The sequence below is a fragment of the Triticum urartu genome, chromosome 1A (genome assembly GCF_056163025.1).
Source record: "Triticum urartu cultivar PI428250 chromosome 1A, HENAU_Tu73, whole genome shotgun sequence".
NCBI classification, from domain to species: domain Eukaryota; kingdom Viridiplantae; phylum Streptophyta; class Magnoliopsida; order Poales; family Poaceae; genus Triticum; species Triticum urartu.
The window spans coordinates 368882854-369027032 of NC_141873.1; the positions used below are offsets into that span (position 1 = coordinate 368882854).

The 144179-nt window shown below is 47.0% G+C and overlaps 8 protein-coding genes and 1 pseudogene across 8 annotated transcripts; 7 read left to right on the plus strand and 2 right to left on the minus strand.

Annotated features, from left to right (window-relative positions):
- Positions 1-6937: 6937 nt before the first annotated feature.
- Positions 6938-9398, plus strand: LOC125529225 (serine carboxypeptidase-like 34). The gene is given in 10 exon segments (XM_087538226.1): positions 6938-7000; positions 7003-7231; positions 7345-7452; positions 7544-7639; positions 7731-7823; positions 7936-8024; positions 8117-8395; positions 8530-8666; positions 8765-8966; positions 9104-9398. Coding segments are annotated over 10 exon segments (1446 nt in total). The 3' UTR covers positions 9254-9398.
- A 425-nt stretch (positions 9399-9823) lies between these two features.
- On the minus strand, positions 9824-13963 carry LOC125529223 (uncharacterized; the record flags this gene model as incomplete). The annotated part of the gene is made up of 6 exons (XM_087538596.1): positions 9824-10304; positions 10446-10567; positions 12561-12753; positions 12833-13088; positions 13429-13494; positions 13659-13963. Coding segments are annotated over 6 exons (957 nt in total), but the record flags the coding sequence as incomplete, so codon positions are not given.
- Positions 13964-33210: 19247 nt separating this feature from the next.
- Positions 33211-36889, plus strand: LOC125529222 (Protein phosphatase 2C family protein). Its single transcript, XM_087521581.1, has 5 exons — positions 33211-33410; positions 33932-34109; positions 34193-34390; positions 35032-35237; positions 36048-36889. The coding sequence occupies exons 2-5, from the start codon at positions 33960-33962 to the stop codon at positions 36604-36606; spliced, it is 1113 nt and encodes a 370-aa protein (XP_087377707.1). The 5' UTR covers positions 33211-33410; positions 33932-33959; the 3' UTR covers positions 36607-36889.
- A 23623-nt stretch (positions 36890-60512) lies between these two features.
- On the plus strand, positions 60513-61718 carry LOC147991271 (uncharacterized). The gene is made up of 4 exons (XM_087538598.1): positions 60513-60617; positions 60731-61043; positions 61135-61316; positions 61437-61718. Exons 1-4 carry the CDS (start codon positions 60513-60515, stop codon positions 61716-61718), a joined length of 882 nt encoding a protein of 293 aa, XP_087394724.1.
- Positions 61719-63229: 1511 nt separating this feature from the next.
- On the minus strand, positions 63230-63958 carry LOC147991272 (uncharacterized). The gene has a single exon (XM_087538599.1). The coding sequence runs from the start codon at positions 63956-63958 to the stop codon at positions 63230-63232; it is 729 nt and encodes a 242-aa protein (XP_087394725.1).
- Positions 63959-68355: 4397 nt separating this feature from the next.
- Positions 68356-69116, plus strand: LOC147991273 (uncharacterized). Its single transcript, XM_087538600.1, has 2 exons — positions 68356-68925; positions 69024-69116. The coding sequence occupies exons 1-2, from the start codon at positions 68356-68358 to the stop codon at positions 69114-69116; spliced, it is 663 nt and encodes a 220-aa protein (XP_087394726.1).
- Positions 69117-71434: 2318 nt separating this feature from the next.
- Positions 71435-72200, plus strand: LOC147991274 (uncharacterized). The gene is made up of 4 exons (XM_087538601.1): positions 71435-71580; positions 71692-71738; positions 71811-72001; positions 72099-72200. The coding sequence occupies exons 1-4, from the start codon at positions 71435-71437 to the stop codon at positions 72198-72200; spliced, it is 486 nt and encodes a 161-aa protein (XP_087394727.1).
- A 9979-nt stretch (positions 72201-82179) lies between these two features.
- Positions 82180-86510, plus strand: LOC125532868 (uncharacterized; annotated as a pseudogene).
- Positions 86511-131638: 45128 nt separating this feature from the next.
- On the plus strand, positions 131639-132304 carry LOC125533763 (uncharacterized). The gene has a single exon (XM_048697124.2). It carries the CDS (start codon positions 131639-131641, stop codon positions 132302-132304), a length of 666 nt encoding a protein of 221 aa, XP_048553081.2.
- The last annotated feature ends 11875 nt before the right edge of the window (positions 132305-144179 follow it).

The following is a 144179-nucleotide window of genomic DNA, read 5'->3' on the forward strand; positions in this document are numbered from 1 at the left end:
TGCCACCGGTAGTTGTTGTGCACAACTTCTATGGATGAGGCAAACTTTAAAGGATTACGGTGTCACTTGTGACAAAGTGCCTCTTTGGTGTGACAATGAAAGTGCCATCAAGATTTCTCTCAACCCAGTGCAACACTTTAAGACGAAGCATATTGAGATTCGGTATCACTTCATCCGGGATCACATTAGGCGAGGAGAGATCGAGCTCAACTATGTCAACACTCATGACAACCTTGCAGATATTTTCACGAAGCCCTTGGATGAAGCAAGATTTCGCGAGTTAAGGCATGAGCTAAATATCATTGATTCGAGCAATGTGGCTTGAACCCGTGCACACCCTACCACGCTCAATTTGGTGTCTAGTTTAGGTGTAGGCATGGACATAGGGGGAGTGTTGTTCTCTCAATGAACTCTCCTTCCCCCCATTATGCATAAATTGATCAAGTCTTTCACTTTAGCCGTTGTTGATGGCACTTGTGCTTCAAAGACGAGTTTTGGTCATGGGCCCAAGGTTAAAATCTTCGCGGTGCCGTACCTTTTGACTCAAACATAGGTGGCCTCGGCCACCGCCCTCTTGTGAAGAGGTGTGTCTTGGTCGTTTGCTGGTGTTTTTTTTTCTTTTGGCGTTTTTGTCGTTTCGTCAAGCTAAAGTCGTGTCTGTTTAGTTGCTGTGGCGTGCTGGGCGGTACTACCGCTGGTGATGCGCGGTACTACCGCTCGTAAGCGGTACTACCGCCCCCCAGCACGGTACTACCGCTGGGGGACGAGAACAGGGGGTTAAGTCGGGGCAGGGGGAGGTTTCTTCTCCCCCATACCCATTCACTTCGCCCCTCTTTTCTCTTCCTCTCTCCAGCCTCCTCTCGCCGCGGGAGGGCTCTGGCGGATCTCTGTCTCCGGGGCGTCCCTCTCCATTTCCTTTGGTGGAGTCGATCCCCACCTCGTCCTCTTGCCATGGATGCCGGTATTGCCCCCGTTCTTTCTTTCGTTTTATCTCTTTTTCAGTTCTTGTTTCTTAGGGGCAATGGTGGTTGCATCTCTAGATTTTTGGCTAAATCTAGGCTTGAGTTGGTTGGAGAAGGAAACTAGACTATCTCGATTAGAGTTTGGTAGGATTATTTTTGAATTTGGTAGGCCGGTAGTGCCGGATCTGACTGCGGTAGTAAGAACCCGCTGTTTCACCGCCTCGTGCTATATGAAACTGATGTTTCTCCGCCTCAAGCAGTACTACCGCTCCTCTTGGAGCGGTACTACCGCTTGACCTAGAGCGGTACTACCGCTCCCTTTGGGGTGGTACTACCGCTTGGGGCGGTACTACCGCGGGCAGGTCACGGTACTACCGCTGAATGCCAATTTCCATCATTTTCCTGCCTTACCTTGATCTGTTGTTGAGTTTGTTGGCTTATGCTCATTCTTTCTGGTTGTTTTGCATGTTCTTGTGTTTGGCTCCAGGTGATGACCTTTCCGAGCAGCAAGGTCGTCGTATCAACCCCGGGCGTGCCACATCAAAACGCTACCGCACCTCAGAGCCAGCCGGTGGTTCCTCGAGCACCCAACCGCCTCCAGCAAGTGCATCTGCAAGTGTTCCTCCACCTCCTCAGCAATCGAAGCGAGCCGCCAACAAGCCAAAAGGGAAGACTGTGACTGAGATGACCAACAAGGAGTTTTGGGAGAAGCGTCGCCGCAACCCATATGCGGTGGACCAAGAACCCACTTTGGTCAACCGCCCGTTCTAGAACCGTTTTCAGTTTGCCATCTACTTTGATGTGATCAAGGCCAAGAAGAATCTTTTTGTTGATGTTCGCTCCATTGACACTGATGCTATGGAGAAGGACCCGGAGTACTTTGGCGAAGCTCTTCAGATGTGCACTCAGCTGAACATTCTCAGGATCATGCAATTCAACAAGGATTTCGATGTGGATTTGGTGGCTCAATTCTATGCCACCGTCCATCTTGGGACGGATGTCGACGGGACTCTAACATGGATGACCAATGGCAAGCTGCTGTCTGTCAAGTGGAAGGCTTCCATGGAGTTACTTGATGTGGTGGATAACTGGCTTGAGACTCCTGTCGGTTTCCGTCCTCACCGCAATGCTACATCCACCCACAAGCAAGCCCTTTGGCCCTACTGCACTGTGAAGGTTCACCCAGTAACTGAGAAGAAGACCTATGAGCTGTCTCCGTATCTAGACATTCTTCATCGCATATTCCGTGAGACTCTCTTCCCTCGGATTGGGAATCTGGATATGGTCCACTCTTACCTCGTGGACATGCTCCTTTTCTGTCAGCATGAGAAGGAAGCAAGCACTGGAGAGGGCCTGGATATCTCTCATGTCATGTGGTCTGAACTTCTATCTGTCGTGTCTGAGCGCAAGTGTCCTATCTATGGTCCATTCATCATGAGGCTCATTGAGAGGGTCTGGGCACAGACTTATCCCAGAGTGCTGCTAAAGACTGGAGACTTCGTTTCTCATGAGATCAAGCGTCTGAGGAAGAAGGACAACTGGATAGCGCCTCACACAAGGGGTCCATTTGCTACTGCTGCCACAGGGGGGCCGTCTGCTGCTACTGATGCTCATGAGGAGGACTTTGGCCCCTCTAGTGCAGAACCGTCATGGGCACAGAAGCTTAAGCGCAAGATGAAGAAGCTCTTCTGCATGGAGTCCCATGGTCAGTACATGACTCATGTGGAGGAGAAGCATGCCAGGACGCGCCACAAGGAGCTCATGCGTCAGATGGGAGCAACAGTTGCCAGTGGGTCTGAGGGTCAGATCACTGAAGAGGAGGACTAGATTCATCAGAATTGCCACTGGACCGACTCTGATGCCGAGCAGTTTTCGACCCACGACGAAGATGCAGAGATGTGATGTTTGAGATCTTCTTCCTCCCATCACCTGGAGTCGTAGTGTCACTCTATGCCCTTTTTGGTGTTTCGCTGCCAATGGGGGAGAGAGTGTAGGGATTTGCTTCTTGTGTCGTGCTTTGAGTCGTCTTGTGTTTTCTTGTGTGTTCCTTCTTTGGTTTGGTTTGGTGTGAGACCTTAGTTCTAGTCATATGGTGTAAGACATATGCTCCCTATCGCTACCTTATTACTTATGTCATTTCAGAGTACTGTAGTTTATTGTGAGATGCATGCTTGTCCTGTTTATTCTCTTTTCTCATATATCTTGTGCTTAGTATTGTTGGACTATAAAATATAGGGGGAGTGTTGATCCGAATGTGTGTGTCGTGCCATCTCTAGGTGCACACATTCTAGGGGAGCCCGTCTATATTTTGTAGTTCTTAGTTTTCTTCGTTTCATTTCTTTTCTTTGCGCAAATCCCTAGTTGTCATCAATCCACCAAAAAGGGGGAGATTGTTACGACATATCTCTCTCAAGGTAGTTTTGGTGATTAATGACAACATGTTTGCGGGCTAATCTTGTGCTTTGAATTATTCACAGATTCTCCCCTGGCACGAGACGCCTTCTTCCCCTCGGAGTGTACTTCAAGACGGTGTAGCTCTTCCGTTTCTTTCCCGGTGGACTAGTTGCATAGAGGGCACCGTACTATCAAGAGGGGGTCCGCTGGGGTTTTGCATGGGTGGAATCATCACGTACACATCAGCTTCTCACCCTCCGAGCATTTCCTTTCCATTGAAGAGATCTCTCCTCTCTCTTCTTTGTCCTGTCTGGGTCAAAGCGGTAGTACCGCGCACCTAGCGGTAGTACCGCTGAGAAGCCACAAGTGGCAGTACCGCTCCGCAGCGGTAGTACCGCCAGTGGCTCCACAGCAGTAGTACCGCTGGGGGCCTGGCACCTCCGCCTTGTCCTCAACTTCTTTGAGAGATTTCTTCTCTCTCGCGCGCGCGCCCCAGCGGTAGTACCGCACTGCCTGCGGTACTACGGCCAAAGGGTCACAAGCGGCAGTACCGCTTCGCAGCGGTACTACCGCCCTTGACCCCACTACCGTAGTACCGCTGGGCAGTCTGGTTCCTACCGCCTCGATTCAAGAGGTCTTTTTCTCGTGCGGGTTTTGCGGCACTAGTCACGGTTATAGTGGCGGTAGTACCGTTCCAGGAGCGGTAGTACCGCCCTACCACCGCGGTAGTACTGCATTTGGGTCCGTTCCCTACTTGTCTCCCCAGTGCGGCAGTACCGCTGGCTGGTGCGGCAGTACCGTTGTCCTGGCGGTAGTACCGCCCCCTCTCAGCGGTAGTACCGCCCTGTGCGGGGCTGGTTGGTGGGGGGCAACGGGATTGTTGTCCCCACTATAAAAGGGAGTCCCCTTGTTCATTCTCACCTACCTCTTCTCTCCCTCAAGCTCCATTTATTGCTCAAGCTCCATTAAATACTCCAAGCTTCATTTTCGCCCGATCTATCTCTCTAGCCAATCAAACTTGTTGATTTGCTCGGGAGTGGTTGAGAAGGCTCCGATCTACACTTCCACCAAGGGATTTTCGATTCCCCCACTCATCCCTAGCGGATCTTGTTACTCTTGGGTGTTTGAGCACCCTAGACGGTTGAGGTCACCTCGAAGCCATATTCCATTGTGGTGAAGCTTCGTGGTCTTGTTGGGAGCCTCCGATTAAGTTGTGGAGATTGCCCCAACCTTGTTTGTAAAGGTTCGGTCGCCGCCTTCAAGGGCACCAATAGTGGAATCACGGCATCTCGCATTGTGTGAGGGCGTGAGAAGAATACGGTGGCCCTAGTGGCTTTTTGGGGAGCATTGTGCCTCCACACCGCTCCAACGGAGACGTACTTCCCCTCAAAAGGAAGGAACTTCGGTAACACATCCTCGTCTTCACCGGATCCACTCTTGGTTATCTCTTACCTTTACTTGTGCAAGCTCTTTAGTGTTTCTACCCTTGCTTGCTTGTATGCTTGTTGTTATTGCATCATATAGGTTGCTCACCTAGTTGCACATCTAGACAACCTACTTTGATGCAAAGTTTAATTTGGTAAAGAAAAGCTAAAAATTGGTAGTTGCCTATTCACCCTCCCTCTAGTCAACCATATCGATCCTTTCAATAGGCAACTGCAATATTGTATGTGTTGCGATGAGCGACCACAACGTTGCCCATGTTGGAAGGAATCACTGCAATCGTCATCTGTGTTGCGATGGCGTCGGCCTGATCCATTGCTTGTTGAACTCCATGTATTGTTTGGCCACCATTGCTTGTTGATTTTTGTAATTCCTGATTGGTTTGTGGCATTATTAATTCAAAGCCAGGCTCGTCATGTGCCTCTTCTCTAAAAATGATGAGTTATTTATGAGACGGACCTTAATATGAACCTATTATATGCATAGCAACATGCTTTGTGCGGTGTGATGCATTTGTCACTATTATTTTCAACCCCATGATTTAATATGCATCATTTCCATAGGGGCATTGCGTATAAGTATTTAAGCAAGTTTGGATATAATATCCGAAGTCCGTATTAATCGAGTTGTAAAAAAACTCAGTACAAACTTATTAGCATAATTATGTCTTTGTCACTTTGAGATCAGCATTTCTGGTCTGTTGAATGATTCCATTGTGCCGTCTCAATGATATCATATCAGTTATATACATGATCATGTCACCTGCTCCTTCTTTCTAAAAATGTAAGGCGCGTCTTTGACTTTGTGTGGTCTTTAATGAATGATTTTGATCATTAATATATTATAAATTAGGCATGTACAGAGTACAGTTTGTATTGCCATATTTATCTTGTAAAATAATTTGATTTTGTATGTCTTCATATTAATGAGGTAAACATATTATTAGTGAAAATCATAGTTAAAGTTGGGTGTCTCGTGTATTTGTGTATGTACTTCGTTTGCACTCTGTAGCAAAAAACACTAAAAAAAAGTCAAGTGCGCCTTGCTTTTCTGGAAGGATGGTGTATTATGTTCCTTTTTGTGTACTACAGTTGTACAGTATTATATAGTGTCATTTTCAATGTGGACTGAAAAGCCTTTTCTTGTGAATGATACTTTGGGACAAAGGACAATGCTCCCTTTGATGCTTATGGTGATAAAACTGATACTTGTTTGTCTGCGTACCAATAGCCGGCACAGCAATTCAAACCATGTATTTTTATAAGAGTGCCTTTTTTATTCTTTTATAATGTAGCATTAAGGCAATTCAAAATAATGAGCTCATGAACTTGGTTTCTTCCGAATTAGGATGTACAAAGCCAACACTAACACACACAGAGGATCAAGTCGTATAAGATCGAAACGATGCCTAGACGGATGAAAAAACAATTAAAAAAAAGAGAAAATAGCAACGATAATCCACACCAAACACTTGATGAGCCAACAAAGATGACGTAAGCACACGCGATTCCGGCATAGACATAACCATGCAAACTGGAAACCTTGTGCACAATACACAAGCACTCTAGACGGTAAGAGCCGTTGGCATGGACATAACCACGCAAACTAGAAACCGTGTGCACAATACACAAGCACTCCAGATGGTAAGAGCCGTTGGCATGGACACAACCACGCAAACTGGAAACCGTGTGCACAATACACAAGCACTAAGAGCCGTTCGTGGAGCCAAAAACATTCATCGATGCATGACTAACGGACGAGAAGCGACACTTACCCACAATGTTTTGTATTTTTCCAAAAAGTATAGGCAAGGACCGAAGCTGTGTTGTGGGGTTGCCTTCGCTGCTTTCCAAACTGAAATTATCACTAAAAGTAAGTATATATGGCTAATATTTCTTACTGCTGGTCTTTCATGAATAACAACATTGCTAAATCATATTCTTAAAGAGTAATGATGTAATTCTGAGCAAGAGGGAGAATCAGGCCAACGAGAAAAGGTTGATGCCGGCCAAGGACTCGATCTACTTGTCAGCTGTCTCTGGACTCCACACACTATCTCTGTACGTACTATAAATACTTCATTCCAATGCCTAACTTCCCCACAACACCGAGCAAAAGGAGCTAAGAAACCTTAAACCATGGAGGTTTCCACCTTACCCTGGTTGCTACTTGTGTCTGTTGCACTGGCACTCTGTTGCACTGTTGAGCACGGCCTGACAGTGCAACAGCAAGCCTTGACGCAGCCACAATGGCCGCGCAAGAGCTTGACCGCGTCGCATCACTGCCGGGGGCGCCGAGCTACTCATATGCGTTCAAGCACTACTCCGGGTACGTCACCACCGATGAGCGCCTCGGCAAGGCACTGTTCTATTGGTTCTTCGAGGCTATGGAGAAGCCTGACGAGAAGCCACTGGTCCTATGGTTAAATGGAGGTTGCTAACTAACTAACTAACTAACTGTTTTTACCTTGAAACTTCAGAAAACTTCATGGGAGATAGATGTGTGTAATTTAGCTATACATCGTATGGTTTTGCAAAATTTGCAGGACCTGGGTGTTCTTCCGTCGGGTTTGGTCAGGCGCAGGAGCTCGGGCCATTTCTTGTGAAGAAAGATGTGCCTGAGCTTGAGCTCAATCCGTATGCCTGGAACCAAGGCAAGTGCCAACCAAGACTAACACACTAGACTTACAAACAATTTTCATAGCAATGGGAGCATGCATAGCTTACTGTCGGGTGAACTTTCAGCTGCCAACCTGCTGTTCCTGGACTCTCCAGCGGGTGTTGGATTTTCGTACACGAACACGTCCTTCGAAATAGATCCACCGGGAGAGAATTCCACAGGTATGCAAGACAGATATGTCTTTCCTCTTCTATCCTAACAATGAAGGGATTTCTTCCCAAGATAACATGACATTTCATTCGTCCTTTGTAGCACACGGTTCATATGCTTTCCTCGTCAGGTGGTTTCAGAGGTTCCCCCAGCAGAAAATGAAAGAGTTCTACATAGCTGGAGAGAGCTATGCAGGTCTGCCAGCCCATTCATAGCTGGCTAGATACTACTAGTAGAACTACTAGATTGTACTGTACTCATGATCTGACTTTTGCTCATTCTAATTCTCTTGCCACTGGATCGCTAGGACATTACGTTCCGCAGTTAGCGAATGTCATCGTGGAGGAGAACAAGAAGGCCTCCAAAGAAAACTACATAAACTTCAAAGGCATCCTGGTACATACATGCAGCTATAATAAGCTACCCATTTCACCATCCTGCGATTGCTTGAATGTTAGCAGTAACTAACTAAACAAAATGGAGTACAGATCGGGAACGCGTACATGGACGGGGACACGGACTTGCAGGGGATCGTGGACTCGGCGTGGCACCACGCCATCATCTCTGACACGCTCTACAGCGCCTTCCTCAAGTCGTGCGACTTCAGCATGGAGATCCTGTCTCCGGAGTGCGACGCGGCACTGAGCGAATTCTTTCTTCTCTACAAACTCATAGACGTCTACAGCCTCTACACCCCCTACTGCGACCTCGGGTACCCGGCTTTGAACGCGTCGTCCTCGGCGAACATCGGGCAGACCAACGGCCGTGTAAGCAAAGCATCCTCCTTGGCTTCAGCTTCAAAAGTTTCAGCCACTTATTTTCCCCCTCGGTCTGCATGTGTGCGTGTGAGTTCTGATCGAGCAGTGTAATTGATTCTTCTTTCATGCACAAAAATGAACAGTTTGATCTGCTCAAGATGCCAATGGGCTTCGATCCATGCACGCAGACGTACGCCACCGAGTATCTGAACCGTGAGGACGTGCAGAGGGCTCTGCATGCCAACACCACGGGACTGCCGTACCCCTACGTTCTTTGCCGGTGAGTTCGCCTAGCTGAGTTTGCTTGCTGGGCTCAGAATTATGTTTCTTTTCATAGCTGAATATATATTGTTTTGTTTGTGTGGTGTTTCTTTTCAGCAATACCATCAACGATGTGTGGAAGGATTCCGACATGACGGTCGTCCCCATCATCAAGAAGCTCGCGGAGGAAGGGCTTCGCATATGGATTTTCAGCGGCGACACGGATGGGAGGATCCCTACGACGTCGACGAGGTACACGCTGAAGAAGCTCGGCCTGCCCATCAAGGAGGACTGGTCGCCGTGGTTCACTCACAAGCAGGTACTGCTGCTGTTTTAACTAATTGGACAATCCCATCGACCAGTTGCTTCCAATTGGTTGCTAAACAACCTTATCAGATCTTGTATAGTAGTATGTCGTTATCTCACACGTTACATTTGTGTGTTTTTTGGTTGCAGGTTGGTGGATGGAGTGTGGTGTACGATGGCCTGACATTTGTCACGGTGAGAGGCGCCGGGCACATGGTGCCAACCTCGCGGCCCGAGCAGGCGCTGGAGCTCTTCAAGCACTTCCTCGCCAACCACAACCTCCCCTCCAAGCCCTTCTAGAGAGAAAAAACTCCTTTGCTCTTCTAACCTGTAGCTCCTGATCAAGCTGGTCTGGGATGGATTTCATTGCAAAACACTACTTGTAAAACTTGTGGATTTTGTTGCGGAGATCAGTTGTCTAAATATGATTTCTACGTCACATACCTAAATAGACTACAAAATATTGCTTCTGCCATTTTTCAGTCACCTGAAAATTTATTTGAAAAACGTTTGAAATCACCCGGATGATTTCTGGAACGTCGCCTAGACGCCACGTGTTTTGGTGCGGACCACGCACCGCTTCCTTCGGAGCCACTCGTTCCCCTGCCTTATCTCTTGAGGGCGGTCGTCTCCTACCTCTCTCATTTTTTTTTCATCTCTCTGCCCAGAACGCAACATAACAATATTCCCGAAATACTTCTCAAGACGAATCCATGCATGTGATTTATATAAATCTCAAGTGCAAACATTTAAAATAATATTTCGGGTTAATGGTCCCAAATTTTGACACAAGACATGTCTAAAAACGTCACTTTCTTTGGAATATTTCCGCAAGACAAGAGTAACGATGATCCATGAATGGTTTTTTTTTGCGGGGTAGAGGATCCATGAATGGTTGCATAGCAGCATATGCTTCGTCAAAGTTGTACATACCGATGATTATGTCATTGCGGGCATGAAGTAACACCATTTATTATACACAAGCAACGTATGAATACCAAAAGTAATTAGGAAATTGGTGTGCTTGACAGGAGCTTAGCGCCACCCAGTCAATGCATGACACATTATTAACTCGTCACGTCCCAATCACCGCCGCTGCGCGATCATAACCCGCTCACACAGATCACTGTGCAGCCCAGTCACGCTGCAAGGCAGATGAGAGAATGTTCGTGCCTTATGAATTCCGAAGTAATTATAGCTAGTGTAACGTATTTATACACGCCCTCCAATTCCAAACAAAAGTGGCACCACATAGACGTTAAAATTTGGAGAATAACAGAAGAAGACCAACGCCCCCATCAGACATTCTTTATGGCCATCTAGGACATCTTCCCTCTCAATCAGAGTCATCCTGAAAACGTGAAATACAATCAAATGCATATATGTATTATACATGTCCTACATGTACAACACAATATATGGAGTATGTAGAAAAACTGTAGCAAGAAAACAGCAGGAAAAAAAAAAGAGATGTCACTTGATTTACAAGTACCTCACTGATACTATCCCACATAAATGGGAACTCGCAATCCACATGACCTCCAACATACAAACTTTCGCCAGCTGGATGCCTCAAGTCCACGGAACCTTGATTCTTACAACCAAAGCAATGTCCTTCCAAAACAAAAATATTGACTTCATTTTTCAATATCATGAAAAAAGAGAGAATGATTTGAAGCATATAAATCATAATAATATGTTAAGTTTATGACTTGGTAATAAGCTACAAAACTTTGATCTACAACATCATAACTGCCGTGTGAAGATACTCCCTCCGTTCCATATTACTCGTCGCTGATCTAGTACAACTTTTTACTAAATCATCGACGAGTAATATGGAACGGAGGGAGTAGATGGCATGACTACACAATTGGGCAGCGAGTTGAAATGAGGATAGCCAGAGAAAATAGATTGATTGCTCTTGCTTATCTCGCTAAATACATAGCACTTTCATATAATGTATGCTGGATGCTTAGGTTTTCGAATTGTAAAATCCTAGACTTCCCAATGCATATTATTAGTATTTCCTAAAAGTAAGAGAAAACGCACATATGCATGGTATTCATTCATGGTATTACCAGAATGTTAACAAGAATAACAGGATATAACTCTGTGTTCTCCACTATTACCAGAATGTTAACTAGAACTGGAATCCTGATTTAGCTCGTTTCACCAGCTGGTAAAGGAAACTGGAAAACGAAATACATGCTTCCAACGAATAAAGAAAATAATCTATGATAAATGATCATTTTAGGAGGGGCCGTCTCTCTGCTCCTCTTGACATCCCCGGCCATGATTTTCCTATAGTTCAATATGCAGACGATACCTTGGTTATCATGAATGGTTCATCTGGTCGGATGCATATTCTCATGAATACTTTGGATGATTTCGCTAAGGCTACAGGACTCAGGGTTAGTTTTGCTAAGTCCTGCAGCTAACTTCTATAAATTTCTGTTTGATGGTCTCCAAGCAGACCCCATTTTCCCCAAGATTTGGAAGAGCAAGTGCTTGCCCAAGCATAAGGTTTTTGCCTGGCTTTGATTATGGACAGATTGCACACCAGATATTTATAATCATCAGAGGGCATATTGGCACCTAGACTCCAATTCTAATCGTGTTCTTTGCAGCTCGGGGATACTTGAGACACGTGACCATTTGTATTTTGAATGCCCTTTTGCCTCGAGATGTTGGAACAGTGCAAAGGTCAACTGGATTCAGGGGAATAGCCTTATTCAAGCCCGGTGCACGGTGACCTGGAACATTTGGCAATGGACTCCGAAGTGTGCCATCCAGGTGACCGGATAGCCGATGCGCTCCTGCACCTACTGTTGATGCTGAGGGGCGGTACCCTACTGTTACTTCTGCCAGAGCTCCATGCGACGTCCACGGATCATTGTAACACAAAGCCAAGACATAATGCTCTCCAATACCATGGTGTTATGGCTCCTTCATTTGAGAGCCTATCCCACACCAGTAGGAGCTTGAGGACCGACTAGACGCTAGCGGAAGTGTCATCACCGGCAAACAGAACCGAAGATAACAGATTCAAAACATGGTGATTGACTCCTTATGTGAAGGGTGGCTTAAGGCAAGACTCTACTCGAATACAAATAAAACTGTATCTATTTTTTGACACGCACGGGGATTCAATGTTATGTAAGGCTCTTGCCTAAGAACAAATCAAGTAGAGTACCAATCAGACACATATCCTGACTAGATATGAAAACAACAACTGGTAAGGTGGCAGATCTAGGAGACCTAACCATCTACGCCACACCTGCTGTATGTTGATCCCCACATGACAAAACATCAGACAACAGTAGTAAATTTACACACAAAAACTTGCTCAGCTATTCGTATTAATCGAATTACAGTAATACTACTACTTAAGGAGTCACTTTGTATGGCTTTATATATCCAAGATTAACAAATCCAATCCAAGCACGGCAAGTACATATAAATAGATTGACTATGCAAACTAGAGGCAAAGCAGTTCATCAAATAACAGTTCCTAACATATTAGTAAATGCAAAGCAGCACATTTCATGCAACCCGTTATATGGCACTACTATATGACTAGTAGTCACGTATAATTAAGAAAGCATACCATTGTCATCAGAATCCAAAGGCTTGCAGCAAAGAACATCACACAGTTCTCCTTCGTCTGGGATCACTTCAGCAAAGAATAGAACAGTGGAACCAGCCTGCTTAGCTGTAAAGTTGAAGTGTTCATAGAAGTTCATGTTTCCTTCAATAATGAAAACTTCATCTTTACTTTCATCAAACACAAAACGCATCTCCTGAAAATATTTCTCAGATTAAAACATGGAAATGTGCTCGAAATAAAGAGTTACGAATTTATAAGGAAAGAGCACAAACCCCAGCAAGATCCTCATCATTGTTATATTTCTGTAAAGCATATTCCATGTACTGTTTCTTACGGTCCGCATCACGCTTTAGCATTTCCTTTTTGGAATATTTCTTTTCTTCTACCTCTGTTTCACTTTCTTCATCTTCAAGATAATTATCTGCTGCTGCCTCCAAATCACTCAACCTCCAACTTGTCAAATTTCCAAATCTATCGGTAAGAAAAGGATCTCCGATATCCACATCATTGTCACTACCATCATTAGAACTGAAACAGATTGTAGATGGTTTCAAACAATTTTAGGAGAATAATCAATCATATAAGCACCCTATTTATAAATGATTAAAAAATTACAAGAGAATTATCAACAAATAGAATATAAAGTGATTACAGAGAGACTACTTTGATAGTACTTCATCCATTATATATAGCAGTCCCACATACAAATTTCATGTTATACTTATACAGACAATCTAACTGAAACATTCAGAATTCCGCGAACTCGAAGTGAGTGACTTCAACCAAACGTGACCGTATAGTACTTCTCAGTTCTCACACTAAACTAGAACATCGAAGGCAAGGGGAAGCATATTGGTGAAAGAATTACCTGTGTTGACGAGCATCAACAGCACCTTCACCCCTATCTCGTCCATCATTGCTATCAGCACCATGCCTGAAGTGAACCAACAAGGTTAAGGGCTAAAATAGGTGAAGAAAGAATTGCGGGAACAATGATAAATAACGTTTTCACACTGTCATTCGAGTAAGCTAAATCTCGACCATGTTGAGGAAAATGGTAATAATAGGTGAAGATGGCCGAGGCGCGCCAGAATACACCTGGCCGCAACAATGTGGTGGGAAGGGAGCCAGACGAGGAGGAGGAGGTGGCGGCGGTGGTGGAGATGAAGAATCCTGAGGACGTCTCTTCGTACGGCTGTTGCGGCTCGACCGGCCCATTGGATGGGAACAGGTGCTCGGCGGCGCCGAAGGAGGTATGCAGGAATTGGGAGGAAATCCCGGGGGTGGCGGGAGGGACGTGGGTAGCTCAGGTCACGGAGGCGGCGGCGGCGGCGGCAGCTTCGCGTCGTGGCTGCTTGGAGAATTTGGCGACCCTCGAGGGGAATTTGGTCGGGGTGGGCGGTTGGTTACGGCCGTTTGCGTGTTTTTTTTTTAATTATATAAGGCGACTTTTATATTCAATAACAATCGAGCTAAATATACTGCACAAGTTCAAAATTTACAGTGCGAATCAACCTGTGGTTGAGTTGGTTAGGTGGACAGTGTTATCCCCAACCCATCAGGGTTCAAATCCTGATACTCGCATTATTTCTGGTGCTCATAAGGGTAGGATATGCGTGTGTGCGTTCATAGGGATGAGTGTATATGCGTGTATATAAGCGTTTGTGTTTGTACTGATGCTCAAAAAAAAGTTCAAAATTTACAGCACAAGTTCAGCGGACAGCTTACCCCGGGTTTTGCTTGTCGTCGGCCATAATCCGTCGATCAGGTTGTTCTCTGTTTCGAAGGAGAGACGCACGATACGTCAATTGTTCGTCGTGTGCGAGAGAGAGTACGGTACTAGAAAAGGCCAATATGTGCCAGCCATGGATATTTGAAATCACATCTACTATCTACGACCACCAATACACAGGCGTTCTCGGACACTTGATTCGAGTTTTAGTCTGACTGGAGTTTATTTATTTATTGGGCAGAGCTGAGTCCAAATCCAAATACAAATAGCACAAAGCCGTGAAGGCGTGGAGTCCAGTTATTAGTACGAAACGACGTCGTGCTGTTTCTTCTTCAGTTTCCTGTCGCCAACACGCGTGTTTACTCTTTGTCAGCGAGACGCAGGGAATCCTCGCCTGAAGGCGAGCGCGACATGGACTGGCCCAGACTTGCGGGAGGCCCCAGCCTCGGGTTTTTTTTCACGTTTATTGTTTATTGTTTTCCTTTTTTGCTTTGTCTTTTTTTTTACTTCTGTTTAGTTTATACTTCCAAATGTTCTAAATAAATATATTACATAAAGCATTGGAAAAAATGTTAATAAGCATTTGAAATTTTTTAAATGAGAACAGAGAAAATATTTTTCATGTATAGGAAAATTAATACAAAAAATATACAAAGTGTGTGAAATTTTTTGACCATGTATTTAAATTTTTTTGATCAAGCATTTGAAAAATGTTAAATGTGTATAGAAAATGTCAGCCATGTATTAAAAAAATATTAATCTTGTATCTAAAAAAATGATTATCAAGCATATGAAAAATAGAAATGTGTATATAGAAAAAAAGTGCTGACCATGTATTCAAAAAAAATTTAATCTTGTATTTGCACAATGTTAAATGTGTATTAGATAAATATATTAGATATATAAAAATTGTACATTGTGTATAAAAAAGAAGACATAAAAAATATAAGTTTTCATAAAATGTTAATCTTGTATTTTAAAAATGTTAAACGTGTATATAAAAAATATTTGCCTCAATTTGGGAACCTTTACTTGACCACTATCACTTGGTGAAGATTCTTGAATTGCTTCCTCATTTTACAGTGAGGTAAGCACTTACTTAAGCACATCTTCACATGCACATGATCATGATGTTGAAGTAAGCTTCAAAGCATATAACCTCTGGATGCTCATCTTGCACTCGTAGTTCTCAAACTCGAAAACTCGATGACCATCACTAATACATCTCAAATGTATTTTTTTATTGTTCCATGTTATTATATAATCACTTTTGTAGCAATTTATATTATTTTTCTGGACTACCCTATTAATTTAATGCACGGTATCAGTTCCTGTTTTATACTTGTTTTGGGTTTCGCAGGAAATCAATATCTACGGAGGTCAAAATCACTTGCCGATTAAAATACATTTTTTGGGCAACAAGGGACTGTGGAAGCTTCAGAATAGGTCGAGAGGATCTGCAAGGGGGCCACAGTGCCCTGGGGGGGGGGGAGGACACACCCCCTAGGCCGTGTTGGGCCCACCCGCATCGCCTTATGTTGATTCCACCGCAATAAATCCCTATAAATACCGAAACCCTCTGCCATATTTAAAAAAAATTGTTGTTGCAAGCTCCTGTTTCGCGAAGATCCAATCTTAAGGCCTGTTCCGGAGCTCTGTCGGTGGAGGAATCCATTGCCGGAGGCTTCTTCATCAACCTTGTTGCGTCCATGATGATGTGTGAGTAGTTCCATTAGGACCCTAGATGATTCTCTCTCTTTTTTGATCTTCAATATCATGTTCCCGTGAACCTTCTCAAATGATCGAGGTCAATTCGATGTAATATGTGGTGTGTTTGTTGGGACATGATGAATTGTCACTTTATGATCAGATTTGTGCACTAAAAAAATCGAGTATTTCAATCTCTCCATCTGGTAATTGATTATGATCTCAACAAGAGGGTTTATATAATGAATGTTAAAACAAGTATACAATTTATCCAAGAATATCATAAAGATAGTTGATGTTCTCAAAACTGGTTGTACTAGCGCTACCACACAAATATTTGATTTTTTTGTTATTCAAATTCTTGCACCTATTCTTTCAATCAAACAAACAACATTTGCAAATTACTTTTGCTCCTCATTGTGTTCGACACTTTACTTATAAAAATATACAATTGATCTATTATATTTGTGGGTTATTGAAGCACCGTACGAGAAAAGGAAGCCATGGAGGTGGACGATGGAGGTGGAGGTGACACATCGTAGATGAGGAGGGGGCTGCAGGGTAGCATGGATGCAAAGGGCGATCGCGGTTGTATGACGTGGATGCAGCGGGTGGCGAGCAGCAATGTGGAGGGTGTTGGCGCATCATCATTGAGAGACGTGCGAGGTATGCCTGGTTAAGAAAGGGGAAGGAGAGGAAGGGAAGAGGTTGACTCTTTAGCTTCCAGCGATATTTGATCAAATGGAAAAAAATACAATGGCATCGTCTATTCATGGGCTGCCTACTATTATTCAAAAGTAAATAAATCTTAGTCACGCTAATAGGCTTTTGGATCAACTTGTAATCGTCCGGCATCTTCACACGACCCCAAACTTTTTTTCTTTAGATGAAGGAGATCTAAGGGCATCTCAAGCCAACCCCTAAAATTTAGAGGAATACTTAGAGGAGTACTTTTACTCCTCTAAATTTTGGTCATTTCTAGTCGATCCCCACAACTTAGTGGAGTAAAATTTTATTTTTGCCAACTTATTCCAATTCTAGTTTAGATAGTACGTTTGAACTATATATTTGCACACATATGAAAACCCAACATAGTAATTAAGGTTCACACAATTCATAAATATTAACAAATTCATAGTTTACAAACCAAATTATTCAAATTCAAACACACTGAAGGGTTGAAATAAAGTAAATAGCATGATAGAAGCACATCTACGAAGTGCTATATAGATGCTACTGATGCTCAACAAGAACATCTCCGAGCTGGGTATGAGCTTCTCGGTTCTCGATCCTGGGATGCGCTTCGAGGAATGTCATCATGCTCTTACGCAACAGGATTGTCATTGATGATGTACCATAGTTCTCAGGCATGCCTCTCTCATCTTCAATGATCACGTTATGCAAGATGATACAATAAGTCATGATTCGCCATAGAACCTTGGAGTTTCAATACTCGGCAGGGTCACGAACGATGGCAAGACCCTTCTGAAGCACACCGAAAGCTCTCTCCATATCCTTCCTAGTCGAGTCTTGACGTGTTGCAAAGTGAGATCTGTCGTTATCTTTTCGACGCGGAATTGTTTCAACAAATATGGCCCATGGAGGATAGATGTTATCCGCAAGGTAGTAACCCATCATGTATTCATGACCTGTGACGCCCCCGATTTGACCGTACACTAATCATACACGCAAACGTGTACGATCAAGATCAGGGACTCACGGGAAGATATCACAACACAACTCTACAAATAAAAATAAGTCATACAAGCATCATATTACAAGCCAGGGGCCTCGAGGGCTAGAATACAAGAGCTCGATTATAGACGAGTCGGCAGAAGCAACAATATCTGAGTACAGACATAAGTTAAACAAGTTTGCCTTAAGAAGGCCAGCACAAACTGGGATACAGATCGAAAGAGGCGCAGGCCTCCTGCCTGGGATCCTCCTAAACTACTCCTGGTCGTCGTCAACGGGCTGCACGTAGTAGTAGACACCTCCATTGTAGTAGGAGTCGTCGTCGACGGTGGCGTCTGGCTCCTGGGCTCCATCGTCTAGTCGCAGCAATCGAGTATAGAAAGGGGGAAAGAGGGAGCAAAGCAACCGTGAGTACTCATCCAAAGTACTCGCAAGCAAGGAACTACACTACATATGTATGCATTCGTATCAAATGGAAAAGACTATCATATGTGGACTGAACTGCAGAATGCCGGAATAAGAGGGGGATAGCTAGTCCTATCGAAGACTACGCTTTTGGTAACCTCCATCTTGCAGCAGGAGAAGAGAGTAGATGGTAAGTTCACCAAAAAGCATCATGTAGCATAATCCTAACCGATGATCCTCCCCTCGTCGCTCTGTGAGAGAGCGATCACCGGTTGTATCTAGCACTTGGAAGGGTGTGTTTTATTAAGTATCCGGTTCTAGTTGTCATAAGGTCAAGGTACAACTCCAAGTCGTCCTGTTACCGAAGATCACGGCTATTCGAATAGTTTAACTTTCCTCCAGGGGTGCACCACATTTCCCAACACGCTCGATCCCATTTGGCCGGACACACTTTTCTGGGTCATGCCCGGCCTCGGAAGATCAACACGTCGCAGCCCTACCTAGGCAGAACAGAGAGGTCAGCACGCCGGTCTAAATCCTATGACGCAGGGGTCTGGGCCCATCGCCCATTGCACACCTGCACGTTGCGTACGCGGCCGGTGAGCAGACCTAGCAACCTCCATTACAAAGGAAGTTGCGTTACGCGGTCCAACCCGGCGCGCGCCGCTCAGTCGCTGACGTCAAGAAGGCTTCGGCTGATACCACGACGTCGAGTGCCCATAACTGTCCCCGTGTAGATGGTTAGTGCGTATAGGCCAGTAGCCAGGCTCAGATCAAATACCCAGATCTCGTTAACCGTGTTAAGTATCCACAAAAGCCGATCAGGGCCAGGCCCACCTCTCTCCTAGGTGGTTTCAACCTGCCCTGTCGCTCCGCCTCAAAGTAACAGTCGGGGGCCGTCGGGAACTCAGGCCCACCACTACCTGGATGGAGCCACCTGCCCCTTCAGCCCCCATCTCCGAACAGTATCATAAGTAATGTAACAGTGTAAAGCATATAGTATATGCCCGTGATCACCTCCCGAAGTGATCACGGCCCAGTAGTATAGCATGGCAGACAGACAAGAGTGTAGGGCCACTGATGGAACACTAGCATCCTATACTAAGCAGTAGGATAGCAGGTAAGGGTAACAACAGTAGTAGCAAGGACAGGCTATGCAGTAGTATAGGATTAACTGAAAGCACTAACATGCTACACTACTCTAATGCAAGCAGTATAGAGAAGAATATGCGATATCTGGTGATCAAGGGGGGGGCTTGCCTGGTTGCTCTGGCAAGAGAGAGGGGTCGTCAACACCGTAGCCGTACTGGGTAGCAGCGGCGTCGGTCTCGGTGTCTAGCGAGAAAAGAGGGGGAAGAAACAATAAATATAATGCAAACAAATGCATGACGATGCATGACATGACAAAGCGTGATGCTAGGTGTGCCCTAACGCGGTACGAGGTGGTACCGGTGAAGGGGGAAAACATCCGGGAAAGTATTCCCGGTGTTTCGCGTTTTCGGACAGATGAACCGGAGAGGGAAAGTTGCATGTTCGCTATGCTAGGGATGCGTGGCGGACGAACGGGCTGCGTATCCGGATTCGTCTCCTCGTTCTGAGCAACTTTCCTGTACAAAGTTTTTTCATCTGAGCTACGGTTTATTTTTTATTAATTTTAAAAGAATTAAATCATTTTTAGGATTTATTTAATTATTTTAATTCAATATTATCCAGAATAGTGTTTGCTGACGTCAGCATGACATCAACAGTTGACCTGGTCAACCTAACAGGTGGGTCCCGTTCGTCATTGACACATTTAATTAGCAGGTTAATTAAATAGAGTGAGTTAGTTTAATTAATCGTTAGGTTAATCTAATCAGGATCAATTAGTTTAATTAATCCTTTAATTAATTATTTATTTAATTAATTAATTATTAATTTTATTTATAACTATTTTTTTTAATCTTCTTTTTTTATAAACGTTCTGGCGGGCGTGGGACCCCCATGTCATTGGCCCTAGTGGCCAATCGGGTGTGGGCAAACGGTTTGCGGGCGTAGCCCAAAAGGACGCGGCGGGCAGCAAGGCGCCTGGGCGCTAACGAGCGGCGTCGCCGGCGCGACGGGCAACGCCAACGAGGACGAACGAGCGGCGGCAGCGGGTGGCCAGGAGGGGCGCCGATCGAGGCGCGAGCGGAGAAGAGGGCGACAGGTCAGTGACGGCGCGCTGCCGTGGTGTAGTAGCAGCCGCAGAAGCGGTGGTGCGTGAGTGCGGGGCGCGCGCGGACGACACTGGCGTGGAGACGAAGCGGGACTGGCGCGGGGCGGATGCAGGGCACCGCAGCGGGTCATGCACAGGCGGGGCGGCTCCAGCGGCCACGGCGTCGGCGAGGTCGTCGGCAGCAACAGCGGCAAGAGGCAACAGCAGTAGCACGGCAAGATAGCAGTCGAGCAGCGACGCGATTAGCAGGCAGGGCCGCGAGCGCGAGGGGTAGGCGCGGTGACCACGAGCGGCGAGCTTACGAGTGGTGGTGCTGCCGGTGCTAAACACGAACGTAGGGAGAAGGGAAGGATGCATCTCGCATGGCGGCTCACATCGAGGTGCGTAGGGGGCTCAGGGGAGCCGGAGGGACCCTGCCGGTGAGGTCCCGCGACCGGACGGGCCGGCAGGTGCCAGGGCGAAGCAGAGGTGCGGGTTGGAGGAGCTCGTCGGGCAGAGGAAGAAGAGCCGCATGGGCGTAGTTGACGAGGAGGCCGGGGATGGTCGTGGCGATGCGGCGGTGAGGCATTGGTGGGGCGGCGCCGGCGACCGGGGATGGCGATGACGTCGTGGCGTCGATGGGGTCGTGCCCGATCCAGAACGAGCAGAGAAGAAGACCAGCGACGCGGTGGTTGCCTTGCCGACGAACGGCGACTGCGTCCCGCCCGAGGAGCACCGGAGAGCGGCGGGGTAGCACTGGAGAGGAGAGGTTGCGAGAGGGGGTTCGGGCACGAGGGCCCTCACCGCTGAGTGTGTGGCGGCGCGAGGAAGATGGGGAGGGAATCGAGCGAGAGAGAGAGGGGGTCGGCGCAGGCTGGGGTTAAGAGGGAGTTAGGTGGGCCTTGGGCCAACTGGTCCGGCAGCTGGGCCGGTTGGTTCGGCAGCCGGAGGCCTAGTTGGGCCGAATGGCCCAGGGGGAGGGGGGCCTTTTGTCTTTTGTTTTAGTTTTGATTTTTCTTTTGTTTATTGTCTTTTACTGATTTCTGTTTATACTCTAATAAATTTAGTTTTATAAAATACCACAGTAGCACCTAAATTAGTGTTCAAAAACATACCACTACCACAAATAATTTGGCACATTAATTAATTAGCTTGTATTCATTTACTATCCTAAAAGCATTTAAATAATTGATTTAGCCCCTGTTTTATTCATTTTATAGTATTTGAATATTTTAGAAAGGTGTGGTTTCTTCATCACAACTACTCGCGATTTATTCGTCACAAATTGAACATTTTACTTTTAAAGTTTTAATTTTTTTGATGTTTACCTTTAATTCAATTTTGAATTTGGATCGGTTTCGAACTAATGCAAGATTAGCAACAGTAATCAAGGTGACGTGCATCGCTAGCAGAGGTTTACTGTAGCTTAACTATCCGGGCGTCACAATTCTCCTCCACTACAACAAATCTTGTCCCAAGATTTAAGAGGTAGAGTAAGGGGGAAGGGATTTGGTTACGAAATTCTAACGGGTCTTCTCGGTGTTGGTTGCTCTTCTCGAAGAGGTCGATCCATTACATTGACGTCTTCATTCCTCTGCTTCAGGCCATCATGACAAAGCCCTCATCCTTTCTTCGGGAACTCCGTCGTACTTACGGAAAAGATAAGTGGGAATACTCGGGAAGGACGGAGCTCATCACGTGTTAGGTACCTGGGGGCTATCTCAATGAACGAGGCATAGAGGCATCTCTCGAGTTGAAATTCTAGAAAGTCATCGAGAGCAAGGTAAGAAGGTGCAAAATAGAAGTTTCAAGCAGATAGACAATCGTTGTTGCCTGAAACAGTGCGTGAAAGGGGTTTTCAAAGCAACGGATTAATTATTGTGTCCGATGCCAGAATTGATGATCTCATCGGGAGGTGGCTCATGAATTACATATGAGTCCACGCGGGAGGAATAACTTTGGGAACAGTGGGTGTACAGGAGAGTCCGGTTTCGATCCTGTGGAACTGTGGGTTATGGGCCCACCATGTGGGCTAAAAGTAGGAAGGTGATGACGTCTTGCACGATCATGTAAGTAAGGCCTGTGAGAGGGTAGCCTGTCAGTTATGTTGGCAACAACGTTGGTACCAAGGGCGAGGGACGAAGAGAACCATCTTCCTGCTCGTTGAACGAGGCGGACCAGTAGGCAAGATTCTCGTCCATCGGTGGTTACCGAAATGCCATCAACAAAAGTAACAGGGTCTTTCTAACAGAGTGGTACAGCTGCTTATACAATATAGATCACAAGAAGGTTTAAACAAACCAATGGAAAGGAAAAGTGATTATCAGGTTTAAACAGAACAATGGAAAGGAAAATGTGTTTAAACACATATTTCAAGGGTATATTCTTCCCAAGGACAAGCAGAACATATTATCCATGACAGGATATAATGTAGAAAACTCTTTAGGTAAGGGGAGAAATTTTTTATGACATTAACCATACAGTGGTGTTTGGGTAATTGAGCAGGAAACATTTAGCATTGGGCTTCAAATGTTCTCTTTGAAAATCAGAGTACCTCAGACATGCTTCGAGATAGCATTGGCATGGTCTTCAATCAAAGGTCAGACTCTGGATACACGAAGGGATTCATCATTAAGCCAAGGAGAGGATGAGGAGGTGGCTGATGGACTCAGCAATAATTCAACGAGGTATCCAAAAAGATGGATTTCCACAGTTATGTGAACAAGGAGATAACATTTGTCGGATCAAATGATATGATGATGTATGCTCAAGGAAAAACATACACAATTAAACATTAGTTGAAAAGGGTGCCCAAAGTATGGCTTTAGGTAGCATGATCAATGTTAGAAAGGTGATTCAACAACCAATAGTCTAAGAATGAAATATCAACCATTAACTTGGAAGCAATAGGGTGCTAGAGACACGAACAAGTTTGTGTTGAACGGAAGGCAATAAAGTGGTCGATGATAACACAAATCATCGAGGGCAAGGAGGGTACTTATCATCATGAATTCAATCGATATCTTGGAAGGGGTCAAAATGTTGATGATGATCATGACACATTTGTCGAGAGGTTACAAGAAGATGTAACCGATCGGCGATGACTTCAAGTCAACGGAATGATGAAGCGAGAAGTTATCGAAACCATAGGTACGACACAAACTTGAAATCAGGCTTGTCATTCAAGGACAATTGTTATGACGAGGAAGATCGACGTAATATTAGCTCATCGTCGATAGCTGTGCTCTGGGAATAAGGACCGGGTGGCACAGTTTAAACTTTAGCACAAGGTGATAGCCGACCAGGCTAGGATTGACATGCTCGAGTACAAACTCGTGAGTAAAGGAGATTACTAAGAGTTGTTTAATCGTGGTGCGGACCCGATTTAGTTATCGGTGTCCTTGGGTGACTAACAACTCGGAACCAGGAAACATTGGAATCAGTGAGGATTACTACTCGATGAAGGCTCATAATAAGCAACATGGTTCATGATATTATCAAGATACCAGAGGGTAACACTCGGAGGTAGAGCAAAATAGAGGGTTGACAAGTGTATTGATCTACAAAAGACAAGTACTTTAACTTTTCTGAGAAAAGGAATCAAGGAATATCAACATGGCCGAACCCATAGTTGCAAGGGATCCAATTCAAAGACACCGGAAGAATTATCCAACTAATTAAAAGTTTTTCAAGAAGCTTCCATGATAAGTTCCACATCAGGTCCATGGGCATGAACACAAAGTTCAAGGTCGACTCCCGCTTCCTCAATGCATAACCTTTCATTTTACTTCTCGCTTTTGATGAGGCTGTAGTGTAGAAATTTTATCTGGCGGAGCAACAGAAGAGTATGACTCGCGAAAACTTTCGGGTTCATACCGTTTGGGGAAGGCATAGGTTCAACCCATCAGGGCATCTTAGGAGTATATACCACAAATTTCAAGAATAAATAACACAAGCTCGATAGTAGAGCATGCTTGAGAAAGCAGAGGATAAAATTTACCAAAGGCATTATGTATCCGAGGAAAGGCTCACAGACTTATTGAATATGAAGGACGCTGTCGGATAAAATCCAACAAAGGATCTGGTGGTCCTCAAGGGATCTGGTGTGAGCATCGATACTCAACCAGAGGGAGAAACAATGCAAGGAGATCAGACTTTAGAAACAACTGACTAATTCAAGGCTCAAATGCAAAGGAATTATGAATTCCAAGACAAGGGATCAGAAGCAAAGCTCTGATTAGGGATGGATAAGTTGAATAGCCTTAGGGGTACAATCGACGACAATTTGATTGGTCGAGATCCAGCTCATGTTTAAAATGACGTCTGAGCCAAAAGGATGAATTCTAGGATTCGACTGAGGAATGGGAGCATCCTCAACATATTGAATCAACGGACTAAAGATCATAAAGACAAGGGATGTCAATAAGATTACGAGACTTATGGGATTAACCATAATGCAAGCAAGCAAGAATTTCAAGATCAATAGGCTGCTCAGGATTTTCGGAAGATCAAATGGTATTTCGAAGACTTTTATTAAATACATGAATCAACTGGGGACGAGTGGATACTCGGTAAGTGCGAGGAATTATCCATAGGGGCATTCAGGCGGCAAGGAACTGCAGGGCAGTAGACACAAGGGATTCTCGGAATATCCGAAGTATTTCAGGGTATCTTGTAATAACAAGACCAAATTGGAGATGAAGTTATGACCGACAAGTGTATGTAGCTTCCCATAGGGATTTACCGGTGGTATGGGATTGCAACGGCGAAGGGCACAAGGGTCTCGAGGAAACATCGGAGAGTATCTTCAAAATTTTCAGGTGCAGCAGGCGATCATCTGGAGTGAAGGGGCTCTTTGGGAGAAGTATTTTCGAGAACCTAAAGTTAGATTTTAGAGAAATCATTTAACCCGAGTAGAAGAGAGTTCAAAGTCCCAGAGTAAGGATCGAGGAGTAAAAGATCCTAATACCACCCAAATGGCGACGTGAGCCCGTAAGGCACACATCCATGTTAGTAAAAGTTTTGTAATGTCTAGACTCGACTTCGGCCAAGGAGTTGGAAAGGGGATTCCTACAGGCAGTCGGCTCTGATACCAACTTGTGACGCCTCCGATTTGATCGTACACTAATCATACACGCAAACGTGTACAATCAAGATCAGGGACTCACGGGAAGATATCACAACACAACTCTACAAATAAAAATAAGTCATACAAGCATCATATTACAAGCTAGGGGCCTCGAGGGCTCGAATACAAGAGCTCGATTATAGACGAGTCGGCGGAAGCAACAATATCTGAGTACAAACATAAGTTAAACAAGTTTGCCTTAAGAAGGCCAGCACAAACTGGGATGCAGATCGAAAGAGGCGTAGGCCTCCTGCCTGGGATCCTCCTAAACTACTCCTGGTCGTCGTCAATGGGCTGCACGTAGTAGTAGACACCTCCAGTGTAGTAGGAGTCGTCGTCGACGGTGGCGTCTGGCTCCTGGGCTCCATCATCTGGTCGCAGCAATCGAGTATAGAAAGGGGGAAAGAGGGAGCAAAGCAACTGTGAGTACTCATCCAAAGTACTCGCAAGCAAGGAGCTACACTACATATGTATGCATTGGTATCAAATGGAAAAGACTATAATATGTGGACTGAACTGCAGAATACCGGAATAAGAGGGGGATAGCTAGTCCTATCAAAGACTACGCTTTTGGTAACCTCCATCTTGCAGCAGGAGAAGAGAGTAGATGGTAAGTTCACCAAAAAGCATCATGTAGCATAATCCTAACCGATGATCCTCCCCTCGTCGCCCTGTGAGAGAGCGATCACCGGTTGTATCTGGCCTTGGAAGGGTGTGTTTTATGAAGTATCCGGTTCTAGTTGTCATAAGGTCAAGGTACAACTCCAAGTCGTCCTGTTACCGAAGATCACGGCTATTCGAATAGTTTAACTTCCCTGCAGGGGTGCACCACATTTCCCAACACGCTCGATCCCATTTGGTCGGACACACTTTTCTGGGTCATGCCCGGCCTCGGAAGATCAACACGTCGCAGCCCTACCTAGGCACAACAGAGAGGTCAGCACGCCGGTCTAAATCCTATGGCGCAGGGGTCTGGGCCCATCGCCCATTGCACACATGCACGTTGCGTACGCGGCCGGTGAGCAGACCTAGCAACCTCCATTACAAAGGAAGTTGCGTTACGCGGTCCAACCCGGCGCGCGTCGCTCAGTCGCTGACGTCAAGAAGGCTTCGGCTGATACCACGACGTCGAGTGCCCATAACTGTCCCCGCGTAGATGGTTAGTGCGTATAGGCCAGTAGTCAGGCTCAGATCAAATACCAAGATCTCGTTAACCGTGTTAAGTATCCGCAAACGCCGACCAGGGCCAGGCCCACCTCTCTCCTAGGTGGTCTCAACCTGCCCTGCCGCTCCGCCTCAAAGTAACAGTCGGGGGCCGTCGGGAACTCAGGCCCACCACTACCTGGATGGAGCCACCTGCCCCTTCACCCCCCATCTTCGAACAGTATCATAAGTAATGTAACAGTGTAAAGCATATCGTATATGCCCGTGATCACCTCCCGAAGTGATCACGACCCAGTAGTATAGCATGGCAGACGGACAAGAGTGTAGGGCCACTGATGGAACACTAGCATCCTATACTAAGCAGTAGGATAGCAGGTAAGGGTAACAACAGTAGTAGCAAGGACAGGCTATGCAGTAGTATAGGATTAACTGAAAGCACTAACATGCTACACTACTCTAATGCAAGCAGTATAGAGAAGAATAGGTGATATCTGGTGATCAAGGGGGGGGGGCTTGCCTGGTTGCTCTGGCAAGAGAGAGGGGTCGTAACACCGTAGCCGTACTGGGTAGCAGCGGCGTCGGTCTCGGTGTCTAGCGAGAGAAGAGGGGGAAGAAACAATAAATATAATGCAAACAAATGCATGACGATGCATGACATGACAAAGCGTGATGCTAGGTGTGCCCTAACGCGGTACGAGGTGGTACCGGTGAAGGGGGAAAACATCCGGGAAAGTATTCCCGGTGTTTCGCGTTTTCGGACAGATGAACCGGAGAGGGAAAGTTGCGTGTTCGCTATGCTAGGGATGCGTGGCGGACGAACGGGCTGCGTACCCGGATTCGTCTCGTCGTTCTGAGCAACTTTCATGTACAAAGTTTTTTCATCTGAGCTACGGTTTATTTTTTATTAATTTTAAAAGAATTAAATCATTTTTAGGATTTATTTAATTATTTTAATTCAACATTATCCAGAATAGTGTTTGCTGACGTCAGCATGACATCAACAGTTGACCTGGTCAACCTGACAGGTGGGTCTCGTTCGTCATTGACACATTTAATTAGCAGGTTAATTAAATAGAGTGAGTTAGTTTAATTAGTCGTTAGGTTAATCTAATCAGGATTAATTAGTTTATTTAATCCTTTATTTATTTATTTATTTATAATTATTTTTTTAATCTTCTTTTTTATAAACGTTCTGGGGGCGTGGGGCCCCCATGTCATTGGTCCTAGGGGCCAATCGGGTGTGGGCAAACGGTTTGCGGGCATAGCCCAAAAGGACGCGGCGGGCAGCGAGGCGCCTGGGCACTAACGAGCGGCGTCGCCGGCGCGACGGGCAACGCCGACGAGGACGAACGAGCGGCGGCAGCGGGTGGCCAGGAGGGGCGCCGATCGAGGCGCGAGCGGAGAAGAGAAGAGGACGACAGGTCAGCGACGGCGCGCTGCGTGGTGCAGTAGCAGCCGCGGAAGCGGTGGTGCGTGAGTGCGGGGTGCGTGCGGACGACGCCGGCGTGGAGATGAAGCGGGGCTAGCGCGGGGCGGATGCAGGGCACCACAGCGGGTCATGCACAGGCGGGGCGGCTCCAGCGGCCACGGCGTCGGCGAGGTCGTCGGCAGCAGCAGCGGCAAGAGGCAACAGCAGTAGCACGGCAGGAGAGCAGTCGAGCAGCGACACAATTAGCAGGCAGGGCCGTGAGCGCGAGGGGTGGGCACGGTGACCACGAGCGGCGAGCTTATGGGTGGTGGTGCTGCCGGTGCTAAACACGAACGTAGGGAGAAGGGAAGGGTGCATCTCGCATGGCGGCTCACATCGAGGTGCCAGGGCGAAGCAGAGGTGCGGGTTGGAGGAGCTCGTCGGGCGGAGGAAGAAGAGCCGCATGGGCGTAGTTGACGAGGAGGCCGGGGACGGTCGTGGCGATGCGGCGGTGAGGCATTGGTGGGGCGGCGCCGGCGACCGGGGATGGCGATGACGTCGTGGCGTCGGCGGGGTCGTGCCCGATCCAGAACGAGCAGAGAAGAAGACCAGCGACGCGGTGGTTGCCTTGCCGACGAACGGCGACCGCGTCCCGCCCGAGGAGCACCGGAGAGCAGCGGGGTAGCACTGGAGAGGAGAGGTTGTGAGAGGGGGTTCGGGTACGAGGGCCCTCGCCGCTGAGTGTGTGGCGGCGCGAGGAAGATGGGGAGGGAATCGAGCGAGAGAGAGTGGGGGTCGGCGCAGGCTAAGGTTAAGAGGGAGTTAGGTGGGCCTTGGGCCAACTGGTCCGGCAGCTGGGCCGGTTGGTTTGGCAGCCGGAGGCCTAGTTGGGCCGAACGGCCCAGGGGGAGGGAGGGCCTTTTGTTTTTTGTTTTAGTTTTGATTTTTCTTTTGTTTATTGTCTTTTACTGATTTCTGTTTATACTCTAACAAACTTAGTTTTGTAAAATACCACAGTAGCACCTAAATTACTGTTTCAAAACATACCACTGCCACAAATAATTTGGCACATTAATTAATTAGCTTGTATTCATTTACTATCCTAAAAGCATTTAAATAATTGATTTAGCCCCTGTTTTATTCATTTTATAGTATTTGAATATTTTAGAAAGGTGTGGTTTCTTCACCACAACTACTCGCGATTTATTCGTCACAAATTGAACATTTTACTTTTAAAGTTTGAAAACTTTTGATGTTTACCTTTAATTCAATTTTGAATTTGGATCGGTTTTGAACTAATGCGAGATTAGCAACAGTAATCGAGGTGACGTGCATCGCTAGCAGAGGTTTACTGTAGCTTAACTATCCGGGCGTCACATGACCATTGACCGTATAGTTGCAACGAGGAGCCTCTCCGGTAAACCGTCGAACACTTGCAAAGCGATGGAGGTGTAATGGTCGTCGATGTCGTCGAGCCGATACTAGCGATCAACAAGGCATGGAGATGACCGGCAAATGTGCATAAGCATGGTGAGGGTCCGGTTAGCCGACGAGGAAGAAGATTTGAGGCGTTTCCGCCGACTCGGTCGATGCAGCGGCTGCGGCGTTTCAGCTTGACTCCGGCGACGATCGACGACCGGCTCAGACTTGGGCAGAAGGGCGGCGGGGTAGCGGCGGAGGCGGTGAGTAGTCGTTGGCAGCTGCGCCGGTGACGACGCAATCGTCAGTTGGGACGTGGATAAGAGGTCGTAACTTTTACTCGGCCTGGTGAAGGTCGAGTAATTTTAGGTCCGTGGTGTGTAGGAGCATTATTTTTTTACTCATCTAATCATTTTTCGGTTAGGTGCCGTTTGGAGGAGCAAATCAGGATTTTTACTATTCTAACTGTTTTTAAAGGATCGGCTAGACAGGCTCTGATGATTTTTATCAGCTATGAATGAGCAAAATACGAATACAAAGTTCCTCGGGGGAAATGGTATGGAGGAAAAGAATGGCCAAGGCTTGATCTCCTCCCACTTGGTTAGGTCGGTGACAGAGGCTTAAAATCTAGGTAAAGATGGAAGCAGCTCAACCCGGACACTCTACTTGCAGCATGGGTCGGCCAACCATCGACCATCATTATAGTCCCGTAAACAAGACATGAACCATTTCAATCCAATCAAAAACCAGCAATAAGAACCAAAACACCCATCTTCGCTCTCCGTCGTCCGATCCGCCGCTTTCACCTGCAGCAAAGCAAAGCATATAGGAGTATCATTATATCCGCACATACACGGAGGGAGGATCCGGCCAGGCAATGGGAAGCCGACAGGCGCGGAGGCAAGGAAAGAAGGCAGAAAGCGAGATCGACAAACACGGCGTTCAATTGGATGGTGGAGTGGATGACGCTGCTGTTTCGGGCCAGGCACATGGATCACGCGTCCAGGATCCACTGCGTCCGGGAGCGGCCTCCGGTCCCAATCCCGTGGCCGTCGCCGTCGACGCCGTGCGTACCGGCTGACATGGGGTTCCGGTCCCTTTCCACGCCAGGGAGGGGCCAACGAGACCCACCCGCAACCAAAACGCACGCGGCCCTTGTCCTGTCCTGACGTGGATGGTTGCGGAACAGATCGGCTTCCAATTGCGTCCATTGTTTGGTAATTGCAGATTAAACACAGCTTTTGGCTGTTGCTGGGTAGGTTTTGAGTTTTGACACATCGGCACCGGCACGGCACGGCGCATCATCGGACGCCAGGCCATCGTGTGGACGGGATATTATTGTAGTGGTAGGTTCGAGGTGGAACAACGCCGTGGGTGTAGAATGGATCGACCTCACGCTCAAAGGCATGCGTAGCGTGGCTTCCACTCTCGGATTTCTTTTGCCGCATTTTTTACACCGGCGATGCAAAACAACGCCTTGTAATTTTGCCGCTACTACTACCTTCCTTCTTAAATATAAGAGGGTGCTTGGATCAAGGGACTATTTTTAGTCTGATTAAAAATAATCTTTTTTAGAGGCTAAAATTTCAAGCATCCCTGACTAAAGAGAGGTTAGGACTAGTCTTGAGGCTAAAAATTTTTAGTCATAGAAAACCTACTAAAATATGTATTACCTTCTCTCTCCTCATTTAATTCCTCTCCTTTAACACATGCGAGCTCTGGATTGGAGAGTTTGGAGGATAAATGTTCAGTAACTTGATTTTAGTCTCTTTAGTATTTGGATCCAAACATGGGTGAGGCTACCAAGTTTTAGTCCCACTACTTTTAGTCATGGAACTAAAACGTATCCAAGCACCCTCTAAGACGTTTGAGCAGTTTAATTAACTCCCCGGTCTTATATTTAAAAATGAAGGTAGCAGTTTCGTTTTACATGCTCTTGCACGTACCTTCAATTCAGTACATCTACCGACACGTGACTCCTCAGCCCTTCATCACGACTTCATGAGCGTTTCCAAACCGACTAGCCTCTCCTCCTACCGCCGCCCCCGCCAATCTCCCTCGTCTTCATGGCCCTAAGGTGCGGTCAATCTCGGCCCTTAGCGGCGGAAGGCCTTCTGTTTCGTTCTTAGTTTTTTTTTCAAAGTTTGTTTAGGGTGTATGTCATGTTTAGAAAGACGAGGCGACGGCGGCTCCGTGAAGATGAGATAAAGTTCTCCTTGCCTAGCCCACGCCGTGGCGGTGCGTCCAGCATTGTTGAAAAATGTGTAGAGGTGTGTCTCTGGCGGATCTTGCTTGATTCTTCCGCCGTTTGTCTACATGTTAGATCCTTCTGATCTATGTGTTTCTCTTAATCGATGATGGCTGATATTCTACGACGTTGGTCCTTTGGGCCTTAACACGACGACTATCTGACTATCTACAATAATAATATTTGTTCGACTCGAATGAGAGGGGAACGATAACGATGGCACGCCTTCGGCTCGTTCCAGTGCTTGTAGGGCATGGATGTAATTTCTTCCACTTTGTGTGTTTTTACTCTCATGATGTTTGAATGGATAGACTAGAAGTTTCATAATGTTTTTTTTATAGTTTTCTAGCGAAGCAGGATCATAGGTTTCAGATTCCCATTTATTCGTTTATGCATGTAATTCTTCAGCTCATAGACACTCTCATTGTCCTTTTATTTCTACTCTCTCTCTCAAGTTCATTTACAGGACTTTGTAATCCATGCCGTACTCTGCATTTGAGCTGAATGAGCCGAATGGAAGTGCACATATATTCAGGATCACTTTGTTCCTGGTGTTTAAGGACCTTGCAGGCCATTACTGCATGTTCTTCATTCAAGGCTTGTCTTGATTGATGCTTCTTCAAAGGAACACTGGTTTTCTACCTGAAGATTCCTGCAGCTTCTCTATCCAGATGCCTCATGTTGTTCTGTTGTTCATTAGAAACAAGGCCTCTTTTGATTCATAGGATAGGATTATCATAGAAATAGAAATTTTGTAGGAAATGAGATGACATGTATCTCAAATCCTATGAGTAGGAATAGGAAACAAGATGTCATTTGGTTGACACCAAAGGAATTTTTTCATTGAGTCTAGGCTCATTTTTATTTTCCTATGAAATGTGGAGAATAGGAACCAATCCTATATAGGAATAGGAATCTATTCCTATGAACCAAAAGGTTTTAAAGAAAAAAATCCTATAAAAATCCTATCCTCTAATTTTTTTATGAAATTTCTCCAAACCAAAGGAGATCTTAAATTTGTAGGTTCCTATTTCTTTCAGCTTTGTTCATCGCCACATATGTAGGTCCAGAAGTTGCTCTTTTTATTTCTTTAACAGGGCCTTCTGTATATCCCTCTGTAATACTCTTGGAGATGAATAAAATCTGACGCCTTCGGCACTATATTTGGCATGAAATTAACTACACGCTAAACGGTGTGTAGTTAATTTCATGTCAAATATAATGCTGATCACATAATAACACGTATATAATATCTTATTTAATATCCGCATGCATTTAATATATTTTAAAATTAACGTGCATTGCATGTATAGATTAACTGGTTGGTATAGATAAGAAGCAGTGGTGGCAGTAGAGACAAAGAAAAATCTAAGACAGCAGCAGGAAAGGGGCGAAAAGGTCCAAGCAGAAAGCAGTAGACGGGCATTATTTTATGCACGCAGAAAGAAAGCGAGGGAAGGGAGGGACGGACGGGCGGACCCGACAGAGACACGGAATGCACACCGGAGCCGCACCCCACCCACATCCAGCCGTGCACAGCTGCGCCGCAGATGGGATCACACGAACCATCCCGCCCGCCCGCCCGCCCCCAAGACCAGCCCCCTCTCCCTCCTCACCTCGCCCCGCCCCTGTCCCCAAATCCGCCACGAGCTCCTCCCCATCCACGACCTCCTGCACGCTCCTCCCCCATCGTCGCCACCAGCTCCTCCTCCTACCCGGCGCATCGCACGGCGCGGCTGCGGCGACGGCCCTTCTCCCTTCTCCGGTGGTGAGCGCTCCTCCCTCCCTGCCTGCCCGGCACCTCCCTGATCTGACATGTCCTGTCCGCAACTCTGCATCTTCGGTTCGTTCGTTCGCCCGGATGGACGGATTCGTCGTGGTCGTCGTGGAGAAATCGGATCGTTCTTGGTCGGCTGTTGGGGCACTGCGGGAGGAGGGATTTCTTTTGCTCGCCTGCGCCCACGGAGGTCCCGGGGCGGCGGAAATGGCGCCGTCCCGGGCGCGGCTATTGGTTCCAATCGTTGCACGGGCGGGAGGGAAGCGGATTTCAATTCTTTCCTGTTATTGATGCTACGGGTGTTCCTTTTTTTTCGCTCGATTAGATATTATTATCATGGCGGCGTAATTGGTACGGCTCCAATCATGGCCGATCGGGAGGACTGCTTTCAATCTCCCAGCAATCCGGAAATGTTCTTCGTCTCTAATCGTTCCTAGCTTTCAGGAGCGGAAAGTTGCATCTTTTTTTCCTGAAATGATTTTGTTTCTTGTACTGTCTCTGATCACCAACAGAACAGAGTAGCCAAGAGCCCCAGACATCATGAGCGGAGGCGTTGAGCCGGAGACCCCACCCAGTAGCGGCGGCAGCGCCACCGGTAGCCCCATGGCCCGGAAGCCGCCGCGTCACCAGCTCACGGCCATACGCCACTGCGCCAGCAGTGCGCGCATCGCCGCGGCCTCCACAGACTTGGTAACCACACTGACTATCCCCTCCAGCTCATTGCCTGGCCATTTCCTCAAACTACTATGTGTTTCTCTTTTGTTTTCTTGCAGGGCTTGGATTCGGGAACACTGAGCTTGATCTCACCAGCAGACATCCGTCCCACCTTCCTGCCGGTCTTCCGGTCTGGGAGCTGCGCCAATATCGGGCCAAAGTCCTACATGGAGGACGAGCATGTTTGCATCGACAGCCTCATCGAGCACCTCGGAATGCGTACCCCTGCTATCCCTGCACCGGGTGCTTTCTATGGGGTGAGTTGGATTACAGTTACCATAAATTTCGCTCCGGTGGTTCCTCACTGTTCTTGTCCCATTAACTGTTTGACAATGCATGTGCTCATTATGAATCAATGATTTAGTCTGGTGTGACTTTTCTGTGATAATAATGCCACCCATTCTGACTTATGTGCAGCACTAATGCTGCGATAATAGCTTCTAGATGTGTTCATTTGCTCAACTTGGAAATGCATGATTACGTCGGTTGTGGACGTATGATGGTGGAAATGATTGTAATACTGTGGTTGAATGATTGCGTTGAGGCGAATCAGTTCATTATAAGCATTGATAGATGCTTTTAGTTTCATTTCTTATTTGCTAGTACAATGGAAACCTCTGCAAACAAAAAGTGTCTTTCTTGAATCATGCTTTTAACAGAAGGAGAAATAGTTCTTTGTAAACAGTAAGAGCTGTATTTTGGATTGAAATTCTACAGTTTTTTATGCTAAACTGGGCCCTGTATTCAATTAAAGAAAAACCACGCCTTGCATATGAATGGCGTCTCCTGGTTCTTGAGTGCAGTAATTATTCGTTTTGTGGGGGAATTTTTTTGTGGCATTTGACTTTACGTAGCACAACTAATGTTTAATGATACATTTTCTTGACATAATTTGCAGGTGTTTGATGGTCATGGTGGTACAGATGCAGTCTGTTTTGTTCGGAAGAACTTACTGAAGTTCATAATCGAAGATGGTCACTTCCCCAACAGCATGGAGAAAGCAATCAGAAGTGCATTTGTAAAGGCTGATCACGCGATTGCAGATTCCCATTCTCTTGACCGCAATTCAGGGACCACAGCATTGACGGCCCTTATTTTTGGCAGGTAAGTTACTAAGTTTTGGTGCTAGTACCAAAACTTTTAATTTTACTGACACAAGGCATCCTAAGAAGACACCTGTCGAATGTTATTGCACCCCCTCCGGTTGGGTTTACCTGTCAATGTTATTGTACTCCCTCCGGTACGGGTATTGGTCTTCAATTTGCCTAAAGAAACATGTGTTAAATGCCACAAAAATTATATCTTCAGATTTGTCGTCGAATGAAGTTTCTAAATATATTATTTTGTGACATATAACACATATTTTATTAGTAAATTGAAGACCTAAAAATCCATGCCTGACTTATAAAACCAACCGGAGGGAGTTTGTAATAATGTTTTCCATTCATTGTATAATATTGCAAGGAGTTAAATCAAAACCAGTTTGTTGACATAGAAAAGAAACTGATTTGAAGCTGGGTATTGTGTTATTCTTGGTTAGAAGAACTCACTGGGTTGTTGGTTAGGCATTTTTGCGACTTTAGTGGTAAATAATTGGACACTATTCCTTCCTACTCCCTCCGTCCCATAATAGTGTCAAAAAACGTCTTACATTATGGGACGGAGGGAGTATTTTTGAAATTATAGAGGCTACTTCATATCCTTTATATCTGACAGCTACTTCACATTTATTGCTTCAACCCCTAATGTCTCAACCGAACACAAGGTTCTTTGCTGTACCAAGCTGTCCTCTGGGCCTCCTTGCCTTTAATAGTTGACACATTACCAGAGTAGAACCTGTATTGTGTTTGCAATCTTTAGATTGGTTATTTGCATCTTATGATATACTCTCATCCACCTCATTCAATGGTACAGGACATTGCTTGTTGCAAATGCAGGAGATTGTCGAGCTGTGTTAGGAAAGCGAGGACGAGCTGTTGAGCTGTCAAAAGATCACAAACCCAACTGCAAGAGTGAAAAGCTCAGGATTGAGAACCTTGGTGGCATAGTCTTCGATGGCTATCTCAATGGTCAGCTATCTGTAGCAAGGGCAATCGGTGATTGGCACGTCAAAGGTTCTAAAGGGTCTATAAGCCCTCTCACTCCAGAACCTGAATTTCAGGAGGTTAGACTCACCGAGGAAGACGAGTTCTTGATAATAGGATGTGATGGCCTTTGGGATGTGATGACCAGCCAATGTGCCGTGTCAATGGTACGGAAAGAGCTGATGGCCCACAACGATCCGGAAAGGTGCTCAAGAGAACTTGTTCAGGAAGCGCTCAGACGAGACACTTGCGACAACCTAACTGCGGTAGTTGTATGCTTCTCAGCAGACCCACCCCCTCAAATTGAGATCCCAAGATTCCGAGTACGGAGAAGTATTTCGATGGAAGGGTTGCATATGCTAAAGGGTGCTCTCGACAGTAATGCCTGACCTCCCTCTCTAAACATGTCTTCCTCCCTCGCGTAACCCTTTTGTTGTATGATCTTATATTATTTGTTGTTGTTCCTTGAAAGTTTTGCCCAGGTCTCGCCACTATAGGTCCCTGGAATAAGTTGTGTAGAATCATGTTCCAAATTTTGTTGAGGTGTAGGCTAATCATTTTGCGAAGGCAATGCTCTGTTTGTACCGGCTAGCGTTTGATTGTCCAGAGTGTAATTGGGCAATGCCCGGCATTCTTATTCTGGTACAAATGACAGTTATTATAGCTGATCAATTTTGCTCTGCTCAGGAGTTATACTAGTCTAAATTATGAACTCCCCCTTATCCCTCAGATGATAAATGATATCATATCTACGTTGGTAAACCTGACAGAGAAATGAACTTTTAATCCTTGCTCTTTATTGTATTGTCTGATGGTAGCATTGTAAGTACAAGTCCAACGATGCCGTGCACATAGCTTGCATAAATTCTTGGGAAGATAGTACTGTAGTACTCCCTCCGTTCCGAATTACTTGTCACATGTATGGATGTATCTAGATGTATTTTAGTTGTAGATACATCCATTTCTAAGACGAGTAATTTGGAACGGAGGGAGTAGTACGAAGCTCACTGATGGACCCATCTACTCAAACTTGCAAATATTTTCTTGTATTGCAACACTTCCACTGACTCCTCTGCTTGCAGCTTGCCTGCGATGCCGCTTGTGTGGCTGCACAGCGATGATCACGTGCGACGAATTTGATCATTTCTGGGATAACTTTTTCCCGAACTGCATTGATTTTGGAACTTTAAAACCATATAATCCCTCGTTCCATCTTGAGGTCTCACTGGACGCAGTGTTGCAGAAGTCCACTTTTTTTTTGTTTGCTTAGTGGCAAAGGTCAACAACTCTGGTGACTGGTGACTCGTTGGGGTTGAAGGGTCTTGTTTGGGTGCTCGTTTACATTTCAGAATGAATCAGACTTCTCTTTTTATAGGGGAGAAAGAATCGGAATAAGGGATCGAATTTATCCTTGTACTCCTTTGTACCCAAGAGGTGGGCTCGATTGGAACATGGGCTTCCCTGACCAGATTCTTCACACCTTAAGTGCAGACTCTCCCCTCCTATTAGGGTTTCGTTTCCTCTCGGCGACTCTCCGAGCCGCCGTTGAGACTATCCTATCCCCTCGCCGATCTTCCTCCGGTCCCTAGCCAAGCTTGGACTGATCAAGGGGCGATCTTGCATTGTTCCCCGGTCTCGGCCTTGTTAGGGTTTACGGGAGGAGGAGAAGGCAGATAGGGTTCCGTCAAACCTGGTGATCGCTGTTTCGTCGGGTTAGGGTTTGCGGTATGGCTAGCCGCGCGTCTGGATCAGGCGCGGAGGCAAGCGATGTTGAGGAGATGATGAAGAATCTGGGCATTACTGAGGATGACCTAGATGATGTGGTTTTCGAGGAGCAAGATGTTCCATCTGAATCAGCGGTGCGGTGGATGGCTATCACAAGAGTTCACACCCCTAAGAACTACATCCAATATTGGTTCTTCCGTAACATGAGGGTTGCCTGGGACCTAGCGCAGGAGGTAAAGATCCGTCCGCTCGAAGAAAATTTGTACACTATGCAGTTCTCGTGCCTCGACGATTGGGAACGCGTCATGGCGGAGGGACCGTGGACCTTCAAAGGAAAAACGGTGGTGCTTGCTGAGTATGACGGGTTCACTAAGCCTTCAGAGGTGAATCTGGATATGCTTGATATATGGGCTCAGATACATGACTTTCCTGACGGGTACTTCCCAATGATTAAAGCACTAGCAGGGAAAATTGGGCAGTACATATACGCTGAACCAAAATCACAAGACTTTGAAGGCAACTTTGTACGAGTTAGGGTTAAGATCAATGTTCATCTTCCTCTAAAGAATGCAGTCTCTATGGTGAAAGAGGGGAAAAGGAAAATCTTTCTGGTAAAATATGAGCGATTACCAGACTGGTGCGCTGTGTGTGGCCACCTTGGACACCACTTTAAGGAGCACGGTGATGGTGTTCATCCACCTGAAGCTCTGGTTTACAAGAATTTGCGGGCATCGTGGTTCAGAGGACCGGGCCGGGGACCGGGAGAAGGAAGAGAGCGTGGCAGATCGGGTCGTGGCCGTGGACGAGGCCGCGTTTCTTCTCAGAGGAGTCAGGAGAGGTGGAATGAGCAGGAGCTTTCAGAGAACATGAAGGAAGATATTGCAATGGATGATGCGGAAAATAACAGGAAAAGGGGCGCCCTAGTGATGCTGGACCCGAGGGGTTCAGCTAGCTCTATGCCTGTTGCCCAACCAAGCAACCCTTTGCCTATGCAGCAGAGTCAAGATGTACCGGTGACCTCTCCATCCAAGTAGGAACCAAAGAGGAACAAGCTTTCTCTACCAGCCCAAGACAACTCAATGGTGAAGAGTCTAGTGTTGACAATAAACAATGATGCGCGTTTGGCGGGCTCCCATGGGGAGTCGCGCCATGCGCAGTGAGTCTACTATGTTGGAACTATCGCGGGGCTGGCAAACCCGCGACAGTTCGAGAGCTTCGTGATCTAACGAGGCAACTTGCCCCCTCTGTATTATGCATTGTCGAAACTCAGATAGAGGGCTCTCGAGTAGAGAATTTAGCAGGCTCATTAGGATTTACCAATAGTTTTGCAGTTAGTAGTTTTGGGAGAAGTGGTGGACTTGATATCTTTTGGAATGATGAAATAAAGCTAGTGGTTGATGGTTACTCCAAGTATCATATTAATGTTGTGATAGATGATCTGGCTCAGATAAAAACTAGGGTCACTTTCGTCTATGGGGAGGCCCAGGTAGTGGAGAGATATAAAACATGGGACATGCTACGCAGCATTGTTGGTGCTAACGATCTGCCATGGGCGGTTATAGGAGACTTTAATGAGGTGTTATACTCACATGAGCACGACGGAGTGGCAAACAGAAGTCAGGCACAAATGGATGCATTTAGAGATGCGCTTGATACATGCGGTTTGTCAGATATAGGCTTCACTGGAATCAACTGGACGTTTGAAAAAAGGTGGCAGGAGGAACTTATGCTAGAGTTCGGCTGGATAGATGCGTCGCTAATCCAGCGTGGTCTTTGGCTTTTCCAACAGCTATTCTGGAACATAAGCACGCGGTTTCTTCTGATCATATTCCCATCTTCCTCCAGCTTGACATGCAGCATGCAGTTTCACGGGGACCGAGGCAGTTCAGGTACGAGATGTGTTGGGAGCGGTGTTGGGGAACGTAGTAATTTCAAAAAAATTCTACGCACACGCAAGATCATGGTGATGCATAGCAACGAGAGGGGAGAGTGTTGTCTACGTACCCTCGTAGACCGGCAACGGAAGTGTTGACACAACGTAGAGGAAGTAGTCGTACGTCTTCCCGATCCGACCGATCCAAGTACCGAACGTACGGCACCTCTGAGTTCTGCACACGTTCAACTCGGTGACGTCCCTCGAGTTCCGATCCAGCAAAACGTTGAGGGAGAGTTTCGTCAGCATGACGGCGTGATGACGGTGATGATGTTCTACCGACGTAGGGCTTCGCCTAAGCACCGCTACGATATGACCGAGGTGGAATATGGTGGAAGGGGGCACCGCACACGGCTAAGGAACGTTCACGAGGATCAACTTGTGTGTCATTGGGTGCCCCCTTGCCTCAGTATATAAAGGAGGGAGAGGGGGAGGTGCGGCCAGCCCTATGGGTGCGCCTGAAGGAGTCCTACTCCAACCGGGAGTAGGACTCCCCCCTCTTGCCTTGTTGGAAAAGGAAGGAGGAAGGGAGAAAGAGGAAAGGGGGGGGGGGCGCCGCCCCCCCTTCCTTGTCCTATTCGGACTAGGGGGGAGGGGGCGCGCGGCCTGCCCTGGCCGGCCCTCCTCTTCTCCCTTATGGCCCATGTAGGCCCAATAACCCCCCGGGGGGTTCCGGTAACCCCCCGGTACTCCGGTAAAATCCCGATTTCACCCGGAACGTTTCCGATATCCAAATATAGGCTTCCAATATATCAATCTTTATGTCTTGACCATTTTGAGACTCCTCGTCATGTCCCTGATCACATCCGGGACTCCGAACAACCTTCGGTACATCAAAACACAAAAACCCTAATTACGGTCGTCACCGAACTTTAAGCGTGCGGACCCTACGGGTTCGAGAACTATGTAGACATGACCGAGACACGTCTCCGGTCAATAACCAATAGCGGAACCTGGATGCTCATATTGGCTCCTACATATTCTACGAAGATCTTTATCGGTCAGACCGCATAACAACATACGTTGTTCCCTTTGTCATCGGTATGTTACTTGCCCGAGATTCGATCGTCGGTATCTCAATACCTAGTTCAATCTCGTTACCGGCAAGTCTCTTTACTCGTTCCGTAATACATCATCCTGCAACTAACTTATTAGTTGCAATGCTTGCAAGGCTTGAGTGATGTGCATTACCGAGAGGGCCCAGAGATACCTCTCCGGCAATCGGAGTGAAAAATCCTAATCTCGAAATACGCCAACCCAACAAGTACCTTCAGAGACACCTGTAGAGCACCTTTATAATCACCCAGTTACTCTGTGACGTTTGGTAGCACACAAAGTGTTCCTCCGGTAAACGGGAGTTGCATAATCTCATAGTCATAGGAACATGTATAAGTTATGAAGAAAGCAATAGCAACAAACTAAACGATCAAGTGCTAAGCTAACAGAATGGGTCGAGTCAATCACATCATTCTCCTAATGATGTGATCCCATTAATCAAATGACAACTCATGTCTATGGTTAGGAAACATAACCATCTTTGATTAACGAGCTAGTCAAGTAGAGGCATACTAGTGACTCTCTGTTTTTGTCTATGTATTCACACATGTATTATGTTTCCGGTTAATACAATTCTAGCATGAATAATAAACATTTATCATGATATAAGGAAATAAATAATAACTTTATTATTGCCTCTAGGGCATATTTCCTTCAGTCTCCCACTTGCACTAGAGTCAATAATCTAGATTACACAGTAATGATTCTAACACCCATGGAGCCTTGGTGCTGATCATGTTTTTCTCGTGGAAGAGGCTTAGTTAGCGGGTCTGCAACATTCAGATCCGTATGTATCTTGCAAATTTCTATGTCTCCCACTTGGACTAAATCCCGAATGGAATTGAAGCGTCTCTTGATGTGTTTGGTTCTCTTGTGAAATCTGGATTCCTGCGCCAAGGCAATTGCACCAGTATTGTCACAAAAGATTTTCATTGGACCCGATGCACTAGGTATGACACCTAGATCAGATATGAACTCCTTCATCCAGACTCCTTCATTTGCTGCTTTCGAAGCAGCTATGTACTCCGCTTCACATGTAGATCCCGCCACGACGCTTTGTTTAGAACTGCACCAACTGACAGCTCCACCGTTCAGTAAAAACACGTATCCGGTTTGCGATTTAGAATCGTCCGGATCAGTGTCAAAGCTTGCATCAACGCAACCATTTACGATGAGCTCTTTGTCACCTCCATATACGAGAAACATATCCTTAGTCCTTTTCAGGTATTTTAGGATGTTCTTGACTGCTGTCCAGTGATCCACTCTTGGATTACTTTGGTACCTCCCTGGTAGACTTATAGCAAGGCACACATCAGGTCTGGTACACAGCATTGCATACATGATAGAGCCTATGGCTGAAGCATAGGGAACACCTTTCATTTTCTCTCTATCTTCTGTGGTGGTCGGACATTGAGTCTTACTCAACTTCACACCTTGTAACATAGGCAAGAACCCTTTCTTTGCTTGATCCATTTTGAACTTCTTCAAAACCTTGTCAAGGTATGTGCTTTGTGAAAGTCCAATTAAGCGTCTTGATCTATCTCTATAGATCTTAATGCCCAATATGTAAGCAGCTTCACCGAGGTCTTTCATTGAAAAACTCTTATTCAAGTATCCCTTTATGCTATCCAGAAATTCTATATCATTTCCAATCAATAATATGTCATCCACATATAATATCAGAAATGCTACAGAGCTCCTACTCACTTTCTTGTAAATACAGGCTTCTCCAAAAGTCTGTACAAAACCAAATGCTTTGATCACACTATCAAAGCATTTATTCCAACTCCGAGAGGCTTGCACCAGTCCATAAATGGATCGCTGGAGCTTGCACACTTTGTTAGCTCCCTTTGGATCGACAAAACCTTCTGGTTGCATCATATACAACTCTTCTTCTAGAAATCCATTCAGGAATGCAGTTTTGAGATCCATTTGCGAAATTTCATAATCATAAAATGCGGCAATTGCTAACATGATTCGGACAGACTTAAGCATCGCTACGGGTGAGAAGGTCTCATCGTACTCAATCCCTTGAACTTGTCGAAAACCTTTTGCAACAAGTCGAGCTTTGTAGACAGTAACATTACCGTCAACGTCAGTCTTCTTCTTGAAGATCCATTTATTCTCAATTGCTTGCCAATCAACGAGCAAGTCAACCAAAGTCCACACTTTGTTCTCATACATGGATCCCATCTCAGATTTCATGGCTTCTAGCCATTTTGCGGAATCTGGGCTCACCATCGCTTCTTCATAGTTCGTAGGTTCATCATGATCTAGTAGCATGACTTCCAGAACAGGATTACCGTACCACTCTGGTGCGGATCTTACTCTGGTTGATCTACGAGGTTCGGTAGTAACTTGATCTGAAGTTTCATGATCATTATCATTAGCTTCATCACTAATTGGTGTAAGTGTCACAGAAACTGGTTTCTGTGATGTACTACTTTCCAATAAGGGAGCAGGTACAGTTACCTCATCAAGTTCTACTTTTCTCCCACTCACTTCTTTCGAGAGAAACTCCTTCTCTAGAAAAACTCCGAATTTAGCAACAAAAGTTTTGCCTTCGGATCTGTGATAGAAGGTGTACCCAACAGTCTCCTTTGGGTATCCTATGAAGACACATTTCTCCGTTTTGGGTTCGAGCTTATCACGTTGAAGCTTTTTCACATAAGCATCGCAGCCCCAAACTTTCAGAAATGACAACTTTGGTTTCTTGCCAAACCACAGTTCATAAGGCGTCGTCTCAACGGATTTCGATGGTGTCCTATTTAACGTGAATGCAGTCGTCTCTAAAGCATAACCCCAAAACGATAACGGTAAATCAGTAAGAGACATCATAGATCGCACCATATCTAATAAAGTACGATTACGACGTTTGGACACACCATTACGCTGTGGTGTTCCGGGTGGCGTGAGTTGCGAAACTATTCCGCATTGTTTCAAATGTAGACCAAACTTGTAACTCAAATATTCTCCTCCACGATCAGATCGTAGAAACTTTATTTTCTTGTTACGATGATTTTCAACTTCACTCTGAAATTCTTTGAACTTTTCAAATGTTTCAGACTTATGTTTCATTAAGTAGATATACCCATATCTGCTTAAATCATCTGTGAAGGTGAGAAAATAATGATATCCGCCACGAGCCTCAACATTCATTGGACCACATACATCTGTATGTATGATTTCCAACAAATCCGTTGCTCTCTCCATAGTACCGGAGAACGGCGTTTTAGTCATCTTACCCATGAGGCACGGTTCGCAAGTACCAAGTGATTTATAATCAAGTAGTTCCAAAAGTCCATCAGTATGGAGTTTCTTCATGCGCTTTACATCGATATGACCTAAACGGCAGTGCCACAAATAAGTTGCACTATCATTATCAACTCTGCATCTTTCGATTTCAACATTATGAATATGTGTATCACTACTATCGAGATTCATAAAAAATAGACCACTCTTTAAGGGTGCATGACCATAAAAGATATTACTCATATAAATAGAACAACCATTATTCACTGATTTAAATGAATAACTGTCTCGCATCAAACAAGATCCAGATATAATGTTCATGCTCAACACTGGCACCAACTAACAATTATTTAGGTCTAATACTAATCCCGAAGGTAGATGTAGAGGTAGCGTGCCGACCGCGATCACATCGACTTTGGAACCATTTCCCACGCGCATCATCACCTCGTCCTTAGCCAATCTCCACTTAATCCGTAGCCCCTGTTTCGAGTTGCAAATGTTAGCAACAGAACCAGTATCAAATACCCAGGTGCTACTGCGAGCATTAGTAAGGTACACATCAATAACATGTATATCACATATACCTTTGTTCACTTTGCCATCCTTCTTATCCGCCAAATACTTGGGGCAGTTTCGCTTCCAGTGACCAGTCTGCTTGCAGTAGAAGCACTCAGTCTCAGGCTTAGGTCCAGACTTGGGTTTCTTCTCCTGAGCAGCAACTTGTTTGCTGTTCTTCTTGAAGTTCCCTTTCTTCTTCCCTTTGCCCTTTTTCTTGAAACTGGTGGTCTTATTGACCATCAACACTTGATGCTCCTTCTTGATTTCTACCTCCGCGGCTTTTAGCATTGCGAAGAGCTCAGGAATAGTTTTATTCATCCCTTGCATATTATAGTTCATCACAAAGCTTTTGTAGCTTGGTGGCAGTGATTGAAGAACTCTGTCAATGACACTATCAACAGGAAGATTAACCCCCAGTTGAGTCAAGTGATTATGATACCCAGATATTTTGAGTATATGTTCACTGACAGAACTATTCTCCTCCATTTTGCAGCTATAGAACTTATTGGAGACTTCATATCTCTCAATCCGGGCATTTGCTTGAAATATTAACTTCAACTCATGGAACATCTCATATGCTCCATGATGTTCAAAACATCGTTGAAGACCCGGTTCTAAGCCGTAAAGCATGGCACACTGAACTATCGAGTAGTCATCAGCTTTGCTCTGCCAGACGTTCATAACATCTGGTGTCGCTCCTGCAGCAGGCTTGGCACTTAGCGGTGCTTCCAGGACGTAATTCTTCTGTGCAGCAATGAGGATAATCCTCAAGTTACGGACCCAGTCCGTGTAATTGCTACCATCATCTTTCAACTTTGCTTTCTCAAGGAACGCATTAAAATTCAACGGAACAACAACACGAGCCATCTATCTACAATCAAACATAGACAAGCAAGATACTATCAGGTACTAAGTTCATGATAAATTTAAGTTCAATTAATCATATTACTTAAGAACTCCCACTTAGAAAGATATCCCTCTAATCCTCTAAGTGATCACGTGATCCAAATCAACTAAACCATGTCCGATCATCACGTGAGATGGAGTAGTATCAATGGTGAACATCAATATGTTGATCATATCTACTATATGATTCATGCTCGGCCTTTTGCTCTCCGTGTTCCGAGGCCATATCTGTTATATGCTAGGCTCGTCAAGTTAAACCTGAGTATTCCGCGTGTGCAACTATTTTGCACCCGTTGTATTTGAATGTAGAGCCTATCACACCCGATCATCACGTGGTGTCTCAGCACGAAGAACTTTCGCAACGGTGCATACTCAGGGAGAACACTTATACTTTGATAATTTAGTGGGGAATCATCTTATAATGCTACCGTCAATCAAAGCAAGATAAGATGCATAAAAGATAAACATCACATGCAATCAATATAAGTGATATGATATGGCCATCATCATCTTGTGCTTGTGATCTCCATCTCCGAAGCACCTTCATGATCACCATCGTCACCGGTGCAACACCTTGATCACCATTGTAGCATCGTTGTCGTCTCGCCAATCTTATGCTTCCACGACTATCGCTACCGCTTAGTGATAAAGTAAAGCATTACAACGCAATTGCATAGCATACAATAAAGCGACAACCATATGGCTCCTGCCAGTTGCCGATAACTCGGTTACAAAACATGATCAACTCATACAATAAAATTTAGCATCATGTCTTGACGATATCACATCACAACATGCCCTGCAAAAACAAGTTAGACGTCCTCTACTTTGTTGTTGCAAGTTTTACGTGGCTGCTACGGGCTTAGCAAGAACCGTTCTTACCTACGCATCAAAACCACAACGATAGTTTGTCAAGTTGGTGCTGTTTTAACCTTCGCAAGGACCGGGCGTAGCCACACTTGGTTCAACTAAAGTTGGAGAAACTGACACCCGCCAGCCACCTGTGTGCAAAGCACGCCGGTAGAACCAGTCTCGCGTAAGCGTACACGTAATGTCGGTCCGGGCCGCTTCATCCAACAATACCGCCGAACCAAAGTATGACATGCTGGTAAGCAGTATGACTTATATCACCCACAAATCACTTGTGTTCTACTCGTGCACAACATCAACGCATAAAACCTAGGCTCGGATGCCACTGTTGGGGAACGTAGTAATTTCAAAAAAATTCCTACGCACACGCAAGATCATGGTGATGCATAGCAACGAGAGGGGAGAGTGTTGTCTACGTACCCTCGTAGACCGACAACGGAAGTGTTGACACAACGTAGAGGAAGTAGTCGTACGTCTTCCCGATCCGACCGATCCAAGTACCGAACGTACGGCACCTCCGAGTTCTGCACACGTTCAACTCGGTGACGTCCCTCGAGTTCCGATCCAGCAAAACGTTGAGGGAGAGTTTCGTCAGCACGACAGCGTGATGACGGTGATGATGTTCTACTGACGTAGGGCTTCGCCTAAGCACCGCTACGATATGACCGAGGTGGAATATGGTGGAAGGGGGCACCGCACACGGCTAAGGAACGATCACGAGGATCAAATTGTGTGTCATGGGGTGTCCCCTTGCCTCAGTATATAAAGGAGGGAGAGGGGGAGGTGCGGCCGGCCCTATGGGTGTGCCTGGAGGAGGACTCCCCCCTCTTGCCTTGTTGGAAAAGGAAGGAGGAAGGGAGAAAGAGGAAAGGGGGGCGCCGCCCCCCCTTCCTTGTCCTATTCGGACTAGGGGGGGAGGGGGCGCGCGGCCTGCCCTGGCCGGCCCTCCTCTTCTCCCTTATGGCCCATGTAGGCCCAATAACCCCCGGGGGGGTTCCGGTAACCCCCCGGTACTCCGGTAAAATCCCGATTTAACCCGGAACGTTTCCGATATCCAAATACAGGCTTCCAATATATCAATATTTATGTCTCGACCATTTCGAGACTCCTCGTCATGTCCGTTATCACATCCGGGACTCCGAACAACCTTCGGCACATCAAATCACAAAAACCCTAATTACGGTCGTCACCGAACTTTAAGCGTGCGGACCCTACGGGTTCGAGAACTATGTAGACATGACCGAGACACGTCTCCGGTCAATAACCAATAGCGGAACCTGGATGCTCATATTGGCTCCTACATATTCTACGAAGATCTTTATCGGTCAGACCGCATAACAACATACGTTGTTCCCTTTGTCATCGGTATGTTACTTGCCCGAGATTCGATCGTCGGTATCTCAATACCTAGTTCAATCTCGTTACCGGCAAGTCTCTTTACTCGTTCCGTAATACATCATCCTGCAACTAACTTATTAGTTGCAATGCTTGCAAGGCTTGAGTGATGTGCATTACCGAGAGGGCCCAGAGATACCTCTCCGACAATCGGAGTGACAAATCCTAATCTCGAAATACGCCAACCCAACAAGTACCTTCGGAGACACCTGTAGAGCACCTTTATAATCACCCAGTTACGTTGTGACGTTTGGTAGCACACAAAGTGTTCCTCCAGTAAACGGGAGTTGCATAATCTCATAGTCATAGGAACATGTATAAGTTATGAAGAAAGCAATAGCAACAAACTAAACGATCAAGTGCTAAGCTAACAGAATGGGTCAAGTCAATCACATCATTCTCCTAATGATGTGATCCCGTTAATCAAATGACAACTCATGTCTATGGTTAGGAAACATAACCATCTTTGATTAACGAGCTAGTCAAGTAGAGGCATACTAGTGACTCTCTGTTTTTGTCTATGTATTCACACATGTATTATGTTTCCGGTTAATACAATTCTAGCATGAATAATAAACATTTATCATGATATAAGGAAATAAATAATAACTTTATTATTGCCTCTAGGGCATATTTCCTTCAAGCGGGACCCCAAGCGTGCGGAAGTGATTGGCGACGGGTGGGCCGCACAGAATCTGGACAACATCAGACCAGTGGAGCAGGTGCGACAAAAGCTGCAGCGTGTGTCGGGTGATGTCTCTGCATAGGATCGTGAGCACTTTGGCTATGTAAGACAGCAGATTGCACGATTGCAGAAACAGCTACAGGAGCTGCGCGGCCTCCCAGGTAGATTCGGGCCTAACCACATGGAGTTAAAAATTACAGAAAATCTAGTTGAGTTATATCATCGCGAGGAGATATTATGGCGCCAGAGGGCAAGGCTCGAGTGGCTGATGCATGGAGATAAAAACACATATTTGTTTCATTTACGTGCAAGTAGAAGGAGACGGAAAAAATCAGATTAGGGCTCTTCAGAAAGAGTCCGGTCAGCTCACAGAGAATAGAGACGAGATGGAAGCAATGACAACCGCCTTTTATAAAAACCTGTATAGCTCAGAGGGAGTACAGGATATGGAGAGTGTCCTATCTACCGTACCATGCAAAGTAACACAGGGAATGAATGATATGTTGAACGCCCCCTACACCCAAGCAGAAGTTAAAAAAGCACTTTTCCAAATGTTTCCCACGAAAGCACCGGGCCCGGATGGTTTTCCGGCCCACTTCTTCCAACGCCATTGGGAGGTCTGCAGAGAGGATGTCACAAAAGCAGTGCTTGATATCGTAGAGGGCAAGGAATCAGCAAGAAGCATTAATGAGACAGTTCTGGTTTTGATCCCAAAGGTTAAAAACCCCACACCGTTGTCACAATTTCGGGCGATCAGTCTATGTAACGTCCTCTAAAAAATTGCATCCAAGGTAATCTCTAATCGTTTGAAAGTCATTCTTCGGAGATTGTTTCAGAGGAGCAGTCATCCTTTGTCCCAGGGAGATTAATAACTAATAATATTGTGACTGCCTACGAGTACTTGCATTTCATGAAGAGGAACAAAGCAAAGAAACATCAATCATGCGCTTTGAAACTCGATATGATGAAAGCTTATGACAGGGTAGAATGGGAGTATCTACAAGCAATCATGTTGAAACTTGATTTTTCTCAGAGGTGGGTGAATATTGTCATGGGACTGGTATCTTCAGTTACTTTCTCAGTTCAGTTTAATGGAAAGAGGTTGGAGGAGTTTACACCAACACGTTGGATCAGACAAGGGGACCCGATATCTCCGTACTTGTTCTTGCTAGCAGTAGAGGGCCTTTCGTGCTTGTTAAAATCAAGAAGTGAGTCATCCAACATGAGTGGTTTACAAGTGGTGCCCTCGGCACCTAGGGTGAATCACTTATTATTCGCTGATGACAGCCTGCTGTTTTTCAAGGCAAATAGTGCGGGGGCTACCGAGGTGAACCTAGTCCTGGACAGATACTGCCAGGCCTCCAGGCAGCGTATCAACTACAACAAGTCATCGGTTTATTTCAGCAAAGGGGTTCCCGACAGTATCCGGACAGAGGTGAAAACGGTGTTGCAAGTCCCAAATGAGACCCTAAATGAGAAATATTTAGGTATGCCCTCAGATATAGGTTCATCTAAAAACGGTGCTTTCAAATACTTGAAGGATTGTCTATGGAGCAAAGTGCAAGGGTGGATTGAGAGCACAATGTCTTCAGCAGGAAAAGAGGTTTTGGTGAAAGCGGTAGCCCAAGCAGTTTCGGTCTTCTCCATGTCCTGTTTCAAATTGCCATGAGGTTTGTGCGAACACCTCAATATGTTAATCCGGAAATTTTGGTGGGGAAGCAAGGAGGGAAAGCGAAAACCCCATTGGGTTTCGTGGAAGACTATGACCCAACCAAAAGGAATGGGTGGTTTAGGCTTTAAGGATTTTGAACTTTTTAACTTGGCTATGTTAGCAAAGCAGGCATGGAGGCTGTTGCAGGAGCCCGACTCTCTCAGCGCGCGTATTCTGAAGAGTGTATATTACCCGAGCTGCTCAATTTTGGATGCTTCATTGGGGAACCACCCAAGTCAGATTTGGAGGGCAATTATAGAGGGGCGTGATACTCTGAAGATGGGCCTGATCAAGCGCATTGGCACTGGAGAATCGACAAAGATTTGGGAAGAGAATTGGCTTCCCAGAGAGGAGATGATGAAACCTTATGGGTGCGTTATTCAAAATCCCCCTATGCTAGTGTCGGAGCTTATAAATAACACGTCGGCAAGCTGGGATAGAGAGAAGGTGGAGTCAGTGTTCATGCCAATGGATATTCAAATCATACTAAGCATTCCCCTATGCACTCGCAATATCTCTGATTTCTGGAGTTGGCACTATGAAAAGAATGGCTCTTTCTCGGTCCGCTCGGCATATCGCATGCTTGTAGCTACCGGGTTTAGGAGAGAGGCTGTAACGCCCCGAGACCGATGTGCCAGGTGTCCTCCAGTTATTCGCTGTTGTTGCCTTGTCATTTGCTTGCGTGTTGCATTTCATCATGTCATCATTTGCATAGCACCATCATGTTTTTCAAAACTTGCATTCGTCTGGGTTCTCCGAGTTCTCTCCGTTGTCCGTTCTGAGCCCAACCACACTTGCACACACCCGCGACATGTCCGAAATAGTATTTTATAAGTGGCCGGAAAATGTTCTCGGAATGGGATGAAAGTTGGCATGTGGTGTTGTTATGTTGTAGGTAGGCCGCCTGCCAAGTTTCATCGCATTCAGAGTTCGTTTGATAGCCCAACGGATAACTATAGCGACATTATAGTCGGTCTAACGTCGGATGTTTTCGGTCTCCGGAAACAGATGCCGGGCCCTCTCTCTCTTCTCCCCCTCGCAGTCTCGCCACAGCCCACCTAGTCCATCCTCCTTCCCCTCTTCGCTTCCGGAGTTATCCGATGCGACCGCACGGTCCGAAACCCCCTCTGCACAGTGCATCGAACCCCTCACGTGCGCGTCCGAAATTGTCCCGAACCCGACCCGGGCAATCGTCACCGTTGGATCCGGATCATCCCCAAACATCTACAAAACGTCTCCGTTTTGTTAATTGGACTTCCTAACATATTTTTTCTTGACCATCCGATTAAGATCGGAGGGATCAAATGCCACTAAACTTAGCCCTTTTTGCTATATATAGATCTACCAATAGCCTATTTTGGGCAAACCCTAGAAATTAGGAGGCTTGTCCCATCAGTCCAATTCAGCCGGCGCCACATTCCAAATCCCCCTCGAAACCTCCCCCTGTCGGATCCAATCAAGCAGTGCTCCTCCTTGGATCCCGCAGCGCACCCACCAACCAAAGCTTCTCCCGATCCTCTCTGTCCCATCCACCCCATCGATCGACTTTGTCCTTCTCCTCGCCTCTCCCTCAACCGGACGTCGCCGCCGGCGACCAGCACCCCCAGGCCGGCCTTGTCTCCCTTCTCCTCGGTCGTCTCTTTCCGTTTCTCCTTCCCCGTGCTCACCCGCTCTTCCGTCATCGTCTGCCTGCAGGGAACGAGGAGGACGTCGTCCGACGCCATGGACGGCCTCGAGCTCGTCCCCATCGCCGGCCTCCTCTCCTGGAATCTCCAGCCTCATCCCGCCTCCGTCTCCCCTGGTTATGCGAGAGCTCGAGGACGAGGATGAGCCCCTTGCCTCGTCTCGATCCTGTGGATCCGAATGCCCAGCGCCGCTCGTCGTCGTCCGCCAGGATTCTGCGCCTCGCCGAGTTCCCTGCCGCGCCGCTGGAGCTCCATTCCCGTGCCCAGATTAGCCGGATCCCGCCATCCCAGTCCCTTCCGGCCGGTCCTCGCCGGAGCCCTCGCCGGTCTTCGCGCCATCGCCGGCCTCCCCTGCATCCTGCATCGAGCAGGAGAGGAACGCACGCAGCCAGCGCCTCCGCTCGCCTGCGTTGACTGGAGCGCTGCGATGGCCTGCCTCTTTGCCTCGATCCAGCCCAACTGCCCCCCAAGACCGCCATCGCCAGATCGAACCAAGGCCCAGCTGCGCCCCAGCGTGCCTCCTCTTCACCGATTTGAGCCAGGCCCACTGGGTGAGGCCACACCCCAGCGCCCCACCTTTTATTTTTTTTTCTGTTGGGCTTGTCTCAGTTTCGGCCCATATAGTGTTTTTCCCTGTGTGCGAAATTTACCTATTATCCAGAGTTTGCCCGTTTTATAGATTGGACCCTATACTTCATGCATATAATAACTCTCAAACCATGTATTATACGTAACAACTTTATATATGAAACTTGCTTAGAATTTTGTCTAGTTTAATAATATGCAACTTTCACCCATGTTTAAGATGTTTAAAATGATGTTTGATTAAATTTGCTCCTATGCCATGTTAAAATGCTTTAATTCATAACTAAATAACCGTAACTCCAAATTTAATAAACTTTATATGTAAATGGGGTAGAATTTTGCCTAGTTTAACATGGTGCACTCATCTTGCATGTTAAACAACTCTAAAATATGGTTTAGGGCAGAACAGGACCTAACCTAATATATGCACATGAGGAGTTTCCGGATTTGTTGTTTGTTGTTCCCGGACTCATTTAAACTTGACTAGATAGGTAGTTTTGCTTTGCTTCACTTCTTGCCATGTTTAACAACATTTAATATTGTTGGGTACATAAACAAGATCGAACTAAATAAGTCACGTGGTGTTTCGTCAATATGCAACGGAGTTGCATATTGAGCTCCACTTAATTTGTAGGGTTGTTTGTGCACTTTGCCATGCCATGTATCTTTAAACCGGACATGCATCATACTTGGTTGTGCATCATGCCATGTCTATGTGGTGGTTGTTTACTAGGTTGTTTGCTCTTTTCCGGTGTTGCTTCTTCGGGTTGGTTCCGATAACGTCGCGTTTGTGAGGTTTCGTTCGACTACGTCCATTTGTCTTCTTCAGGGACTCGTTCTTATTCCTTGCGGGATTTCAGGCAAGATGACCATACCCTCGAAATCACTTCTATCTTTGCTTGCTTAGTTGCTCGCTCTTTTGCTATGCCTATGCTGCGATACCTACCACTTGCTTATCATGCCTCCCATATTGTTGAACCAAGCCTCTAACCCACCTTGTCCTAGCAAACCGTTGTTTGGCTATGTTACCGCTTTGCTCAGCCCCTCTTATAGCGTTGTTAGTTGCAGGTGAAGATTGGAGCTTGTTCCATGTTTGGAACATGGATATTTTGTTGGGATATCACAATATCTCTTATTTAATTAATGCATCTATATACTTGGTAAAGGGTGGAAGGCTCGGCCTTATGCCTGGTGTTTTGTTCCACTCTTGCCGCCCTAGTTTCCGTCATATCGGTGTTATGTTCCCGGATTTTACGTTCCTTACGCGGTTGGGTTATAATGGGAACCCCTTGACAGTTCGCCTTGAAGAAAACTCCTCCAGCAAGGCCCAACATTGGTTTTACCATTTGCCACCTAGCCTTTTCTTTCCCTTGGGTTCTGCAGACTCAAGGGTCATCTTTATTTAAAACCCCCGGGCCAGTGCTCCTCTGAGCGTTGGTCCAACCCAGAGCACCGTGCAGGGCCATCCCTTGGCAACTTGGGTCACATCGGCTCCTGTACGCTTAGCTTATCCGGTGTGCCCTGAGAACGAGATATGTGCAGCTCCTATCGGGATTTGTCGGCACAGCGGGTGGTCTTGCTGGACTTGTTTTACCATTGTCGAGGATGTCTTATAGAACCGGGATACCGAGTCTGATCGGAATGTCTCGGGAGGAGGTCTATTCCTTCGTCGACCGTGAGAGCTTGTCATGGGCTAAGTTGGGACACCCTTGCAGGGTTTTGAACTTTCGAAAGCCGTGCCCGCGGTTATGGGCAGATGGGAATTTGTTAATATCCGGTTGTAGAAAACCTGAAGTTGACCTTAATTAAAATACATCAACCGCGTGTGTTACCGTGATGGTCTCTTTCCGGCGGAGTCCGGGAAGTGAACACGGTGTTGGAGTTATGCTTGACGTAGGTTGTTTTAGGATCACTTCTTGATCATAGTTTCACGATCGTGCTTTGCCTCCTCTTCTCGCTCTCTTTTGCGAACAGGTTAGCCACCAGATATGCTAGTCGCTTGCTGCAGCTCCACCTCATACCTTTTACCTTACCCATAAGCTTAAATAGTCTTGATCACGAGGGTGCGAGATTGCTGAGTCCCCGTGGCTTACAGATACTTCCAAAACCAGCTTGCAGGTGCCGATGAGTCCGTGCAGATGACGCAACCAAGCTCAGGAGGAGCTCGATGAAGATCTTGTCCTTTGTGTTGTTTCGTTCTAGTTGATCAGTAGTGGAGCCCAGTTGGGGTCGATCGGGGACCTTTGTCGCATTTGGGGTTCTTCTTTTATTTTTGCTCCGTAGTCGGGCCCTGATTGTATTTGGATGTTGTAATGCTTTATTCATGTATTGTGTGAAGTGGCGATTGTAAGCCAACTATGTATCTCTTTCCCTTATGTATTGCATGGGTTGTGTGAAGATTACCTCACTTGCGACATTGCTTTCAATGCGGTTATGCCTCTAACTCGTGCTTCGACACGTGGGAGATATAGCCGCATCGAGGGCGTCACAGAGGCATGGCTTGAGAATACTTCGGGTCCTTCAAGCATGGCGACGGAGGAGAGATCTTGGAAGAGTTTGTGGAGTATGAGAGTGCCTGGCAAGGTGAGGATGTTCCTCTGGAGACTCTCAAAGCATTCGATCCCAACAAACGATGTCCGTGCGAGAAGACATATGACACACTCAAGTTCATGTGGCATGTGTGGGGCACCCGACTCGTGGAGACACTCGCTCATCGATTGCACGTCCTCACGGTGCACCTGGGCGCTTTTGGATGGCGAACTTCTTCAAAAAATGATGTCAAATACCGAACCAAAGGCCAAGCAGTGGTTATTTTCTCTAATGGAACCGTTATCACATGCTGAATTTGTGAAGATCTCGGTGATTCTTTGGGCTATGTGGGTAGCGAGGCGAAAAGCTATACACGAAGGGATTTTTCAGAGCCCACATGCGATCATGTCCTTTGCAGAGAGGTACATTGATGAACTTGAGGTAATCAATGGAAAACAGGACCAGGTAAGGACTCAACCAAGAGTGGTACAAAATAGCAACAGGAAACCCAAAGCACCTCCTAATGGCTACGCCAAAATTAATGTTGATGAGGGGTGCAGGAAAGGAAGTCGGGGAACAGCGGCAGCAGTATGCAGAGATAACTCGGGTACTTTTCTTGGTAGCTCGACTCTAGTTATCAGAGGTGTGGATGATCCGGTAACACTAGAGGCAATAGCGTGCCGGGAAGGTTTGGCGCTCGCAGCTGATCTTCACTTAAACCAATTTGTGGTAGCGTCAGACGCAAAGGAGGTGGTGAATGCCATACATAACGACAGCAACTGCACTTATGGAGCAATCATCAAGGAGATTAGAGTCCAACAATCTTCTTTTCATTGTAATTTTTGTTTTGAAGGCCGTTTGAACAATTTAGAAGCTCATAGATTAGCCAAGCATGCTCTTTCTCTGGGTCCGGGGCGCCACGTTTGGTTTGGCCAACCCCATAACCCGATTTGTATCCCACAACATGTGGTCTTTGATGAATAAAGCTTGGCTATTACCCTAAAAAAAGTGCAGACTCTGACCGGAGCAAAGTATGTTAATTTGCGTGCTTCCGACGCATGTTTTAGTCCCCGAACCATAGAACAATTAACGTAGATCAATTCTTCTACATTGATTTTTATTACTTACTGGGTGCTGCTATGCATCGGTCGGCGCATCAAGATCCGTCACCTTCCGAGCCGTTGAATCTGATGCAATCTAATAGGTGAACGTATTTCTCTACTTCGCAACAGAGATCTTGTCGCAGAAACATTTGTATCATCGGTTGTGTTATGGATTTTTTTGCAACACATGTCTAATTGCAGTTTTTTTTGCAACAGACGTCTTGTTGCAGATTTTTTTTTGCAATAGAGTTTTTGTTGTAGATTTTTTTGCAACATAAGTGATGTTGCAGAATTTCTATTTGCAGTATTCACTTTTTTGCAACACAGGTATTGTTATGGAAAAAACTTTTGAAACACATGTGATGTTTCAGAAAAACTTATCGAGGACGCTGTATTCCTACCTGCATTGCCCAACATAAAAGATGTGATTAGCGGCCGGCTGTTCAGAAGCTTTTCCCTTGCTATAAACCCATTGAACAACCAGAGAGTATTGGGTCCTGATCCTGGGAAGTTCATGTACTATCGTGTAACAACATCGCCAACAGGCGCGCTAGATTAGCCGCGCGTTAAAAAAACGCTTTATTGCGCGTGCGGGACCAAAACGGGCGCTCCAGCAGCCACGTTAAAATCGCATGCGCGGTAAAGTTGGTTCAGCGTGCGGAGGAAAACGACATCGCACGTATGTATTTGGTGCGCTAGCTCCCGCGCGCTGGACAACGACGATTCACACGCGAGTGACCAACTGTCGCCCACCTCTCTGGCCGCCCCGCCCCACGCAGCCGTCGGTGAAATTCCACCGATGGAAGGCTGTGCCGACATCCCCCCAACTGATCCCTACACCCGCAACCCCTCCGCCGCCGCCGCCGCATACCCTAGCACGGGGTTGAGCTTCGGCTTCGCCGCTGGCGCCCCTCCTCCTCCAAGCATCGGTCTTGCGCGCGACCTTTTGATGGCACCATGGACGACCTCGCAGGGTGGCATCATGCCGCCGCTCGCCATGAAGCCACAACCCTCCGTCTCCAAGCGGCGACGGCAATGAAGTTGGTTGACACGATAAACCCAAGTGGCACTAATGATAGAGATAGGGTAAGTGCCATTTCTTTATGTTCCATGTTCATGCTTCATCTTTTGTGTTTCAAGTGGTAACTTGTTCTTTTGTTTGTAGCTCACTATTGCACAAAACTTGTTCGAAGAGAAGAGAAGAAGACCAAGAAAGGCAAGGTCAAGAAAGGGAGAGCATTTGTGTTGCCCCATTGCTTCAAAGTGCTGAAGGATGAAGAGAAATGGAAGACCCGTGATGTCCTAGAGGAGAGCAAGAAACGCAATGGAACTATTGATTTGGACGATGATGATGATGAGGAGGAGGCATCAAGTGATGACTGCAAGAGGAGACCTACACCAAACTCGGTTGCCTATTCCAAGCGAAAAAGACGAAGTGAAGATAAGAAACAAGCAAAAGAAAATAAGAAGGGAGGAGATGATGAGATAAAGAATGCCATGGAAGCTATGGTGAAGGCAAGAAAGGAAGCAAATGAGGAGAGGAGGATGGCAAGGAGCCAAGAGTTGGTGGCCAAGGAGAGGAGGTTGGTGGCCGAGGAGAGGAAGGTAGCATTGGAGGAGAAGAAATTGGCCATGGAGGAGCGAGCTAGATTATTGGAATGGGAGAAGTACTTGTTCTTCATGGACATATCTACCTTCAATGATAGGCAAAAAGAGTTCATCAATCTTTTTCGTGATGAAGTCTTGGTCCAGAAAAGATTGATGGCCATGGGAGACATGAGAGCTACCATGGGAGGCTTCGGAGGCATGGGAGCTACCATGAGAGGCTTGGGAACAAGCATGGGAGGCGTGGGCACCATGTGCGGCATGGGAGGCATGGGAGCACCTACGGGAGGCATGGGTGGTTTCGGAGCTACCATGGGAGGCATGGGAGAACCTACGGGAGGCATGGGTGGCTTCGAAGCTACCATGGGAGGCATGAGAGACATGAGTTTTGGGTCTCTCATGGGAGGCATGGGAGCACCTCCGGGCGATATGGGTAGACGCATGGCTTTCGATGTGCCTCACACGCCTTCGCATGATGCTGTTGGAGATAGTGCGAACATCGTCCGAGTTCCCAATGATGATGAGGCGCTTGAAAATGGAGAAGAGGAGGAAGAATCATCTTCGGAAGAGGAGGAAGATGATGTGGCATGATTGTTGACGGTTTATTTGTTTGTATGAACTTTTATTTATCATGAATTCGGTTGGGTGATTTTGAACTATGACATACAATTGAACTATGCTATGTTGCTCCAACTCACTATTTTGCACATTTGTTTATGTTTGAGTTCATCATATTGTCAAATAGGTAAGTGTTGTTTCATATTTGCCAAGAGCCGGTTGGTCACACGCGCTGTATTTTACCGCGCTTGGTGAAGCGCTACAACGGCGTGCTAAATTTAGAGCGCTTGAAAAAACAACTAACCCTCCCGCGCGCGAAAACGCTATTTCGGCACTGTAAAACTTTTTAAGCATGCCGCCCTACCGCGCGTCTGTTGGAGATGCTCTAATGCTTCAGTTAAGGACCTAGCGCTAAGAGGGGAGGCCACGATTGGGCCGACCAATTTGGTGCACATTGTAGCAACGACACATAGTAGCAATCGTTTTTATTCAATTTTTAACTCTATAAAAAATTAAAATAGGAGTTTTTGAATCCTTAGACATTTTTTAAAACATGAACATTTTTTCAAATTTATGATTTTTTTGAAAACATAAAAGTCTTAAGAAATTCCAAAAAATTGAAAATTTGATTTTTTTTTGAAAGCACTAAAACATTTTTTAATCCATTTTAATGAAAATATTTTTTAGTTCCAAAAAATATATTTGGAACATGATTTAATAAAGTCCCAAACATTTTATAAATTCCAAATAGATTTGAGAAAAATCATACATTTTTAAAATGAACATTTTTGAAAGGAAAAAGAAAAATTAATCCCAAGACAATCAGTAAAACAAAAAAACAAGGAAAAATGAAATAAGCAAAAAAAATCGAACCTGAGCTAGTCTTTTGGATGGACTGGATAAAAATAGAGGAATAGGAAAGGAATGTAGATATGGAAGTATGGAACAGAAAACCAAAGGAAGCTCTCACGAGAAGGCGTTCGAATGAACTGCGAAATGTACATATTTGTTTTTCTTACAGTATAATGCTTGGCAGTATGAGATGATATTTGTTTATTCAGCCGCACAGTGAGTACTCTTGTCCTCACCTCACGTACCACACATAGGTCGACTTTTTTATTCCGGCAAGCACAACAGCAACCTTGTCTAACGCATGGCAGCCAGCGCCTGCCTCGGGCTTCCGCTCAAAAAATGAGGAGCTGGTGGATATTTCTAATCCTATGAAATCAGTACTGCCAGGCCAGTTTTCCTCTGAAATACTATTCACCTTTCCTGTGTTACGAACGGTTGCAAGAAAGAATACCATAGGAACTGTGTTCCTACGAAAATCCTGCACCAAACCTGTGAACCCAACGCAGCCTAAATGGGTCATCCCAAATCTCTGTCGCTCAGTCGTTCGCTTGTGCTAAGTCTCGACTACTCGATGAAGTGGGTGTCCAATATTTTTTGTTTTGAGGATGAAGAAGTGGGTGTCCAATAAGGATTACCCTATTCCCGTCCTGCTCACAAAATCCATCGGATCAAAAATAGAGCGAAATCACTAATTGAGGAGCGCTCCTCGCAACGATTAGTTGGGGAGCGCTCCGCGCGCGCCAAGTGTCACGCGCAGAGCGGTCGGAAGACTTTTCCGAGGCGCTCCGCGCGCGACACTTGTCGCGCGTACGACGTCTCCCGTGTTTTCCGGTTTCTGGTTTTTCCTTTTTTCACTTTAGTCCTTATACTTTTTATGTTTTGTAAAACCTTTTGATCTATTTTCAGATCTGTTTTCTCTCTGGTGTGGGCGAACCGTCATGGAGCACTGTTCTTTCTTTGTTGTCGTCTTCATCCGTCGCGGCCGCCGCTCTTGTCGCGTGGTTACGGCGGCCCCTGTCCCGGCCGCCGCGCTTGTTTCCTGGTTTTACGACGGTCCTTCTTTAGCGTCGACCGCGCTTCCCCGTTCGCGTGATCGCCGTTCCCTACCGATTGCCTCCGTGGGTTCCCTGTTTCCCTTTAACATTTCTCTTTTTGTTCCCATTATATTTCTGGGATATGGAGATTTATGGGGTAGTTACGGGTGGGGACTACCAACACTATCAGATGTCAAGTTTCAACTGGGTTTTGTGTGATTAGTTCTTGATAATCATTGTGTTCCTTGCAGTTATGGCTTGTCCTTTTTGTCGTATGCCTGGTGGCCCGTGTTCTTATGTTGATTCTTCTGTAGATGGGTTCAGTGTGGTCCTGGATCGGCGTTGTTGGAGGCGTGTTGTAAGAATACCATTTTATAATTGTTCAATTTTTGGCACACACGTTTATTTCTTTTGGTGTTGCTCATGCTGTCTAGGTTTTGATTATGATCCTTGTTTTGATTTGTTCTGCAGTATGTTCCGTGCAGTGTTAGAGCTCATCTTGCTCGTTACATCGAGGAGTGGAGGGCTTTAGCCATAAGGAGGGGTGACGAAGATACTGATCTTACTTTTCAGTGCAATGAGGGTTATTTGTATGGTGTTTTGTTTAGTCATGGTCGGTTGAGGAGTAAATTCCATGGTCCTTCCTGGGAACGATTGGTCAGTGATTATGGTGTTCGTCCTCGTGATATAATGACCATTAGGCTTGAACACTATGGAACATGGATTGGTATTGATATTTATCGTGTTGGTCGTGGAGATGCGTTGTCTCCTTTACCTTGTGTTGGTAAGGTTTATTTTTAAGGAAGTTTTTAGCTTGTTTTATTGCACATGATTATTTTTCTGTTCCCTTGAGCCTGTGTAATTATATTTTGTAGCTCTTGATGGTTTGAGCGACTCTAAGATGGAACTTGTTGGGAGTTGTTATTACACCCATGGTGTTTTTCTTAATTATCAGCAGATGTATTTCATGAGGTGTCAACTCTTTGATGATGTCTACATACCTTGTTGTCCTTTTGTTCACAGGATTGATTCCATGAATGTTAATGGTTATCATATGGTCAGATTTTTGTTCCACTGTTTTTTCTTTGTTTCTGTTTATTTATTTATTTTTATTATCTCTTCTATTTATAGTTTCAAATTTTTGTTCTATTTTCTGATAGCTTGATGTTTTTGTCAGGTTATTCCTGGTATTGTTGTGAGGAGTTTGAAGGAGTTTGTGACTTTTCCTAGGACTGGCGTTTTAACCCTTGAAGTTACTTTGGAATCTGGTGATGATGATGTATATGTGAGCACTCCTTGCTCCTACTTCATTGGCTTGGGTAGTAGAATGGTGTTCAAACAGGAAGGTTTTAGTGATTTTCTCCAGGCATCGTCTATTGAAGTAAACAACTTGGTGCTGATAACTTTCAAAGAGTGTGATGGGAGGCTTGTTGTTATCTTCAATCTTCTGCCGCAGTGATGTTAGTTATAGCCTTTGAACATAAATGGATTTTGTTTAAAAATCTATGCTACGGGTTAATGTTGTCTTGATATATGAAACGATATGAACCTAAGAACCTAAGTGTTCATTGTTGTTGTATGTTTGTAGAAGAGGTATGGTTGTGCATCTCTTTTACAGATGTTCTTTTGGACGGATGTTATTTAATTGGGGTTATAGTTTTGAATACAGTAGAGGCACGTGTGTTGTTTACTCTGAGGCACGGCTGTGTATCTCTTTTATGTGAGGCACGTGGATTAAGTAAATGAAAGCACGGAATTGAAGTCAATGCAGGCATGGTCGTGAGGAGGCACGGGTATACTGAGAACTACGTGTGTGCAGCGCCAAAGTTGTATGGGCGAGATACTATGGGTTTCATGCGAGAGGCATGTGTGTGTAGGACGTAGAGTTACTGTTGGTTTTAAGTGAGGCACGTGGATTGAGCAAAACGGAGGCATGGAATTATAGTCAGTACAAGCACAGTTGTGGAGGTACGGGTATAGTGGGAGACGCATCTGTGCAGCACCAAAGTTGCATTGGCGATCACGCGTGCGGAGCACGTAGAGTTACTTTGGGTTTCAAGTGAGGCACGTTGATCAAGCAAACAGAGGCACTGCAGTCAGTACAAGCACGGTTGTCTGAAGGGGCACGGTTTTGAACCCACTTGCTGGTGTCAAGATTCTAGAGGCACGGATGTACGGCAGTAGGGTCACGGGTGCGTGGCACCACATGCATGGATTGAGTAGACACTTTGTGAGTCACGCTTGTAAATAGGTCAGTTGCACACAGTAGTGTAGTTTTGTGGCATCGTGCAGAACTGGTGTACGGAGAGGAACCTGTGTACAATAGCTAGGATGTTCTGAATGGACGGAGCGGTGTTTGATGTGAAATGGAGGCAAGGATTTTTTTTCAATGTGGTTAAGGTAACAAAGTTCTCGTCGCTTGTGACTGTGTACCGAATGATCTTCTGCAATATTTATGAATTGCTCACGCCAGTGTTTAATAAGCATTGTACTGAGAGTTTACAACGATATCATCACATATTCTTGTAAATGCACGATGCATCTTGTAAAGGTTGAGTATGAAAATTATAATACAATATCGTGCGGGATATCTCTCATTCTATAATCATGGATACAATATATGCTTGCCCAGTACTGGGACATAAGTTACTAATTGCATTTAGACATGCAAAACGTAGTATCCATTTGTACACGAGCACACCACTGTGTTCAAAGTTCAAACGTAAAATAGTAATACAATACACACATCATCTTTGAGCAACAACAAACATATTTACAACATAGGTTCATACAATCCAAATTAGTACATGAGCACACCACCATGTTCAAAGTTCAAACGTAAAATAGTAATAGAATACACACAACATCTTTGAGTAACAACAAACATATTTACAACATAGGTTCATGCAATCTAAATTATGATATTAGTAGTTCCTACTAGTTTAATGTAGACATCCATTTTCTCGCAATTTACAAACCACTGTTTCCCTTCCGGTGCTTCCAGCCGCTGGAAGATCCCTCGTCATTGCTCTTACGTGGGAGGAGTCTTTCTTTCATTGGTTGTTGGTGGAGATGACGTAGCCCGTTCTTGATGATTAGGATTCTACGGTACAACTCATAGCTAACATACCCATCCTTTGCCGCGTACTCAAGGTGTATCGGGGAAAGTGGCTTCCACTCCCAGAACTGGTGCTTCTCCTTTGGGAATGATTTCTTCATGTTCTTGTATGAGGGGTCGACGATGGCCGCTGCAAGGTCAGCCATGGAGTCCCTTTCTCCACCACCCTTGATGCAGAATAGCCTCTGGATGTCGACGTGGTGCTCTTCTAGAATTCTGATGCATGCACGGGCAAGCATGGTCATGTCGTTCCTGGTGTCGACGCTAGTGAAAGTTACCGCTTTCTGTTGCAGGAAGTCAACTAACGACTGGGAGCGCTCGGATCTGCAGTAGTGGTATACAAGGACATGCTCGCGCATGGAAAGTTGGACGATGGCGATCCCTTGTCGTATGTAACTACTCTTACATGTGTACTCGAGGTCGAGGCCGACGAACTTGTTCTTCTCCTCCTTTAGCCATTCTTCGTACTTGTTGATGATCCGCTCCACGGTCCTTGGGTCGTTGGTGTACACCACCTCGAGCACGGTTGTACCGTGGGTAGTGATGTGTTCGGTGAATGTTGTTAGTTTCCCGTCGTCCATGGATGGAGGTGTGCGATGGTGAACTGCGGCCGACGAGAAACTTTCAAGGAAGAGGATGAAATGGAGTCGGAAAAGTAAAAGGGTTGTTTTGTCGTGCAAAAAAGGAAACCGCCAAAGAGCAGTTGCTAGTCACGCGACGGTTCCAGGCGTAGAATTTCGGAAACAGGGGTTTTTTATCTGTTTTTTTAGATTTTCACTTGTCTTTGTTCATTGAATTTTTTTATTCGTTGCGTGCTGCTTGCGTGATGCATCTTTGGCTGTGATAGTAGTCGTGTAAACGTTAGAACATTCAGCAGATGCATGGTCGTGCCTTTGTTGTGAAACGTTTTTTCCAGTTAATAATCTTCGTTGGTTAGGGAGGCATGGTTTTTATGTTATTCGGTGTATAAGTGTGTTTAGGAAAAGTTGAACTAAATATAGCTTGGACTTGAAAACGTAGTCCTGTTTGGTTTTTAATTGAGATATGTTTCACTAGATGGTTTGAATAAGTTTGATAACATCGTATTGCTAGAGGTTTTGAATCACAAACTGATTCTTGTTTCGTTTCATTTTTGAAAATGAAACTTTTTGTTTTTTGGTTTTTTGAATTGTGAACTTTTCAAAGGATAAGAACTACATTTTTTCGATTGAATCATTTCGATGGTTCAAACAACATTTGTTTTAAAGGATCATTCCGATGGTTGAAACAACAAGTTGAGTGTCTGTAAGAGCTACATAAGTTGCAAAAGAATATTCCTATAGTTCAAGAAAGCACATGGTCCATAATAGTTAAATTACTCTACCATCCCATCTAGCAAACTTATAGTAATCAGTGTTTTGCTCCTGGAGGCATCATGATGAAACGAGCGTTGAACATTCTAGGAGATGCACTGTTTGCTTCCATTTTAGGTGCTAGTTCTGACGGAATCTACATGATGCACTGAATGATGATGGACACAGAATGGTCATTTCGCTCTTTGAAAGTGATTAGAACAACGTTCTTTTCAACGAAGGATGCAGCTGATATGAAGTCTCTGAAAGAAGACTTTTGTATTACCATCCTGCCGTTGTTTTTGGAGATGTAGTACGATGAAGGAGTGATGACATGTGTATGTTCATCAGGAGCTTCAAGGGTTACCCTGCCATTGGTTGGCATGTCCACCCATCTCTTCAGTGTTGAGACAACGCTCCTCGGAATTTTCTAGAAGAAAATCGAAATTAAAACTGTTGATTTGTCACTTGTGCAATAAATAAAAGGATGTCTGAATATGGTGAGTGCACAAACATTAAGAAATTCCATATTCGAAGTAATATAGTTCCTGACATGTTCAGGTTTGTGTGTAAATAGATAAAACAACATATTAAGAGAACAACGGAAGTTTTGTTGTTTTATGTTTGAATAAATAGGTTTTTTATAATTTTACTTAGAAGCAATATTACGTCGGTGTTGTTTATATTACATATGAGCAAAATACTTTTGGTATTTTAACAAGGACAGTTGTAACCAACTATGACGTAGTCTTTGGTGTTAGTGTGAGTCAGGACATGGAGAAATGGACGACAACAGATGAAAGTATCTCCGAAAAGCCATTGTAGAAAGAATCGTGTCTGGTCATAGGTGAGCTCAATATCCTTAGAGTAGACACAGCACTGAACATGGTCGAAATCGTCAAAAGAAAGATCGTCGAGAGCTAGAAAAAGAAAAAGCTTTTAAAGTTAGATAAAGTTACATCCAACACAGGGTTAATATTATTCAGTTCGATTCATGCATATAAAATTATAGCGAAAGAAGATAAGTATGTAATGTTTGTAATATTAAATACCTACCAACATGGGGTAATGGAAGCAGCCTTTTGTTATCTCGATATGTTTGTATTTTGAGATTGAGACCCTCGTCTGGTAGTTCAAATTCTATGCGGTCTCCAGCACGAAGTTCATAATCAGCCGCAAAGATGTTCCACTCACCACCGCAGAACTTTGTGTAGTTTGCCCTATGCTTAAACAAAGCATTGTAAGACCTTCCTTCATGTGTAAGAAGGGCTGGCTCTACCTGTTGTTTACGCATTTTTCTTGCTTCTTTCTTCTCTTCTTCAATGTATTCAGCGAGAAAAGCTCTGACATTACAGGGTACATACTGGAAAAAATAGTGCAATTAACAAGCTGTAAGTATAAATTTGAACTTGCGTACTGTTAATGTTAAAAGTTTTCTCAAATTTTATATGAATTTTTGATAAGAATTACAGATAACAACATAATTGTATTATAAATTATTGGACTACATTAATCAGGGCATAGGCAAGCAAACTAATGGAAATTGAAAACACAAGGCAGGTGCAAAGTAGTGGCAGCAGGGGGACCTAGTGTAGGTGCAAGGGGGTATGAGTGACAGTGACGATTTTTACTATGTTGTAAGCAACTAATTTGTTAGTGATGCTTACTAACCATGTGGCTCCAGCAATTTTCATCAAGAATAACCTCAAACTCCTGGATAACTTCAGGGTGTGGTTCACAAGGGCCGCCTGGTTGGCGGCAGGCAAGGCAATTCATACCTTAATATTTCAGAAAAGCTATGTTAAGAAAACAAGAATATCATAAAAATTTAAAAACAAGCTTCAACGTGGAAGGTAGACAGCGGCTAGCTTCAAATATGGTAGCTATATTGAAGGCAGGCAACAACTACAAATTTACCATAAATCTTCTCATCTACTCCTTCAAGAAAAGCAGTATGACAGAGTTTATAACACTTGTTTAGATTTTCAAATGGTTTTTATATTCCGTTGGAGAATGAAGTCGTTGTACCAGACCTGATGCTTCAATAACTATCAAATGAAAAACCTAAACATAAAACGTAAATACGGATCGGAGCATGCTGCTTACGCATATGCTTTTTACTTGTGACAGAAGAGCGAGAGTTGACGAACGGAGATTTGGGTAGGGGAAGCTTAGGGCAAGCGCACACGGCTAGCAAAATCTACGAGAGAAGCACGGCTTGGAAGTTAATAAAGAGACCCAATAAAAACTCTTCAATAACTTGTTTGAAATGAGACTGTGTGCGGGGAAGAAGCACGAACCTTAAAAGTAGGCGGACGGATAAGGCAGATGGCTTGTGATGGGAAGCTTAGGGCAAGCACCCACGTCCAGAAATCTATGAGAGAAGTATGGCTTAGAAATTAATCGATTGTGTGCGGGTTGGAAGCACGAATCCTGGAAGTAGGAGACGGAGAAGAAGCACGAACCCTAGAAGCAAGCGACGGAGAAGGCAAATGAGTTGTGTTGTGGCTGAGGGAGTCGGAGCTTATTGAAATATAAAGGAGATGGGAGAGAGCAAGAGTAGTAATCAATGCTTTTTGTTTTATTTTTTATTCTGCAAAATGGAATGAATGCTGGTTGTAGATGGTGTGCGTGTATCCCGAGGTGTTATGGGGACACGAGATGTTTGACTCGTCCAGCTGCCTCCCATTATAGTTGTCCAGCTGTGCTGTGTTCGAGTGGAGTTTTTTACGTGCCTATGCTGCCTCACATACTTTTTGCGAGGCACAATTATACATGCTAAAAAGCATATTCCTGCTTCTGTGTTTTAATTTTTTTAATCACATGTTTAATCAGATATGGTTGGGTGTGTCTTTAGGAGAGGAACGGTGATGATGTTATTAGATGCACGGTCGTTGTAGCAGGAGAGACATGGTCGATACATCGGGGGAGGCAAATTGAGGTGAGGCATGATTGTTCCTAATGAGAGTCACTTTTGTATCTGGAATGGAGTGACGGTTCATGACTCTGTTATTGCAATTTTTTTTCATGCAGTTGTTGACCAAGGGAGCCACTGTTTTTATGTACGTTGGGTTCAGGCGGGAATATCTATCATAGCCCACAGTTATTTGTATGTGAGAAGCATGGACAAACATAGAGATGCAGGTCCGTTGATATCACTGAGGTTTGTCTTTAAAGCAAAGTGGAGGCACGCGTGTGGCTTTTGTGCTGGCCGAACCGTGTTTCTATTTTTCTTCAGTCCCCGTGTAGTATTTGTACGACAGGGTCATCTTGTTTGCTTCCTCTCATTTTTCTCTCGGTCAAAAGATGTGCTGGTGACCGGTGGGATGGCTATTTATTGTTAGTATTCATTGTGCCAGATGCTATGCTAGAGTCAATCTAGGTGCTCCTCGATTACAGCGTGGCAGTCGTGACTTTTGAAGTGCATGGTTTCACGAGCTGCAGAAGCACAATCGTCCATTCACCATTTCCTTAGCAATTAAATGGGCGCATGGTAGCTCAGCCGTCTCTCCCCAAAGGTTAAGTAGTGGTCTATTCCTGGAGGTTATCGCGTCTTATTCCCTCCAGAGAAGTGCAGGTAGCTCCCGTCATCCTCGACTCATACGAGAAGCATAGTCAAACTCCATTGTTGTCTCAGCCTCGGTTCCATGCACGATTTCAGGAACACTACTGAGCGTCTCTCTATAGATGCTGATGGTAATACCAAGCTCGATGTGGTGTACACCAATGAGCCCCACAAGGTGGAGGAGATTCTTACTCTCTATGAGGAATGGCTGCGTGAGGACAGGTACAAGTTTGTTGGTCTTGATCTGGAGTACACACGAGAGGATTATTTTGATCGTAGTAGAAAAGTTGCCGTTATGCAACTGGCGATGCGCAAGCATGTTCTTGTTTATCACTTGTGCAAGGCCAGGACGGAATGCGTTGCTTTGAAGGATTTCCTTCGGAACAAAGGTATAATTTTCGCTAGTGTCGACGTCAGGAACGATAGGGATGTTCTCGCAAACAGTTACCTCAAAATCCCAAGAGAGTGTCACATCGACCTTCAAGAGGAGCTCATGATCAAAGGAGGCAACCTAAGGGATTCAATGGCAGATTTGGCAGGAGCCGTCATAAACAAATCTTACTTGAGTATGAAGTCATCTTTTCCACAAGGTCTGCATGACTACTGGGAATGGAAGCCGCTTTCCCTTGAACACCTGAAATATGCGGCAATTGTAAGTGAAAATTTCGTCTTTATATTTTTGTTTTATTGCAACAACAGTACTTTTTCCCCTTACCGTATATCTTCATTCTCATCCGCTTTTTATTTTAGGATGGGTATGTCAGCTACGAGCTCTACCGCCGAGTTCCTTCTATGAAGGACATGATGCATCCTCGTTGTCTTCCCGACCCCGAACGCCGTTGATGCTTTTGAGAAGAACTCCAATTAAGTATAATCGTCCAGGTGGTGTGAGTAGAATGGATTCCTGGAAGACTTTCATTTCTTTTTTTTATAATTAATGAGTACTTTTAGTTTAATCCTATGGAGTACCGTCTCATGTTATGTGAATATAATTTCTTATGTTTTTTCATGTTACAAGTGCATTGTTGACGTTTGCGCGAGTTCATGTATATTTAGAGAACCTGTTGAAGTGGCGCATATGTATTGTTTGGGAGAAGCGCGTTTTGTGTTTGGCTTTTATTCAGTGTCGTTTGATTATGTTTGTATTGTTGTCTTTTACACGTTTGCACAAGAGAGGCACGTCTGCTAACGTACGAGGCAACATTTTTTTTGCAATCATACGAGGCAACATTTTAGTTTCGTTTCTTTGTGTGCTTTAGAACCGTGCCTTGAGTATCCATTCATCCATGTATGTTCAGGCTTCACTTCCGTGGCTTCTTTTCGTCTATGCATGTACATCCGTGAGACATGCCATGTGTGTAACGTGCTGGTTTCATACGGCAGTTCCTCTTGACACTACGCATCCGTGCCTTTGCCACCACTCTTTTGTGCGTCCAGGTTGTTTGTACCCGTGCTTCGATAACTATGAGAAGCCGCAATTCCGTGTCTGTACACGCTGTAATTTAGTGTCTCCTGTACGTGCATTTGTGTGTCTCAGGCGTCATGCTGGCTGTGACTCTACGTGCCTCTGGTGCCAGTCCGTGAGGGGATGCATATGTATTGTTTGGAGAAGCATGTTTTTGTTTGGCTTATATTCACCGCTGTTTGTTTGTCTTTGTATTGTTGTGTTTTACACATTCGCACAAGAGACGCACGTCTGGTAATGTACGAGGCAACATTTTTCAGTTTCCTGTCTTTGTGTTCTTCGGGACCGTACCTCACGTGACACACGCAATGTCTCTATGTGGTGGTGTCACACGGCAGTTTCTCTTCAGACTACACAACCGTGACTCTGCCATCACTCTTTTGTGCGTTCAGGTGGTTTGTACCCGTGCCTCAAGAACGCCAATTCCATAGCCGTACCTGTGCGACAAAAGTCGTAATTCCGTGCCTGTATACGCTGCAGTTCTGTGCGTCCTGTACCTGCATTTGCTTGTCTCAGGAGACACGCTGGCTGTGACTCTACGTGCCTGTGGTGCCAGATGCTTGTCCGTGAGGGGATGCGGTGGCTGTGACTCGTCGTGCCCGTGCTTCTACATGTCCTTGCCTCTAGTCACTTTGAAACTGTGGCTCTTTCACTTCTACCGTCGATTCGCTGCTTGTATTTGATGTATCCTCATGTGATACACTTCACGTGTCTATGTGTCTGCGGTGTCACATGGTTGTCCCTCTTGAGAGTTTGCAACCGTGCCTCTCGAACAGAGTGTTCTTACCGATGCCTTTGCCACCTCTCTTTTTTGCATCCAGATGATTTGCATGCAGAGGATTTGTATCTGTGCCTCGATAATGCCAATTCGAAAACTGTGCTTGTGTGTCGGAGAAGCTGCAATTCCATGTCTGTACACAGAGGGTGACTAGTCGTGGCTCGAGAATGTTAATTGCAAGGCTGTATTCGTGCCTTGCCAAGCCGAAGCACGTGCATGTAGAGGTTTCATTTCCGTGCCTTTGTTGCCTGCATTCACGTGTTTACGGCGAGTTGCTTCCTGTATCTCTACGTGCTTGTGGTGATACCCGTGCCTATGGAATAGACACGTATGTGCGTCATGCGCCTGCATACCTGTGCCTGATAGACACATATGTGCGTGTTGTGCCTGCATACCCGGGCCTCACCTGAAACCAGCCTTGACTATCAAGGGACAGATGTTGTGAATCTATCTAGATGAGGCACGAATGAGTTTTGGCCTTCGGATCTAAGGCGTACGGCTGTTTGTTTGTTTGCTTCACTGGATTCTTCCGTTTGTGGGTTATTTCTAAGGAGGAATTGATGACCGATGTGCCGGCTGTTCGATGTGACTATTCGGTGTGTCAGTTACCGTAAAATAAAGTTAGAGGCTCCTCAATTTCTCCACGGCATCAAATTTTTGTGCACAGCCGTAACTTTACGAAGTGCATGGTTTTATGAGCTTCGGAAGCACAACCGTCTATTCGCTGTTCCTAGTTCACACGTTAATGCACATTGTAACTCAAAGGTCCCTCGCCAAGGTTAAATACTGGTCGTGTTTGTGAGGTTTTCACGTCGTATTGTAGCCACAGAACATTAGTCAGTTCCCAGCCTCCTCGCCACTCCCCAACCTTGTCGTAGGGTCTTAGGAATCTCCATTGGCACCTTGCTGCTCGTTGCCATGGACGACTTTTTGAACACCACCGAGTACCATTGTATAGTTGCCGATGGTAACACGAAGCTCGATGTGTGGTACACCAACGAGCCTGGTAAGGTGGAGGAGATCATTCGCTTGTACGAGGACTGGTTGCGCGAGGAGAAGCACAAGTTTGTTGGTCTCGGCATGGAGTTCACGCGAAAGGATTTTTACGGGCGTAGAAAAGTCGCTGTCATGCAGCTGGCTATGCGGAATCATGTTTTGCTCTATCATTTCTGTAGGGCCAGGACGAAGTGCCCTGCCTTGAAGGATTTCCTTGAGAATAGAGGTATAACTTTCTCTAGTGTGGGCATCAGGAATATTAGAGATGCTATTTTTCAAGATTTCATCTGAATTCTAGAAGGGTACCATATCGACATCCAAGAGAAGTTTATGATCAAAGGCGGCAAAGAAAGGGACTCCATGGAGGACTTAGCAGGAGCCATCATTGACGAATCTTATTCGAAGCTGGAGTCATGTTTTCCAGAACTTCTTCATCACTACTGGGATTGGAAGCCACTTAGATTTGATCACCTGAAATATGGAGCTACTGTAAGTGAAGATTTCATTTTCGTTAGTTTCCGCCTTTGTTGCTAGAACAGTACTTGTTTTTTTTGTATATTCATGTTTTAATTTGATTTTCCTTTAGGAAGGGTATGTGAGCTATGAGTTATACCGCCGGTTTCTGTCGATGAGGGACATCCTGCATCGTCGCTGTCTTCCTGATCTTAGATGGCGAGGTCGTTTCTGAGGAGTAGTCCAGGTGGAAGTGCTTGCATGATGGATTGTGTGATGAATTGGTTATTTGGTAGTTATTGTATGGGGTAGTATTACATAGACTGATGAATTTGTAATTGTGGTTGTTTTATTTTGAACCGGATGGAATTGACTAGTTTGGAAATTTAAGTTTATTTTCGTTCCTTTTTGTTTTCCTTGATTGGGTGCCTTCAAGAATATTTTCCTCTATGATTTGTTGCTATGAGTTGGTATAAGATGAGATGTATTAAGAGGAGCACTCAGATGTGCACTCTCGTGATTCTAGGTAGCGCACAGTCGTTTGTTCAGGGAGGCATTGTTTTTGTTTTAGGCAAGGCACGCTTTGGTCTTATTAGTTTGCTAGCTTCTTCACTGTCAGGTAGGGGCTTTACTTTTCCTTTGTGTTTGTACCGTGTTTGGCACGGTTGTTTTTATATTGAATATATGGTTGTGGTTGTGTGTTTGAAATGGTTTTATGCAGAGCTTGAGTGTGTTTAAGATTCTTCTGATTTTCTCACTTTGCTGTCTGTTTCAATATATGTTGTCTGTTTCAGTATATGTTCTCTGTTTTAGGCACGGTAATCCAGTGTGATACTTGCTGTGGGAGTATTGTGTTATCGACGGTTGCGTTTCTGTCTTTCTATTACTGTAGTGGTACTTTGATTTTGAAAGGCATGGCCGTGAAGGCATTGGATGCATTGTCGTATGTTTGGTAGAGGCGTTATCTTTCCTTTCGGTATTAAATTCAGAGAGTCACTGCGTTATGTTTGTATGAGTCACTGTCATGGTTGTATGTTCTGTAATATTTTCTAGTTATTCCGTTAGTGAAGTCACGGCTGTTTAGTTAGTGGAGGCATGTGCTATGTTATGTTGAGTCAGAGTTCTGTCTGTTGTTCGCAAATGCTTTCTCTTACACGTTCGCTCGGAGAGGCACATCTATGATGTTACTCAAAGGCATGGTCGTGCCTTTCTTTTGAAATGTTTGCTTTCACTTATTTGCTGAGAGAGACTCGTCGTTGAAACTTGTGAGGTCACGGACCTTTTACAGTTGTAGTCACGGTCGTTCTTCTGTTTTGGTATTTTTCCAGTTTAGTCGTCTATCACAGAGGATGGTTCTTATTTCATTAACTTGAGTCACGGTCGTGTTTCCATGACTCATTTGGCTTGGGGAGGGACCGGTGTTAAGCTGTAGAGAGGGGACGGTCTTGTGTTAACTGGTGGCGCACTTGTGTGTGTCAGCTTAGTTATCCGTGGTTAGAGAGGCACGTTCTACGTGGATAAGAGGCACGACAGTGCCTCTGTGATCCGGATTACTGGAGGTGAGTCATTTAGCTCCTTAGTCAGATGCTTACGTATTGATAGTGTTTTTCCTCTGTGTTTCAATTGTTTCTTTTATTATGTCTTATTGAAGTGAGTGGTGTTCTAGTGCAAGGATGTGATGTGTTGAATATCATGTTTAGAACTTTTGGAAAAAATACGATTCTTATTTGTAAATGTTTGTTGTTCAGGAATTTAAGACTTGACCATTTGAACGAACAGCTGTGTTTAATGGTATCCATAGCAGATATCTTGGACGGACACAAAAATAGGTGAAACATTGTTGTGATTACATATGAGTCGATATGGCTGGCTGAAACAATGTTCGGATGGCTCCAGCTAAATTAAGGCTAATTTAAGCAGTAGTCATCTTCTTCCAACTCTCCTTCTTTCGCGTCGGATATTGTACTTGTCGAGGACGATGCTCAGTGCCTCAATTACATGGCCCGTGTTGTGGTTGGATGTTATCATTTTGTAAGTTAGTTGTTCTCTCATCGGTTTCACATGGATCTGCAAACAAATAACCGTGCAAATTAATAAAATTTATTGCAAAAATTAATGTTCAGCTGGCTTGGATGAACGTATGTTGATGTGTTCTCAATGAGAGTGAACTTACATTATTGATAAAAAATGAATTATTATTCATATTAATGAGCGGCATCAAATGCATGGTGTAAATAGCACTGTCATCCATGAAAATTGAGAGCATTAATGTCTGTGATTAGAAGGTGAACAGTAGTTATGGGATGTGTAGTGGAACAAAAAGATGCATGGTTTAAATGAGGTAGAGCTACAGATAAAAGAAACTTACTCTCTGTCTGAGTTACATACACTCTGCACAGGTTTTACATGAAAGGAGGCCATGGTGTGAGGATAGTTGTTGTAAGCAGAATGGTAAGCTCTCTTGAAGTTTTCGATGACAATGTCCGAGTGTTCCTTTATACCATCGCAATTGATATAAGGACATAGAATTTCGAAGCAACGCATTGCAAGATTCACGATGGTGAGGTAGATAAAATGTGGTTCCTTTCTCACAGGTATTAAGACCTAAAACAATTGACAGGGAATAATATCATTGTAACAAGAAAAACTTGTAGACTCAAAGACGAACACTGGGCAGATAGAGTGAGTAGGGTGAACTCACGATGTTACATTTGTTGGGCAGTCTGTACCCAATAGTTTTTTCCACGATCTGTTCCTTGAGTAGTTCTATGCTTGCTCCTAGAAATTTAAATTTATCCTGCAGAAAATTGTAGCTGTGTCACTCAGTGTGGTAGTAGTAGTAATTGTGGTTTGTTATTATTATTTATGAGAAGGAAGAACTTACAGAAGTGTCCATGTACATTATATGCTTGTGCACAAATGCTGGCGTTGCATAGAATTGTTCTTTCATCAGCAACACTGAGTAAGCATCGACCACAAATGAGTGGATATATCCGTATACCTTCATTGACAAACCTAAAGTTCGATGATCGGCCCAACGTCGATCGACGGAGAATATCCTCTTGCTGTAAAAAAACAAATGAATTTTAAATTGTAAGATTTTCTTTTTAAAGATAAGATGAAATGATTAGCATTATTAAACGAAGGGACCAAAACTTTACTGTAACAGGAACAATGAATTCATTACCTTTCATTTTGCTTGACACCTAGCGTATTGTCGACGATTGTTTCATACACTTCTTTCTCCTCGTTTGTGGAATCTCTTATTTCCAAAAGTTGGCAGTGATCTTGATGGTCATTCCCTTGGTCAGTGAATCGGGTCTGTTCTAGCTCAGAATGATGTTGGTGAGGCTGGAAGACATGACCACCGGAGTTCAATTGGCCATTACTAATTTGCAGATGACCCTCATTATAATTATTGTTTCTTTGGAACATTAGGCGTTGTGGTTGGTGCTACATGCGCTGTTCTAATGTTCTGACTGTTGGACTACTGGTTGATCTTGAAGGAATATATGTTGGAAAATGCTGGAGAGTATGGCCAGAATACTGCATGCTGTTGAACTGTTGTTGCAAGGCACTGTAAGTTTGCCCATTAGACCTGCCTCTGTGTGGTTGCTGATTGTTCTGCTCTTGAGGTTGGCGTTGTTGGCACTGTGTAGTGCTGTTATTCTGAGCATCATTGTGTTGGGGGTAGTGGGCATCACGGACAGTGGGTTGTTGCTGGTACTGCTTGTGACTTTGGTTGTTCCACGCATATGGTGAGCGCTGGCTTTTGTTTGAACCGTCGTTATTCTGAGCACCAGGATGTCGGTAGAAGTGGTTTTTGATACTAGGAGCTGGTTGGTTGTAGTGTTGGGACAAGGGAGTTGCTAGTAAACTTTGGGACAAGACAGTTTGAGTTAAACCTGTAGAGTATGACGTATCAAAGGCCTGTGTGGGGTGGCTACCGCCTGACATTGATCCTGATCTGCTGGGTATAGGTGGCTCTGGATAGTTAGAAAGGGAAGATCTAGCTGACGAGCTTGAATTATTGGCCAAGTGTGAGACAATATCAGGTTGGCATTGTTGTGATGCTACTTGGTTATGAAAGGGTTGTTTCTTTTTTTGTTCAGTGACTCTGTCAAGTTGTTCATAGATAGATGGGTCAGACCATATTTGATCATCATCAATGAATCCACAATTAAGGAGGCTTCTGTGGTTGTCAGCTTGTAGAGACTGGTTGTTTGCAGTTTCTGTTGAATTATGTGGAGGCTCCAGTATCCTAACTCTTTTCATAGGAGGCGCTGTACTCTTGTTACCTGGATCTTCTGACTGCTTTAAGGACCTCTTGTGAGGTGCCATTTGTGGTTCTAGTTCTGGCGGATGTGCGCTTGTGGTAATAGGGACGCTGTCTGTGGGATCAATAGGTGGTTGCTTCGTACACTGTTCATGTCCTTCTGCAATGTTATTGTCTTCTGCATTGATAGATGGTGCAGCAACCAGTGGAGCATCACTAGTGGATGGAATGGCTTTTCCCGTGTCCAGTACTGAGCCAGAACCGCTGGCAGAATCACTGGGGACTTCTACTGTAGGAGGAAGGGAGGAAGTAGCTCTTGTGCGTTCTATTTTAGCAATGTTCTTCTCGTCACTCAAAGTTGAAACAGGATGGACCTTATCTTCCTGTAGCGAAGAAGAACGTTGTTCAGTGACATTGTTTGATTTTTGTGCAGGCTGGGATACAGTGAGGCTTTTTGTGTTGGTTGAAGAGTTGTTGTGAGCGCTGTCAGAACCGCTGGACCGTGCAGTAGTTGGTGACGTTTTCCCAACGTGATAAACAGGTGCTCCAAGTGTATCTGCTGGGATTGGATCAGTTAGTAATTGTTTGTCAACCACAGAGTGCGAGTCTGATGTTTCTATTACAGTAGGTTTTGCTGTTTCCTCCAAGAGCTTTTCCAGTGGGTTTGTCAGAGAGTTGTGGTCTGCGGATCCTCCAGCAGATTTTTGGGTTTCAATCGGTACAGAACACTCAGATGAATTTTCACCTGTCATTATAATTGCCCCACTCTCGAGCATCTCGGTTGTTGACATGAAGGGCTCATGGACCGGCAAGCCATCAAGGCAGTTGTGCAGATGGCTATGAACTTTCCCACATGAATCTTGGCTTGTTCATCAATGTCCTCTTTGTTGTGGTCGATCCTGTTCACTTCCAGTAGCAACTTAATCTGGGTTGATGATTTTAGGTGTGAAGATAGACGAATTTGGGACTGCTCTTTTTCGTACGGATTCTTGGATTCTGGGTCAGGGGTATCGCAGCAACCCTTTAAATTTTCCAGGGAGTATGATGTGGCGTGAAGGACACTGGTTGAGGCACTGCTGGAAGAACTTTGACTGCTTGTCGTGCTAGAACTTGGAAGCGTAGAATATATTGAAGGGAGCAATGAAAAAGTTTCTTTTTCATTTGAGTTGTCCTGTTGCAAGTTACAATAAACGCCCTGGTCTCTAGTCTTGGTTTCTTTTGCACTAAGATCCCTACCAAGTGAAAGGAGCTTCTCCAATTTCTGCTCGAGAACTGGTTGAAACCGCGAGAAAAGTTCTGTGTACATTTCATTGATAACTTTGGCAATTTTCATCTTGGCCTAGAATTGAAAGAAAAACCATCAGATATTATTAACACCGAGAATGAAAAGAAGTTATTAATACCGAAAATGAAAAATATCTTGTGAACTATTGTACGTTGTGTGTCAATAATTGCAGAAAGGGTATGGAATAATGTGCGCAGAAGGACACATGGTGTGCTGCAGAAAGCGTGGGTAACAAAGTCCATGAATAATGGTGAACACATTCTTTGAAAGAGCGCAATCGACCTACCTTACTAAGCATGGTTGATCTCCCGTCGTAGGGAAGCCGTGTTACAATTAACACAAAGGCACAGCTGACGTACTATAGGAAGTACTTATTTGTTTAACAGAAAGGCACAGTTAACGTACTATAGGAAGCACTTGTAGTTTTAACACAAAAAGCACGGATGACGTACTATAGGGAGCACTTCTATATTTAATACAATGGCACAGTTAACGTTCTATAGGAAGTACCTGTATTTTTAACAGAAAAGCACATGTAACGTACTATAGGGAGCACTTCTATATTTAACGCAAAGGCACAGCTAACGTTTATAGGAAGCACTTCTAGTTTTAACACAAAATTACAGCTAACGTACTATAGGAACCACTGTTAGTTTTAACGCAAGAGCACGGGTAACGTATTATATGAAAGCACTTCTTGTTTTAACACAAAAGCACAGCGAACGTACTATACGAAGCACTGTTAGTTTTAACGCAAAGGCATGACTAACGTATTATAGGAAGCACTTCTAGTTTTAACACCAAAACACAGCTAACGTACTATAGGAGGCACTTGTATATCTAACACAAATGCGCAGTTAACGTAGTATAGGAAGAACTTTTATATTTAACACAAAAGCATGGCTAACGTATTATAGGAAGCAGTTTTGGTTTTAACACAAAAGCACAGATAACGTCCTACGAGAAGCACTTGTGGTTTTAACACAAAGGCACACATAACGTCCTATAGGAAGCACTTCTATATTTAACACAAAATCACAACTAACGTAGTATAGCACTTCTATATTTAATACAAAAGTGCAGCTAACGTCGTATAGGAAGCACTTCTGGTTTTAACACAAATGCGCAGTTAACGTAGTATAGGAAGCACTTTTATATTTAACACAAAAAGCACAGCTAACGTACTATAGGAAGCACTTCTGTTTTTAACACAAAAGCACAGCTAACGTATTAAAGGAAGCACTTCTATATTTAGCACAAAAGTACGGCTAACGTCCTATAGGAAGCACTTCTGGTTTTAACATAAAGGCACAGCTAAGGTACTATAGGAAGCACTTTTATATTTAACACAAAAGCATAGCTAACGTACTATAGGAAGCACTTCTGTTTTTAACACAGAAGCACAGCTAACGTCCTATAGGAAGCACTTCTGGTTTTAACACAAAAGCACAGCTAACGTAGTATATGAAACTGTCTGGATGAACACCATAGGACTTGTGCAGAAGCATAAAATCATGTGCAGAAGCTGGAAATCACTTACGGAACAAAGTTTTTCTTGCGGCACAAATTCTTCTATGTATGCTTCTAGTTTGGGACTCATTTGGAAAAATGGCGCCTGAAAGCCAGGCGGTGGTTGGAAAGGTGTGCGCCTAATGTCTTTCAGCTGTCATGTGGAAGGAAAAAATTACAGTCAAGTCAAGTTAATATATGGCAGCTAAGTCATTATGTTGAGTCGAAAAGTTCTCCAAAGGAAAATGATGAAAAGTTGACTCACCGTGTGTTTCCCAAAAATTCCGTCCTCCGTTGACAAGATGTCTATGTTAGCATAATTCTTAATGGCCTCTGTGTCCCACATGACAAGTCTTGCAAGAGTGTCAGGTTGCAGCTCCATAATCTTCGTATCCAGTTACTCAAAATACGTTATCTACAAGTGAGGAAGAGGTAAAATTTAATCATGTTCTTGTAGCTGCTTGTGGGTATAAAGAAGTGTACAAGTTAGTGAACGAACCACTGGTATCAGGAGGCAGCCACACAGGGCGCCTGCGAATCCTTTGTCCTTGAAGGTCTGGAGTGATGTCACCAGTTTCTCTATGACAGCATTGGACTAATCATATGATGATATGTTACTTGCTGGTCCTTCTAGAGCGGCTAAATAGTTGGGGTTAACGCAATCATATGTCGTTGGGCATAGAAATACCGCTGTTGCAAACATCACGAAAACTCGTTGAAACACTTCTCCTGTCAGCTCTGGGGTTATGAGATCAGTTAACTCTCCGATGTTTGGAGCATGCCCAGCACACCGAGTTTCAGACTTAACCTGACATCTGAAAGCTTCTGAGCATTTTCTAGGGATAATGTGCCCGCCCAGTGGAATTCCTAAGATCCGGTGCACGGTGTACGAGTTGATAAGGAATCTGTATCCACTAGGCAGTATGAAACACCTGGAAGGGCAATCAAAATAGCGGACAAGCCAGCGAACGAAACACCTTGGAAGCTCGCGACAACATAGATCTAGTAGGTACCCAAAACCAATATCTCTGACTAGCTGTTTTTGTGGTTCTATTAGCTTTTCACTGACAGAAATGAATTTCTGGAAGCTAAGTTTTGTGCTGAATTCTTCTTCGTATTCACCCATTGCAGTAGCTCTGCGGACAGAGATAAGAAATGACCTATAGAAAATTTATTGTTGAACCACATGCTTTTTCTGGCAGAAGCTTACATATAAACGCCGAGTCGGCAAAACAGAGATAAATATTTCAGCCATGATTAAAAATGCAGCTAGAAATGAGAGGCATTGATTTCCAAAGAAATTTCAACGACACACGCGAGATGCATGATAAAAAACACCCACTTCGAGGCAGCAAGCTGCTTCTTTGTCCTGTACTCCTCAACAAGCTTTTTGTGCGCTGCATGTTTTAACTCGATCCTTAGTCTCTCTGTCTCTAGTTGGTCATGAACCATGAAATCTTGGGTGACAATCTCCGTGCCATCGACAGACTAAGACTGAGTCTCCGACAGCTATGGGGTGGAATCCATCTCATCGAACTCTACATAAGAGGTCATGAGACGTCATCGTTATCAGGTCAGCTATGTACGACAGTTGTTAGCAGTCCATGTGAGACTATCATCAACAGGCTGGTTAGCTAAGACGGGTTCTAACTATGAGTTAGTAACTGCTTTGCAAAAACAGACGTAAATCCTTTGGATCTCTGCTATAGATTGCGGATCTATACAAATAATTTGACCTGTCTCTAGTTGGTTAGCTAAGACGAGTGCTTAAGTTTTGCATGGCTGGAGATATAACTCAAGTTAGCAAAACCATGGCGCAAGCATGCAGTTTGCATGGTTAAAGTGAGGTTAGTTGAGTCCTAATTTTAAATCCATAACCTCTCTGCTGTTAAGATGGCGCAACAGTTTGAGCACAGACCAGCTGAAGATAATTGGATGCGGAACCGATATTCAAATCGCGCCCCACCTGCTGTGTTGTGCACATGCGGTGTGTATGAAGCCCGCGGAATTGCTAGCACCGGTAATTTTTTTGTTCAAATGTTGAATCGGTGTCATAATCATGGTGAGAATGCAATGGATTACCTGAACAGGAGATCCACGGTGAGTGAGATGAAGGAGACCGATAATTTTTCAGTGACAGCGAACTCTGCGGAGGGATCAGGATTGGCTTTCCTTTGGAGAGCTCGCCTGTCGCCACCAATGCTAGATGGAGAGAGATCTGGAACTCATCTGCGGACGACCCCACAAGTTAGTCAAATACTTGGAGGAACTATTTGAGAGCCCACATGTCAGTATGAGCTTGAAGTCCACCTACCACATTTTCACACCTCAGATGGAGGTACTCCTCGTAGGACTCATATAAGGCCGAACCCACAAGTTAGTGAGAGACTTAGAGGAATTAGTAACTGAGAGCCCACTTCTCAGTGTCTTGGACGGTCAAGTGAAGTCGACCTACCACATCTCGTCACGCCCAAAAAACATGTCCATCTCTCATGCGTCGCAAAACTCACCCCACCTATCAGGTTATTCTTCTCCTGCACGCAAAAAAACGAAGTAGCCTCTCTCTTTCTTTCTCTCTCTCCCTCTCTCTTTCTCTTTTCTCTCTCTTCGAGATTCAAAATCATTGAAGGGGATCGCTGACAAACTGCAGGGAAGCAGATCCCTCCACAATTTAGAAAGGTGTGACTTCCGAACAATCAGCGCATAAGATTCGGCAATCAAAGGTTAGTAAAAAATTTATCAACGCACCTTTTGCGTGGCGATTCCTGATACATGAGATTCAACTCATTGATGAATTTGTTGTGGTCGGGATTCATAGAATAAAACTATTTAGTTTTACACTGTAGCTTTGATTTGAATTTGTTTTTTGTTTTGTATCCTCTCGTCCTTGTAATATGACGTTGTTACTTTTGTTAGGTTTCATGGTTATCTTTGTGTTAAGTGTTGCACATGCAAATTAGCATGAGAGGATCTCACTTTGGTTGAGGTTGTAGTTTAATGAAAAATTAATATATGTATATATTTATATTTGTTAATTACATAGAACTAAAAATATATCTCTGTTGATAACGACTTCGAAAAGTTTTAACACTGATACTGTAGGTTTATAACCTTTATATTTTTTACGTCTCTCTTTCGGGGCAGATGTTTAGGAGTGCCTCATCTGGTCAGGACAACAGGGATGGTCAGTCTTTGAACAACATCGGCAAGGATTATGGGATGCAGGTAATAGTAAGGTAGTTGAACATTAGTGTTTGGTCTTTTATTCCTGGGACGTTTGCTGTCAAGGTGTCACCACTAAGAACACCAAATAGTAGATCATTAACAACAACAAAAATGATTTATATATCCTGGATAAATGCTGTAATATCTGTTTATCATGTGCATCTACTTTGCAGTTGAGTATCGAAAGGTGGAAGAAAAAAAATTACTACAAAATGAGAAGAAGATCAAGGATGCAGATGCTGTCAAACACGCACATGCCATGCGGGCTGGAATAATTGGAGTCAAGAGTGAGATACAAGTTCTTGGCAAACACCCCAACCAGGAGCATGGTGTGCAACAGAAACCTGCCAAGAGGAGCATTCTAAGCAGCATAGACTCCTCTAAGCAGATTGTCCAGGTAACGACAAAAATTTCAAACGCTGGTTTTAACGTATGTGGAAGTTTTAGTCACACGTACCTCTAATTATTTTTTGGATTGAAGACACAGATGCCCACAAAGGCGCAGAGTGGGCGTTGTGACGGCCCAGCGTTTGTAGGCGGTGATAATGAAGAGGTGCAGGGTAACAGAATTTCCTTTGATGCAAGCAGAAGGATCATTGGCAACAAAAGCATTGGTGTTCAAGGATTCGGTACGGCTTGCACAAGCAAGAAGAGCCTAACGACAAAATCAAACATAGGAGCAATAAGCTCTACCAAACAGCAGAATCAGAAAGCAATACAGGTGACATCATATACGAACATGCAACAACATTTAAAGCAAATGCATATTTTTTTGTGAGCAATTTTTTCTTTGTTTTCATCTGGTATATTTAAATTGCAGTATCTTCCACACGCAGGTGTACGAGGAAGGAAGCAAGTATCACGGTAGTCCATGAATTGATGAAAACATAAGGCAAGGTCCTTTGAAAGGATCACCTGTGGCGTTCAACATGAGGGGTCCTTCCAAAGGATCTCCGATGGCATTCAAAATCGTCAGCGAAATCACTAATGCACGGAGGTTGTCGCCAAGATTGGCTGGACAAGAGATGCATGGGAAAACAAAGGTGACGTTGGAACTATGCTTTTTAAATTCAACACACAAACAGTTTTATGGGAGAACAGGGTAATGTGGAAAATAGGAGGACGGCTGTCTGTCTTGTACGGCTGTATGTGCAGTTGTTATTTTATATAGGTTGTTGTTGTGCGTCTTCGGTTGTATGGTGTAAACAGAAGCACATCTGTGCCTCTTTGTGTAGATGTGTGTGTAGCATGGTCACATTCGTGATGTGAACAGTGCCTCTGGTGTACAGCTTATACTCGGTGAAGAGGCACGGGTCTGGTTTTGGTATACCAGATGAGCCCTGATGAGTCATTTAAATCTTTTGTTTAGAAATTAAAAAAATGCATATGCTGCTCTGGATATCTAATTCTGTTTCTTGCCATATCTTCAGGATTTGGCGGAGGGGATAACAGATGAGGGGAATAAATGTCATAGTTCTCCATCCATTTAGAAGGAAACACAACGTTCACAACAGCAAGTAGCGTACAGCGCCAGCACGGATTGCATGGTAGAAGCAGCACAGTCCCTTGGTTGCTCGAGTGCCAGAGAAACAGGGAGCGGCATTGCACAATCCAACATTGCAGAGGCAGACTCATTTATGGATTTGGCCGTGGCATGCAGAAACGATTCTGCTGGGCGTGACAAACAACAGAGCAGCAGCAACTCCATTGTAAGTGGACCTGTGGCTGGTGATGAGACTGATGTCGTCAGAAGTGAATGCGATCAGACGAACGAAGACACGGTAGACAGAATCATCACGGCGCCGCCGACCATTTCAGAGAAAGAAATGGATGACATGTTTAACGATTTCATATACCCAACGGTTCAGGAGGTCACCAAAGCGGTCGAACCAGAAGGTGGTATGGTATTCGGATAATTGGATGAGTGCTTTTTCTTTTTCTGCAGATATGCTAGAAAGGTTGGGTTTGCTGCCAAGCGATCAACAAGCAGAAGATCGACATATGATCAGCAACTTGACAAGCAGGTTTTTTAGTGCACCAAGGAAGGGAAGAATAAAACAACCGAGAGACATGTTAAGGAGAGAAGGAGCAGCTGCTTGATCCGGACAAGCTGCCCAGTCCAAATAACAGCCAAGAGGGATACAGATAGGAGGAAATGGTATCTGAAGAATGTGCGTCTAGAGCACAACCACGAGCTTCACCCATCTGATTGGATGCTGAAGTTCATGAGATGCTATAAGAAGATGACACCTCAGGAGAAATTCTTTATACAAGTGCTGTAGAAGGCGAGGTTAGAACCAAGGAAGGTTATGCAGATTTTTGCTGCCATGGGGAAATCGAGGCAAGAAATTATGTTCGACACGATTGACGTTATTAACATTGCATGCCGGGACAGGGCTGGAGTGCGCGGCACTGATATTGCAGACACCATGAAACTGTTTGCTGATATGCAGAGGCGGAGGCCGGGATTCCACCATGTGGAAGAGACAGAGAACAATGTAGTGCGCAGCTTGTTCTGGACAGACTCCTTGTGTAAGATGAATTATGATCTATATGGAGAGTTCGTGTCTTTTGACACCACATTCTCTACGAATATATATGGCTTGCCATTTGCACCAATTATAGGTGTCGACAACCACAGGTCGACCGTCCTATTTGGAGTAGGCCTTTTGAAGGATGAGAAAATAGGGTCATTCAAGTGGCTCCTAAGCATGTTTGTCGAGGCAATGGGAGGTAAAGAGCCGAAATACATAATTACAGACCAGGACCAGGCGATGAAGACCGCAATAAAGGAAGCTCTTCCGAGGACGAGGCACAGGTTCTGCTGGCGGCATATTAGGAAGAACCTGAAGGAAAATAATGCAGCAGTGTTTGCGCAGCACCCAAGGATGTGTGATGATATATTTCGAATCGTCAAAAACTCACTAGATCAAGACGAGTTTGAGCGTGCCTGGAAAGCAGCAATTTCTCTGCACAAGGCGGAAGGCAACAAACATCTGAACACGCTATGGGAACTCCGAAATTTTTGGGTGCCGGCCTACTTCAAGGACTGTTTCTATCCTTTCTCGTCAACAACCACTCGCAGTGAGAGTACGAATTCGATGTGGAAGAATTACGTCGACCACAAGGACACTATAAAAAGGTTTGTTGTTGCGTATCACACGATTCAGCAAAATTGCCTCGCCACGCTTGACAAGAAAAGATACCGAACAGAAGAGAAGGCACCATCACTAGAGACGGGTTTTCTGATTAAAAGACAAGCAAGTCAAGTATACACGAATGAAATTTTCAGGAAATTCTAGCTGGAGCTACGGAACCGGACCTACTTCAAGTGCTCTGATCTGGCAAAGGGGAGGCAGTATTTTTTAAAAAAGATTATTGATCCTAGAGATAAAGTGTGGAGACCTTATCCCGGCGAGGAATTTGACAGGTCTGAGTTCAGGGTAGACGTGGATGAGCAAAAAGAAATATACAGTTGCAGCTGCAAGAAAATGAGTAGGGATGGCATTCAGTGCTGCCATGTGCTTAAGGTGATGGACCAAACAGGCATGATCGATCAACTTCCAAAATCCTTTGTCATCCCCAGATGGACCAGGAATCTATCAGAGAGTGTGAAAGTTCTGTCTACTAGTCAAGCTGATAGCATGACCATACAAGACGATGAAACTATGAGATTCGGCCTCGCTTACGCTGAGTTGTCGGATATCTGTTCAAATGCATGCAGAAAAGAGAAGGCATACCGTGTGCTGCGTGAGTGTACGGTAGATATGAAAATAAAAGTCATGGCGGCACTTGCCGAGGAACCAGACACAGGCATTCTTGTCGAAACTCTCAAGAACCCTCCCACGAGTGGCTCAAAGGGTACGAAAAAAGGAGATCGAATCAAAGCTGGTTCTGAGAAGAAAGGAAAAGGCTACAAAGCCGCAACCAAGTGCGGCCGTTGTCGAGAAAAGGGTCACAGGAAAACAAACTGTTCGGATAACCCAGAAGTGCAGGAGAGGATGAGGATTGAAGAAGAAAATAGGAAATCGCAGCAGGAGAAGAGGGCAAGGTCAATGAAATGGCCGACAACACCGACAACACCATCGACGACATCAAACGGCTCAGGACAATGCACTCCAAGCCCAGGAGGAAGACATCAGACGCTAGCAATTCCAACGACCCCACTGACAGCAGGGATCATTTACCAAAGTCTTGCTTCTACGCCAGAATCAAACATCACACAAGCCAGGCACACAGAATGCGTGTAGGGAAGCCCGGGACAAGGCACGGAATCTGCGCAGTGAATTTTCAAAAAGGAAAGGTCTGAGTGGAGACTTTTTGGTACCGGAGAACAGTACGAATAGAAAAATTAAAAGGTAATAATTCAGCTTAAACAGGACGTGAGCAAAAAATAGTGATGTCCGCAATCTTTCGCTTTGTTTTTATGTATGAATATTAATTTTACAGGTAAATAGGTTGAATAGCTACGCAGAAGGGTGGGTTTGCACAAGGGTCGAGAAGGAAGAATGGATTGTTGAACATTCAAAAACAAGGCCGCACATGGATCGATTAAATAGCAAGAAATTGGTGGGGATTGTTTATTTTTTGGTGCTGTGGTTATAAGAACGGGTTGTAAGTTAATTTTATGCAGTTATAGAAACAAAACCAATTTAAATAAGAACGTCTTTTGCTTCTTTATGTATTTTCTACTCGGCGAACGAAAATATCAGAGGCACAGGTTTCCTTGTTATTTTCCGCAGCCGCGTCGGTTTCTGAACGTGGATGTTGTAAGCATACAAGCATGCTTCTCTGCTGCATGACAGAGAGATAAAATTAATCTAAGGGCACAGGCAGCCACGACCATGCCACCGGTGAGTATTCAACCGTGACTCTCACGGTTGCATGGTCACGCCCGCCGTTATGGAACGAAAATGTTTTTAAGCACAGAATCTCGGTCGTGCTTCTAGGGCTACATAACCGTGGCTTTCGTGGTAACTGTGCCTCGCCTGTTCTAACGCATGTTCTTTCTGTTATGAATGCATGACTGTAAGTAGTTCAAATAACCGTGCTTGCGATGCATGTCCAACCGTGCCTCATGTGCCTTCACGCGGTGCTTCTGTGATGCAAAGATTTCAAACACAATGGGTCACAGTTGTGGTTGCATTTCTGTTTTACAAATGGATATAGTGCCTGGCAGTAGGTTCACGGTGTTTGCTGTTGCTACTAAGGCACGTAGAATCTTGGCCGTGCCTGTGTGTGGCATGTAGAACAGTGCTTTACGATGCCGAAGGCAGGACCGTGTGTCTCGTTCTTGAAAAGCCGTGGTTCTGCCATCACTTCATTCACTTGGTTTTGTCCGCGTTTTAGCAGAATCATCTGCAAATCAGAGGCACGCCCTTGAATCTTCTAGTGACTTAATTGTAACACGTACGTTGGGTTTCCGCAATTAACGCACGAATGTGACTCCACGTAAAACACAAGCATGCCTCCCTGAGGAGCTTTACCTTGCCACTCCTGGTTATAGATCAACGGATGCATTTGGAGCACAAAGAGACACAAAGGTGACCTCTGACTTGAAACACTAACACACTTGACGGTTCGTGCATTTGAGTTAAAATCTTACAAAGAAAACAATTGTAACACGGACAGTCGTCCGATTCTATTAGATTTCCGTAATAATCGCACAATCGTGACTCCGGGTAATAATAAACCATGCCTCTCCACCGACTCATTGTGAATACAATTAGAAAACCTGTGTGCATGACTATGTAATTAGACGACCTTTGAGGGCTGTATGCCCATGCTTGTGACCCTTGACACTAAAACACAGAGTAGACGCCCATGCCTCTATGCTGTATGCACGTGCTTATGCCCGTACAAGGAAATACACTTTTAAAAACAGGGTCTCTCGTATAGCCCATCCCATGCCTCACAGAGTAAACGCCCGTGGCTATGCGTAAGACTAAGGTTAGCGTGACTCTATGTAATACCACAGACCATGCCTCTACGCGCTTCATGCATGTGCCTGTGATAATTGCGATCCCGCGTAAAACGCAAGCATGCCTCTCTGGGCCTCCATACCGTGCCTCTCCTGGTGTTAGAGTCAATGGAGTCATCTGGAACACAAAGAGACACGAACGTAGACACGAACTGTTGTACATGCATGTGTGGCACATAGAACAGTGTGTCACAATGCCAAAGGCAGGACCGTGTGTCTGGTACGTGACAATGCCAAGCCATACTGTGTGTCTGGTACGTGACAAGCCGCGAGAGGAGTGTTTCAGCAGAATCATTTGCAAAGCAGAGGCACGGCCTTGAATCTTCTATTGACTTAAATGTGAACGTGTCCGTGGAAAATTTTGCTGCTCGTAGAGGCAAGATGACTGTAGAACCGTGCTTCCGGCGTCAAAAAGATTCTTCTATTGAATGTGTGCCGTAATAAATAATTAATACACGGACGGGCACGCCGGGCCAGGGGCTGGAAGAGAAGAACTTGAATACTAAACGCTGGAAGAGAAGAACCTTAATACTAAACCAAGTTTCGGGAACTTCTTGGTGACTTGAGCTCCCCGTTCCTGGTTCTGCTGTAACTGGATTCCCCGGAACCACAAGAATCCTTAGAATGGGATTCCAACTCAGCACCTTTTGTTTTGAGATTTTGAGAAGAGTTGCTCTTTGGAGAGCACAGTACGATGAAAGTTGTAAGCTGTGTTCGAGGGGGAGTTATTGTCTATCGTTGGCCTCTGTGGTAGAACCCGTCGGGGAGGCCTGAGAGGCGGTGGTTTACCCTGTGGCGGATGTCAGCGGTTCGAGTCCGCTTATCTCCGCAGTCACCTACCATTGAGTTGGTACGAGTAGTACTTAACCCGGGCCCCCCCTGTCAGAAAGGAAAGTAGAAGAAGTAATTAATCTGGACCCCTCCGCTCCCCGTCATGGGTATTTAAGGCGTCTCACGTGGATTGACAGGCTGTAATCCATCTCTGCAGATCCTCCTCGGTGAGAACTGGTCGTGGGCGGCGCCACCCCAGCAACGGAGGTGGAGATGGAAAGCGCTGCTCGTAGCATCAAGAGGTCGAGAGTGGCGCCACTAGCGACGCCGCTTCCTGGTGGTGTGCTGGTCATCGGAGGGGATGGAAGCGGCGAACGTGCTCCCTCCTGATCCGATGAGGAAGAAGAGGGATGTCGTGCGGACCACATCAGCGATCTCGCCGACGGCGTCCTAGGTGAGATCATCTCCCGTCTTCCCATTAAGGATGGCATCCGTACTCGAATCCTCGCACGTCGCTGGTGTCCTTTGTGGCCCATCGCTCCTCTGAACCTCGACTGCCGCGAGATCTCTGACTCTCGTCTTTTTAACAATGGTGAAAAAGTTCATATCGAGACCATCTCTCATCTGTGCGCCTTCACCAAGGAGCCCGTTGGCAAATGCTATTCCGGAACGCGGCTCTGTCGAAATCCTGTTGTCAGTCTTCCGGAATCCATTCTGTCCGGCCATGCTGGCTTGGTTAGCCGCCTCTCTATTCTGGCGTGCTACCTACAGTGCAGGCCCTCCATCGTTGATGCCTGGCTCCGATCCTAGAATTTGAACAATATCCAGGTTCTTGAGTTCTATTACCTCTTCCCAGAATTTCTGACGCAAGAGGTAACTCTATTGGATCTATGCACTTCAACTACGCCCTTGGCACCGGAGTCCGTGTTTCGGTTTTCCTCCTCTCTCCACACCCTCGGCTTTGCTCTTTGCCAAATAGCAGACAATTACGTAGGGACGCTTAAGCTACCACTAGTGAAAAGACTCTCGCTTGTGGCTGTTGATATATCAAATGCATCGCTGCAAAGCATAACCCACACTAGTTGCCCTGCACTTGAGTCTCTCCTGCTTGTTTGCAATAGAGGAGGTCATCATGTCACAATAAATTCGTCTAACCTTGTAAGCATTGGAATTTGTTGTCCACACGGGGAACTCGTTGTTGAGGATGCCCCTTCGCTTCGACGGTTGATTGTTGATTGTCTGGTTGAAGACTGTTCGATAACCATTGTCTCTGCACCTAAACTGGAGACGTTGGCTGAATTCGTGTTTGTGTCTCCCTCGAAGTGTCTTGAGGCACTGACTTTCGTTAATACTGGAACATAGCTGTACTTGTTCCGCTGCTTGTTTTATTAATTTGATGGTCTTTGTTGTATTCTTCATGCAGAGTCAGGACTTGGAGGTAACCGCTGTCTCTCCGTCTGAACCGTATCCATGTCGTCTGACGTGTCTTGAGGTATTGAGTTTTTGTGATACTTCCAGCTTAACTTTATTTGTGAGGAAACAAGTTTTATTTCATCAAACCTTTATGCTATTAGTTTTGTGATTCATCTTCTGTTAATTTTCATCAAGGGTTTGAAGGCAGTCAGTCTAACAGCAATGCGTCAATCTGTCAAGACCTTGCTTATATATATTGATTATAAGGTGGACATTGTCGTTGATTTGCTGCAATGCTTTCCAAAACTGGAGAACTTGTTTATTGAGGTGATGATCTTCAGAAATTTGCATTTTGTAGTACTCGTTCCTTTTTGAAATGCTTGTCTTAATTTTGACTGAAATTGATGCTCCCGTACCTACACATGATTTATTGTTGTATACATCCATATATAAACAAGTCTATGTCTAACTTCTTGTTACGGAGGTGGTAGAATTAATTATTGCATTTGGTTTTTTGATGGTCTGTATCTCTTTTTATAGACGTTAAGTATTTTCAACCTATCATTTATATTTTAGGGATCGTTGATTTCTCTTGGTGAAAAAAACAAATGGCGTCGTAAGTACCGGCAGTTTCTCAAACATCACGACCTTTGTCGGAAGACAGTATCGCTGGAAGATTATGTTCGCTCTGGGAGTTACGCTGACTTTGCGATGTTCTTTGTTCTTAGTGCAAAGGATCTGGAGACCATGACCATTAAGTTTACCTCCCCTCCCACAGAGTTCACGGGAGTATTTCACGAAAAGCAACAAAGGGTTCTGGAGTGGCATAGAAGGGCTTCTAAACGTGCACGTCTTAGATTATCATCAAGTTGCAGCCACGCGCGTCCGCATTTAAGAATGAGGAGTCTTGAATACCTGGATTTGACGGTTCCGTTCAGGTGTGGATGCTGAAATCAGGCCTTGTGTTAGTTGTCCAGATGTATGGAGTTATTTGTTGTTGCATTCTTTTGAGCTTGGGTTTTATGTAAACTTTATCAAACTACCATTGTAGTCTTTGCATCGTGTGTAGGCTTGTTTGTTTTTGTGTTGCGTGCAGTCATGAAGGAAATGTGTGGTTTTGCGGCTTTGTATGGCCGAAGGACCGTAAAATGCTGTGGCACCAAGGTTAAGAGACATAAAGTAGATTTAAAATGCTGCATGTGTAACCGTGCTGTGTTGTATGTACGACGGTGCCTATCTTATATATGTACCTGTCATGCACACAATGGATGTACAACCGTGCCTGTGTTGCAGATAGAGCTGCATGATGGTTGACTTGCATGTTGCCTGTCTTATATATGGTGATGGGTGCCTTGCACTGTTTCTGGTCCTCGTACCGTGGTTATAAAAAACGGCTTGTAAGTTTATTTGGTGCAGTTGTAGAAACAAAGCAAATGTAAGCATAACAAATTTTGCTTGTTTAGGTATTTTTATTACTCAACAGGCGAGATGAAAAGAGCTGAAAGCATATAGAGCCACCACAACGGTGAACCAAACCTTTTTTGCGAGGCGTTATGTAGTGCTTCTGGTTACCGCACAACCAAGTTTATACTCAACAGGCCACACCGAAATGCGCCTCGAGGATTCTAGTCGTGACACTGTAGACTCACAACCTTGCTTTTGACCCTTGTCCTGGCATTGTGATTTTCGTTCTCTGCTTGTATAACGTGCCTTTCACAGCCACCCTACTGTGCGCATAGAAAAGGAGCAACGCCAGCTGATAAAGTGCTTTTTCTAGTACTAGATGTGTGGCCCTCGTTGCATGACTTTCATGCGTTTGACAGTGGCTCTTTGGTACAGAACCGTGGTTGCAGAGAGTTCTTGCCCGTGTTTTTAAGGACAGTGTCTCTTGGATCGGTCATTGATTGCCTCACAAAGTAAACAGTGAGGGTTCACATCTGAATCCAATTCTGTTATGTTTCTGTAGTAAGCGCATGAATGTGACTCTGCCAAATACTCAAGTATGCCTCCATGGGCTTCTCGTTCGTGCCTCTCTGTCTAAACGAGTCGATGGAATCATTTGGAAAACAGACACAAGCGAACATGACTCTATATAATACCACGTGATGCCTTTGTGGATTTGATGCCCGTGTCTATGACCCTTATCACTAAAATACAGAAAGTCACAAACGCACATAACCATGGCTGCAGAGACTTTATCAAGAAAGAACCGTGTCTATGGACTTCACGTCTGTGTTTTTAAATACAAAGAAATAAGCTTTTAAAACCAGTGTCTCTCGTATAGGCAATTATGTGCTTCATAGAGTAAACGCGCGTGGCTGTGCGTAAGACAAAGGTTCAGTTCCGTGGGCAAGACCGTGGTTTTAAAAAACGTGCAACAACGGTGACATCTGCAATTATGTCCCTGCAATGTGCCTAACCATACCTCGTGTGCATAACCGTGCTTGTGATGCTTCTGTGATGCAACGATTTCAAACACAACGGGTCACGGTTGTGTTTGCTTTCTGTTTTACAAATGCATATAGTGCTTGGTAGTAGGTTTCCACCGTTTCCTAGGAAAGAATTACGTCTTTACGTGCTACTGAAGCACGTGGAATCACGGGCGTGCCTGTGTCCCATCGTACCACTTCACGGCCGTTGTGTGGTTCGTGGCAAACCGTGCGTTTGCCATGGTCGTGCCTGTGTGACAGGTAGAACAGTGCGTCTCAAATCACTTTTCTACGAAGTCATTATCGTCTGTGTGTTTGCTCACAAACTGTAGTTCACTGAATCATTCAGAACACAAACGCTAGCACAAGCGAGCATGACTATATATATAATACCACACAATGCCTTTTGCGGATTTGACGCCCTTTCCCGTGACCCTTATCACTGAAACACAGAAAGTCACAAATGTACATAGCCGTGGATGCAGAGACTTGAAGCCCTTTTAGTTAATGAAATGTACGGCATGAGCAAAAGACCGTTTAGCCATCTACCGAAATACCGAGTTCTCTGTTGGTAAGGTTACAGATTGAGCAAAAAAGGTACGAGCATTGTTTCAGCACACCTACGTAAATTCCAAAACCGGAAAGTGGCGGGAACATCTAACTCCAGCACTGTTTTCAGCACTTACAAATGAATGGATCCTTTAAATCCAGGAGGTCAACACATGCGTGCCTTAGATCCAAGTTCTTGTGGTTGCAACTTGGCGACAACCTAAGGCAAGCATGTTTAGAAGCCTTTTTATCCCACTGAAGCACGTCTTGTTGCTGTTTGTAGAATTCTTTCGTGAAGTGTTCCTGAAGAAGAAACTTGATCCTCATAGTCTGCAGTTGTGCTGCGTTGAGAATAAAGAATGTTGCAAATCGAATGCTTTTGTCACATTGAACATAGCTTTCCAGCGTCAGTGACTTCAAACGAACGTCATGATGGTGCTTTCAAGAACAGTCGTTCGCAAGACTTTCTTCATTAGGGGCTATTTCCTGAATAAACACGAATATTTGAAATGGTTAAGCTCGATAAAGAGTGATTCTGCTGGAAGGAATAAGTCTATAACCTTTGTAGTAATAAAAGCTTTCTTTTTAGTTTTGTCCTAATACTCGTCCATGACTATATACACCTTTGTCCATTACATACAAGTTTTCCTTTTGTTGACTGGAGTTCTGCACCATGCATGGTATGTGTTTTACAATCTGTGTGAGAAGCATCACCTCGATATACAAGTTTTCCAAGCTTCGGAAGGTTCCACCAAGGAAAAGACTGCGCGCAGGTCATAATCCATGCTGACAGACAACGTCTTGATAGAATGAACTGCTGTGGATGTGCTGACTGTCGGCAAACACTTCATGTAGAGTAAAACACAATATTAGTAGAGTAAAGGTTGAATAGCATGGAACTTGTTCGTACCAATGAATGGAGGTGAAAGTATTGTTGAAAGGTAGTACCTGAATAATTATACGGTCATTTGTGATGCCGGATTCACAGAAAATATTAGATAATTTGCCCATGACCTGCAGTTTAGGCGCAGAGGTGATAACTACCCGCAACTTTTTGCAATCACCATCACAAAGCAACCATTGAAGTGACGAGGCATCTTCTATAACAATTTTACCATAGTAACCAGAAATGCCGATGCTTATAAGGTTAGGTGAGTTTATTCTGATGGAATGGTGCCTGACTGTCCAAACAAGCAGCAGGGACTCAAGTGTAGGAGAAGTAGAGCTGATGATGCTTTGTAATGAGACGTCTGATACATCAACATCTATTAGCGAGAGTCTCCTGAGCAGTGGTAGTTTAAGCACCCGTACATAATTGTCTGGTAACTTACAAAGAGCAAAGGCGATGGTTTGGAGAGAGGAGGAAATCTGAGGGTTTAATGCTGGTGGTGATGGCATGAGCGAAGGGCATGAGAATGGCCGTATGTGATGTTGTCTCAAGCATGGTGGGAACATGTAGTAAAACTCGAGCACCTAGAGATTGTTCAGTCTTGGGGATCGAAGCCAGTCATCGACCATGGAGTGCCTGTAGTCGAGGTAGGACGCTGAAATGCAGAGGCGGCGAACTGCACTCTGACGCCCGGAGAGGATGGCCTCTGGAAGGTACGAATCATCATAGGAATTATCTTCACCGACATGTTCTCCTCTAAAAAAAGTTCCAGTGTATGTTACGCGGACGAGTTCCTCCGGTGTGGCGGAGCTCGCGGTGACCAACTCGAAATGTACTTCATCTAGAGGGTTAAAAAGATGTGGGACATGGATCTCACGGAAGTCCAGATTCAGAGGAGCGGCGCGCCAAACAGGGCGCCACCGACGTGCGAGGATTTGAGTGCGAGCGCCTTCCTTAGTGGACAGACGGGATATGACCTCACCGAGGACACCGTCCGGTAGGTCGCTGATGCGGTCGGGACCAGACTGATCTTCTTGATCCTCGGATCCGGTAGGCGCACCCTCGCCGCTTCCAGCCGCTACTGTCAAACCACCAGAGGAAGGCGTTGCCGGTCGCGCGAGCCTCGCCCTCTTGGTGTTCGGGGCACAGGAGTAGACCTCCATCTCCGTCTCCATTTCTGGGATCGCGCCGCCTGCGAGCGCCGCTATCTGTGGCGTGGATCTGGACAGTCCAAGAAAGAGGAGGGTGTGGCTAGGGTTTTGAGACGCCGTCCGTCCGCCTTAAATAGCCGGATCCTGGCCTCTGGCGACGAGCCAGACTGGTGTCACCGTAGGAGACGTCCGTCGGACCCTTGGGTTTCCGTGGCGGCGCCACATGGCATTCACATCCGAATACGTGGAGACGCGCGCTGAAACGTTGTGTATCCACAATCAACGGACAAACGTGGCCCCGCACAGAACACAAGCATGCCTCCATCGCCATCCCGACCGTGCCTGTCCTGGTAACATAGTCAATGGATGCATTCGGAACACAAAGACACACCAAGGCGACTCTGGATAATTACAGGTCATGCCTTTGTTAGTTTGACAACAATGCCTATGACCTGAAACACTGACACACAAAAAGTCGTCTTCATGCGTAAAGGATCGTGATGCTACTAAACATACAAAGTCGCCTTTCGTGCATTTGAGTTAAAAATCTTACAACGAAAACAATTGTAACAAGGACAGTTGCCCGATTCTACTAGGTTTCCGTAATAAACGCACCAACGTCACTCCGGGTAGGAACGAACCATGCCTCAGTTGGCTGGACGTCTGTGCCTCTCCTTTTGACCGAGTCCACCGACTCATTTGGAACACGATTAGAAAACCTTTGTGCGTGACTATATATAATAGCACGCCATGCCTTTGAGGGATGTATGCCCGTGCTTGTGACCCTTGTCACTGAAACACAGATAGCCACGAACGTCGACGTATTTATCAAGAAAGAAGCATGACACAACTCGATACTGAACCGTGTCTGTATGGACTTAACGTCTATGCTTTTAAATTCAAGGAACTGAGCTTTTAAAATTAGCGTCTCTCATATAGGAAATTCCGTGCCTCACAGTGTAAACGCCCCTGGCTGTGCGTAAGACAAAGGTTCAGTTCTGTGGGCTAGACGCCCGTGCATCTTCGTCTGATAGAGTCTCGCAGGCGAGCATGACTCTATGTAATATCATCGATTATGCGCAATAAACGCATGATTGTGACCTTGCCTAATACTAAAGTATGCTACCATGGGCTTCTCGTCCGTGCCTCTCCGTCTGAACGAGTCCTCTGAATCATTCGGAACACAAACACAAGAGAACATGACTTTATATAATAGCACATGATGCCTTTGTGGATTCGACGCCTGTGCCTGTGACCCTAGTGACTGAAACACAGAGAGTCACAAACGTACATATCCGTGGCTGCAGAGAGTTCTAGCCCATGCCTTCGTACCTTGAAAGTCATGGTTTTATTTAATGTTTCAAGCACCCATCTACCATTGACTTGCTACATGTAGTACTTAACCCGGGCCCTCCTGCCAGAAAGAAAAATACTAGAAGAAGTAATTAATCTGGACCCGTATTTAAGTCGTTTCGTGGATGGACAGGCTAATCCATTTCTCTAGATCCACCGTCTGTACAGATCCACGCCACAGATAGCAGTGCTCGCAGGCGGCGCGATCCCAGCAATGGAGACGGAGATGGAGGTCTACTTCGGTGCCCCGAGCACCAAGATGGCCAGGCTCGCGCCACCGACGACGCCTTCCTCTAGTGGTTTTGCGGTAGCGGCTGGAAGCGGCGAGGATGCGCCTACCGGATCCGAGCATCAAGAAGAGCAGTCTGGTCCCGACCGCATCAGCGACCTCCCGGACGCCATCCTCGGTGAGGTGATCTCCCGTCTGTCCACTAAGGAAGGCGTTCGCACTCAAATCCTCGCAGGTCGATGGCGTCCTTTATGGCGCACTGCTCCTCTGAATCTCGATTGCAGTGAGATCCCTGTCCCACGTCTCTTTAAGCCCCTAGAAACAGTTCATATAGACGTATTGTCCATGCTCCCCAGTAAGGATGTCATTCGCATTAGATATTTTGGAACTCGGTGTAGTTTTCAACCTGACGTTGATGGTTCGTGCCTTCCGGAAGCCATCCTCTCCGATCATTGTGGCACAGTTCATCGTCTCTGCATTCCGGTGTGCTACCTCCACTCCAGACCCTCTATAGTTGGCGCATGGCTTCGATCCCCAAGACTGAAGAATCTCCAGGTTCTCGAGTTCTATTACATGTTCCCAGGTTTTGTTGGAAAAACCATCACACTGCCACACTAAATATCTTCGTCTGCGCCCTCACCGCCGACTTCCACACTGCTGTTTTCCTCCTCACTGCACACCGTCACATTTGCTCTTTGCCAGATACCTGACAAGTATGCACGATCATTTAAACTTCCACTCCTCAAGAGGCTTTCGTTTTTGGAAGTTGATATATCAGACGTCTCACTGCAAAGCATAATCAGCCATGGTTGCCCTGCCCTCGAGTGGCTCCTGCTTGTTTGCAATAACTTGGACCACTGCATCGTAATAAACTCGGGCAAAGTTGAAGTCATTTGTATCCTTTGTGAGAATGGTGAACTTGTTGTTGAGGATGCGCCCTCACTTAAACGATTGATTCACGATATTCAGAGCCGGCACTTGCAGATAACTGTTTTTCATGCACCTAAGCTTGAGTGTTTGGGTAATTTTTATGAAGGATTTCCTGAATCCAAGATTGTTTTTGGCTCTATAGTTATCGAGGTGCTCACCTTTTGCACTATACTCTTTACTTGCATTCCTTGCATTGCCGAAGTTTCATGTCATGCGACCTTTTATTGAGCTAATTCTATGATATGTGCTTGTCGCAGGCTTTGTCTGTAGTCAGCCTATCAATGGCGGTTCAATCCGTGAAGACCCTGCTTATCCACATGTCATTAAATCTGAACAAGGTTGTTGCCTTGATGCGATGCTTTCCTAGCCTAGAGAACCTGTTTATCGAGGTAACGATTTCCAGACACATTGAAAGCACATACAATGCACAGCGTACTATATTCGAGGCCTCTACCTCCTTTTGTACTCCTCGAGTATTCTCACTCTTCATGCATTTTCAGGGAGGAGTATGCCGCGAGGAAGGTGTAACAAATAAGTGGTGCCACAAGCACCGGGTGTTTCTGAAATAGCATGACATTCGCCTGAAGACAGTAACGCTGGAAAAATATGTACACTGCAACAAAAACATTGAATTTGCAAAGTTCTTTGTTCAGAACGCAAAGGAGTTAGAGACTATGAGGCTCAAGTTTCTCTCCCCCCCAAACAACATCACTGAAGGATTTTATGAACATCAAGAAGAGGTGCTTCAATGGGGCAACAAGGCTTCTAGACGTGCTCGTCTTATATTGTCAGGGTATTGTAGGCATATGAACTTGGATTTAAAAGTACACATCTGGACAAACCAGTGTCCAATCATGGATTTGCCGGATCCATTGACCTGTGGATGTTGAAAACGGTTATCCGGACGTCAGAGATAGGTGTTGTTGCGTGCTTTCCAGTTTGGACTTCGGGCTTGTACTTTATCCATTGTCTGTAAGGTTCTCAGTAACTTGTTTTTGTGATCTTCAGCCGTGAAGCAACTCACAAGCCCAAAAAACTATCAAGTTTTCATGTTTTTGTGCACTGTCTGTATGTTTGGATTTCCTTTTGTGAATAGAGCGAGCGACTAAAGTCATCTGGAATACGCAGTCACGTGTGATGTTACGGCCGTGCCTCTCCAAATAACTCGTTAGCTGAGGTATTTTACAATACAGAGGCGGGCGTGCCACTTGTACCTGTAAGACTGTGCGTCTGTTATCACAGCACGACACTTCCTCTGTGTATGTTCATGACCCTGTGGTGAACGTTTGGGTGGAAACATGGTGCACAACCTAGAACATAGCGTCCCGTAGAATCACGACACTGCCGTTTCTGCAAATCGAGACGTGCTTGTCGTGGAACCGCTGTGCTTGTGCTTTGTTTAAAAGCGTGCCGTCGCCATCTTTTAAATACAAGGAAATATAGATAGCCACGAACGTCTACGCCTTTTATACCGAATAATATATGTAACATCAAGAAAGAAGGATGACGCAACTTAATACGGAACCGTGTCCGTAGGGAGTTCACGTCTGTGCTTTTAAATACAAGGAAATAAGATTTTAAAAACAGTGCCCCTTGCATAGGCGATTCCGTGCCTCACAGAGAAAACGCCTGTGGCTGTGCGTAAGAAAAAGGTTCAAAAACAGCGTCTCCCTAATCTGCCACTCATTGCCTCACAAAGTAAACAGCGAGTGTTCATATCAGAACCCAGTTCTGTTCGGTTTGCGCAACAAACGCACGAACGTGACTCTCTCTAATACTAAAGTATGCCTCGATGGGCTTCTCACCCGTGCCTCTCTGTCTAAACGAGTCGACAGAATCATTTGGAAAACAGACACAAGCGAACATGACTCTATATAATACCACACGATGCCTTTGCGTAAGACAGAGGTTCGGCTCCGTGGGCCAAACGCCTGTGCATCTCCATCTGATAGAGTCACGGGCTAGCGTGAGTCCATGTAATAATACTACCGACCATGCCTTTGAGTGCTTCATGCCCGTGCCTGCGTCCAGCTTGAGCTTGTCATAACGTATGTGTCGTACTGAAGGGCGAGCTTTGCCTTCGCCTTCTCATCAATAGGATTGATGGAAGTCTCAAATAAAGCAACAACACCAAGCATCCAACAACAAGTCAAGACAGTTTCAAGTTGAAGGAAGTCTCAAATAACCGCTGGGGCAACAACTAAACAAGCCCGAAACATAACAAGTTCATTTCACAGCGATACACGGCCTATTTACTGAACCTAGATATATATAGATAGATAGGTATGGTAATACATGGCAAGTACTTGGAAACAAGAGCTAACATACCAAGTTCATTTCACATCGAAACATGGCCCAGCCAGTTCTAAATGAGGTTGATGGTGATCATCATCCTCAAGTCACGGTAACGGGTGTTCGCAACAGTGAGTACGATGCCCTGATCTACCCGAAGATTCTTGCCATGAAGGAACTTCTTCCACCCCGCCCGGTTGAAGACAGTGCGACCGTCCGTGTCCACTGCGTAGGCACAGGTGGTGATGGAGCCCGTTCTAGTAAGGCGTAGTCCAGCAGCCATGCCTTATTCATGCGTCTCGATGCCACAACTAACAGATAACCTCTTAGGTAATTTCTGAAAACAGTTGGTATGATATATGAGCATGTAACGTGCAATTATCAGCAAATCATACACTTGAAGACACATATATCATTGGATTCAACACTGAGCATATATATCATCACATCACTACACTAGACGCTAATCATCAAATTACTACAGTAATTAAGAATATCATTAGTTTACTACGTACACTAACCACATCATCGCATATTACTACACTACATAAGGATATATCACAGTACTACAACATGCATATCATGTCAACTAGTACACTTATTAATCATGCATATCGTGTAATTACCACAGTAAGTAACATACCATGAGATGCTGTTTAACATTCGTCCTTGTGAGGCATGTCACGAATGGCATCCCGACGTAGTCTTCACGTAGCGGAAGCATGTCCCAGAGGTTGCACGTTTCATCGCCGCTCAGCCTCAGTCTTTGGGCATAGAGTGCTTCATCAAGTGGGTTCTCATCATCATCTGAATCCTCATCATCGTCCTCCTCATGAACTTCATCCTCACTATCGAAAATCAAATTCAGATAGATAACAGAAATCCTGGGCCTTTCTGCTCTGAAGGAGAAGCTGATCAATTCACCCCCACTAAGACGCAAGCGGGCGATGAAGCGATCCCATTCATCTCCTCCAATCTGGGTGATCGTTCGCCCCTTATCAACCTGCATAGTGTACGGCCCCCCAAGAGCGTCGAAGGTCACGGTGTGTCCGACGAGCTCATTGAATGCCAATCTCACATTGCATGGGACGATCTGTGCAAGATAAAAACAAATAACAAACACAATGCATTTGTGGAAATAGCAATAAAAACATAATTACTGAACTGTCAGAAGGTTCATATAAATTATTACCGCTGCAAAAACAAAAGAAGGATGGAAGTAGATGCCGAACAGCGTGGCAGTACAAAGCCTGGTCCGGCACCGTGACTTGCACAGTCGACACGGTGCTTCCTCCATTCTACAAAGAATATATTGAACTCTAAGTTGAATTGTACGCTACCATAGTACAATACAATGTGCTTCCTCTCTTTTCCCTGTTACGGCTCAGATCCTACACTACAACATCCATCAATCTAACAAAGAACCATCATATCTATCAACAAATCATCTACCACATGGATCAAATAAAATTTCTGTATTAGATCTGTGCCCGGAGGGAGATGCATGCGGTTTGGGAAGGGAAGAAGATTCGCGAGGGGGATGAGGGGAGATCTCACCTACTTACCGGAGTTGGTGGCGGCCGCGCAGATCAGGCGGCGAAGAGATGCGTCGTCAGGAGCTGGCGGCGGCGGCGCTAGTCGAGAAGGGGAGGAAGAAGTTGAAAATGATGTGGAGTACTAGGTGCACTTAGACAAATGTGGTACATGTGGTGGCATGTTTGTGTGGATGGCGAGGGGACCATACGTGTCGGTACCCATAGAAAAAAAATTGGCATTTCCAACTGCCTCACGGGTATTCGAACCAATTCGGTTGATGCAGTGTGTTTGACCGAACCAATTTGCATTTCCTTAAGACATTTATCCAGACACAGACACACGAAAAAAAGCATGCACTAAGGCTGTGCTCCATGTGTGACTCCGAGTAAGAACAAATTATGCCTCCAAGGGCTTGACGTGCTTTCCTCTTCTTTTGACCGAGCCCACCGACTCATTCGGAATACAATCAGAAAACCTTTGTACTCTATATAATAGCACGCCATGCCTTTGAGGGCTGTACACACGTGTATCTTCCTCTGATAGAGTCACAGTCTAGCGTGACTCTATGTAATACCATCGGCCATGCCTTTGAGCGCTTAATGCCCGTGCCTATGACCTGGAACACTGAATCAAGGATGAGGCGGCTGCTGCGGGTTTCCGCTATAAACGCATGAACGTGATCCCATGTAAAGCATAACCCATGCCTGTCTGGGCTTCATGGCAGTGCCTGTGCTCGCGGACAGTTCAACGGATTCATTTGGAACACGTAGACAAACTAACGTGATTCTACACAATGGCAAGCCGTGACTTTCTGGGACTCACGACCGTGCGAGCAATATACCAGACCAGCGTCACTCGAATAAGCCATTCCGTGACTCAAAAAGTAAACGTGGCTGTGCGTAAGACAAAGCTTTGCCTTAGTGGGCTTAACGACCGTGCTTCTTCATCTGATTGAGTGGACAGAATCATTCGGAACACAAAGACAGGCGAGCGTCACTCTATATAATACAATATCATGACTTTGAGGACTGGACGCCCGTGCCTATGAACCTTAACACTGTAACCATTAGTATCCAAACCTCCGCGCTTCTATCGAATAATATACGTAACATCAAGAAAAAAGTGTGACCCAACTGAGTACGCAACTGTGTTCGTAGAGAGTTCATATCTTGTGAACTTTTATTAACAAGAGTTCATGTCCGTAATACCACCGACCATGCCTTTGAGCTTTTCTGCACGTGCCTGTGACCCTTAACACTAAACGCCCGTGCGTCTCTATCTGATAGAGTCACAGGCTAGCGTGACTCTATGTAATACCATCGACTATGCCTTCTTGTAACCCGAAACACTGAACAAAGAAAGGGCACCTTCATGTGTGCACAAGACATGACTCTAGTTGGTTCAAAAACTTTGGCTACCGAGACTTCACGTCCGTGCTTTTAAAAACAACGTCTCTAGAACTAGCCATTACGTTAATGTTCATCCGTACCCATAAACTTGGAATGAACGTGCCCAGGAACACATTTGTTATCAAAGTTACTGACGGCACAAGGTAACGGATGACAACATAAGAAACTTTTAGTGTCAGCTTCAGATACGAGGATCAGGGTCGATGCTGTCTACTTAGTCCGGCGATACTTCTTTTTTGGTTGCTCGGCGTGAAGTTCCTCGATCTGTTTCTTCATAACGTATGATTGCAGCTTCAGCTCATCGCGCTGAAGTTCGAGCTGCGCCTTGTCATGCATCATAAGTGCAATGACGGCTTTGTTCTCTTCGTTCAACTTCGTGGATATCTTTAGGACGTCTTCCACAGCATTGAACAGGTTCTTCAGCTGGTCAAAGGAGAAGATGTCAGATTGATGGCAGGACGCACCCTCATCAACATTAGGATGAAGCTCACCACAATGATCCATGTTTCACAACTAAATCAAGTAGCCGAAAGAAAGAAAAAATGAATGAAGGCGAAGCAGAGCGAACTCACAGATGAGGAACCCTCGCTAGTCGAGCTCTTCTCCTGCGACTGGACATGGCGCTCTGGAGGAGTCTCCTTCTGCACAGCCGTGGCTGAGAGTGTTAGGATAGAGAACAGCAAGAGGAGTGGATGGCCTGGAGGCGGACAAAAGGACGAAGGGGATGTGGCTAGGGTTTCAAGACTCCGTCTGGCTTATTCACGTTACACAACTAAACCAAGTAGCCGAAGGAAAGAAAAAACGAATGAAGCAGAAGCAGAATGAACTTACAGATGAGGAGCCCTTGTCAGCCTGGATCTCCTGCAGTATCTGGACAATGGGTTCCGTAGTAGTCTCCACCTGACCAGCCATGGTGGAGAGGGTGAGGATAGAGAGCACCAAGAGGAATGAATGGCCTGGTGGCGGGCAGAGGATGGAAGAGTATGTGGCTAGGGTTTTGAAACTCCGTCCGTCCACCATAAATAGCCAGAGACTGGCCTCGGGCGGTGAGCCAGAGCGACGTCACCGGAGAAGACGTCCGTCGGACCCTTGGGTTTCCGTGGCGGCGCCACGTGGAGTTCACACCCGAGTAGGTGGAGACGCGCCCGTCGAAACGTTGTGTTTCCGCAATCAAAGCACGAACGTGGCTCCGCGTAAAACACACGCATGCCTCGCTCGACATCCCGACCGTGCCTGTCCTGGTAATAAAGTCAACGGATGCATTTGGAACACAAAGAGACACAAAGGTGACTCTGGATAATTACATGACATGCGATTTGTGGGCTTGACAACCGTGCCTTTGACCTGAAACACTGACACGCGTAAAGGACAGTCATGCTACTAAACATATAAAGTCGCCTTCGTGCATTTGTTGGCTTGACACTCGTGCCTGTGACCTGAAACACTGACACACAGAAAGTCGTCTTCTTGCATTTTAATTAAAATAATACAACGAAAAACAATTCTAACAAGGAGAGTCACCCGAATCTATTAGGTGTCCATAATAAACGCACAAACGTGACTCCGAGTAAGAACAAACTATGCCTCCGAGGGCTTGACGTGCTTGCCTCTCCTTTTGACCGAGCCCACCGACTCATTCGAAATACAATCAGAAAACCTTTGTACTCTATATAATAGCACGCCATGCCTTTGAGGGCTGTACGCACGTGCATCTTCCTCTGATAGAGTCGCAGTCTAGCGTGACTCTATGTAATACCACCGACCATGACTTTGAGTGCTTCATGCTCGTGCCTGTGACCCGGAACACTGAATCAAGGATGAGGCGGCTGCTGCGGGCTTCCGCTATAAACGCACGAACGTGATCCCATGTAAAGCATAACCCATGCCTGTCTAGGCTTCATGGCGGTGCCTGTGCTCGCGGACAGTTCAACGGATTCATTTGGACCACGTAGACAAACTAAGGTGATTCTTAACAATGGCAAGCCGTGACTTTCTGGGACTCACGGCCATGCGAGCAATATACCAGACCAGCGTCTCTCGAATAAGCCATTCTGTGCCTCACAAAGTAAAAGTGGTTGTGCGTAAGACAAAGCTTTGCCTTAGTGGGCTTAACGACTGTGCTTCTTCATCTGATTGAGTGGATGGAATCATTCGGAACACAAAGACAGGCGAGCGTCACTCTATATAATACAATATCATGCCTTTGAGGACTGTACGCCCGTGCCTGTGAACCTTAACACTGTAACCATTAGTATCCAAACCTCCGCGCTTCTATCAAATAATATACGTAACATCAAGAAAAAAGCGTGACCCAACTGAGTACGCAACTGTGTTCGTAGAGAGTTCATATCTTGTGAACTTTTATTAATAAGAGTTCGTGTCCGTAATACCACCGACCATGCCTTTGAGCGTTTTATGCTCGTGCCTGTGACCCTTAACACTAAACGCCCGTGCGTCTTTGTCTGATAGAGTCACAAGCTAGCGTGACTCTATGTAATACCATCGACTATGCCTTCTTGTAACACGAAACACTGAACAGAGAAAGGGCGCCTTCATGTGTGCACAAGACATGACTCTAGTTGGTTCAAAAACTTTGGTTGCGGAGAATTCACGTCCGTGCTTTTAAAAACAACGTCTCTAGAACTGGCCATTACGTTAATGTTCATCCGTACCCATAAACTTGGAATGTACGTGCCCAGGAACACATTTGTTATCAAAGTTACTGATGGCACAAGGTAATGGATGACAACACAAGAAACTTCTAGTGACAGCTTCAGATACGAGGATCAGGGTCGATGCTGTCTACTTAGTCCGGCGATACTTCTTTTTTGGTTGCTCGGCACGAAGTTCCTCGATCTGTTTCTTCATAACGTATGATTGCAGCTTCAGCTCATCGCGCTGAAGTTCGAGCTGCGCCTTCTCATGCATCAGAAGTGCAATGACGGCTTTGTTCTCTTCGTACAACTTCGTGGATATCTTCAGGAAGTCTTCCACAGCATTGAACATGTTCTTCAGCTGGTCAAAGGAGAAGATGCCAGATTGATGGCAGGACGCACCCTCATCAACATTAGGATGAAGCTCACCACAATGATCCATGTTTCACAACTAAATCAAGTAGCCGAAAGAAAGAAAAAACAAATGAAGGCGAAGCAGAGGGAACTCACAGATGAGGAACCCTCGCTAGCTGAGCTCTTATCCTACGACTGGACATGGCGCTCTGGAGGAGTCTCCTTCTGCACAGCCATGGCTGAGAGTGTCAGGATAGAGATCATCAAGAGGAGTGGATGGCCTGGAGGCGGACAAAAGGATGAAGGGGATGTGGCTAGGGTTTCGAGACTCCGTCTGGCTTATTCACATTTCACAACTAAACCAAGTAGCTGAAGGAAAGAAAAAATGAATGAAGTGGAAGCAGAGTGAACTTACAGATGAGGAGCCCTTGTCAGCCTGGATCTCCTGCAGTGTCTGGACACTGGGTTCCGCAGTAGTCTCATCCTGACCAGCCATGGCGGAGAGGGCGAGGATAGAGAGCACCAGGAGGAATGAATGGCCTGGCGGCGGGCAGAGGATGGAAGAGTATGTGGCCAGGGTTTTGAAACTCCATCCGTCCGCCATAAATAACCGGAGACTGGCCTCGGGCGACGAGCCAGAGTGACGTCACCGAAGGAGACGTCCGTTAGACCCTTGGGTTTCCGTGGCGGCGCCACGTGGAGTTCACAACCGAGTAGGTGGAGACGCGCCGGTCGAAACGTTGTGTTTCCGCAATCAAAGCACGAACGTGGCTCCGCATAAAACACACGCATGCCTCGCTCGACATCCTGACCGTGCCTGTCCTGTTAATAAAGTCAACGGATACATTTGGAACACAAAGAGACTCAAAGGTGACTCTGGATAATTACATGACATGCGATTTGTGGGCTTGACAACCGTGCCTTTGTGCATTTGTTGGCTTGACAGTCGTGCCTGTGACCTGAAACACTGACACACAGAAAGTCGTCTTCTTGCATTTGAATTAAAACAATACAACGAAAAACAATTCTAACAAGGAGAGTCGCCCGAATCTATTAGGTGTCCGGAATAAAAGCACAAACTTGACTCCGAGTAAGAACAAACTATGCCTCCGGGGGTGTAGGGGGTTTGGTGCGACATATGCCAACGGATGGCTTATCATGGTGGGGGCGAGTAGAACGTCGCCGGTGCCTAGAAACGGGATGAGGCGAAGATATGCACGCCGGTGAATCTTACCCAGCTTCGGGGCTCTCCAGGGAGATAAAACCCCTACTGCTGCTCTGCGGGGTCTCCGCATGATCACTATGGCAAAGTGTTTACACGGTTGCTCCTTGAGCTGTTTTCTGGTGGTAGGAGAGGGCAAGGCTAGCTCTCTCCCTTCTATATGACCTGGTCTAGAGCTAATGGGTTCCAACCCTTTGCATGGGTGCCCTGGGGGGTTTATATAGGCCTACCCCCTAGGGGTACAATGGTAATCCGGATGGGCGCGGGCCCAGCCGTCAGTGTCTCTGGCCTCCGTCTTCTCTGCCGACCGCTGGGGCCCGCCGACTGACCTAGTACGGAGCCGACAGCCCGCGTCCGCCGCGGGCGGGTCTTGCCGGCTGCTGCTTACTATGGCCGTGCTTCTGATGACGCGGGCTTGATCATGAGGTCGTGGCAACAGCCCCGCCGCCTGGCGGGCAATCACTATTGCCTCTCCCCATCACATCTTGATTAATGGCACATGGGCCTCGGGGGAGGGCTCGGCCGACTCCCCCGGGCCGACTCCCGACGGGTCCGACTGGTGGTTCTCCTGCCGTCTCCCGAGGTCTCACTGACTGATGGGTCCTGCTGCCTCCAGGCCGTACAGACAAGCTGCCGTGGGTGCAGGATTCGGCCCTGCGGTGCTGATGTCAGGGCCGGCATGGCAACAGTGCCACGCCGCACGGAGATCTTCCGGGGTACGGCATGCTGTGGCCATGCCTGCCCTTGGTGAGGGGCGGGGGTGGGCTTCACTGTAGCCACGCCCCTGCCTCGTCCCCTTTGATGAGGTCACGGGGTTTGTTGGAGTCGCTGGCCGACTCCCCAAAGCCGGCTTCTCTAGAAGTTGTCCCTGGGACTCGGCCGTGAGCGGGCAGTCGGTCGTCTTGCCGTCGACTCCTCAGGAGGTGGCTCTTCGTCCTGGGGTCTTGAGGGGCGCAACCTGCCCCGATGTCTTGAAAGGTTCTGGGACCCGGGTTGGCCTACCCGTGGCCCATTACTCCGACAGTAGTCCCCAAAGCTGGTGAGGCGCCACGGACGATCGGCCGAGAAGCCTCAGCAGTTTCTCTTTCCGGGTGCTCAACACATGGTCTTTGATTGACTTCTGCCGGGCCGACTAGAAGGAGTCGGACTTTCTCAACTCGGACTCACTCAATTCCGACTCGCTCAGTATTTCGAACGTCGCGGCGGGATTTAAGTGGCGTGCTAGCTAAGCCTCCAGGCCGCCGCCCGTTCTAGGCCTGTCATGCGAGGGCACGTGGCTAGGCCGTCCTGCCAGCCTACGCGCGTGACGGGACAGGCCCATAGGCGAGGCCTTCCACTACCGCGCCTCGGCGCCCGAGCGGATCCGCTGCGGCCCCGGTGGACGGTTGGGATTCCCGTGAAGTTACTGCGCAGTAACTTCATCGTGGATTGTGGGGGTCGTGGGGTCGTGGGCGCAGTAAATCCCCACGTCCGCCCCCTCGGCTTCGCAGCCCACAAGGCTATAAGTAGGGGGAAGAGGGGGGCACGCGCACCCCTCCTTCCCACTACTCCTCGTTCTCCTCCTTCCTCTACTCTTCTCCGCTCCGCCGCGCGCCCAAGCTCCGGCGAACGCTTCGGCGACAGCTCGTGATGAGTTCTTCCTCCGCCGCCGCGCCTCCCCCAGTGCGCGCCGGCACCTGGGACGGCTCCGAAGTTCATGAAGACCACATTGAGTTCCTTCGCCGGACTCGTCGGCTCCCCGGCGAGGATCGCGTGTAGGTGCGTCTTGCGCCGAAGGGGGAGATTTCCCCGGCGCCGTAGGAGGGCGAGCGGGTTATCTTCCGCTCGCACTGCCTGCGTGGGTTGGGGCTGCCGGCAAGCAGTTTCTTCCGGTCCTTTCTTGAATTCTATGGCCTCCAGCCGCACCACCTTACCCCCAATGCAGTGGTGCTGCTGTCCACCTTCGTGGCCATGTGCGAAGGCTTCCTCGGAGTCCTCCCCACCCTCGAGCTTTGGGGGGAGTTCTTCTTCTCCAAGCTCAGCACCCAGGCTGCGGGTGTGCCGGCTCAGTGCGGCGCTTTCATCGTTGTGCGAAGGTCGGGGCCCGATAATCCCTACCCCTCCATCTCGCTGATCAAGTCGGTGAAGATGTGACAGAGATCCTACTTCTACGTCAAGAACGCCTCCGCGAGGGGATACTGGGTCAACTTGCCGGCTTTCGAAGCCGGCCCGCCGGCTGGGCGACTGCCCAACTGCTCGTACCGGGCCAAGTCGCTGACGCCTGCAGGAGCCGGCGCCATCACGCGACTCTGAGTGCTGACGCAGTCGGAGGGTCTGACTGGTCCGGACCGGCTGGCCGTCTTTGTTTCGCGCCGAGTTCTCCCACTCCAAGGCCGCCCTCATATGATATGCCAGATGAGCGGGCACCGCGACCCGAGTCGGATGTGCACCAAGGACATGCCTCACGAAGAGGTGGCCTTCATGGTGAACTACCTCTCGGACAGCAGGCTCCTGGAGGACTGGCGATTCGGCAAGGAGCCGTGCTCCCGCGCCAACCCCCCGCCCGTGGTGAGTCGCGTTTCTTTTCTTTCTTTGGATTGTCTTCTTCTTGCCGAGTTTTGTTTTGACCAGCCGGCTTTGGTTAGAATCCCCTCCTCCACCCACCAGCCGGCACCTCGGGGCCGGCCCACGAGTTCCTTGCCGACCGGGCGGAGAGCGACGTCGACGACCCCAATCTAGGGGCGGCGGCTTTCGAGGACGACGCCAAGGGAGGAGGAGGGACAGCAGGCGACTTCAGGCCTTCAGCCACTTTCGCCGACTGGCCTGACGACGACACCGAGGGAGAAGTCGCCCCTTGCCATCGGCCAGGAGCCAGCCAACCTGGCGCGGGCTCTTCTGGCGCGCCGGGCGCTCCAGGCGGCGGAAAGAAGCGCAGGGCCATGCCGACCTTGTTCGGCAGTCGGCCGAAGAAGCCCAAGGGTTCGGCTGCAGTGACCCGGCGGGACGAGGCGGTCGCGAAGGCCATCCGCTTCCGTAAGGAAGTGAAGAAGCCGCCATTGGTCTCCGCGTAAGTATTCTGTCTTCAAAGTTTTGTTCTTTCTTTGTGACTTGTCTGAGTCTCTGCTTGCCCCTCTTGCTTCAGGGCTCCCCTCTCTCTTGAGAGGGTCACCGCCGCCTCCATCATGGGGTCAGCGGAGATGTCCGCCACCACTCGGCGGATTGACCCCGCTGCTGACCTCCAGGAGGCGACAGAGCGGAATGCGCAGGAGAAGCACAACAAAGAAGAGGCCCTCCGCCTGGAGAAGGCGGAGGCCGACAAGGCTTCGGCCTCCGCTAAGAAAAAACTAGCGGAGGCCGAAGCCGCCGCCGCAGCGAAGCAGTAGGCTGAGGAAGCCGCACGCCGCCAGTCGGCGGTGCTCGTCACTCCGTTTAACTCTGCGCCGCCGCCTCCAGAGTTCATGGGCCAGACTGGGGAAGCTGGTGGGGAAAACCCCGTCGTGGAGGGGGAGGGTGGCGACCCCTGTACGCTGGATGCGAACGTTCCGCCGCCGCCTCCACCGTCGTCTGAAGGTGCGGAGGGCGGGCAGCTGGCGGGCCCTCCGGTGCCGCCGGCCGAAGACGAGGCCGTGGCGAGGCTACTTCTTCAAGTCGGCTCGCCAACGCGCCGCCGTCTGGAGAAGGCAACTTCGGCACCCCGCCCCCTGGAAGCCGGCACCGCCAGCTCGGCGATCCCAGACGCCGAGGCAACAAGCGCCGCGCCTACTGGGTGGGTGCGAGGAGGCGGCACAGGGCCGCTAAACCAGGCGCTCCTGGACGTCCAGGCGAAGCTTCGTGCCGAGGGCGACGCTCTCCAGAGTTGCACCAAGGCATTCCTGGCGTCGCGGGCAGCCGTTCGAGTATGTTTTTTCCCTTTGGTTTTTGTTTTTCTTGTTCCTCTTTGTGGGGGCGCGCCAGCGCACCCACTGGGTGTAGTCCCCGAGTTTCGGGCTGGCTGCTGAGCAGGCAGCTCGGAACTCCAATTGATGAACTTTGGGTGTTAACTTTTTGTCTGAAACGTTCGTCGCAGGATTACCACAACCTCCGCGTCACTTCCTTCAACCGTAACGTTGAAGAGCTGGGAAAGCGGGCCGCCGATCTGTCGGAGAGCCGGAGTAAGTCCTTTTCCTTCTTCGCGGGGGCGTGCTGGCGCACCCGCGGGCTGAAGTCCCCGAGATTCGGGCCGACTGCTGAGCAGTCGGGCCGGATCTCCCCGGCGACCTTCTTTACTGGTGGCCTGACGATTTCTTTCTTTCTTCTTCTCAGGGGCCAACGCTGCTCTTCAACAACAGCTGAGCGATGCCAACTCCGCTTTGCGCGCCAAAGAGGAGGAGTGCAGCAAGATCGCCACGGAGCACGATCTGCTGGCCACTCAATTGGCACAGCAGAAGGAGCTGCTTGTGACGTCGCAGAGGGAGGCGGAGGAGACGGAAACCGCCCTCTTGGCCGAGTTCGCAAGCGAGCGCTCCTCCTGGTCTGACAAGGAGGCGCTGCTGTCCTCCGGCTTCCACGAGATTGAAGACATCGTTGATGGAGAGCCTCTTTATTTTCTTTCTTCGAGCTGCCGATTTAAGTCGTGCCGACTCCTGGTTTTTGACTAGCTTCTTCGTTTCTTCACGTCTTTGCAGACTTCTTCCCTAGGCAGTTGCAGGCCGCCATCCAAGCCATCGAGGCTGACCGTGAAGGTCGGAGGGCGGAGGGCACAGAGATTGTCGCCGATGCCCCCCGAACTCTTGACGAGCACATCCTGAGCATCGAGGCTCGCCTCCGGCCGGCTCACTGGATGCTGCACCGGCTTCAGCGTGTCGGTGCCCAGGCGATTGCCGCCCTGTGGCTGGATATGCAGGCTCCACGCACCCCCAGCCTGACGGCCGGCTGGCTGGAGGTCACGGCTGGTCGTCTTGAGGCCTGGAAGGGCTCTTCGGCCCGAGCTGGAGCGCGCCGGGCCTTGGAGTTCGTCAAGGCATGGTATCCGGGGCTGGACCTAGACCGGCTGGCCACGCTTCGGTCGGAGGCCCAGCCGGAGCTAGCGGCCGTGGAAGACGCCCTCGTCAAGTGTGCTGCGGTGGTCGCCGAGTACACCGACACCAGCATCTTCGTGCCCGAGCGGTCTGAAGGCGGCGAGGAGGTACCGCCGGAGTGGTTTGGGATGAACCGAGACTACGGCGAGGACTCGGCGGAGGTGATTGGCTCCAGCATCGAGGAAGAGGGCGAGGCGGAGGACGGAGGCGAGGCGGAAGCACCATAAGATGGAGCAGACGGCCAGCCTCAGCTCGACCGTGCCTCCAGCAACGAGCCGCGTGCGACCGACCCGACTGTCGCCGGAGGCGACCAAGCCGAGACTAGCCAGCCGGCCGCCCCGACGCCTGGCGCTGGCGCCTGCTCCGACCCTCCGAGTCCGTCTGCTGCTTCCTAAGCTGCCGCTGTATCTTTGTTTTGTCTACTTCAGTAGTCTTTGAAGAACTTGTTAATTCGCACAATTCCACCCGCGGGGTGTATTTTGAACCTCTACTCGAAAATTCGACCAAGGGCCTATGTTATGTAAATATATTTATCTGAGTTCTATCTTTTCTTGCTAATTGCTCTTTTGGCTTTTTTCCTTTGCCGCTTTCTCTTAGTTGCCTGCCTTTTAATCGGACAGCTGCTCTGCGGACTGTCGCTGGATCAAGTGCTAGGCTACTTTGGGAAAGCAAGTACTTGGCCGTTTTCAAGATTTTTTTGAGCAAGTTAGATAAAAGACGGCAATCCGACTATCCGAGAGTCGGTTTGCAAAAAGGCTGGAAGCCGTCTTGAGCTATGTTCTATGCTTTGAGTCCTTAACCATTTTTCATGCGAACACCCATTCCACCTTACCTCTGCCCATAGTACAGTCGCTCTGTGAGCTGCGGCTTCTGACAGAAGACGGTTTAGGTGTTACACACTACTTGTCCGGCTGCAGGAAGCATTTCATAGTGCAAGGCGGCAAGTCCCCAGGCCGACTTGTCGAGCCCGGTGCCAAGCGGCATGACAAAGAGTATCATACTTGTAGGCATAATTTTTATCATACAGACAAAAGAGGGTAGTCCCCGAGCTCGTCTCGGGGGGCCCGAAGTCTTGGTACTTTAATACAAAAGGTAGCGTGGTACATACTGCATCAACTGTAAAATCTCCGGAGGAGATTTGCATTCCATGGCCGCTCTGTCTCCTTGCCGGAGTCGTCCCTCTTGCGTGCTCGAGGCTTGTGAGCGTCGATCAGGTAGTAGGAATCGTTGCCCAGTACTTTGCTGATGATGAAAGGGCCTTCCCAAGGCGCCGACAACTTGTGCTGGCCGGCTGTTCGCTGGATCAGCCGGAGCACAAGGTCACCTTCTTGGAAAGATCTTGGCCTGACCTTCTTGTTGTGGTATCGGCGCAGGCTCTGCTGGTAGATGCTGGACCGGCCGAGTGCCAACAGCCGGCCCTCTTCCAGTAGATCGACGCCGTCTTGTCGTGCTTCTTCTGCTTCCTCCTTGGTGTACATGGTGACTCGTGGGGAGTCGAACTCTATGTCCGCTGGGATGACGGCTTCGGCACCGTAGACGAGGAAGAAGGGCGTGAAGCCGGTTGACTTGTTTGGAGTCGTGCGCAGACTCCAGAGGACGGCTGGCAGCTCGTCGAGCCAGCAGCCAGCCATGCACTCCAGAGGCTCGATCAACCGAGGCTTGATGCCGGACATGATGAGGCCGTTTGCTCGCTCCACTTGGCCGTTTGACTGCGGGTGGGCGACGGATGCTAGGTCCAGTCGGATGCCCTGTATTGCGTAGAAACGGGCCAAGGCGCCTTTGGCAAAATTTGTGCCGTTGTCGGTGATGATGTTGTGTGGTATGCCGTACCGAATTGTGATATCGGAGATGAAAGTTACGGCAGTCGGACCGTTCAGCTTCTTGATTGGCTTTGCTTCTATCCACTTGGTGAACTTTTCCACTGCGACAAGTAAGTGAGTTAAACCACCTCGTGCTGTTTTGAATGGTCCCACCATGTCTAGACCCCAAACTGCGAAAGGCCAGGCAATGGGGATGGTCTTGAGTGCGGAAGCTGGATGGTGCGGCTTGGAGCTGAACTTCTGACACCCTTTGCATCTTTGGACCAGCTCCTTGGCCTCTTCCAAGGCAGTTGGCCAGAAGAAACTGTGTCGAAAGGCTTTGGAGATGAGTGCTCTTGAAGCCGCATGGTGGCCGCACTCGCCTTGATGGATGTCTTTGAGAATCGCTTGGCCTTGCTCTGGCTCTACGCAACGCTGGTAGACACCAGTGACGCTGCGCCTGACCAGCTCTCTGTTGACTATGGTGTAGGCTGCTGCCCGGTGTTGTATTTGCCGAGCTGAAGTTTCATCAGTCGGCAGCTCTTTGTTCACCAGGAATTTGAGGATGGGCTGGGCCCATGAGGGTGCTGCTACTTCTTCGACTGCCAGAACTGCGACTTGGACGAGGGCGGTTGGGTTGGGAGGCGGCGGGTTGGGGTCAACAGCCGCTTGCTGGGTTGATGAAGTCCCCAGGCCGACTAGCGCAGTCCTGGGGCCGAGTTCTGGAGTCTTCGAGTCCGCCACCGTAGTCCCCGGGCCGGGTTTGGCTGTGGCAGCTTTTGGGTCTTCCGCCAAAATCCTCATTCCGACTGCGGGAGCTCTGGAGTCGGATCCGCCGTCTTCAAGAGGAGCCGGCACAAAAATGGAGTCTGATTCTGGTGAAGGCTTGATAGACGGCTTGAGGAGGCGTTGAAGGGCGACGCCAGATGGTATTGCTTGGCGGGTAGAGCCTATTCGTGCCAAGGCATCTGCTTGGTCGTTGTCATTTCTTGGCACATGGAGGAACTCACACCCTTCGAAATACCCGCTGAGTTGCTGCACGAGGAAACGGTAGCATGCCATGTTTGCATCTTTCGCGTCCCAGTCGCCAGATGATTGCTGGACCACTAAGTCCGAGTCGCCATAACACAAGATCTGGCGGATGCCAAGCTCTTTGGCAAGCCGGAGCCCGTGAATGAGCACCTCGTACTTGGCGACATTATTGGAAGCGGCAAAGTGGATTTGCAGCGCATATTTGAGCTTGTCGCTTTTGGGAGAGGTGAGGACGACGCCGGCTCCCAAGCCAGTGCGCATCTTGGAGCCGTCGAAATGCATTCGCCAATGGATGGAATCAGGTGCTTGAGGTAGGTACTGGGTCTCGGCCCAGTCGACGAGGAAGTCTGCCAGTGCTTGTGACTTGATAGCGGTGCGGGGCTGGTAGTGGATGGTGTAGGGAGCCAGCTCTATGGCCCACTTGGCCACTCGGCCAGAAGCATCTCGGCTACCAATGATCTCGGCAAGTGGGGCCGTGCAGACCACCGTGATTGGATGCTCTTGAAAGTAAGGCTTCAATTTCTTGGCAGCAAAGTGTACGCCATAGCACATCTTCTGGTAGTGGGGGTAGTTCTGCTTGGAGGTCGACAGTACCTCGCTCAGGTAATATACCGGTCTCTGGACAGGCAGCGCCTTGCCTTCTTCCTTGCGCTCCACTACAATGACCGTGCTGACTACTCGGCTGGTGGCGGCGATGTACAGGAGCATAGGTTCCTTGGGAGTCGGAGCCGCCAGGACGGGTGGAGTAGTCAACATCTTCTTCAACTGGGGAAAAGCTTCGTCCGCCTTATGGTTCCACTCAAAAAAAGTGGTCTTCTTCATGAGTTGGTATAAGGGGAGAGATTTCTCGCCCAGCCGACTAATGAATCGGCTGATGGATGCCAAGCAGCCGGTGAACTTCTGCACGTCCAACAGTCGGCTGGGTACCTCCATTCTCTCAATGGCCTTGATCTTTACTGGGTTGCATTCTATGCCGCGTTCAGAGACCAGGAAGCCAAGGAGCTGGCCGGCTGGTACTCCGAAGACACACTTCTCGGGGTTGAGCTTGATCTGGAAATGGCGCAGGTTCTCAAAAGTCTCCTTGAGGTCTTCCAGCAGTGTCGCACGCTTTTCCGTCTTCACCACCACGTCGTCCACGTAAACGTGGGTGTTCCTGCCGAGCTGCTTGAGGAGGCACTTCTTCATGCAATGCTGAAAGGTGGCGCCGGCGTTCCTTAAGCCGAACGTCATGGTGAGGTAGCAGAAGGCTCCAAACGGCGTGATGAAAGCAGTTTTCAGTCTGTCATCCGGGTCTAGCTTGATCTGGTGATATCCTGAGTATGCATCCAAAAAACTCAACAGCTCGCATCCGGCTGTGGAGTCTATCACCTGATCGATTCTTGGTAAAGCAAATGGGTCCTTGGGGCAGGCCCTGTTGAGGCTCGTGTAGTCGATACACATTCGCCACTTCTTGTTCTTCTTTAGTACCAGGACCGGATTTGCTAGCCATTCTGGAAAGAACACTTCCATAATGAAGCCGACTGCTAGGAGTCGGGCTATCTCTTCTCCGACAACTCTTCTCTTCTCTTCTGATAAGCGGCGCAGGGGCTGTCTGACCGGCTTTGCATCAGATCGGACATGTAACTTGTGGTCGGCGAATTCCGTCGGTACACCTGGCATGTCTTTGGGGGACCATGCGAAGATGTCCCGATTCTCATGGAGGAAATCGACGAGCTCGCCTTCCTATTTGCTGTCGGGGTTTGCACCTACCACGGCGTACTTCTCTGGGTGCTCCGGGTCCAAGGGTATCTTCTTTGTCTCTTTGGCCGGCTTGAACGAACCCTCAGCCTCCGACTCTTTTGGGCTGGGCGATACCTCAGGCTGCTTGTCGGCCATCGCCACAACTCGCTCAAGGAGCCGCTTCTCAGCCGCGATTACCAGGGACTCGGCCAGCCGACTGCTCTCAGCTGCGCAAGCAGATGACTTCCGATAGTCGCCAGCCACAGTCAGAATTCCCCTGGAACTGGGCATCTTCATCTTGAGGTAGGCATAGTGGGGGACCGCCATGAACTTGGCCAAGGCAGGTCGGCCAAGCCGCGCATGGTATGGGCTCTCAAGATCCACCACCTCAAACCAAACAAGCTCTCTACGGAAGTGAACTTTGTCCCCAAAGAGGACGTCCATCAGGATCTTGCCGATTGGCGAGCAGGAAAGCCCAGGAACGATGCCGTGGAACACAGATCGGCTGTTCTGAAGCTGTCTTTGCTTGATTCCTAACTTCTCCATGGTGTCCTTGTATAGGATATTGATGCTGCTGCCCCCGTCTATCAGAACTCGCGAGAAACGCGCGGCTCGCCTGTCCGTAGCAAAGGTGGCGTCCAGGACCAAGGCATAGGAGCCCGGACTCGGCATCACTTCTGGGTGGTCAACCCTGCTCCAGCTGATGGGCTTCTCAGACCAATGCATGAACTCTGGCGTCTCCGACGCTACTGCATTCACCTCTTGTCGCTGCAGCCGCCTGCTGCGTCGATCATCAGCTACACTGGTGAACACCACATAGGCTCCATGCTCTTCGGGGTATTCGTCTTGTACCGTGCCGACTGGCCTGACAGCCGGCTGCTGGGGCGGAGGCGGCTGCCCAGCCGGCGGGGAAGGCAGGAGGCCGTCTTCCTTGGCGATCCTGGTGAGCTAGTGGCACTTCCGGGTGGTGTGATTCGACGGCTTTGCGCCGCTGTGGAACTTGCAAGGTCCATCCAAGGTCTGCTCATAGGAGAAGGCAGGCAACCAGTTTGGCTTGCCACCTTTCTGTCGCTTAGGCGGGGGCTGCTCAGCTGGCTGCTGGGCTTCAACGGTCGCGACCTGCCGGCTGCTGGAAGCCGGCTGCGGGGCCTTGCACTTGTTGTCGCCCTGCTGTGGTCGCCAGCCGGCATCTGCCGCCGGAGTTCTTGGAGCTTGAGGAGCCACTTTGCAGGTCGTGCTAATTTGAATCTCCGCCTTCATGGAGGAGTCGGCTGTGGCGTACTTGTCCGCTATGATCAGCAGCTCGTCGAGGGTTTCTGGCTCATCGCAAAGGAGCTTGTGCTTGAGGAGGGTGCCTTCTCTGCACCCGGCCGTGAAGTACTCGATGGCCTGCACCTCGTGCACGCCCTCGCAGGAGTTCCGCAGCTCGGCCCAACGCGTGAGGTAATCGCGAGTCGACTCGTTGGGGCCTTGCACACACAAGGAGAGCTGACGAGGCTTGGGAGGACGCTTGTACGTGCTGGTGAAGTTGCGGACGAACGCTTCGGTGAAGTCGACCCAGCTATTGATGCTGTGGGGCTTTAGGCTGTTCAGCCATGTCCGGGCTGTGCCCTGGAGCATGAGCGAAACGTACTTTACGGCGACACGCTTGTTGCCGTTTGCTATGCTGACAGCCGTGGAGTAGTCGACTAGCCAGTCTTCTGGCTTCACGGAGCCAGTATACTTGGGCGTGTCTCTTGGGAGCGTGAACTCTCTGGGAAAGGGCTCGTCCCAAATGCGGGGCCCGAAACAAGGCGGACCCAACTCGTCTTCTTCTTCCAGCGCTAAGGATCGGTGGAGTCGGTCGATCCGATGGCGGGCGTCGTTCTCTCCAACTCCCTCTCGGTGGCCAAGGCGGTCACCGAGAGTCGGATGGTCAACAGGCGGCGGGGAGACTCGCCTCTCCTTGCGGGGAGGGGGAGGCGGACAGTCGTCCCGTCGTTCCACTGCCCTTGGGCGGCCGTCTCGGTCGCGCTCTATGGTAATGCGAGTCCGACTGTGGCTGACAGTCGGCTCCTTGTCTCTTCTTCCTCGGCCGCCGCCAGTCGGCGTCCGAGACGTCGCGCCTTGGTCTCGGTGAAGGTCGTCGTTGGGCCGTTGAGGCGCCTCCGCGCGGCAGCCGGCCTCGTTCTGCGCGGCGGCCGCGTCGAGAAGCCGTTGGACTCGCTCCATCATGAGGCGGCGTTCTTCACCCTCGAAATTGTCCAGCTCGTCCGCCGCTGCCTGGGCGGCTCGGATGTTCTCCGCTGGTGTAGCGTACATAGGGCGGCTTGCCCCAAATAGGTTGGCGATGGCTACGCCGCGCTGCCGGACCGCGCCAAGGCGGCTGGGCCCTGCCGGGGCCGGCGAGCCGCCGACGGCGCGATCCATCTCCCGCTGGTAGGCTTCCGACAAGCGCCTCATGCTGGCCAGCTTCTTCGCGTCTTCAACGAGCTGAAGGCGGCACGTCTCCAATGTCTCTGCGTCAGCGTCTTCCGGAATGGGCGCAGTTAGGTCTTGCAGCGCCGCGCCGAGTGAGTCGGGCGCTCCTCCGCCGGGGAGCTCATCATGACTGATAACTAGCACCTCAGTGATGGTGCTTCCGTTGCTCTCTGCATGGGGGAGAGGTTCGTCATAGACCACCACATTGGTGGGGAACGCGTCGAGCGATGCGGTGTCAGAGTCGACCAGCATCGGGTCGGTGGAGCCTACGGACTCCAAGTCTACGGCAGGCTCGCCGGAAACATGGACTTGATTGAGGAGGCCCGCGAGGAGGTTCTCGGGGCCGCCCGTGCCTGCGTTGGATGCAGGTTCGTCGGAGAGGCGGACCTCGCCGACGAGTTCGGCCAAGGAGCTGACCGCGCAGGCGATCTCGACGCCGCTTAGCGCGTTGGCGCAAACTCCATCTGGCGTGCTTGGCTGGCTGCGCTCGCCAGGGAGGAAAAGGGTTCCCGTCCAGAACAGATCTCCAGACGGCGGTGCACTAGGCCCCACGGTGGGCGCCAAATGTCGGGGGTTTGGTGCGACATATGCCAACGGATGGCTTATCATGGTGGGGGCGAGTAGAACGTCGCCGGTGCTTGGAAACGGGATGAGGCGAAGACATGCACGCCGGCGAATCTTACCCAGCTTCGGGGCTCTCCGGGGAGATAATACCCCTACTGCTGCTCTGCGGGGTCTCCGCATGATCACTATGGCAAAGTGTTTACACGGTTGCTCCTTGAGCTGTTTTCTGGTGGTAGGAGAGGGCAAGGCTAGCTCTCTCCCTTCTATATGACCTGGTCTAGAGCTAATGGGTTCCAACCGTTTGCATGGGTGCCCTGGGGGGGGGGTTTATATAGGCCTACCCCCCAGGGGTACAATGGTAATCCGGCTGGGCGCGGGCCCAGCCGTCAGTGTCTCTGGCCTCCGTCTTCTCTGCCGACCGCTGGGGCCCGCCGACTGGCGGGCCCTGCCGACTGGCCTGGTACGGAGCCGACAGCCCGCGTCCGCCGTGGGCGGGTCTTGCCAGCTGCTTCTTACTGTGGCCGTGCTTCTGATGACGCGGGCTTGATCATGAGGTCGTGGCAACAGCCCCGCCGCCTGGCGGGCGATCACTGTTGCCTCTCCCCATCACATCTTGATTAATGGCGCGTGGGCCCCGGGGGAGGGCTCAGCCGACTCCCCCAGGCCGACTCCCGACGGGTCCGACTGGTGGTTCTCCTGCCGTCTCCCGGGGTCTCACTGACTGGTGGGGCCTGCTGCCTCCAGGCCGTACAGACAAGCCGCCGTGGGTGCAGGATTCGGCCCTGCGGTGCTGATGTCAGGGCCGACATGGCAACAGTGCCACACTGCACGGAGATCTTCCGGGGTACGGCGTGCTGTGGCCATGCCTGCCCTTGGTGAGGGGCGGGGGTGGGCTTCACTGTAGCCACGCCCCTGCCTCGTCCCCTTTGATGATGTCATGGGGTTTGTTGGAGTCGCTGGCCGACTCCCCAAAGCCGGCTTCTCTGGAAGTCGTCCCTGGGACTCGGTCGTGAGCGGGCAGTTGGCCGTCTTGCCGTCGACTCCTCAGGAGGCGGCTCTTCGTCCTGGGGTCTTGAAGGGCACAGCCTGCCTCGATGTCTTGAAAGGTTCTGGGACCCGGGTTGGCCTACCCGTGGCCCATTACTCCGACAGAGGGCTTGACGTGCTTGCCTCTTCTTTTGACCGAGCCCACTGACTCATTCGGAATACAATTAGAAAACCTTTGTACTCTATATAGTAGCACGCCATGCCTTTGAGGGCTGTATGCACGTGCATCTTCGTCTGATAGAGTCACAGGCTAGCGTGACTCTATGTAATACCACCGACCATGCCTTTGAACGCTTCATGCCCGTGGCTGTGACCCGAAACACTGAATCAAGGATGAGGTGGCTGTCGCGGGTTTCCGCTATAAACGCACGAACGTGACCCACGTAAAACACAAGCATGCCTGTCTGAGCCACCATACCGTGCTTCTCCTGGTGATAGAGGCAACGGAATCATTTTGAACGGATCCCTGCACTCTTCTCCCCTTCCCTCCCGCCCCCAGTTATGTTTGGACGGGCGCCTCCTCGTATTCGGGTGTGAATGCCACGTGGCGCCGCTCCGGAAACCTAAGGGTCCGACGGGCGTCCCCTCCAGTGACGCCGCTCTGGCTCATCGCCTGAGGCCAGGCTCCGGCTATTTAAGGTGAACGGGCGGCGTCTCGAAACCCTAGCCACACCCTTTTACTTGGGCTTTTCTGATCCACGCCACATATAACGGCGCTCGCAGACAGCGCGATCACAGCAACGGAGACGGAGATGGAGATCCACTCTGGTGCGCCATGCTCCAAGAGGGCGAAACTCGCGCCACCGGCGACACCGTCCTCTGGTGGTTTGGCGGTAGCCGCTGGAAGCCGCGAGGGTGCGCCTACTGGATCCGAGGATCAGAAAGAGCAGTCTGGTCCGGACCGCATCAGCGATCTCCCGGACGCCATCCTCGGTGAGGTCATCTCCCGTCTCTCCACTAGGGAGGGCATCCGCACTCGGATGCTCCCTCGTCGTCGGCGTCCTGTTTGGCAGACCGCTCCTCTGAATCTTGACTGCCGTGAGATCCCTGTCACTCATCTTTTTAACGCCCTAGAAACAGTTCATGTCGAGATCATCAGTAGGGTCTCTGCCTACAGCAAGGAGCTTTCTCTTATACGATACATTGGAACTTGGCATCAGGGAAAAACAGTTCCTGGTGATGGTTCTTGCCTTCCAGAGTCCATCTTCTCCAGCCATGTGGGCGCAGTTCTCCGCCTTTGTATACCGGTGTCCTACCTCCAATGCAGACCCTCTACTGTCCATGCCTGGCTTGAGTCCCCCAGATTGAACAATCTCCAGGTGCTTGAGTTTTACTACCTGTTTCCACGATTTGTGAAAGAAACTGTCAAACTATCGCACACATGCTCTTCATCTACGCCCTCACTACCGAAGTCCGTCTTTCGGTTTTCCTGTTCTCTGCGCACTATGAGCTTCGCGTGTTGCCAGATACCAGCCCATTATGTAGAGGTACTTGAACTACCGCTGGTCAAGATACTTTCGCTTGTTGAGGTTGATATATCAGACCTCTCGTTGCAAAGCATGATCAACTCTAGTTGCCCTGCACTCGAGTGCCTGCTGCTTGTTTGCAACAGAGAAAGGCATCGGATCACAATAAATTCCCCTAACCTTGTAAGCATCGGCATCCATGGTGTGGTAGGAAAATTCATCATCGAGGATGTCCCCTCACTTCAAAGGTTGATCCACGATGTCCAGAGCAAGAACATGGAGGTATTCATCGTCTCTGCACCCAAACTGGAGACATTGGGCAAATTCAGGATCTCGCTTGGCTCCACAGGTCTTATGGTACTGACATTTCACAATAATTCCAGCTGCATTTCCTTGAGAAACTAGTTTCATGTCATCCAACCTTTTGTTCTAATAATTTTATGTTTTATTTTCCATGTTATGTGAAGCATTTGGCGATGGCCAGCCTATCTACAATGCGGCAATCTGTCAAAACCTTGTTTTTGGGCATGACTTATCAAGTGGACGTGCTCATTCACTTGCTTAAGTGCGTTCCAAATCTGGAGAACTTGTTTGTTCAGGTGATGATTCTCATGCCCAATGAAAAGGTCATACCGTGCATAGTGCAGCACTCCTTGCATCTCAAAAAGCTTATCTTACTTTTTGTTTGCAATGGACACATCCTATGTCCAGGCATGTTTTTTTATTGCTATACATACATCCGTATCTAGGGAAATGTTCGACAAACTAATTGGGACGGGGGTCATGGAATTTATCGTTCATTTTGTCCTTCCATAGATCTTGAGTATCTTTCAACCTTTATGTGTTTTCAGGGAGGAAACGTTCCTGATGGTGCAAGAAATTTTTGGCGTCGCAAGCACCGTGCGTTTCTCAAAGAACACATCATTCATTTAAAGACAGTAACGCTAGAAGATTATGAAAAAAGCAGGAAGAATATTGAGTTTGTGAGGTTCTTCATTCTGTATGCAACAGAGCTAGAGACCATGAGGATTAAGTTTCGTTTTCCCTCAGACTTCACGCAAGAATTTTACGAACAACAATAGAAGTTGTTCCTGTGGGAGAATAAAGTTTCCAAACGCGCCCATCTCAAGTTATCAGCATGCTGCAATCATCTGTGCTTGGATTTGAAACACAGGCGTGTTGAATGCCTTGATTTGTCATATCCGTTCACCTGTGCCTGCTGGACACTGGGCTGTAGTTAGTTCTTCAAGCTAGTACAATTAGATGTTGGTGCACCAATCTGATTCTGTGTTATGTCCAAACATGGCTGAAGCCTTTTACACCGTTTTTGTAAGCTTGTTATAACAATGCTTTTGTGCTATGCACCCACTGTACTGAAAATTTGATAGTTTTATGTCACTATTGTGATGCTACAAAAACATTCGTGTCTGGTCGTTGACCATGAAACAAAAACATTTGGAAGAGAAGATTTTGCATGTGTCAGTGCTAGTGCGACGCTCCTATCTGACATAGGACCGTGCCTTTAACAAGTCAGTGCTACGTCACCAGAGGCATGGTTCCCCATGTCTGCCAAAGCGACATCTATGCTTTGCTAGATTACAGTAACACATGTCCCGTGGAACGATCCAAGACGAAAGATTGCCTCTTTGAAATATAAAAATATTCAGGAGATCAATATTTGATGTGTGTAGACCGTCACACACCCTCTGAAAGATTGCAAAAAATGAGATACATGCCTTTAGTCAAGTAACCATGTCCAAGAATAAACTTATACTAGACGAGTATCCCTTGCAACGTTTCAAAAGAAGGCAACTGTTAATAATCATTCTTCAAGGATAGCTTTGATCATCAGGAGGTCACCAGTGTTCGCAAACCCTTGCCCCAAAAGATCACAAATGACGATTTCCATCTTCTTTCTATTCTCCTTCAGTTTATGCACCTCCTCCTTCAGAAAATCCCTGTCCAGCTTAATCTCACCATTGTCGTCCTTAAGATTGTGAATGGCACTTGTGAGAGACCTCTGAATGGGCTTGACGTCTTTATCAATGATACCCATCCGCTTCTTCTGCCTGTAAATCTTCATGGTAGTTACATTAGTTCTTTCCACAGCTGCAACAAGATTCTCGAGCTTAAGGTTCACTTGTTCATTATCCATTTTAAGCCTGCTTATCTCTTCATCCTTTGCTTGCCTATCATCATTGCTCTCATCTAACATCCCCCAGAGCTTGAGTAGGCACCTCTGCATAATGATAGGCCATGGGCGGTCAACCCATTCGACGACTCCACAGTTCACGCCTCTCTGCGAACAAAAAAGGAACAAAATAAACAGAGACTATTAATACACTGCTGCAGAAGCTCCTGGAAAATAATAAAGTTCACATATACTTGGTTTATAACCTCATTCAACTAACTATGGACCGTGCTTGTGCAATGTGGCACTTCAATGGTTAGGTACCCACAACACTAATTATGGTGCTTCTCCCACCTTGTACGCGGACTTATTTCATAATTGTACTTAGTTTCTTTTAAGCCAGCTTGAATTAATCTGGAGCTACCTCTGGAGACAACTTATTTAGAGAGTTTTTTTTTGAATAATATACTGACTATTAAACAGAAGTCCCATTTGTAAACAAACATGAGAGTGTCTAGATAACTTCTTTTGTGTTCAATTATGTAAAATAAGTAGCGACCTTTACCCTTTTTTGTAAAGTAAAAGGACTACACAATGTTTCCTACAATCAACCGGAAAACACAAGAAGAAATCAGTCTTCTTTGGTATACTACAAGTCCTATATCCAAACAGTTTGATTCAACAAGAAAGTAACTCGGATTTTCGAAAGTGACTAACTTTCACAGCACAGCCGAAGAACCTCCTCCCCGTGTCACTTCCTTCAAAAGCCACACACCTGAGAGGCTTGGTATCGTGAAGAACATAGTAGAGAGGACGATCGAGCTCTTTGCCATAGAAATCATTGTCTTTGATGGTGTCAGGGTTCTCCTACAAGGACACATGAATGTTCAGAGCTCAGATCTTTTGTTTGGAAAACAAACCCCAGTCCAACGCTCCGCATGTAGCAGGGAATCACCTACATAGAAATCAAAATCCAGTTCAAGGAAGTTCAAGCCTTCTTTCCTCCCCTCTTGTCCGAAGTTTTGTGTCGACATGGCCCAAAGGGTGTGAGCAGTTCCGACGCCGTAGGCGGTGTCGAATTTGAGAGGAGAGAGAGAGGAAGAGATATAGTGAGAGAGCGAGAGGGAAAATGAAGGCGAGGGATTTCGACATGGTCCGGCTCGACCAAATACTCCACCTACTCGCCAGACCCACCAACCCCCACCCCCCTCCCATGCTCCTTTTTTGCGCTGGGATGGCAAGGAGCCATTTACTGTTGTCAGTAGTTTCAGCTTTGGCGAGCGAGTACACAAAATTTCTTCCCTCTCCATAATTACTCCATAAATACATCGTTATGTGCGTCTTCCCTTCCGAGTCACTTGCTCTTCCGCTCCCCTCCTCTGGTTCCTTTCGTCTTTCTTGCTTCGTCTTCTTCACTCTATAGTCCACATAGATGGATCTATGATTCGCCCACTTGCTCTAAAATACAGTAATTTTTTCCCCTCTGCTTAATACTAACGCGTTGTGCACTGTCTTTTTTTAGATCGATTCTTGTTGTCTGTTACCCTCTTAATTTTAGTTTTTGTGTTAACATCCTACCCCTTTGAAGAGGTTCTATAGGGGAATAATCTTGGAGGACAATAGTTGATTTTAGTTTTTGTGTTAACATCCTACCCCTTCGAAGAGGTTCTATAGGGGAACAATCTTGGAGGACAACAGTTGATTTTTTTTTCAGCTAGTTCGCTCCAAGAGCTTGTAGATTTGAAGAGGTCTGTGCGTCCTCTTTCATTTTTTACAGAGACACTAACATCAATGGATATCACCATATCAGCATTCGCTTCGCTCTGTCTTACTCGTTGAAACAAGCGTGTATCAGTGATATACAGTCCTTTAATTCTTTGTACCATTAGCGGAGTGTTGAAATAAATTTTTCTTTAATAATTAATGAACCCGAGTCTTATATATTGTTACATCTCGTAGACAAAGATGGCGTGTGATGTTTGCAGGAACCTCGACTGTCCCGGTGTTGAATCTGATGTTGCCCAATCTTTCTTGATTGTGTCTTTGCCTCGTTGTTATGAATCATGCCTGGTAAGTTTTGCTACGAAATCACGCGTGGCCAGTAAAAAACCTTCGTCACTGTATTTGTTACAGTTATCTTTATTCAGCAGTCAGCAATCACACGTATTCCTTCGGAGCGAACTATACTGCGCATGCTTGTTTTTATTTTATAGGTCTTGATGTAATTAGAAGTTCAATTGTTTTGTATAGGTTTAATTAAATGTCATAGATGTTGCCTGTGCCGGGGCCTGAAAACCAAGAAATTTCAAGGAAAAAAACTCTTTCATGCATTTTTTTTCTAAAAATCAGTAAAACATTTATATACCTTTGTCTTAATTTTGCTTTTATGCAGTATGTCCCATGCTACTACCGGAACCAGGTCCTTTCTTTGATCTCTTTATGGAAAGATGAAGCTTTCGAGGATGGTTTTGAAGACGAAGATTTTGACCTTGTGTTCGGCACTACTGAGGAATTGTCTTACAGGATTAAGTTTACAGATGGCAACCACATGTCTAAGTTTCATGGACCTGGATGGGAAAAGTTGATACGTGATTATGATCTATTTTATTGTGACATTATACAATTGGATTTGCAAGCAGAAGATTTCTTATTTCCCATTGACTTGATGTTGAGTGAATCTCGAGGAGGTCACAAAGCGTTACCCAAACCTTCCGTTGGTATGTTCTGATCGCTTATCAATATTTGTTCTGGTTTTACATTTATCTATTATAATTTTACTGTGGTATGCCGTTGATATTTATGTGCTTAATATCTGTGATATAATGTATTAAATCTTTCTTTGTACTCACAATGTAGTTTAAAACTTTCATTTCTGTTTTAAAAGCAAATATTCGTTTATTTTAGTTTTTAACTGCTCTATTCATTGCTTCACACATAGTGGCTAATACGTGGTTGTATTTATTTAGCCCTTGAAGGCCTCAGTTTATCAGAAAGGAGCTACATAGACGAGACAGTCTACACCCAGGGCATAAAACTTTCCTATATCGACATGGCTTGCATGATTAAACTAGTCCTAAATGCTAAACACATCCCCGCCATTACCTTTGTGCACCATCTATGTTTCACCAACGTTCACACAGACCGTTTGGTACGTCGTTGTTTCTTTCTCTAAACCACAGTCAACATGCGTGTCTTCGTAATTTGATGCCAGAATATTTTGTTATTGTACAGAAAATCCCAGCTATCGTTACCAATGATCTTAGGATGAAGCTTGGATATTTGTCTCTCAAGGGCAGCATCAGGCTTGTACAAATTTTCAGCAGCGTTGATTTGCCTGGAACCTACTGTATACACAAAGATGGAAGGATGGCGATCACCGGGATTTCGGCTTTTGCAGATGCAGCTAGGCTCACAGTTGATTGCGTTGTACTCGTCAGTATCCAGTGGCACACTGTGCGCGTGCAGGACTCGCTCTCACTTGTGATCACCGGTCTTTACAAAAAAATGGAATGACGCGATATGTGTACGCTGATGGAGGGATGATATTACACCACATAAATTTTAGCTACTGTGGTATTAAGTTAAGTATCATACGTGTGTTATTTCAAACTATGAGTGCAGTTCAAATCATCATAGTACATAACTAATAGAACTTATCAGTTCAAATTCTTATTCAAACTATGGTACTGAAAGCAGATGCGATCCTAAACGTGGTTGTCGTCGCTGTTGTTTTTGTTGTTGTGGTGGTGGTGGTGTGTCTCTCGGTTCGGCATGTTTGCTCGGAGAGGCACTTGAACCTAGTGCAGATTCAGTCTTGTGTTAAGAAGACTCACGATCATGCCTCTATGCTATGATTAGCTTAGCTGACTTTGTGCAATAAGAGAGGCACAACCGTGAAGTTAGTCAAGGCACGGTCATATATTATAAGAGGGGACGGTCGTGCCTCCCAGTTGTCATTATTTCAGCTGAGTCGTGTACTCAGATAGGCACATTGGTCGAGCAAGCGGAGGCACGGTCCCATATTAGGAAGAATACTTGCGGTCGTGCCTCCCATGTCAAAAAGAAGAGTTGCGATCGTGTGTCCGTGCTCAGTATGTTTGTAGTGACACGCTGCTCGAAGAGGCATGTGCGTGAATCAAGTGGAGGCATGGATTACGGGTTGTTGCCACTGTCCGATGTCACTGTTCTCGCAACGACATCACTTAAAAAATACTACTTTTTTTGATAATTGGTGTTTTGCAACACCTCCGTCCTCCAAACCGTCTTTCCAGATCCACCGGGTCCGTCGCTCCTACATGGAGTCCGACGCCTCTAGTACCAAGAGGACAAGGCTCGTGCCACCGATGACGCATTCCTCTGGGTGTTTGGCGGTACCGGCGGGGACCGGTGAGGGTCCGCCCACCGGATCTGAGGAGCACGGGAAAAAAAACTCGTCCAGACCGCATCAACGATCTCCCGGACGTCATCCTAGGTGAGATCATCTCTCGTCTCCCCATTAGGGATAGCATCCGCACTCGCATCCTTGCTCGTCGATGGCGTCCTTTATGGCCCACCGCTCCTCTGAATCTCGACTGCCGTGAGATCCCTGCCGCTCGTCTTTTTAAGCCTCTAGAACCAGTTCATATCGAGAAAATCTCTGCGGCGCCTCCTACCTGGGAGCTCGCCCGTGAAAGGCACTTCGGAACTCGGTGCCCTCGCTAATCTGGCACTGACGATACCACCCTTCCGGATGCCATCCTCTTCGCCCATGTGGGCGTAGTTCACCGTCTCTGCATACCGGCGTGCTACCTCCAATCCAGACCCTCCGCCGTCGACGCCTGGTTGAAATCATCCAAACTAAACAATCTCCAGGTGCTCGAGTTCTATTATATGTTCCCAGATTTCGTGAGAGAGTGTGTCGTACGATCGCTCACACACCCATCATCTGCGCCCTTTGCACCGGCGTCCTTCTCTCTGTTTGCGTCCTCCCTACACACCGCCACCTTTGCTCTTTGCCAAATACCAGACAGTTACATTCAGGCTCTTAAACTACCATTGCTCAAGAGACTTTCACTTGTGGACGTTGGTATATCAGACATCTTGCTTGAAAGCATCATCCACTCTAGTTGCCCCGCACTCCTGTGCCTACTGCTTACTTGGAATATGGAAAGCCGCTGCATAAGAATAAACTCACGTAACCTTGTAAGCATTGCAATTCGCTGTGGACATGGCGAACTTGTTATAGAGGATGCCCCGTCACTTCAGCAGTTACTTAACGATATTCTCAGCAGCAACTTGCAGATAACTGTCATGTCTGCACCTAAACTAGAGAATGTGGGAAAATTCCATGATTTTTTCTCTGAATCCAAGGTCACGCGTAACCCTACAACTATCCAGGTACCTAGTTTTCAGCTGCATTTGTCCGAGTAAACAAATTTCATGTAATAGAACCTTTTGTTCAATTTTTGAAATCGTTGTGCGTGCACCATGCAGGGTTTGCCGGCAGTCAGCCTGACAACAGTGCTTCAAACGGTCAAGACTTTGCTCATGAAGATGTGTTTTGAAGTGGACGTGGTCGTTTCCCTGATGCAATGCTTTCAAAGCCTTGAGAACTTGTTTATCGAGGTGATGATTCTCACACACATTGAAAGCCCATAACATGCAAACTGTACTACTTCTATTGTTTGTCTTAAAAGGCTTGTCTTACATTTGCCTGTAAATTGATACACCCGTGGCTGGACATGTTTTAGTATTTCATACACCCGTATCTACAGAGAATCCAATAAATACCTTACACTGGATGCTCTTTCGACATAATCTTTGTTTTTAGAGCTTAAGTATTTTCATTCTTCATGTACATCTAGGGAGGACTCTGTTGCAGACAAACAAATACATGGCGTCGTAGGCACCGACCGTCTGTCAAAAGAGATGACTTTCGTCTGAAGACAGTAACGTTGGATGACTATGAACCCTGCTGGGTAAACATTGAATTTGTGAGATTCTTTGTTCTGAGTGCAAGCAAGCTTGAGACCATGAGGCTTAACTATCGCTACCTGACGTGAGACCCTGCTAGAACTAAACGTGACGTCACCAAAAACGCAGAGGCAGAAGCGTGCCTTACGGCCAGCTTCCGACGTACCGGGTCTATGAAGATTTACTTCCTTCTTAACATTGGAGGTGACTATCGCAAATGCATAGGCTCCATCATTCACCTCTGTGCCTCGGCAAGAACGACGACCATGCTTGTAACTATAAAGCGTATAGGACACCTTAGGGACGACCTTGCGCATGTACTTCAGTGCATGGCTATTTGTTTGTGCCCGTGCCTCACATAGCACCACAGCACGAATAGACGTCCGTGCAATCACATAGCTTCAACTCTGTGCATCATGTAGCATCGTATCTGTGCCTCTTGTTTCGCCTCTTGCTGCATGAGTGCTTCTTGCAGCTGCATGACAATGCCTCTCGTTGCTTCTCGTTCTTTCCGACAATCTCGTAGCGTCAACTGCAACACGGACACAGAACAGTTCCTCTGAAGAAACACATCACTGCTCCTACCAGCGATTGTATCACTGAAAACAATTGCCACTCCCAATAAATGTACCACGCCCCTGTGTCTGAGAGTTAAAGCTGCCATTTGAAGCATGCTTCTCTTGGTCAGAGACTTGTGCCTCTACAATACATACTGCCCATGCATGCCTCACGAGATTGTAAAAGTTAAGATTTGACAGCAAACTACGAAAGACAACGATCATCTCCACGACTTGCTGGAGATACGACATTTTTAAAAATACAACTGCTGATTTTATTTTTATTTTTTATAAAGAAAACCCACGATCCAGAACCCACGATGTGCACAACCGCCCTTAAATTTAGACTTCCGCCGCGACCTTCTCACACGCAAAGAACAGAAATCGCCATTGCTCTCCCACTCAGTGTTCCCCATGAAAAATCAGATTACAGGAGGACCAACTGCTCCAAGCGATGGGATTCACCAGGGAATCCATGGAGGTGCAGGCCCACGGTAACACAAAGTTGCACGTGATCCACACCAACGACTTGCACAAGGCGGCGACCACCATTGAGCAGTTCGAGCGACACCTCCAGTTCGAGCGCCACAAGATCGTCGGAGTTGATGTGAAGTACACCAACGACCATGGCGAAGATCAGAAACCCGCCCTAGTCCAGCTCTCCATCGGCAAGGATCATCCGGTGTTGCTCTTCCAACTGAGCGCGGCCGACAAGAACTGCACCAAGTTCGACAACTTCCTCGCGGACCCCAGGTACACGTTTGTTGGCTTCTCCATCGACGGCGACATAGAGATGCTCGGCCGCTTCGGACTGGAGATCGCCCACTACGTCGACATCCAGAAGGAATGGAGGGTGCCTACAGCTACCAAGCCTCTAGACTCCCTTGGGGACGTCTCAGGCATCCTTGTCCATGACGTAGAGCTCACTGACGCAGAGCACCAGTGCTGGGCGTGCATGCCCCTGTCCAAGAGGCACATCGAGTACGCGGTAAAGGACGCTTACGCTGCGTACGCGATATGGAGCCGCCTCAGCATCATCCAGGAAGGGCTTCATCGGGCAAAACTCGACAAGGAGCAGACCAGAAAGCGTGCTAGGTCCTGTGGCGACTACGACTACTGAAGTAGATGGTCCCGGCAAACAAAATTATCTAGAACATTCTAGATTTTTTATTAGATTTGCTTTCGCTCAAGACTGCCTTTTGCTTGTTATAAATTTAGGTTTGCTTGTGTCGCAGTTAACCTTGTAGTTTGCTTGCAGTTTACATGTCTTTTGCACAATTTTATTTCCAGTGCACCACAATAGGCACTTCTGTGCCTATGTGCCTCTGATAACAAGGGGACCATGCGTAACTTGGCTTCACGTCACTTTACGCAACATTCTAGACGTCAACCAAAAGATTCACCTTATTTCTGGTATGTTCATTAATGAGGCCTAATGCCTTCGAAAACACATGGAGCTCATAGTCCATGCCCCCCACAATGAAAATGTGTCACTGAAAGCTTCTTTAAAACAGAGGCACACCTTCACGTCCTTGCATAACGATCATTTTCGCGTCCATACCTCCCTTGAAATCACGTCTCCGTGCCTCCAGTTAGTTACGTGCATGCCTCTACGTCAGGTAACACCGTACCTCTCTCGGGAGTAACATGTTAAGAAAGTTGCTGAGAACAAAAACATCAGCAAACTGAGCATTACGTCCACCCCACTGGCACTAAACGTGACGTCAACGAAAACGCAGAGGCAGGAGCGTGCCTTACAGCCAGCTTCCGACGTATCGCAGACGTGAAGATTTGCTTCCTCCTTAATATAGGACGTGACTATCGCAGATGCAAATGCTCCATCCTTCACCTCCGTGCCTCAACAAGAACGATGATTGTGCTTGTAACAGTAAAGTGTATATATGATACCTTAAGGAGACATTAGGGACCACCTTGCACCTATTTCATACGTCACTGTGCCCGTTCCGTCGGCACATTCATGCCTCTCACAAAAGTAATTGCCATGCCTCTGCCACACAACATATAAGTGAAAAACAATTCTTTCTACACTTATAAAACTCCGAATGTCCTGGATAAATGTCGAATCCCATCTTGCGGTAAAACCATGCAAGACGGTGTTTCTCAGAAGCACATCTGTGGCTTTTTTGTGCATGTTGTTGAGTACCTCTCTAGAATCTAACAATGTTGAAACCATAATCAAATCTAACCACACTGAAATCTCTAGAATCAAATATGTGCCCTAGTTGAGACGTTTATTTTGTACTTGAAACTGCAATCTATAATAAAACAATACAGTTTAATAAAACATACGCCTTCCGACCCAAATATGTTACTTAAAACTGCTATTTGTAATAAAACATACACCTTCCATCACAAATTAATTCGCTCAACGCTGTACTAACCAGCAAAACGTGAATTGTACTGCAAAATTGACACATTTATTTTGGACGGCGTAGTACTACTACTTAGGAACAAAACACGATTGTTTGACATGGAAACGAAACTGTCTCCATTCTGACAACGACGATTGCTTCACATTGTTCAACCTTTACAGACACAGAAAACATGAAAAGCATAAAAAGCATGGAAAAGCAAAACATCTACCAACAAAACAACACTACTCCCCGTCGTCGGAGATGTCCACTATCTCCATTCTGACATCGACGTCATTGGCCTCCGCCTCCTGCTCCGCATCCAGCTCGTCGAAGAGCACATCGATCTTCGCCTGCTCTTCCCGGAGGAATCGCCGGTTGGACTCCACATACGCCTCATCTTGGATGGACTCCAGGATAGCGGTCTGCTCCGCCATCAAGGCCGATTCACCGAGATAGAACTCTGCCTCGTCTTCCTCGTCACCGTACTCCTCGTCGTCCTCGTCCTCCTCGTCACCAGCCTCCTCGCCGTCCTTATCCACGCCTTCCTCGACGTCCTCATCATCCTCGTCCACGCCTTCCTCGTCGTCCTTGTCATTCTCATCCACGCCTTCCTCGTCGTCATCGTCCACACCTTCCCGTCGTCCTCCTCATCCTCGTCCATGCCTTCCTCGCCGTCCTCGTCATCCTCGTCCACGCCTTCCGCGTCGTCTTCCTCATCCTTGTCACCCCCCTCCTCTTCCTCTATCACATCTCCCCCAACTGGATCAACTCCCTGCATGAGCTCCGACGGATCCCCCTCCACTTCCTCCACTTCCCCAATCTCCTCCGGCCCCGGCGAGTCCGGAGACATGCCAGCTGCGACCCGAGCAGCGTGCCTCGAACGGATGTCCTCCTACAACTAAAAGCGACGCTCAGGAGTAAGCATCGCATGAGTAGTTATCTTGTGTCGAACCATGGCGGGGAACGTCACAAATGAAAAGAGGAAGATGGGTGATTTCCTAAGATTGCCGGCGAAAGAGGGAGAAGCAGGATGATGTCTAGTGGTGGCGGACGCCGCTCGGCTTTAATAACTGCTTCTTGACCTCGGGCAACGGAACGGTGACACGCGGCGTTCACTTCACCGACGGATGAGACGGCCGTCGGTCCGTTTGGATTCCGCAGCGCCGACACGTGGCGTTCACTCTATTAAATACCTCCACCTCCTTCAGAACGGCGTCACCGGATGAAACGCACATCGGACCCTTGGGTTTCCGGAGCGGCGTTCACACCGAATACGAGGGGACGCCACGAATGTGACTCCGTGTAACACATATAGTTGTGTCTTTCAGTGCGAACGATTCAACAGAATCATTTGGAACACCAAGACAAACTAACATCACTCTACACAATGCGACGCCGTGCCTTCCTGGGACCCATAGCCATGCGAAGAATATACCACACTAGCGTCTCTCGAATAAGCCATTCCCTGCTTCACAGAGTAAACAGTGGGTATTCACAACTGAACCAATTCCGCTGGCTCTCCCCAATTAAAGAACCTTTGTGCGCTGAACGGTGGTGCCTCTCCATCTAATCGAGTCGACGGAATCATAAGAAACACAAACACACGGGAGCGTGCCTCTATATTATATGACAACATGCCTTTAATGCTGCACGCCCGTGCCTGTGACCCTTAACACTGCCACGAACGTCCACGCCATCATCAGTGCACAAGTCATGTCGATACCTGATACATAACCGTAGCTGTAGTCACTTAACGCCCGTCCTCCTAATAAAAGAAGCGCCACAAAACTCAGCACAGAGCCGTGGCTTTTAAAAACAAGGAAATTACGCTTTTAAACACCTCGACTCTCGAACCGGTCACTCGCAAAGTAAACATTTAGCATTAACACCTAAACCCATTTCGCCTTGTTTCAACAATAAACTTACGGAACGTGACTCTCCGACAGACCCAACAATGCCCTGATGGCATTCATGTCCGTGCCTCTTGTACTGAACTAGTCAACGGAATCATTTCGAACACAAATACAGGCGAACGAGACTACATAAAACCACGCCATTTGGAACACCAAGACAAACTAATGTCACTGTACACAATAAAACGATGTGCCTTCCTGGGACCCATGACCGTGCGAAGAATATACCACACCAGCATCTCTCAAATAGGCTATTCGGTGCCTCACAGAGAAAACGGTGGGTGTTCACATCTGAACCAATTCCGGTGGGTCTCCCTAATTAAAGAAAGAACCTGACGGTGCCTTTGTGCGTTGAACGCCCGTGCCTCTCCGTCTGATCGAGTCGTCAGAATGATTCAGAAGTCAAACACACGGGAAAGTGACTCTATATTATACGGTAGCATGCCTTTTAGTGCTTCACGCCCGTACCTGTGACCCTTAACATTGCCACGAACGTCCACGCCATCAACAGTGCACAAGTCATCATCTGCGGCTATATTCACTTCATGTCCATGCTTCTAATAAACGAAGCGCGACGTAAGTCAGTACAGAACCATGGCTTTTAAAAACAAGGAACTTATGCTTTTAAACAACTCGACTCTCAAATCTCACAAAGCAAACAGCTAGCGTTAACATCTAAACCCATTCTGCTTTTTCCATGATAAACGTACGAACGTGACTATGCAAAAGACAAAACCATTCCCCTGTGGGATTCACCTGCGTACATGCCTATTTTCCTCAACGAGTTGACGAAAACATTTCGAACACAAATATAGGCGAACGTGACTCTATATAAAACCACACCATGAATCTGTGGGATGCAAGCCCGTGTCTGTGACCCGAAACACTGCAACACAAAAAAGCCACGAACGTACACGCCTTCAGCAGTACACAAGTCATTACAAATACTAGGTTCACAACCGTGGATGCAGAGACTTCACGTCCCGTGCATAATAAGTTATGGCGCCTAATTACAACGATACTCGAAACCAAAATACATTTTATTTGCAAGGTAGCTGACAGCGAAATTTCACAAGACAAGGTAAGAAACTCCACTCCACTGCTTAACAACAGAAGACACACACAACAGCCAGGGACGATGATGTATACCTAGTCCCCACCAACCTTCTTGTTGCTTTGCTCCCGGCGCAGTTCATCAATCTCCTCCTTCAGCGCCTTCATATTCTCGTCATGTTGCTTCACACCTGCGGCCGATTCCTGCAACGACCGGATGTGCTCTCTAAGGAGATTTTTCGTCTCATCCGTAATTTCTACGATCCTGGCATTCGCCTTCTCCAAATCTTCTTTTGTTTCCTCGCAAAGCTTCTTCCACGCGTAGGTGATCTCCAGCAGCTGCTCGTATGTTTTGTCAGCCTTTGGAAGTGAAACCAAGGTATTCATCTCATCGACCAGGTTATTGAGAGTAACTAACAAGGACCTCACGGCACTTGCCGTCGCCGCCCCGCTCACCATTCCCTTCTCTTTCGAGCCACAGCTGCTCCCCAATTCTACAGAAGGGGACTTCTGTTCAAGACCATGATGAAGACTAACCCTACCTCCAACTGACTGTAAATCAGTGTCAGCAAGACACACCCACATCAAATTAGGAGTCAGCTGACCACAATAATTCATGTTTCACAAACTAAATCAAAGCAGCCGAAAAGAAACAAAAAACGAATGAAGGAGAAGCAGAAACAGGGTGAACTTACAGACGAGGAACCCTCGCGAGCCAGGATCTCCTCCCGCGACAGCGCACAACTGTCCGGAGTAGTCTCCTTCTGCCCAGCCATGGCGGAGATGGTCAGTGAATAGTGATGAGCAACAGGAGTGGAAGGCCTGGCGGCGGACGAAGGGAGGAGTTGAATGTGGCTAGGGTTTTGAGACCCCGTCCTGCTTAAATAGCCGGAACCTGGCCTCGGGCGACGAGCCAGAGCGGCGTCACCGGAGGAGACGCCCGTCGGACCATTAGGTTTCTGCAGCGGCGCCACGCGGCATTCACTCCCTAATACGAAGAGACACCCGTCGAACCGTTGGGTTTCCGTGATAAAAACACGAATGTGACTCTTGGTAAAGCATAACCATGCCTCTTCGCGCTGCACGGACATGCCTATAGTTGCGAACGGTTCAACGGAATCATTTGGAACACGAAAACAACATAACGTGACTCTTCAGAATACCACGCCGTCACTTCCTGGGACCCACCACCGTGCAAATAATACACCACAGCAGCTTCTCTCGAACAAGCCATTCCGTGACTCACCGAGTAAACAGTGAGTGATCACACCCGAACCCTTTCTGCTCGGTTTCCGCAATTAAAGAAACGAACGTGACTGTGAGTAAGACCAAACGGTGCCTTTCTGCTGGGTTTTCATCTGATCGAGTCAACGGAATTATTTGGAACACAAACATAGACAAGCGTGACTCTATATATTACCACACCATGCACGTACCTCTCCCATCTAATCGACTCCACGCCGCTATCGAGTAATATACGAAACATCAAGAAAGAAGCGTGACTGTGCTTTTGAAAACAAGGAAACAAACTTTTAAAAACAGCGTGCCTCACATAGGCCATTTGGTGCCTCACAGATTCAATAGTAAGTGTTGGCGTCTCAACCCGTTCCGCTGGGTTAAAGAAACGAACGTGACTATGCGTAATGCAAAGCTATGCCTCTGTGGGGTTACCGGCCGTGCATCTCCTAATGATCGAGTCAAAGGAAGCACTCAGAACAGAAACACAGGGGAACATGACTTCACGCCCGTGCCTGTGAGCCTTAACATTACCACGAACGTCCACGCCATTGTCAGTACAGAACTCATGTCGCTGACTGGTACAGAACCGCGGCTGTATTCACTTCACCCCCGTGCTTCTAATAAAAGAAGCACGACGCAACTCAGTATAGAACCATGGCTTTTAAAAACAAGGAACTTACGCTTTTAAACAACTGGACTCTCAAATCGGCCACTCACAAAGTAAACAGCTAGTGTTAACATCTAAACCGATTATGCTTTCTTTCCATGATAAACGTACGAACGTGACTATGCGAAAGACGAAACCATGCCCCCATGGAATTCACCTGCGTACGTGCCTATTTTTCTGAACGAGTCAACGGAATCATTTCGAACACAAATACAGGCGAACGTGACTCTATATGAAACCACACCATGAATTTGTGGGGTGCAAGCCCGTGTCCGTGACCCGAAACACTGCAACACACAAAAGCCACGAACGTACACGCCTACATTAGTACGTAAGTCATTACAATACTAGGTTCACAACCGTGGCTGCAGACACTTCACGTCCCGTGCATCATAAGTAACGCGCCTAATTACAATGATACTCGAAACCAAAATACATTTTGTTAGCAAGGTAGCTGACACCGAAATTTCACAAGACAAGGTAAGAAACTCCACTCCACTGCTTACCAACAACAGACGCACACAACAGCCAGGGACGTTGCTGTATATCTAGTCCCCACCGACCTTCTTGCTGGTTTGCTCCCGACGCAGCTCATCAATCTCCTCCTTCAGCGCCTTCATATTCTTGTCATGTCGCTTCACAGCTGCTGCCGATTCCTGCAACGACCGGGTGTGCTCTTCAAGGAGATTGCTCCTCATAGACGTAATTTCTACGATCCTGGCATTCGCCTTCTCCAAACCTTCTCTTGTTTCCTGGTAGAACTGCTGCCAATCATAGGTGACCTCCAACAACTCCTTGTATGTTCTATCAACCTTTGCAAGTGAAACCAAGGCATTCATCCCATTGACCAGGTTAATGAGAGTAGGTCCAACTGACTGTAAATCAGTATCAGCAAGACACACCCACATCAAATTAGGAGTCAGCTGACCACAATAATTCATGTTTCACAAACTAAATCAAAGCAGCCGAAAAGAAACAAAAAATGAATGAAGGAGAAGCAGAAACAGGGTGAACTTACAAACGAGGAACCCTCACGAGCCGGGATCTCCTCCCGCGACAGGGTACGGCCGTCTGGAGTAGTATCCTTCTGCCCAGCCATGGCGGAGATGGTCAGTGAATAGTGATGAGCAAGAGGAATGGAAGGCTTGGCGGCGAATGATGGGAGGAGTAGAATGTGGCTAGGGTTTCACGACTCCGTCTGTCCGCCTTAAATAGCCGGAGCCTAGCCTCAGGCGACGAGCCAGAACAGCATCACCGGAGGAGACGCCCGTCGCACCATTGGGTTTCTGGAGCGGCGCCACATGGCGTTCACTCCCGAGGTAAGAAGAGATGGCCATCGAACCATTGGGTTTCCGTGATAAACGCACGAATGTGACTCTTGGTAAATCATAACCATGCCTCTTCGCGCTGCACAGATGTGCCTGCCGTTGCGAACGGTTCAACGAAATCATTTGGAACACGAAAAGAACATAACGTAACTCTTCATAATACCACGCCGTCACTTCCTGGGACCCACCACCGTGCAAAGAATACACCACAGCAGCTTCTCTCGAAGAAGCCATTCCGTGCCTCACTGAGTAAACAGTGAGTGTTCACACCTGAACCCTTTCCGCTGGATTTCCACAATTAAAGAAACGAACGTGACTGTGAGTAAGACCAAACGATGCCTTTCTGCTGTGTTTCCATCTGATCGAGTCAATGGAATTGTTCGGAACGCAATCACAGACGAGCGTGACTCTATATAAGACCACACCATGCCCGTGCCTCTCCATCTAATCGAGTCCACGCCTTTATCGAGTAATATACGAAACATCAAGAAAGAAGCGTGACTGTGCTTTTGAAAATGAGCAAACAAACTTTTAACAACAGAGTCAATAGAAAGTGTTGGCATCTCAACCCATTCCGCTGGGTTAAAGAAACGAATGTGACTGTGCGTAATGCAAAGCTATGCCTCTGTGGGCTCACCGGCCGTGCATCTCCTTTTGACCGAGTCGACGGAAGCACTCCAAACAGAAACATAGGGGAACGTGAATCTATATCATACGGAACCATGCCTCTTTGAGCTTCACGCCCGTGCCTCTGACCCTTAACACTGCCATGAATGTCCACGCCATCGTCAGTGCACAGCTCATGTCGCTACCTGGAACAGAACCGTGGTTGTAGTCACTTCACGCCCGTGCTTCTAAGTACAGAACCGTGACTCAGTACAGAATCGTGACTTTTAAAAACAAGGAACTTACGCTTTTAAACAACTTGACTCTCAAATCGGCCACTCACAAAGTAAACAGCTAGCGTTAACATCTAAACCCATTCTGCTTTCTTTCCATGATAAACGTACGAACGTGACTATGTGAAAGATGAAACCATGCCCCATGGGATTCACCTGCATACGTGCCTATTTTTTTGAACGAGCCAACGGAATCATTTCGAACACAAATACATGCGAACATGACTCTTTATAAAACCACACCATGAATCTGTGGGATGGAAGCCCGTGTCTGTAACCCGAAACACTCCAACATAGTAAAGTCAAGAACATACACGCCTTCATCAGTACACAAGTCATTACGATAATAGGTTAACAACCGTGGATGCAGAGATTTCACGTCCCGTGCATCATAAGTAATGGCGCCTAATTACAACGATACTCGAAACCAAAATTAATTTTGTTTGCAAGGTAGCTGACAGCGAAATTTCACAAGTAAAGGTAAGAAACTACACTCCACTGCTTAAGAACACCAGACGCACACAACAGCCAGGGACGCCCCTATATACCTAGTCCCTAACGACCTTGTTGTTGGTTTGCTCTCGGCGCAGTTCATTAATCTCCTTCTTCAGCACCTTCATATCCTCGTCATGTCGCTTCACAGCTGCAACCGATTCCTGCAACGACCGGACGTGCTTTTCAAGGAGATTGTTCTTTTCAACCGTAATTTCTACGATCCTGGCATTTGCCTTCTTCAAATCTTCCCTTGCTTCCTGGAAGAGCCCCTGCCACCCGTGGATGATCTCCACCAGCTCGTCACACGTTTTGTTAGCCTCTGCAAATGAAACAACGCGCACCATTCCCGTCGCCGCTCCGATCACCATTCCCATCTCTTTCGAGCCACAACTGCTCCCCAATTCTACAGCAAGGGACTTCTGTTCAAGACCACAATAATTCATGTTTCACAAACTAAATCAAAGCAGCCGAAAAAACAAAAAAAACGAATGAAGGAGAAGCAGAAACAAGGTGAACTTACAGACGAGGAACCCTCACGAGCCTGGATCTCCTCCCGTGACAGGGCACGGCGGTCCGGAGTAGTCTCCTTCTTCCCAGCCATGGAGGAGATGGCCACTGAATAGTGATGAGCAACAGGAGTGGAAGGCCTGGCGGCGAACGAAGCGAAGAGTAGAATGTGGCTAGGGTTTTGACACTTCGTCCGTCCACCTTAAATAGCCGGAGCCTAGCCTCGGGCGATGAGCCAGAACGGCGTCACTGGAGGAGACGCCCGTCGCACCATTAGGATTCTGGAGCGGAGCCACGTGGCGTTCACTCTCGAGGTACTAAGAGACGGCCATCGAACCGTTGGGTTTCCACCATAAACGCATGAATGTGACTATTGGTAAATCATAACCATGCCTCTTCGCGCTGCACGGATGTGCCTGCCGTTGCGAACGGTTCAACGGAACCATTTGAAACACGAAAACAACATAACGTGACTCTTCACAATACCACGCCGTCACTTCCTCGGACCCACCACCGTGCAAAGAGTACACCACAGCAGATTCTCTCGAACAAGCAATTTCATGCCTCCTCACTGAGTAAACAGTGAGTGTTCACACCTGAACCCTTTCCGCTGGGTTTCCATCTGATCGAGTCAACGGAATTATTCGGAACGCAATCACAGACGAGCGTGACTCTATATAACACCACACCATGCCCGTGCCTCTCCATCTAATCGAGTCCACACCTTTATCGAGTAATATACGATACATCAAGAAAGAAGCATGACTGTGCTTTTGAAAAAAAGGAAACAAGCCTATAACAACAGAGTCAATAGTAAGTGTTGGCGTCTCAACCCATTCCGCTGGGTTAAAGAAACGAACGTGACTGTACGTAATGCAAAGCTATGCCTCTATGGGCTCACCTGCCGTGCATCTCCTTCGGATCGAGTCGACGGAAGCACTCGGAACAGAAACACAGGGGAACGTGACTCTATACCATACGGCACCATGCCTCGTAGAGTTTCACGCCCGTGCCTGTGACCCTTAACACTGCCACGAACGTCCACGCAATCGTCAGTGCACAGGACATGTTGCTACCTGGAACAGAACCGTGGCTGTAGTCACTTCACGCCCGTGCTTATAATAAAATAAGCGCCACGCAACTCAGCACAGAGCCGTGGCTTCTAAAACAAGGAACTCTTACCCTTTTCCGATGGGTTTCCGCAATTAAAGAAACAAACATGACTGTGAGTAAGACCAAACGATGCCTTTCCGCTTGGTTTCCATCTCATCAAGTCAACGGAATTATTCGGAACACAAACACAGACGAGCGTGACTCTATATAACACCACACCATGCCCGTGCCTCTCCATCTAATCGAGTCCACACCTTTATCAAGTAATATACGATATATCAAGAAAGAAGCGTGACTGTGCTTTTGAAAAAAAGGAAACAAGCTTATAACAACAGAGTCAATAGTAAGTGTTGGCGTCTCAACCAATTCCGCTGGGTTAAAGAAATGAACGTGACTGTGTGGAATGAAAAGCTTTGTCTCACCGGCCGTGCCTCTCCTTCTGATAGAGCATGACGGAAGCAATCGGAACAAAAACACAGGGGAGCGTGACTCCATATTTTACGGCAACATGCCGCTTAGCGCTGCACGCCCGTGCCTGTGACCCTTAACAGTACCACGAATGTCCACGCCATTGTCAGTACACAACTCATGTCACTGCTTGGTACAGAACCGACGCTGTATTCACTTCACGACCGATGCTAACAAGCAACATCCATGCCCAGAGCCTACTCATCTACATGTACCAACGAACAAAACAACACGACGACAATGCAACGTATAAATGCTTTACAGGTTCATGTAAGTACGAAAGGCCACATGCCCCAACGCAACGAAAAAACACACGCTTCAAGCTCTCTGCCTACACTCCAGCAACGTTCTTGATCGGCTGGTGGGCGAGCGCATCCTCAATCTGCTTCTTCGTCGCCTCATGACCTTCCTTCATAGCAGCATATGAATCCTCAACCAGGCTCTCGTACTTGACGAGAACCTCAGCGTTCTCATCCATAAGCTGCTCCACTTCGCCCGACAGCTTCTACACCAACGCATGGCTCTGCTCATACAGATTCTTCCAGCGGGCGGCCTCCTGATCCTTCTGGTAGAGCTCTTTGAGAAGCTTCTCATTCTCATACAGAGATCAAAATATGAGACCAGTGGACTTCTCCACAGAGGCATTGCTCTGCTGCACCAACCTCTCCAGCCGAGCGATGAACTGCTGCTGCTTAATTAGCTCATCGAGCACGTCGTCGTTGGCTAAGGAATTCGGTACTGCCATCTTGACGAGATCGTCTCCACGGCGAATGCGCTTGTGGGAGGATTCGCCTCCACGTGAGAGATCGTTGGACACCTGGGCAACGGGGCAGGATATCCCTGCCGCCACTATAGTGTCGCGGCGGCACCTCTCCCTTCTTTCCGCGGCTTTGGTCCTCGCTGCATGGTTGCTTGAACACCCAGAACCCCTCTTACCT

Coding starts and splice junctions, on each gene's coding strand:
- LOC125529222 (XM_087521581.1), top strand. CDS start 33,960: ATGAGCGGAGGCGTTGAGCCGGAGACCCCACCCAGTAGCGGCGGCAGC. Junction 34,110..34,192: donor CCGCGGCCTCCACAGACTTG/GTAACCACACTG, acceptor GTTTTCTTGCAG/GGCTTGGATTCGGGAACACT. Junction 34,391..35,031: donor CACCGGGTGCTTTCTATGGG/GTGAGTTGGATT, acceptor CATAATTTGCAG/GTGTTTGATGGTCATGGTGG.
- LOC147991271 (XM_087538598.1), top strand. CDS start 60,513: ATGGCTTGTCCTTTTTGTCGTATGCCTGGTGGCCCGTGTTCTTATGTT. Junction 60,618..60,730: donor GGCGTTGTTGGAGGCGTGTT/GTAAGAATACCA, acceptor TTTGTTCTGCAG/TATGTTCCGTGCAGTGTTAG. Junction 61,317..61,436: donor ATGTTAATGGTTATCATATG/GTCAGATTTTTG, acceptor TGTTTTTGTCAG/GTTATTCCTGGTATTGTTGT.
- LOC147991272 (XM_087538599.1), bottom strand. CDS start 63,958: ATGGACGACGGGAAACTAACAACATTCACCGAACACATCACTACCCAC.
- LOC147991273 (XM_087538600.1), top strand. CDS start 68,356: ATGCACGATTTCAGGAACACTACTGAGCGTCTCTCTATAGATGCTGAT. Junction 68,926..69,023: donor ACCTGAAATATGCGGCAATT/GTAAGTGAAAAT, acceptor TTTTTATTTTAG/GATGGGTATGTCAGCTACGA.
- LOC147991274 (XM_087538601.1), top strand. CDS start 71,435: ATGGACGACTTTTTGAACACCACCGAGTACCATTGTATAGTTGCCGAT. Junction 71,581..71,691: donor TTGCGCGAGGAGAAGCACAA/GTTTGTTGGTCT, acceptor TCATTTCTGTAG/GGCCAGGACGAAGTGCCCTG. Junction 71,739..71,810: donor GGATTTCCTTGAGAATAGAG/GTATAACTTTCT, acceptor TCTGAATTCTAG/AAGGGTACCATATCGACATC.
- LOC125533763 (XM_048697124.2), top strand. CDS start 131,639: ATGGGATTCACCAGGGAATCCATGGAGGTGCAGGCCCACGGTAACACA.